At 43.7% G+C, this 144,179-nt stretch overlaps 1 long non-coding RNA gene across 2 annotated transcripts; it reads left to right on the plus strand.

The window, feature by feature from the left end:
* Positions 1 to 25,762: 25,762 nt before the first annotated feature.
* On the plus strand, positions 25,763 to 85,793 carry LOC138292740 (uncharacterized). 2 transcript variants are annotated; one of them, XR_011202780.1, is made up of 3 exons: positions 25,763 to 25,981; positions 83,483 to 83,684; positions 85,514 to 85,793. It is a non-coding gene; the product is annotated as an uncharacterized lncRNA (long non-coding RNA). The 2 variants fall into 2 exon arrangements; XR_011202781.1 differs by having other exon boundaries at positions 83,486 to 83,684.
* The last annotated feature ends 58,386 nt before the right edge of the window (positions 85,794 to 144,179 follow it).

A 144,179-nucleotide genomic window follows, 5' to 3' on the forward strand; every position in this document is an offset into this window, starting at 1 on the left:
GGTGGCCCCTTGGGCAAGGGTCAGCCCCCAAAGGGGTAAGAAACATTTGGGCAGTTCTGCCCCCCTGGGGGGCAGATCTGCCTATTTTTTTGGGCCCATCTGCCCCCAAGAGAGGCAAAATCCACTAGACACCAGGGATTTTGTTTGTATGTGTGTGTGTGTTTTTGTTTGTGGGGGGGCGGCCCCTTGGGCAAGGGTTGCCTCCCTAAGGGGGCATAATGTTTTAAGCCGTTTCTGCCCCCAGGGGGGGTAGAAGCCACGACGATGCCAGGGATGTTGTGCGGTTTGTTTTTTGTGTGTGTGGGGTGGCCCCTTGGACAAGGGTCACCCCCAAAGGGGGAGAAACCTTTGGGCAGTTCTGCCCCCTTTGGGGGCAGATCTGCCAATTTATTTTGGCCCTTCTGACCCCAAGGGAGGCAGAATCCACTGGGCACCAGGGATTTTGTTTGTATGTGTGTGTGTTTTTTGTGTGGGGGGCAGCTCCTTGGGCAAGGGTTGCCTCCCTAAGGGGGCATAATGTTTTATGCCGTTTCTGCCCCCCTTGGAGGAAAGATAGGTGGATTATTTTTAAGCCGATCTGCCCCCGGGGGGGGGGGTCAGAAGCCACAATGACGCCAGGGATGTTTTGTGCTTTGTTTTTGCGTGTGGGGGTGTGGCCCCTTGGCAAGGGTCACTCCCAAAGGGCGAAAAACACTATTGGGCACTTCAGCCCTCCTTGTGGGCAGATCGGCCTATTTATTTATTTTTTTGGCCCCTCTGCGCTCAAGGGAGGCAAAATCCACTTCGCACCAGGGATCTTGTGTGTGTGCTTTGTGTGTGGAGGGGTGGCCCCTTGGGCAAAAGATTCAGCACACTACTGGTGGCCATTCATGCCCCCTTGGGGGCGGATCAGCCTAGTTTTTTAGGCCCATCTGCCCCTGGAGAACACTAGACACCAAGGAAAATTTCTAAATGTTTGGTGGCGGGGTGTTTGTCAACTGGCGAAGTATTTGCATTTGTGATTATAACAGTTTATTTCTCTTTTTTGTTCTAGTTCAAAGCTTTTGCTTCCTTTGTTGTGGCTCACTGCGGTTTTGGCAGAGGTTGACCTACCGTTTGCGTAGTTGCATGTTTTATGTAAGTAAATTTACTCCAAAGGAGTATTGTTGCCATGCATGAATAACATGTTTGTAGGTGGTGTACTAAATGCAGGATTGTATGTGAAATTGTCCTTAGATTTGTGCACAATTATATTTGTGTTGTCTTATGTCTAATTTGCTTTTCTTTTTCTTTTTAGTGGGATATCATCGATGATTGCTGTGTCTGTGCAGAGTAGTTGCTGGTGAGTCTAGCTTTTTCAAGCAAGTGAGTGGTATAGCTTTTGAGTACATAACTCTATGTGATAAAACCACACTTTGTTTATTACTTATTTTAGACGGTGCTAGTTGTTGTTGGCACATTTGTCAAGTTACACTTCTTAGAAGGGATCAAGGCTAGCTGCACAGTGACTGCTCAGCAGGTTGTTGGCATGCTTTTTGAGTCATCTTCTGACCCTGATGACGAGACAGACTCTGCATCTGAGACAGAGGAGGAAGAGAGAGATTCTGGCAGTGAGTTTTCTGTCTGAGAGGAGTCTTCTGATGAGGAAGCCACTCTCAGTGCAGATGAAGGTCCTGTTTTAGAGGAGTACACTGATGTGCCAATGGTGCAGCAGCCAGCGGCTGAAAGGCTTCCCATTGGAAGACCTGGCACCTGGGTTGCCCCAAACATTGAGCAGCCACAGTTGCCTGCCTTTACTGGTCTGCCAGGGTGTAGAGTAAGTACGGAAAACTTTTTGCTTGTCAATTTCTTTGAGTTGTTTATGGATGATGTCTTTTTGGAAGAGGTTGTTGATCAGTCTAATTTGTATGCGGAGCAGTATTTGAGGGACAACGCTGCCAGGCTTAGGCCTCAGTCTAGAGCTACCCAGTGGATTCCCTCAAATCTGAAAGAGATTAAAAAGTTCTTGGGTTTGATATTTTGATGGGGTTGATAAGGAAACCATCACTGGCTTTTTATTGGTCTACTAGTCCCTTGATGGCATCGGACATATTTCTTGCAACCATGACTTGTAATCATTATTTGCTTTTTCTTCGGATGCTGCATTTTGTTGACAATGCTTTAGCGTTGCCACAAGATCATCCTGATTATGACTGTCTTTTTAAAATTAGGCCTGTCCTTGATCATTTTGTAGAACCGTTTTCAGAGGTCTATCTTCCAGGCAAAGAAATAAGTGTGGATGAGTCTTTGGTCCTGTTCAAGGTTCATTTGGTTTTTAGGCAGTACATTCCTAGCAAGAGGACACAGTATGGAATTAAATTGTATGTGCCGTCTGAAAGTAGTACAGGATATGTTTATAATTTCCGGGTCCACACTGGTAGGGATGCCAGTACTGACCCCTCTGGTTGTCCACCCACTTTTGGAGTAAGTGAGAAAATTGTGTAGACAACTGTTTAACAAAGGTCACCATTTGTATGTAGATAACTTCTACACTGGAGTTCAGTTGTTCAAGGAGTTGTTCAGAGTGGACACTGTTGATTGTGGCACAATTCGCTCTAAATGGAAAGGCTATCCAAGGGAGCTTGTCTGTAAAAACCTGAGAGGGGACAGTGCAGTGCCTTGCGGAATGATGAGCTGCTAGCTCTGAAATTTGTAGACAGGAGGGATGAGTACATGCCAACTACCATCCGTGATGAGAGTACTTCACCTGTGCCTTTTTGGGTTAAATTGCTGAAGCTCGCAAACCTGTGTGCATTTTAGATTACAATAAGCACATAGGTGGTGTTGAATGGGTAGATCAGAGGTTGGAACCCTTCACTGCTGTTCGTAAGTCTTACATGTGGTGTAAAAAGTTGGCTATTCATTTGTTTAATCTAGCAACTTTTAATGCTTTTATTGTGTTTAAGGATTGTTCACCGAAGTCAAGGATGAAATTTGTTAAATTTCAGGAGTCAGTGATAGAGAGCCTTGTTGTGGTGAATCATGCAAGAGTTCCTAGAGTAGCAGTTGTGGAGGATGTGGCTAGATTGAAAGATCACCACTTTCCTGATCAGAGTCCTCCCACTCCCAAAAAAGACTTTCCGGCTAAGTAATGTAGAGTCTGTGCCCGAAGAGATATCCGTAGGGAAAGCCGACTGTACTGCCCGGACTGTCCTTCAAAGCCTGGGCTGTGTGTGGCTGGCTGTTTCAGGAGTTACCACACACAGAGGAATTTCTGGGAACTACCGTGACGGTGTGCATGGGGTAGTGCTTGGCTGGCGGTGTACATGGGGTGGCATTTGGCTGGCGGTGTGCGTGGAGTGGCGCTTGGCTAGTGGTGCCAGCCAAACGCCAGTCCACACACTCCCATCAGCTGATGTGATTGCTGTATCAGGCAAGTGGGCGTATGAAAGTGATGGGCCCTTGAGTGGCGCTGTCTGTCGATGCGAATGTTGTAATGTGCTGAGTCCGTGGCTGGCAGCATGAATGGTATAGTGCATGTCAAGTATGAAAGGTGCATGAGTGTACTGTAAAGTGGTTGGTGCCTTGTCACGGCTTTACAGCTCACGAGCTGTGAGTCATTGGTTCAGTTTTTTGGCCTTTCTGTTATTAACTGTGCATTTCATTTTTGTGAAATCTCTTGTTAATAAAATTTGATCTACTGAACCATCACTCACCCTCGTGCCAAATCCAACCAGTATGTGTGGTAAAAATGACAAAACCTGCTCCTCTGTAATCAGGGGTTGCAGAACACCCGTGACACGCTAGGTGTCTCAGGAAGGACCCCAATGATGAAGCATGCCACCAACTTGGTTGGTGTGTGAGGGGTCTTTTTAACATAACCTAAGTGCGTTTCTTTTCCCAATTTTAGTGTTTGGAACATCACAGAAGTATGTGGACACATCAAAATGATCAATTACAAAACTACCTGTGTTTGGGGGAGGCATCTACGTTTTTGGTCCAGGGTGCGGCCTTCATCTAGGGAAACCTACCAAACCCAGACATTTTTTAAAACTAGATACCCCAAGGAGTCCAGGGAGGTGTGTCTTGCGTGGATCCCCCAAGATTTTCCTACTCAGACTCCTCAGAAAACCTCAAAATGTGCTTAGAAAAGCATATTTTCCTCACTTTTCTTTGTAGGATCACCGCTCCGGCACAAATTTCATACCACCCAGCGTTCCCCTCAGTCTCCCAAGTAAAATGATACCTCACTTGTGTGGGTTCCCAAAGCAGAGTCAACCTAAGGATGTATAAAAGAAAAATATGTGCTTATCAACTCACTGTGCTATCCCCTCAATCGCGACAGGCTTTTGGCCTTTTTCTATTGCAGGTACCTGGGCCACCGACACAAGTGAGGTATCATTTTTATTGTGAGACTTAGGGGAACATTGGATGGAAGGAAATATGTGGCTGCTCTCAGATTCCAGAATTTCTGTCACCAAAATATGAGGAAAAAGTGTTTTTTGGCCTAATTCTGAGGTTTACAAAGGATTCTGTATAACAGAACCTGGTGCGAGCCCTACAAATCACCCCATCTTGGATTCCCCTAAGTGTCTAGTTTTCAAAAGTGCACAGGTTTAGAAGGTTTCCTTAGGTGCCGTCTGAGCTAAAGGCCAAAATCCACAGCTGGGCACTTTGCAAAAAACAGCTCTGTTTTCTTTGGGAAAATGTGATGTGTCCACCTTGTGTTTTGGGGCATTTCCTGTCACAGGCACTAGACCTACCCACACAAGTGAGGTACCATTTTTATTGAGAGACTTGGGGGAACGCTGGGTGGAAGGAAATTTGTGGCTCCTCTTAGATGCCAGAACTTTCTGTCACCGAAATATGAGGAACATTTGTTTTTTTGGCCAAATTGTGAGGTTTGCAAAGGATTCTGGGTAACGGAACCCAGTGAGAGCCCCACAAGTCACCCCATCTTGGATTCCCCTAGGTGTCTAGCTTTAACAAATGCACAGGTTTGGTAGGTATCCCTAGGTGCTGGCTGAGATAGAGGCCGAAATCCACAGCTAGGCACTTTGCAAAAAACAGCTCTGTTTTCTTTGGGAAAATGTGATGTATTCATGTTGTGTTTTGGGGCATTATCTGTCACGTGCACTAGGCTTACCCACACAAGTGGGGTACCATTTTTATCGGGAGACTTGGGGAAAGGCTGGGTAGAAGGAAATTTGTGGCTCCTCTGAGATTCCTGAAGTTTCTGTCACCGAAATGTGAGGAAAAGGTGTTTTTTGGCCAAATTTTGAGGTTTGCAAAGGATTCTGGGAAACAGAACCTGGTGATAGCACCACAAGTCACCCCATGGTGGATTCCCATAGGTCTCTAGTTTTAAAAAATGCACAGGATTGGCAGGTTTGCCTAGGTGCCGGTTGAGCAAGAGGCCAAAATCCACAGCTAGGCACTTTGCAATAAACAGCTCTGTTTTCTATGGAAAAATGTGATGTGTCCAAGTTGTATTTTGAGGCATTTCCTGTTGCGGGTATTAGGCCTACCCACACAAGTGAGGTACCATTTTTATCAGGAGACTTTGGGGAATGTTGGGTAGGAGGAAATTTGTGGCTCCTCTCAGATTCCAGAACTTTCTATCAATGAAATGTGAGGAAAAAGTGATTTTTGGGGCCAAATTTTGAGGTTTGGAAAGGATTCTGTGTAAGAGAACCTGGCGAGAGCCCCACAAGTCACCCCATTCTGAATTCCACTAGGTGACTTGTTTTAATAAATGCACCGGTTTGGTAGGTTTCTCTAGGTGCCGGCTGAGTTAGAGGCCAAAATCCACAGCTAGTCACTTTCCCAAAAACACGTCAGATTTCAATGTAAAAATGTGATGTGTCCATCTTGCGTTTCCTGTTGCAGGCATTAGGCCTACCCACGCAAGTGAGGTACCATTTTTGTTGGGAGACTTAGAGGAAGACAGAATAGAAGAACCAGTGTTATTGCCCCTTGTCTTTCTCTACATTTTTTCCTTCCAAATGTAAGACAGCGTGTAAAAAAGACATCTATTTGAGGTATGCCCTGTAATTCACATGCTAGTATGGGGACCCAGGAATTCAGAGATATGCAAATAACCACTGCTTCTCAACACCTTATCTTGTGCCCATTTCGGAAATACAAAGGTTTCCTTGATACCTATTTGTCACTCTAAATATTTCACCAAATGAATTACTGTATACCCGGTATATAATGAAAACCCATTGCAAGGTGCAGCTCATTTATTGGCTCTGGGTACCTAGGGTTCTTGATGAACCTACAAGCTCTATATGTCCCCATAACCAGAAGTGTCCAGCAGATGGAACTGTATATTGCTTTTGAAATTCTGACATTGCAGGAAAAAGTTACAGAGTTAAATGTGGAGAGAAATGACTGTTTTTTTCACCTCAGTTTCAATATTTTGTCATTACTGAATTTTGCCTACTTTTCAGAAATGCTCAGCTTTCCGGGATCCAGCATTGGTTTCCATTTCTGTCACTAACTGGAAGGAGACTAAAAGCACAAAAAATAGTAAAAATGTGGTATGTCCCAGTAAAATGCCAAAATTGTGTTGAAAAATGTGGTTTTCTGATTCAAGTTTGCCTGTTCCTGAAAGCTGGGAAAATGGTGATTTTAGCAGCACAAACCTTTTGTCTATGCCATTTTCAGGGGGAGAAAACCACAAACCTTCTACTGCAGCCCTCTTTTCCCCATTTGTTTAAAAAAGAAACAACGTTTTTGCTGTATTTTGGCTGATTTCTTAGTCTCCTCCAGGGGAACCCACAAACTCTGGGTACCTCTAGAATCCCTAGAATGTTGGAAAAAAGGACACATATTTGGCGTGGGTAGCTAATGTAGACAGAAAGTTATGAGGGCCTAAGCGCAAACTGTCCCAAATAGCCAAGAAAAGGCCTGGCACCTGAGAGGGAAAAGGCCTGGCAGTGAAGGGGTTAATTTTATGGCTAATTTAGGTAAACAGCAGCCCAGTGCTGCTGTTAACCTGGGGGGCTGCATCTAAGGGTCTGTAGGGCTGCATGTGGTACCGCACCATACTTTCCTGGTACCACTGTTTTTTTATAGTACAGTGGCTCAGATGTAGGGTGTGCAATTCCTATTGTTCATGTGTGGGAGTTCAACAGGTCTCACCAATCTGTTGATGTTCTGAGGTCCCCAGGATCACAAATGGTCCCAGTGACTCCTTTCTTCTGGTATACCGTTGGTCTATTTTTTTCCCTAAAAGCTTCTTCATTTGTGCACACATGTGGGGGGCGGAGATCTCCACCTTGTGCAGATGAGCTCTGTTACTGGATTTGACATGCTGAAACCTGAGTTTATTGATTCACTGATACTTTGAATTTCATATCAAGCCTTTTACTCCTTGTGGGAGTGTAGGGGTGTAGGGATTCACTACCGTCTATGCGTTATGTTTGCATGATTTGTATCTTGTATCCAGCAAATCCCCAACCTCCTTCTGCTTATTGCACCCATTTGTGACATTAAAGAATTCCTCTTTTAATGGTGAATACTCTTCCCCAGAGGATAGGCAGTCCTCGATTTAACTGTACCATATTTCTTTCTCAGGAGTTTCTGTTTTGGCAAATCCTTCCCCTGTTTCAATTTTACAGGTTGATACAATTATTGGGTAAATAGTAGTGTGCTGCATGCCAAGTGTGCTGGTGGTGGCTTTTCTCCCCTTCACAGTCCCTTCTGCAACATAACCCTTAGAGGACCAATGTCAGAACATTGGCCAAAGCCTCCCCTGCCTTTCTAGGGGTTGATTGGTCTGAGTGGAAGTAAAGTCAAAAGGATTCAGCTACCTGGAATATGCACTGGAGAGAAAACCTAACAGCTGCCTGATGCTAACCATGATGCAGACTTCTGTGCACCGCCTAACAACTGTGCATTCCCTTGGCAAGCTCCATGGCTAGTTCCATCTGAGTCTTTCTCATAAAAATATATAGAGTTCAACCCCTAACCTACCCCATATCCACTGCATCTTTTTCACTAATGCACCATTTCTAGCATGAGTGTGATAGAGCTCTGGACCCATGTTCTTGTTTCTCCTTCTGCGATGGACCTTTTTTAGGAGCTTAGGAGGTAAAGGAGAATTTAAATCAATCATACAATTTAAATTACGGTGCAACCCATTTGGCCACATATTAAACACCAGAAGGTGATAAGAAAAGTTCAAATGTTTATTTTGAGATAAGGGCCAAAATAATGTAAATGAATCTCAAAAACATGCTATAGAAGTATAAAATTACCAAAGGCGAAGTAAAACGCTGAACGAGATTCAATCACACAAGTATAAGGCATACAAGAATTTCCGTTGAGGCAATACAAAAGATGAGAAACAGAATCTGATGATCTGTATAGAAATTTCAGTCCTATTGTCTAATCATTGGATAAGTCTGCATTAATCTAAATATCCTGAACTAAACTAAAAGGAATCCCTAATTAGTTCTCAGGAAGAAGGAAAGTGTCAGCATAGTAGAAAACTCTGCAGAAGTTCTGATAAAAAGGTGCTGCATAGCACAAAGCCACACAGAAGAATAAAGGTAGAGAGGTTGGTACCCCTCCAAGTCTCTAAGGAATCTGCTCTCCACTAACAATGTGAATACCAATTAAAACCTACAGAACCTTGCTTCCTCGTCCTTGCCAAAATATCCTCCCAGACCTCTCTATCTCTAATACACAATGTGCCTTTCGCTTACTGTGGAATCACACAAATGGACCTGCAGAAGAATGAAGATTGCAAAACAAGCAAAACTCCACTTTGAAGGTAAAACATGAGAAACTAAGGCCAGATGTACATAGCGTCAGTGACTCGCAAATCGTCACTAATTGCTTTGTGACTGCTATTTTGCTGAAATGGTATATCCAAATCCCATTCACAATCAGGGAATAGCGAAGCAAATGTATTGTGATTCCCTAAATATTGCAGCCGAATATTGTGACTCACTTTTACGAAATGTCAAATCATGTGTGGCAAATTGTATGTTTAATACAGTCAAAATTGGTAAATGGGAAATCAGTCACAGTTTAGAGCGTGCAAATTTGAATCAAGTCAGAGCAGGTGGTAAATGACTGAAACCTATAATAAAAGGCCCATAATGCATCAGGGTGTTTCCAAAATGGTGGCTTTGTACGAGTAACAAGAAGAATGAGGATTTTGGCTCAGCTGCGGAGAAGGAGGAGTCAGAAGAGGATATACAGAGTCAGGGTGACCATCTTCAACCAGACAGAGGACGAAATCTATGAAAAATATAGGGTGAGTAGTGCAGTAATTTTAGATCTGATTGCACTCCTGAGACCACAGCTTGAAAGCAACACACTGTGCACTAATGCCATCCCCACACATGTGAAGATGCTGTGCTCACTACACCTGTTTGCATCTGGTAGTTACCAGGGTGTCATTGCTGTTGTTGGTGGTGTTTATCACAGTGCATTGTCACAGTTTTTTTGTGCTTTCCTGAATGCCATGTTAACATATATCAAGCAATACATCTATCCACTCAGACATGCCACTGAAATCCAAGCCACGAAATTGGATTTCTATAGGAGTGCCACTTTTTCAGCATGTGGTAGGATGTGTGGATGAAACACATGTAACAATATGCCCACCATCACACCTGGAATACATTTTCCAAAACCGCAAAAACACACACTCACTTAACATACAAGTGATGTGTAACACACAGAACATCATCACTGACATTGTATCCCAGTGTCTCGGAACCACCCATGATTTCTTCATTTTCAGGCACAGTGGCATCTCCCCACTGCTAGAACATGGGGAGTTTGATGATGGATATCTATTAGGTAATGCAGCGTACTGCAATCTTTGAAGAGTAGTATTGTGACATTCATGTTCTGACCAGACACTCATGTGCATGTCTTCCTGGATACTGACACCATACCTTACACAATGTAACCCCATTGAGAAGCGCTGCAATGTTGCACCTAAGCTCACCAGAGGGATAATTGAGCAGACGTTTTGGCTGTTGAAAAACAGAGTTCAGTGTTTGCACAAGAGTGGAGGACCACTACAGTATGCACCAGAAACATCATGCAAAATTATTGCAACTTGTGCAGTGCTGCACAACATTCCCACCATTAGAGGACCACACATCACAGCAGCAGACTCTGAGTCAGAAGACAATATTGCACCTCCAAACCAGCAGCAAGCAGAGGAAAGGCCATCAGTGCAGTGAAGACAGCGACAGGACCACAGTGCCAACATTATTTTGGAAGGTAAGTCAAAAGTTAACATGTATTTGATCATGTGGACAAAAAACAAACATTTGGCAATGCTTGAAATAATCTTACTTTAATAGCTAGTAAGCATGTTAATTACATCATTAGCAGACAAAGAATTTGCAAAGTAAGGAATGCGGGTCAATCCACCAGAAATGTCAATTTCCAGATATCAAAAGCACACTAATTTCACAACATTAATGCAGTCTGCCCCTGCGGCCTTATGGTGGACTCTGGTCACGTGTGTCATTTGTGCCCAAATCCGCCAACTGCCTCTGGCTCAACCTACCACTGGGTTTTTCATTGCTGTGGGTGGTTGTACTGTAGAAGGTCCCCCTCCTGTGGCACAACTATCTGCCAGGCGAGCGGCCACCTTTTCCTTCATCCTTGACCTGAGGTCATATTATTGTTTCCAAATTTCAGCCACTGACCGCTCTGCAACTCCAACAGCATTGCTTGGGGCCTGCAGTTCCAGACAGATTTTTTGGGGGGCCTCAGGGACCGTCATTTAGGCCTTGCCAAAGAGCTGCTCATGATAACTGAAGCATTTCCCAGGGAGGATTTCTAGCTCCTTTTCAGTAAATTTCAGTTTTCTTTTTCTCCCCCCAGACCCTTTATCTGGATCCTGGCTAGCTATTCGTAGTAGGAGCTGTGTCCTCCTTGCCTCAACACTATCACTCTCAGCAGCAGTCTGCACCACCTTTTCTCAATATTTCTGCACGATATAGCAATGATGGGTTCTTCCTAGAAGTGCTTTCATGTACTTGAGGAAGTATGTGCAAATTGCACTTCCATTAGCTATTTAGGAATCGCAATTTGCAATTCTATTCAATAAATAGGTAATTGCTAATTACGACTCTCCTATTTCTGACTCGCATGATTAGCGAGTCACTAATCGGGTTGCATTAACGTACGGTCATTCCATTTAGCAATTTTCTGTAAACTGTAGAAACCGTAAACTGTAAATTTTCTAACTGTGAATCACAAATTATCACAATTAGGTAATCGTTAAACAGTGTTTGTACATCTGGCCCCTAATGCTTAAGGCCTTTGGTTATGCTAACTTAATAAAGCAGTCAATGCACATTCAAGACATGATTATAAGTGCATCTTATAATTATGAATGAGAGTGATAATTTATAAATTAAACATGAATATATGCAGGTTCAATAAAGCAATATAAATCAAAATACACAGATATAAATGTGACCGAGTACTAAAATTTGGCAGGTTAAAGTCAAACATTAGAACACATGCATACATGAATCTCTAGTCTTCTACCATGAATGCACCTTCAAAAATACGATTTGGATGCTCCACTTTACATTAGTAACATTAAGGCACACAATATATATTCTGTTGATTACATTGTCAGGTTACTTCTGTAACCTATGAGGGTACGGTCAAAATTACGCTTTACCAAGTGGGACATTCATGAGACATTAGGCCCATATATATTATTTTTGATACAAATCAGCGCTAGTGCAGATTTACGTCAAAACATTTACCGCCGGCTAACGCCATTCCAACGCACCAGACGGGCGCCTTATTTATGGAATAACGTTAGCCGGCACTGCGGCCTGGTTAGCGTCAAAATAAATAACTCTAACCGGGCAGCGGAGGCGTAGGGAAGAATGGAGGTTGTGCGTCAAAGAATGGTGCAAGTCAGGTTAGAGTAAAAAATATTGACTCTAACATGACTAGCGTCATTTTTTGATGCACAACCCCCATGGAAATGACTCCTGTCTCAGCAAAGTCAGGAATCATGCCCCCCTGCCCAATGGCCATACCCAGAGGACTTCTGTCCCCTGGGCATGGCCACTGGGCACAGTGTCATGTATGGGGACTCAAGTTAGGCCCCCTATGCCACTTTAAAAAATAAAAAAAATACTTACCTCTACTTACCGTAGATGGGTCCCCCCATACATGGGTGTCCTCCAGGGGTGGGCAAGGGTGGCAGGGGGTGTCCCTGGGGGCAGGGAAGGGCACCTGTAGACTGCTTCCATGGTCAGAGACCATGGAAATGAGCCCACAGGTCCCTTAACACCTGCTGTGACCCAGGTGTTAAAAAATGACTCTAAACCGGTTTAGAGCCATTTTTTAAGGCCCTCCCCCTCCTGTGCGTCATTTTTGCGCGGGAGTATAAATAAGGCGCAAAGGCCTTAGAGTCATTTTGTTGCCCTGGAATGCCTACCTTGCATCTTATTAACGCAAGGTAGGTTTCCACGGTAAAAAAAAAAGGGACTCTCACTCCATAAATTTGGCGCTAGATGGGTCTAGCGCCAAAGTTTAAATATGAAATTATGTTTGCGCCGGATTTGTGTAAAACAAATTACGCAAATCCGGCGCAAACAGAGTATAAATATGCCCCTCACTGTGCCCAATTTGAGCATGTGCTGGTAAGGGACCAGCATAGAACTGATAGTTGAGCACCTGGGCTTAACTGAGGAGCTTGCACTAATAATTGCATTGATTATGAATATCCAAATGGTTGTTAATTTTGCATCTTGCATGATAGAACAGCTGCCGCTGAGTGGTATAATTAATTGGGAAAGACACACACAGATTTTTATTTCACGAAGGGCAGTACTTTGACAGCAAAGGGTCTATTGCACTTAATGGCACTCAATACCTCTCTTCAGTGCCAGCAAACCCACCATTGGCCAGGTTGGGCAATTAAGTGATATGGGACCAGTTGCCTGGTCTTTGCAATGGTGTGGCCATTTTGAGATTTCGAATTAGAACCATAGAAAACAAATGAGGATTATTTAAAAAAAAAAATAAACAAATAAAAAAAATGATCATATCGTTATTGACAATTCTACAGTGCTGCACAAATTTAGAGGATGTTAAATGGTCCTCAGTACATAGCAACAGAGCTGACAAGAACTAAACAGAGCGGTAGTGAAGGCATCGGTGGTTGTAGTGGGTGGCCCTTGTAGTGGGCAGACACTTCCTAAAAATATTTGCCCCTCTGCTAATTTTTACAAATTAGGTCCTGGGCGTTGACAAGTCACGTTCTTGGGCAGGGCAAATTTTTACTTCATCATTGGTGGGAAAGGTCCTTGTGAAAGTCTTGGAAAGGTGACAATTTATCTTTAGTGATTGGGAGAAAATATTAGTAATTTATCAAATGAGCTCTAAAAGCCTCGGTCTCTCACTGTGACTCTCATTGCGTCGTCCCTGCCCCGCTTAATGACACCATGGGTGCATCGCATTTACAATACGGTGCTCCATGGTGCACGTTAGGCCAATAGCATCAACATTGTTGATGCTATTGTGACGCTTTGCTGCACTTGCATCAAAAATGTTGACGCTAGTGCGGCAAAGTGCAAAGAGGCCCATTGATTAAATAGTTGGATTACTTTAACACCTGCTTTGAGCAGGCGTTAAAAATGATGCCAAAAATGGCGGGCCACCTAATGGCGAATGCCCCCCTTGCATACATTATGCCTGGCACAGGAATAATGTGGTGCAAGGGGTCGCAAAGTGGTGCAATGCATGCATTACACCACTTTGTAAATATGGGATGGTGAATAGTGCCTCCTTGAGCCACATTAACTTGAAAAAGATGACGTTAGTGTGGCACAATGAGGCGCTAGGGCCTTGTACATCTGGCCCTTAGTTTTCAACAAGATCAGCAGCTCATTTGTCTTTCACCACCATTTGTAGTTCTTCTCAGAGCTGGCTAATTAAATGAATGACCCAGAGCACCGAGAAATCTGGCCTGGAATGTCACTTCCCACAACATCAGAGGAAAACAAGCAGCATTAATCGGAAAGGGTTGGTTGCAACTGCTGGGATATGACAAGAAGATGGAGATAATTTCTATGGAAGAAAAACATAAATAAAGGGAAGGTTCACTGGATCTCAACCCAAGCAAGCACTGGCAAAGCTAATAGGTCTCACTTGTGAGAACTATTTACTTCGTCAATATTTTGTAGGAATGCTGTACAGCAGCATGTCTGCTGTGCGGCATGGCTAAAAGCAATTTAAAAAAGCGCTTAAAGCATGAGAATTTTAGAAATGTATTTGAATGCTTTGGCGTGAAATTCTGTCCTTCGCACACAGAATCACATTAAATAATGAGGCATAACAACAACAATGCATAAAATGTAATAAAAGCAACCATTTGGCGCCAGAGTACTTGTTTACAACGCTTCAAAATGATTTCTCTTTGCCCATGAATTTGGCACTGGAAACAATCTTCTATGTACGTGCTTGTCACATCGTTAGATTTCCGTTTCTCTTTGTGACTTTCTAGCTTTGGAGAATGAAACGACGAACAAGCGCAGTTACTTTGTCAAACTTCACATAGAAGGCAAAACATACATTGCTCATCCTTAACTAGATGCTCTTTGTCCAAGATGTGTTTGATTGTGTTCGATTTGATCCAATCATATACTTGCCAGATTAATTCAAAGTGATCAAGATCTTTAGTCTGAACATAATGGCATTTCCCGACTTGGCTAGCTTTCTTCTATTCAGCAAAGTGTTTAGTGGAGGAACTCCACTTCTGGCTAGAGCAAATATTCTTCTTTCTCTGTGGTTTTAAAAAGTTACCAAGTATGCGTGTGCCAAGGAAGAAATGTCAAAGAGGCCAGATTGATAAGAGTAGTGGAAACGTTCAAGAGCTTTCCACTTTTTGGACACCTGTAAATTGGCTAATTGTTTTTTTTATAGTTCACTCATCCTTTCTGGGCATCAGCTGTAAATTCGAGTTGTTTGGAGTCAGGCACAGATTTAGTTGTTTTGTCTCCATTTTCCATTTGATGGCACAATCTGACTTGCAAACTATCTCTTAGTTTTCTTCCCAGACTTTGCCTACCAGAGTTAAGCCTTGTGACCTTAGTCTTTTTAGCATGTATTTTATGGGGACTAATTGCCTTTTATTCATGATAAATGCAAAGCCGATGTTGGTCTCCACTGAGATTGTGGTGAACACTGGGGGAAGCTCCAAAGTTGTCCTCCAGAAATTTATTTCACAGCATTCCCTTATTGCTTTGGTCTAGCCCTAAAATTCAGCTCTATAAAAAATCTGACTTCCTACTTTCACCTGTTCCATTTCATCAACATATGTTGAAAAGTGGGGTCCACAAAGCCATAACATTCTCTGGATTGTGTTTAGTGTCCTCATTGACTTCTCGACTTATGATTTGATATGGGCATTTTATTTACGGTTAATGGGAATGCTCACACCCAAATACCAGAAGATAGTGACTTCCTCAAGACTTCTTCTAGTTTAGTGCAATTTATTGAAAATGTGGTTTATTGTTTTTTGTGTTTTGAATATCATTGTTTTTGGGTTTTAATGTATTATTTGCAAGCTGTTTTCTTCACAGTATAGATGTATAACTGACAATTGTGCTTGTAGATCTTTTGGGATCTGACCTATCAGTACAAAGTCATTGGCATATGGGAGGGCCGGGACCTGAAAGTCATCATTGGCAAGTACATCCAATATGTCCATGTATAGATGGATTGTATACAGGGAGAACAGTATTTAAGCAAGCATACAGCCTTGTTCCACCCCATTCAATATAGTGAAATGTCATTGAAGGGCTACTTTTTTACATATTCTCGCTTGTGATGAGGTGTCAGTGAACAGCATCCTTATCGAGTTCAGTTGCGATGGATCCAGCCCCTTCTGTGATAGTTCAATCCACAGTGTTTGCCTTGGTACTAAATCAAAAGCAAATGAAAAATTATTAAAGTTCATGTAACAGGGAATCTTTTTTTTTGTTGTACTATACTTTTGAATGATATGTGTGAATGTAAAAAATGTATATAGTTGAAAGACTTTCCCTAAAGCTGCAGTGTATGAGGTCTAGAATATTTGTCTTTTTAATCTAGCCCCCTGCTGCCCTGAGTAATAGTTTGTAAAAGATTGTGCAGTCAATATTAATTATACAGATTTGTCTACATGACTTCAAGTTGTTTTTTTTTTTTTATATATGGGGATGATGATACTATTTCTCAACAATTCTGGCATTTGTTAGATGAGGCCAATTTGCTGAATATTGGGAATAGAATTATTGACCCCCAATCAGCATATGTTAAAAGACCCCTCTCAAAGACCATATTCAGTCCCAATACTTTGCCTTTCGTTAGCATCTTGATTGCTACCATGATTTTATCCACTGCGAAGATGTCCTGGTTGTTTCGACCATATCTTTCTTGTCTTCACTCAAATGACAGTTCAAGGAATCCTCTGAGATGTTTGCTTTCATGATGGGCAGAGGCTATTGCCTACATTTTTCCAGAACGATCTTGAGTCATTCTCCATGGCTGATTTTTCCAGTACTCTTCGCTGAGCCATAGGGCTTTTTCATTTTTGGGTTTAATTAGTAGTTTGCAATAATTTTGCTGTTCGAATTTCTCTGTACTGCATCTGACCACAGTACATCTTTTAGTTCTTACTTTGTATGTTTACAGATTTAATCAAATCATCCTTTCTTGCTATGGTTAGGTATTTTTTTTCTTTTTGTGACCATTTATTGAGACTAGGGGTAATACGGAATCCATGAGGCTTTAATAATGCCTTGCCCATTTAGGTTGCTGATTTGGGGTTTTATCTAACTTTGATATGAGTGCTGTGATTTCTGGCTTATTATCCCTTTCTTCTAAACCTGGCAGTTTGAAGGTTTAATGATGTAATGCTCTACGGAGACTTTAAATTATAGTTGGATTATGCTTGTGTTCTAAAGGAAGAATATGCTATATTTCAAACTAGGGGGGTAATTTAGAATATGGTGGACTGTAAGATCAGGCAGTGGAGACCATGCTGTCTATAGTGTGGAGGCAACTGCCCCCCATATTTTAAGTTGCCCATTACTTAAGCAGTGCTAAACGTATACTAGATGCACAATAACTGCCCTATAAAACAAAAGGACTAGTGTAATTAAGGAATATCAAATGCAACAGTTCTATGGGACTTATCCACTGTATATACCACCTAAATGACTCAGTGACACATTAACAAGTTATTGTGGATAAATTATAAACAACTGTTTCAATCAATAATATATGCACAAAAGCTACAGAAGCCTTTCATTTTCCTTGGAAAATACATTTGATCCATAAAGAAAATTTTAAAAGGTGTTGTTACAAAACGAGTGCTAAAATGCAGATGTCTCAGTGCTCAAAAACGTATAAACATAAGGACAGTATATATATCTAGGGACTTTGGATACCCTGGATAGATACTGATATTCTAGACAGGGTGAAACCTAGCAGTAAACAGTCAAAGGTTTTCTTGATGACCAAGTCATAATCACCCCCAGGGGGGAAACATCCTTTTTACGACTTTTTTTTCCCCGAAAGTCGTGGTTAACGAAAGCGCAACAACGCTTTTTTTAACCACGACTCCGGTTTTTTGTGCCTTAACTACGTATGTTCTGAACAACGAACATGCGTGGTTAAGGTACAAAGAAGGGAGTTGGCGAAGGTAAGTGGTGGGTTTAGGTTTTGGGGAGGGGGTGGGGGTTGGGGGGTTTTACGTTTTGGGGAGGGGGTGGGGGTGGGGGGTCAGGGGGTTTTAGGTTTTGGGGTGGGGTTGGGGGGGTGGGGCATTTTTGGTTTTGGGGAGGGGGTGGGGGTCAGGGGGTTTTAGGTTTTGGGGTTGGGTTGGGGGGTGGGGCGTTTTTGGTTTTGGGGAGGGGGTTGGGGGTCAGGGGGTTTTAGGTTTTGGGGTGGTGTTGGGGGGGTGGGGCGTTTTTGGTTTTGGGGAGGGGGTGGGGGTCAGGGGGTTTTAGGTTTTGAGGTGGGGTTGGGGGGGTGGGGAGTTTTTGGTTTTGGGGAGGGGTGGGGGGTCAGGGGGTTTTAGGTTTTGGGGTGGGGTTGGGGAGTGGGGTGAGGGATGTAGGGTGAATGGTGCCTATTACTAATGCTTTTATCAGGAATGCCTTTACAACGAAATATCGTTGTTAAGGCATTCGTGGTAAAATCATTAGTAGTAGCAACGAGGTCGGTGTTCCGACCTCGTTGTTAAGGCAGTAGTTGTTTTTGAAGTCGTTGTTTCATCGTACAATCCCCCCAGGGTGTGCCGTCAACATTTCATCCTGCTTTGGTTCTGCAGGTCTCATTGGGACAGTTGCCATCTGTCTACGCAAATTTGTCAAAACCTCCACAGGTATATGTACAAACTCCTAACTGCTGTGCAGATGTTCCGTACTGTTCCAGTTGAAAAGTCACCACCAAAAACAGATTGTCAATTACTTTGAGGCCATGTGGAGCTCCCAAGATCTGCAGTTCTGCTCACAACCTATCTCTACTACCACAAATACTCTTGGCAATACTACATCAAAAGTGGGCTAATATATCATGGCAGTCCACTACGCATGATTCTTTTAATTTCAGAAGCAAACTACAAAGCTGTGACAATCAACCCAAGTAGTACAATTCTGCAACAGTTGGTCTGTTCTAAATAGGGAAAATGCCTTTGATACACAGATGGCGGTTGTCCTGTGGTGGAGGGTCTAGGGTACGTTCTGCTTGCAGAATCTTAGCAACTTCCAACGGTGGCCATGCCACATCCATCCAAAACCTAACTCAGGACTTAAATCTCTGAGTGTCTCCAGGCAGATTAGACCCTTTGGGCGATTGATATAGCATCAGCATTGAGCCAATATGAATACTTGACTATCTGCAGCAGAGCACAACATCTATAATGCTCATGCATGTTTTAAGGCTGAGCTATTATCCAAATGGAGCTGAAAACGGTTGCACAAGCTGGTCTTATCATTGTTGTACATCTAATTAAATCTTCTAGAACGTGCAGGATCACTGTTTCTCTTTTGCATCAAGGCTTGAAATGTGAAGGGAATTTCGGGGCTGTCAGGAGAGACTTTTATGATGCTAAGATTACAAACATCATGTAGGCCTGTATTTTGTTTTCCATGGGCAGGAGAACCACATTCAAAATAGAAACAATGTCCTAGGAAACATTGGAGGAAGCTCCAACATATCACGTTACCTCTTTGGTGGCTATCATGATCTTTCTCTTTGCTAATGCATCACTAAAGCAGCAGCAGGGGCTACAGAAACAGGGGCTCCAAAAGGGATGTGCTTGAGCCGAATCTTCCCAGCTGACTTGGAGATTTGTCTAGAAACTGAGCTTTCATGTTGGATTCAGAAAATTGCTAGTCTATGCAACTTGCAATAATTGTTCCAGTATAGAAAGGGTTGTAACAGGTTGACAGTGGGTTAGGTTACCTGGGTGTGCGTAAAGCTTTAAGAACAATTTACATACAATTTCATTGGATTATCCGGTAAAGACCCAGGTTGAAAATGCTGCTTTTGCTGTAAATTTCTGGCTCTTAAATTTTTCAGTGGCACCAATAACTCTGTTAAAATCATCAAGTGGAATTATTTGGGCCTGACAAAGAAACACACTCTATGCCTGTATACAGCCTATATGACCTAGCTTTGTTTTTCTTTGTTCTATTGCATGAATGCATGTATTATTTGCTAATCTTATTTTAATTCTCTTTTACAATTCAGAGAAATGCATAGTCAGCAGAAAGCGTTATTTTATATTTAATACTATGGCTTATGAAAGGGTCTTGTCAACGAATGTTATTAGTCTACGGTATCTGGAACTGTACATGATGTTCTTGAATCTTAGACATGTTGAGAGACGAGGCCGCCATTCTTGCAGCAGTGATGCTTTCTTACCTTTGCTGAAGCGTAACATGGGTAATTACTGCTCCTTCCACAATTATTTGTTTGGTTCAACGCTAACAAAGAAGAGATTTCTTTTACATTGCTGGAAGCAACATGGCGTAGTTTACATAATTCGGCATGGAAATATATATGGTGCAATGGTTTTTCAGAAAAGCACCCTTACAAACACAAATCTATGCAGTTGCAACAAGGAAGTTATTTATTGTTTAGCAGGCAGCCCACAGCGCCCCCCTCCCCACCTCACTCCCTGGGTGGTGGAGGTCGTTTTTCAATGTTTTATAAGGAACAACAGACAGGCATTTTTCTGATAGTTGCATCATCACTTGTGGCTAACAGTGTTACGGTATCCAGTTATGACACTTATACATCTCTATTAGAAGTAGTACAGTGCATCTGTTCTAGCAAACGCACGCAACATACAGTTCTCCAGGGTCAGCCTTAATTCAATAGTATTCAGTTCTGTCAATGTCATGCCACCTCTCTTAGGATTGAGATAGTCGTAGCCAGTGATATCTGCACACTACTGTGCTCTCAAGCACCCACCTTAGGTCCTCCATTTAAAGACCTAATAGGCCCCATAGGCCCCGAGCTCCACCTATTTCTGTAATCTGGTTGGCTATCATTCTCATCCATGAATGCAATCATAGGTGTTCACTGCCCATGCAAAGTCGTGGATACCTTCTTTTGGATTCCGTAACTAATAACATAGGCCCTCATTACACCCCTGGCGGTCAGTGGAGAAGTGGCGGAAACGCCGGAAACAGGCAGGCGGTAAAAAAAATGAAATCACAAGCATGGCAGTGACCGCCATGCAAAACCGCCACTTCTCCACTCCGACCGCCAGGGTGGTAACAACTGCTGGGCTGGAGACTTCGGTCTCCAGCCCGGCGGCCATCACTACATGGCCGGCGGTATCACGACCCCGCATACCACCATGGATTTCGTGGGGTTCTGTACTGCCACAAAATCCATGGCGGTAGGCACTATCAGTGCCAGGGAATACATTCCCTGGCACTGATAGGGGTCTCCCCACCCCTCTCCCCCTCCCCAGAGTCCTCCCCCCAAATCCACAACCCCCCTACCACTCCCCAAAGGTGGTAGGACCCCACACCCCACAGCCCCCCAGCATTCACACACACACACACCCTACATGCACACACACACAACTACACATACACTCACACATACACACACATACAAGCACTCATACACACAGACATACATGCACACATTTTCCAAACACATAACACACTCCCCGCATGCATACATGCACTCACACACCCTCTCTACACACTCACACGCACACCCGCATGCACGCACACAACACACAACACCCCCCCCTCCCCCTCCCCTAACGGACGATCACCTTACCTGGTCCGGTGATCCTCTGGGAGGGAACGGGATCCATGGGGGCTGCTCCGCCGCCAGCTCCCCCTCACCAGAACACCGCCACACCGAATCATGGGACGTGATTCGGTGGGCGGTGTTCTGATGACGTGGCGGTGGAGCAGCCTCCACTTCCCCGCCGACCGCCAGTATGGCTGCTGGCGGCTCTCCATCCGGAAAAGGGCAGAGGGCTGCCAGCAGTCATGATATGCTGTGCGGAAAACCACCTGCACTGGCGGTATTCAGCACGGCGGTACCTTGCGGTCATGCTAAAAGACCGCCGAGGTCCAAATGAGGGCCCTAATCTCTCATTCCGTCCATCTCTGCATTCCGAACACCCTTTAGTCAGTTCAGGCCCATTCATCGCCTTTCAGCTCATCCCTATATGCTGGTTCACTAGTAACAGTGTTAGGTTGATGAATTTTCTGGTGATTTTATTTTTACTTTTGGGGCATTGAAAGAGGCCCATTCGATAGGTTTTAGGCGTGCAATCTATCTGTCAGTGGCTTCGGTGATAAGATACACATTCGCCTCCCAGAAGCATTTTCGATGATTTAAAAGGCAAAACAATACACACAAAAAACAGAAACTATAATTCATCAAACAAATATTGAAATTATGAAATATTCTGTTTAATTCATGAACAAATATAAGCAAATCAGAATATAAATTCTAATAGGAATGTTAGAGCTTTTTACATTCAATTTAGGCTCTCATAATCCATACTATATTCTTCTTGATGCACTTGCACTACTCCACGAATCAATCTGAGGATACTAACAATTTCTAGCCTCCAATTTCGAATTCCTTCACATTTACAGACTGTTTTAAAATTTTCAACTTTAAATTTCGGTTCATTTATTTACACTTTATTAATCAGTTAATATTATTTAATTTTTTAACCAATCACAAGCCCTCCTGAAATGACTTTGTGTACCCTTGGGAACCCAGAACTACTGGTTCAGAACCACTGGTGTAGTCGGCCTCAACTTCATTCTCTGACCAACCTCTAGCAACATCTTTTTGCCCATGGTTGGGTGGCAGGGAAAGACAGCAGATTTTCTCCAATCCACCCTAAGCCCTGAAACCTCACCAAATAGTTCCAAGACATTCATTGTATGCAGCGTTTCTGTGAGGACATTGACCAAAAATAGCAGTATACTGACTGCATATAATGAAATATACTAGATGCTGCAGTTCACAGCAACACAACAGAAATGATTCCCTTGCCACAGCAGATTCACAAGTGTCTCTATAACTATTGTGTATGGGAGCGGGGATTAGGAGCAACCTTGGTATGTCTCTCAACCTCCAGTGTAAGAATTAGACATCACCTACCCAGTTCAGAATTTTGCTGTGGGGACAGTGTTCAACAGCAAGGTCTAGACACGGAACCCACCGCCCAACTCCATCTTTCCCATTACAGAATACAGGTATCTCTAGTTGAGGTTTTCGAAAACCTGTTTAACATCTATGCTCAGGGCAACTGCTTGGGGCAGTGGATGTGCCGATGCATACCAAGACCTAGTTTATTTGCTAATGTTCACAGCTGTGTTGCGACCCTGAATAAATCCATTCTGGGCTGATTAATTACAACATTAAAGGAAGGAGTCTTTTAGTAAGGCCTTAGTCAAAACTATTTAATCGGTGTTGAGCATTAACAGGGGTCCGTAATATGCTGTGCCAATCATATGCCTGTTCGGGTTAGGCAGAGATACCAATATAGCCTCCCATGTAGTAGGGTCTAAGCAATGCTCTTTCCTAGTGGTGTTGAGCACATCAGCTAACACGAGGACCAACAAGTCTAACTGTGCTGCATAAAACTCTACAGGCATTGTTCCATTAGCTATTTCCCTGACTGCAGTTTGGATTTCAACTTCTGGGATTTCCTGTCACAGGCCTCTGTCACATAAAGGGTCCGCTCCGCTAGTCCCATCTCCCACAGGTTCTCCTGTAACCTCCAGTCCTTTATCTACTCTCGTTTTGTATAAAATGTCGAGTAATAGGCTACAAATCCTCTGCTTACCTCAGCCTTTTAGTGGACAATGTCTCTGCACTCCATCTGGATAACCAGGAAGATGATACCCAACTTTTCAAGATTGGACAACCAAATCACGATATATATATATAAATCTCTCTCTCTCTCTCTCTCTCTCTCTCTCTCTCTCTCTCTCTCTCTCTCTCTCTCTCTCTCTCTATATATATATATATATATATATATATATATATATAGAGAGAGAGAGAGAGAGATTTATTTTTGGACAGGAGTGCCCTACAGTCAAATCGTCTTAATCTTTTTACGGGGTGAAAACTTCTCTCTCTCTTCCATCAATGTCTCCTTTATTGTAGAATGTTTGTCGCTCTCTTTCTCCACTTCTCCCAGTCTTGCATATCTGTTCCCCAGAACAATATTGATTTGACTACCATCTTAATGGAATTCCTCTGTATGACAGTCTTGAAAACTTCTGAATCAATCAGTGCGGAGGATGAGGTACCCCAGTTATCTTTGAAGTAATCTGTACTGTATCCAATGTCACCTGCTTAAATACTTGGAGGCATATTTATGAGCCCCTTCGCATCGCTCTTGCACCACGCAACATGGTACAAGAATAATGCAAATGAAAAATGAGATTTATGAAACCACGCAAGGCCACCTTACGTGACCCTGTGTGGCTTCATAAATCTTGAGTAATGTCACAAAAGCGTTAATCGCTTCCTTTGCACCAGGGAGGCATTTCCATGGATGATGTGTGGCTGTTCCCACACAACGTCCATGGATTTTGACTCATCCCCAGATTTACAAGAACAGGTAAACTTGGCAATATGGCAAAAATATATGCCTTGCCAGGAGAGGTGTAACAAGGAAAAATATCTTTATTCTGTTGCACACGTAGAAAGAGGAAAAGGCCTCTCAGGGTTGTTTTTGTGCAAGAAGGTGCCCCTTCCTGCACAAAAACAATTCTACATGCAACCCAGGCACTCTTGCAACAAGGTGTAAGGGTGCCTGTGTTGGCGTTAGGCAGCTCATTGTGTGCCAGCGCAGGGGAAAGGACAAGAATGCCCCATATTTCCTTTTATATGTGGTGCATTCCTGCTCTTTTCCAGTGATGCAGAACAACGCACCAAGGTGATTTGCTGAGCTGCACCACTTTTTTATAAATATGGCCCTTGGTCTTCGAGTGCTGCAGCTTATAGCCTCCATGTAGGGTTCGTCATATTTGAGTTGCTTCGTCATGTAGTAAGCAATAGGGGACTGTGACCTGAAAGTGTTCTACACGATCTGGACTGTGGCGACCATCAGATTTCACTTACTTGTCTGAGACCCACTCAATGGTTGAATATGGACCATCCCCAAAAAACCCTTCCCTGGACTGAAAAGCAGCCATCCCCTACCCATAACCGATCTAACAAGAGCTGCTGTACATCTAGTAGTATTCACTATTTAGAACCAGCAGATGAGAAGGAGGGGAACACCCGGATCAACCACACACCCCAACCCAGCCAGGCCCCTGCAATGCATATTAGATGGGACTTAAAGTGATCTGCAGTGTGCAAAGGCATTCAGTCATACTCCACTTATCAAGAGCAGCCCTTTTTGGCATTGTTCACACAAGTACAAGCGCTGGTCTAGTTCACAGCTCGCATAATCTAGACCTCCTCAGAGGTATAAGACCAATCGTAGTATGAGTTGGTGCTGTGTCACGCTGTTTCTATTGAGTCTTCTATCACAGTGTTTACTCAAAGGCCAGCCACGTCTGCTACTGTATGCCACAATTCCGATGCTTCCTGGGGATGTGAACAAAAAGCAAGTGTCATTGTCCACCATCCATTTCAAATTGGCTAGAAAGTGTAGGGCGTATTTTATACTCCTGTACCAACGTCTCTGTTTCACTTCAGTAAAGAAGCCATCTGCTGTTGCACAGCTGCAGTGACCTCGGGAAAAAGCATTACTTTGCTGTTCTTGATAAAATAATGCTCCTTTTCTCGTGCTTCCTGAAGCAGCAAGTCGGTATAATTCAGATCAGCTTGGAAGGCTCCTCAAAGGTGGGGGGTTCGCTGGAACTCTGGGGGTTCTTTCCAGGGCATAGAACACAAACAGTTTGTCACAGGCCACCACTTCACCAGAAAGATCACTATGCAAGGCCCCTCTACTTTCTCTGCCAGCCCAACCACCTATATGTTGTTCCTCCTCACTCGCCCTTCCTCACAAGGTAGCAAACGCACTTGTTTACAGAGATCTTCCATTGTGGGCTTGAGGTTTGTCAGCTTGGCCTCGATCCTATTGATTTGAACTGGCATTTTCCTGTTTTCATCACTGTGAAGATCTAGGTGAATCTTTTAAGGGAACTGTTGATGGTTGAACGGTGAATTTAAGGGGGAGGAGTCTCTATTCTTTCGCTCTCCACTACCAAGCATCTGAAATGGCAATAAACTACTTTTATTTCACAAGTGATTCAAGATTAACTATCAACGACGAGTTTAGCTGCTACTGTACAACCTGTGCAAGCAATTACCTCGATCTACGTTGTGCACCTTCGTGAGACCTGCCGGTGCAACTGATGTCCCTATGACTCGCTTTATTTCCCACAACACACCTCGGCTCCTGTTGTTTCAGTGTTTGTGAGACTCTTCATCTCTGCTCATCTTGAGGGCCCGTCGTGCGGTGAGTTGTGCACCGACATCGTTTTGGATGGTGAGCGCATCACTGTGTTTTCTTCACAGCCGTTCCTCCCCAGTACATTCCGCAGTCTGGGGACAGTGACCAGTGGCAGAGGATGTGTGAGTGCGGCGCGCCTAGCATTGTGGGAGATTTACCCGTTTAAATGGCAAAGGTACTCCAGTTGGATTCCTCATTGCCCGTTGACGCTGGTGCTTGCAGGGTTGAAGGTTTTCCTTTGCCGTTATTGCCTGTGTTGCGGACTTGCTGTTGAAGGTGCGCCATTGTGTGGAGACTTGTGGGAGTGACAATTGTTTGAACTGCTGCGGACGTTTTTTCGATGGTGCGGTGAGGAGCACCATCATGTGGTTTAACCTGTGGAAGTCAACCATCGCGAGGAGCACAGAGCGCAGCTTATCTGTTCCACAGCCTGAGCACTACGTTTTTGTTGAACATCTGCCATTTGTGACTGGAGCGCCGTTTCCCACAGACGTGGCCGTTTCTACTGTCACATTTATTATAGCATCAGAACGGTTGCATCCTGCCGCTCTCGCAGCTCAGGTTGATATGTGGACACAGTAGGTTTGAGAGCTGTGAGGTCACGGATTGCTAGAGTAATTATCATTGTATGCGATGACACGCACACCTATTTTGAGACTTAAAGAAGTTCTTTTTCGTAATTAACGGTCGTATGCACAGCATCATTGCTACTACAGGTGCATTGTTTTGTTTTGAAGTGCGTACACTCATTAACTCTTGTAATTTTTTTAAAATATTGTTCATAACATCTGAAAAAGTGAGTGTTCTCCAGGAGTGTCAAAGCTAAGTTATTTAAAAAAAATGTTAAGTGTTGTGGTGTTTATATGTTATACATTGGTATATCCTAAAAATACAGTCTGTAACTCCTCCTCCTTCTTTTTTGGAAACAGTTGGGGCCTGATTTATGAAAAGTTAGCGCCACCTTAGCGTCATTTTTTGACGCAAAAGCGGTGCAAAATTACAAAATATAAATATATTTTGTAATTCTGCGCCGCTTTTGCGTCAAAAATTTACGTTAAGGCGGCACTAACTTTTCATAAATAAGGCCCTTGGTGAGCCGCCAGTTAGGTGGGCAGTGCGGTTCAATGCATTTGAAACCTAGCTATCGGAGCTTCCAGGTTTCGGGCTGAGAGAAATAAATATTTACCTTTACACTCATTGGGCTCTGAAGGAACATTTGCATGCAAACGTCCGAGTTGCCACAGGAGAATGAAGAAAATTATGAATTTTCTGAAGCTGTAAAGAAACGCAAATTGTGTTTTGATAAACAGTCTAGTTTAATGACATTACAATACAATTGTTTTAAATGTAAACAGGGGGCTGAAGAAGACGTAGATGCATACATTTCTGTTTTACTCAGATGAATTGCAGATTACCAGTTTGAAGATGTCACTGATCAGCTAATCAGGGATGACATTGTGTACCACTGCAAAGTTAAACAGCTTAGACAGACACTTTGGCATTAGTTAATCCATCACTTGATGAGACAATCAAACTTGCTAAAGCAATTAAATTTAACTGATCTCTGTCAGAGAACTGGATGACAAACCAATATAAGCTATTTTGTAAAAGTTGAAAAATCTTGCCAGGCAACTACCTACGGTGGCACAAAAGAATATGACATTCGTGTTGGAGATAAGGTACTGAAACTTTTAGTAGATTGAGGATCCGGGATCACCATGATCACGCATACTCTCTTCAGTGAAATGTGGGGTGAAAGGACATTATTTCCTCCGGATCACTCTCTGGTTCCATACGAGGGACGGAGGATAGAGTTAATGGGCTACATTGAAGATATCACGGAATTCAAAGGAAGGCAGGTCAAAGGCAAAATATATGTGGCAGTAAAGGGTCCAAACATTTTAGGCTGATTCCATCATGTGTTATTTGGGATGATCCTTAGACCAGGGGCCAGAGAACAAGTACTGGTTGTTGACTGTGAAGCTGTGGTAGGTGGGTGGAGCAAGAGGTTCCTACTGTGTTTGGTGAGGAGTTAGGGACAATTCAGGGATTTAAACACAAAATTAGAATCAAGGAAGGAGCAGTTCCTGTAAAATACAAATGAAGGGGTGTCCCTTCCAGTGTTAGAAATGATTTTGAAAAGGAACTTAGAAGCCTGTGTGAAAAGGGGATCAAAGATGCAGCTGAATCCTCTCTATGGCTCTCTGCACTGGTGGTGGCTCAGAAAAGGTGGAGCCAATTGCCTCCCATCCTTTACCTAAAATTTCAGATTATTTGCATGTGCAACATGTACCACCATTTTCTCTAAACTTGATCTAGCTAGCGAATACCATCAAGAAGAACTATATCCTTCTTCCAGACATTTGACAGCATCTATCTCCCACATTGACATTTTTCAAAACCGTAGGATGCCGTTTGGACTGGCCTCTGTGACCTCTGTGTTTCAGAAGGTCATGTGCAATCTGTTGAAGGATGTTGAGGGGGTCCTGGTTTTCCAGGATGATGTATTAGTGTATGCGAAGAATTTTGAAGAAGACAATATCATTCTTGAACGTGTTTTAGGTGTTTTCACAGATCAAGTTGTTGTTTTAAAGAAAGAAAAATGTACATTTCTCTGTAGTAAGGTGAAATATTCGGGACATGTTATTTCCAAGGATGGTCTGAGTCACAAACAGGGTTTAGTGGAATCCATAGTTAGAGCTCCACCTCCCTATGACAAGGCAGGGGTCAAGTCATTTTTAGGTGTATGCAAATGTTATTTGCACTTCATTCCCAGTCTTGCTTCCAAGGTAAGACCCATTAGTGATCTTCTAAAGAGAGGCACAAAATTTGCTTGGTGTGAGAAGTGTAACTCGGCATTTCAGCATATTTAGTTGGAATTGATTCATAGTGAAGCTCTGAAACTATTTGATCCAAGAGTATCTTGTTGTATCACAGTGGATGCCAGCCAGGTGGGTCTTGGAGCCACAGTTACAAAGTCTGTTGGAAACAAGGAACTCACTATACCTTTTGCGCCAAGGGTACTTAGGGAGGTGGAATTGCAATGATCAGTAATTGAAAGAGAGTTGCTTGCATTTTGCTGGGCAATTGAGAATTTCTGCATGGACATGTGGGGAAGACAGTTCAGGTTGCAAACTAATCATAAATCCTGGGTGAACATTTTGAGTGGCGGGAGTAGCAAAGCATGCTCTCCACTAATATTACAGCTATCATAAAAAGTTATGCAATAACATTTTGAGATCAGTCATATTCCTGCTGGAAAGCATATCAGAATATATTTTCTAACTAGGCTTCTATGTAAGAACAAAGAGGAATGTGAGGAAAATGTGAAACTCTCTGATTTTTTGGATGAGGATTTTGAGGATTGCCTTGTTGTGTCACTTGAAATTCCTGAAATCAAGGCATGTTCACAAGTAGTATGGAAGGAAGCTATGTCAGAAGATCAAGTGTTACATTAAATCATTGACCTAGTCAAGAAAGATTGGCTTAGGGAGAAGGTTCTATCACCATTATTACAGCCATTTTGCAAAGTGAGTGGGGAGATTTCGGTTGAGGATGGTCTGGTTTTACAATCAAATAGGTTAATTCCCCCACATGCCCTGAGATGAAGCATTATTGCTTATGCTCATGAGGCCCATCTTGGGGCATCTTTCACTAAGAGATGGATTTGTGAGTAGTTCTGGTGGCCATGCATGGACCTTGAGGTTGATGAAGTGGTTGGGAATTGAGTAATTTGCAAATATTCAGGCAAAAATCTAAAAGTCTCCACTCCTTCTCTTATGCCTATAGAATGTCTGGACGGACCATGAGTCAAACTGGGCATACATATTATGGGTACATATGACTCTGTACCAGGTGGGTCCAGGTTTATCGTTGTTCTAATTGATTATTGTTTCAAGTGGCTAGACTTAAAGATGGTCAAATATCCCAATGCTAGCACAATAATCACTTTTCTGGGAGAAGTCTTTATAAGGGAAGGATTTCCGGAATACATTGTATCAGATAACAGTACACAATTTGTTTCTGAGATAATGGAGAGTTTTCTGCTGGAGTGTGGGGTCAAACATTAAAAAAAAATATTTGTATCATCTTTAAACAAATGGACTTGTAGAGAGGATAAACAGGGTGGTGGGGGAATGCATCAGTTGGACCAAATGCTTGAAGATAGATGTGGTAACAGCTGTGCCCAGCATGCTATGGTTTTACAGGATCACACCCCATTCCACCAACAAAATCTCTCCATTTGAACTTTTGAGGGGGAGAAAACCTAATACTCGTTTCCGTCCAGTGTGGATGCCAAAGTAGATAAAAAGTTAATCAAATGTTGAGCGATTGGTGGAGTTAATGAAAAAAAATGTTGAAGTCTCTCAAGAGAAAAAAAAAGCTGGTATGACAAGAAGAAGTGTGCCAAAGCTGTTCAAGTCAAGATTGGTGATTTGGTTAGAATCTTTGAAGGCAATTGTTTATGGTTGAATGATGGGTTGAAGGTGGAGGAGCCTCTGTACTTTCGCTCTCCATTACTGAGCAGCCAAAATTGCAATAAAACTACCTTTATTTCACAAGTGACTTGAGATTAAGTATCACACTCCCATGGAGAGGAAGGACAGAGAGTGTGACAATAAAAGAAAGTATGCAGGTGCCTTAGTGCCCTACTTAAGTTTTATTGTGTATCTCCCTTCATGCACCCTGAACCCAAGGGTGGAAAGGTAGTCTCAGGATTAACAAAGGCCACATCTAGGGTACCAGTTGCTACCCAGTTGCTATGTCTAACCAACACCTATGGCTAATTATAACAGAGAAACCAAAGCAAAAGGCAAAGCAGAAATTGTGGCATACCAATAGTTTTATTAACAATGAGTTGAATCTATGTAGCCCACAGCCAAACCTCCTACACAATAGTCAACATGCAGGTAAATTGAGTCTAGAAAAGGTGAAAGAAGTGGGGTAAATCAGAAGGAAGTGAGGAGGCACACATTTATGTGAGTGAAATGGAAGACTTAGACAAAAGATTGCTGATGATAATTGAGAAAAAATAAAAACTTGACACCTTAAATCTAGGCTACAGCTTGAATTTACCCTCCCAAACACAGAACAGAAAATATTAAATTGTGTTCACCAAATCTGAAATTCCATTCGATTAACTTGACAAAGTGGAGAAGATCGAGGAAGGTAGAGTGAGACATAAAGAGAAAAAATGAAAGAGAGATGGAGAGAGAGAGAGTTAAAGAGAGAAAATAGTTACAGGTTTGTTTTGTGTGTGTGTATAATACATTTTCTTTGGCATGATTAACAAAAAATTGAGCAAAGGAGTGTCTTCTAGGAAAGCTGTCATTAGGAATTCCTGAAGTGATTCCTTCTCATTCCTATGACTGAACACTAATGATATCACCTACTAGGTTTCAACCACGGGGAAGGAGGAAGTACCGTCCTGAGCTCAAGACCAACTCTAAAATGAGTGTTCAGCAGGCTATACAGATGACAACTCAGATGCCATGGTAGTGAGATTTCCATCTATGAGATAGCCATGGACCTTGATTAGCTAGAACAAAGGATGTACCAGAAGTGAATCCACACAGCCTTTGACCCACCTATGACATCACAAAGTTGACATTCTCTTCAATACCCGATCCTTATACAACCTTCTACTTTGTTCAGAGTGGCTTCATAAAGGGCAAGGTATGCAAGCTATAGACAATGAACAGGATTTTAAGAACCCAGTTTACTTTATAATCATGTTGTTGCCTTATAGACTAGGGATACCAAGTTTCCAGTTCCAATAATACTGGTTATCCCTCTTTGAGATCGATGCCTGAAGCACTATCCTCAGAACTGTAATTTTCTGATGCTTTGTGAATGGGTAGAGGTGCCTCTGCACTCAGGATTTATCAATCTCCTGCCGGAAACTAATTTTAATATGGTGTAGGATTTTTAACACAATTATTTTCTTAGTGGGCACAGCATCTACATTTATGCCACATTTCCAGTTACCTACTATCCCAGCTATGTATGTGCACTGTATTTAAATAGCCCTCACCAATAGGTGTATTGAACTCAAGTAGCCTTCAGCTAGGATACCTTTACTCTGTAGCGTGTGAGGATAAGAAGGAGTGTGAGAGCAGCTGCGTATTTCCAAGACGTTCTCCTAGTGGCACGTGAACACACTTACCTGAATCCAAGAAATCCCTCATTAAGATCTAAACTGAGCCATCTTCTTATGGACTATCATAACATATTAGTACCTAGATATAGCAAGGAGCTTGAAAATAAATGCGTACACTTTGCTGTCAATATTTGAGCCTTGAAAAGTAGAGGCACATTTCTGCAAAACATGTGCTAGCTGTTTATAATGGCAAACCTCATCGGAATTTAGAGTCTGATCATGTTTTTTGTTATTTCCAGTAACATATATTGTATACTGATTGTATTGCACAATGACTCTCCTCCCCTGACATCGTGCTCGTACCTGCCCACAGTCCACTTGCGGAGATGCTGTCATGGCAGCAGGTTGTGGTTGCCGTTCACCGCATTGAAACAGAGTCCTTAGCCTTAGCCATGGAGTCATTACAGGACTTACATTGTGACTCTGGGCTAATTGGTGCGGTGCTACTGTGCATGGCTTAAGTCAGGTTAAAACTGACCCTCTGACTAATTTGCCACCTGGGCTGATCAGGCTGACCTTCTTGGTTTTCCTCACAGCATGGACATCAGCTGTACTGTTTCTATTGCTCCCCATAACCGCCACTGTACCTGGCCCACTCGGGGGGGTGGGCGGGATAGGGTGTTGGCAGGGTGGTCAGGACGGTGAGTAGTGTGCAGCGCTGTGCTGCTGTGATTTGTTTTGGGTGGCCTTGCTGTGGCATTTTGTGCCTCCTCTACCACAGTGGTCCCCAGCAGCTCCCCAGACTTTTGACTTTGAGCTCTCTTCTATTTTTTTCAACAATAGGGGAATAACCAACCGTCTACAGTGCATGCAGATCGTTGAGGCCAGCCATTATTGCCACTATTGCCACTCCACCATTGCTTGGCTTGTGTGGGTGGAGACGGCGGCTTCAGCAAGACCAGGGGTAGATGATAAGTTGTGTGCTGGGGTTGCTGGTGCTGTTGTTATTGCTGATGTGCTGTGCTTTATTGATGTGTTGAGGCCATAATCACTGTTGGAGGGATGTTGCCTAGAGTGGATTTGTTGTTCCAGAGCATTAAGCACCAGGAAACGGGGACTGACTAACTTGACTCGAGGTTGCTGTAGCTCTCCTCTGATTCCAGTAGTGTTTGTCAGCGTTTGTAGGAGACTGGAGGAGGAGGTTGGGCGCGGCTATCCCCTTTGGTTTTTATCTTTTGGAGGCACAGCGGGTATGTGGTTCCTTCCTTGCCTTGCTTTTACCAATTGACATCTCTTTGAATGCTCATTACCCCTCAGCATTAAAGTGGATTGTGTGGTTTGTGCAGATTGGGTGATCTTGTAATTAATATAATGGGAAAGAGGAAAGTGGGTGGGCCCCAAACTATTTCTACACACCTAACACATCAACTTCAATCGGTCGGATGATACAATGTGCCATTAGCGTAATCAGCAATGAGATTGATCTTCCAGAGAGGAGACTATCTCTCAGCTCTACAGAAGCGATTAGTTCCAAGAGTAGACATGCTGATTCTTCTGCCTCAGGCACCCTTTTTGATAGTGTGCTTGAACAAATCCTCTTTCCAACTCCTGTGGAATATCCAGACCCCTGCTCAATTCTTAGCCCTTTTACTCTTGCCCTGGCCAAGCTCCAAAACTGGGTAACAAAATCTCAATCTGTGGAGGTGGCTGTCCAAACAGAGATTTTGCAGTCTTGTCCTACTGTGGTTCAAGTGGCAGCACTGGATAACCACCCACAGGTAGACGGACAGGTGTGTGACTCTTCACTTACTTTTTCCAGAGTAAAGAGCTTAAAAGAGGATAGCATAGTCAAGTTCAAGAGCCTTTTGCAGACAGAATTATCCACAGTTCTTGCACAGCTGGATACCATTGAGTGTCTTCTCCTTGACTTCAAGTAATTAAGGAGACCAGATGAGCAGTCCCCCAGCGCATCTCCCATCACAAAAGCCAGGGAGAGGATGGGACAAGGATCTTACCTAAAAGTCTCTACCAATCTCTCCTCTTGTTTGATGGCCTCAGCACATGCAGGCCCCTCTTACACCCCTTAAGATTAGGGCCTAATATTGTGGAATCCAACCTAAGTGGATGACTCTCCACCATCAACAAAACAAGCCGAAGTAAAAACGGGTCACATCCCACTAGCGTTGCCCATGATCCAAGACTAGCCAAGGCACAAGCAGATGTTCAACTGATATCGCAACCCATGATCAATATTCCTCCTGCCTCCTGTCCCTACATAATTACCTTGACCGGAGTACCACCTTTGTGCTCAGATCAGCGGGAAACCCAGGATGATCTGTATAATAAGCCTCTGAATTGGCTAGTTTGCTATCTGAATTTTCTGCTTGATTTGGCTAATACTATTCTGCTGACAAGAAGGGTGGGTAGTATTGGCGCAGGGCACGTGGACAGGCAGGGGTATTGTACTATCACCAACTTTAAGTTCACATCTTTGGTATACCACTTTCTTTTTGAGTCTATGAGCAAGCCGCAAGGTAACACAAATATTGTGGTATTGTCATTGGGGTAGTTTTTACAAACCAGGCCCCCTATTTTGCGAGTCAGTAATAGGGCACCATGTGGGGGTCTACCAGGAACCAGCTTTGAGTCCTCCGCCTGCCTTAGCTCTTGGATTAACTACCCACAATTGCTTTGATGTGTTGGTAGATATTGACTGACTTGATGAGGCAGGGAGTGGCCCCCACTGTGTTAATGGTTCCAACAATAAGTGTTTGGTCACCAATTCTATCATTAAATTGATTTCTTTGAATGTGGCAGGGTTTTCGCCCAGGCTGTGCAACCCAGAGTGGGGTGTTTTTATAGATGCTTTTGATATTTGTTTGTTTCAAGAGGCTTGGACCCTCACCCCTTTGATCGCTCCAGGTTTGCTAAGTACTGCCTGGAGGTGACTTTTTGCGGTAGAGGTAGTCCCTCTGGAGGTGTAATAACCTGGGTCAAAACCTCCTTAATGTCCAAAATCAAGTAACTCAAACTAGGCCCAACAGATTTACTGTGTATTAGTCTGATCTTGCAAACTAATGTTACGTGTAACATATACAATGTTTACTGCAGGACATCTGGGAACAAACTTGAGACAGAAGTAATTTGTGTGTTGTCTGCACACTTGGCGGCCCTCCCTGTCGAAGTGGTTAAGTTAGTGGGGGGTGACCTCAATTGCTAGTTTGAGCCACTTTTGGCTTGATACATTGGAAGAAGACCAACACTGGTCCATACCAGAGAGTACTATTCCCCCAATAAAAAATGGTCCCCCTTAGCAATTCAACTTTATTCCCTTACACTAAACTAAGCTTTAGGAGCCTGTAATGGGAGGTCATCCACTGATAAAGATGGCAATTTTATGTTCACTCAGCTGCAGAGTGCAAGTCTTATTGATTACTTTCTGCTCGATGTCCGGTTGTGGGTGAATCTGATCAACAGCGATCACAATGTGCTGGCCCTTGAGATAAAGATGCCAGTCCCCATTGCTCAGGATAATAGTAATGAGCCCTTTGATAGAAGGCTCATCCTATCTGCCAACAGACACAGGGTCAAGTGGAGCTTTGCTATCCAATCAAAGGACTCAGTTGGACAAATATATAACTTGGTTGCAAATAGAATAGGGGAGCTGGTGCTACTACTGGATCAGTCTGGGTGGAGGGGGGAGGATTTGACCAATTGCAGTAACATACACCTAGAATTGTTTCAAAACCTGAAATAGTTTTTTATGCAGAATCCAGTCATGTGGGTAAGAGAAGGGGACCCCCCCCTACATGGTAAACAAACCAGTGCAGTGAAGCAAGAAGGGTGTTATCTTGTGCCATCAAACAACAAGATCATTTAATTATAAACGATACTGGAACAGCCTACAAACTCCCCATTCAGGATGCAAAGAGAGAGTGGGAAAGGAGGAAATGAGAGGGATTCTTAGCAGCCATAATGCAAGGTGATTCTAACTCCTGAAATATAATAGTGACTAGTAGTCTGGAGGACTACTGCCCTACTGAAAATATATTTTGATGTCGAAATGGGTCGACCCTTTTTCTAATCTTTTTTCCATCATAGAGGTGATTGAAGCTCCTGCACTGTCTTGTAACCTAATGCTGATCCATTAGTTATCAGCATTGAGGAGGTTGTTCTAGCCATACAAAAAACTGTCCCCCATAAAGCCCCGAGGATTGACAAGCTTCCAGGGGATCTTTTTCGGGACAAGGCAGAGTTATGGAGCCCCTATCTCACCTTATTTTTCAGTACCATCATGAAGAGGGCTGCAATTCCACCATCATGGGCAGGGGCCGAGGTTATTCCTATTTTTAAGAAGGGTGATTGTTACCTTCCAGCCAGCTATAGGCCTATTAGCCTAATTGACAGTACGCAAAAACTTTTTGCAAGGGTTATTTTGTCTAGATTGCAGAAGTGGATGTCCACCGAAGAGATAGTTAACGGCCTGCAAGCTGCTTTTTAGAGAGGAAACCAGCACCACTGATCATGTATTCTGCCTCCAGTTGCTGTACTGGAAGTTCGTCCATTTAGCGCAGTGCCTCTATGTGATGTTCATCAATTTAAAGTTGGTGTTTGAGCTTATACCCCGATCCAAGCTCTGGCATGTCTTTCCTGGTGTAGGGGTCCCCCCTTATTTGCTGAAAATAATTATGAGGCTGCACAAGAATAATGTTACCCAAGTCAGATGTGGGCATAAGAGGTAATTGACAAATCTGCTTCCAGTAATTAGGGGGTCAGGCAGGGCTGTGTCCTTGCCCCCACCCTTTTTACGCTTTTCAGTAGTGATCTGGCAGACTTTGTGGACCATCGTGAGTCGGACGCACCCTTTTTAGGAAATGCCAGGGTACTGGCTATGATGTTTGCTGATGATACGCTGCTTTTGTTTAAATCCCCCATTGGCCTCCAAAAATGTTTAGACATATTTGGTAGTTTCTGCAAATTTAGGGGCCTAGAAATTAACATTGCCATAACTAAATACATGGTATTTAACTCATGTTCCTCCACTCGCCCAAACCCCATGCTAAGAGGGCCCCCACTGGGACATGTACATATATTTGATTACCTGGGAGTTACCCTCACTCAAAACTTCAACTGGCAAAATCAAATAGTTAAGCGTAGTTTCAGGCTAAAGCTAAATTCAGGGGGGATTGTAAAGTTGCAAACGGTTCACAATTTCATCCCATCTCCCCAGCTCTGCAAGTATATAACCAGCAGGCACTGGGAGCTGCCCTATATGGTGTTGAGCTACAGGGACAAAGGGATGTGTCCACTTTAGCAGAAGTTGAAAGCCGCTTCATGCGTCTACTGACAGGACTCCCCCTTAGTACCCCATTGCTCCTCCTTAGGCTGGACTTGGGTCTTAAGAATGTCTCTGATAAAGCTAGCTTAAGGCCCTTATTGTATTGAAGAAGAGTCTGGGCAACGCCCAAGCTGAATTCATATCAAACTGGCTTAGCGAGGGTTTTGCGCATCTCAGGCACTGGCGACCTTGCTTGGTTGAAGCATGTGGGTTGGTTTGTTTATGGGATGTGCCTCAGGAGGCCTGCTTGATATCTAAAGGCCAAATCAAGAGTGCATTCTAGCAACACAAACTTAGTTTAGCACAATGCAGATCTAATTTGGGCACCCTGAGTGCAACATTCCTCCAGCAGAAGGACAGTTTTGAGGCAGAACTGTTTTTGGACGAAATTGAGCCTGTTATTGCGAGAAACTGTACTTGCAATTGAGATGCAGATCGCTGCCAGTTGCTACTTTTACTGCTAGTCTGGGGGAGAATCGAGGCATGGAACTGGGAAATGTCAGCTATGTATTGCTCCTAATGAATCAGTTGTGCATGATTGAGTCTTCTGTCCCACATAACAGTGTTTTAGGAGGAAATGGATTTCGCCTCTTTGCCGAAATCTAGGGGTTGGGGCACATAGAGAGTGACTGAGGATTTTATTATCAGACACAAGCTAATAAGTGGTCTCCAGGTTCTTGTTGGCCATGTGGAAAATCAGACACAAAAACATCTCCTATGGAGCCGCTTAGGACTAATGATGTCCAGCCTAACCATTATAACTGTGTTCATTTTCTTGTTACTTTTAATTATTATTCTGTGCATGGATTTGATATTTGTATGCAATTTGAATCTGTAGTTATTTTACCACAGAATTTTATCTTACAATTGTTTTATTTTTTGTGATTTTTATGAATTCTGATGGCAAATTGCCAAATAAATGTGTTGTTGTATTGCTCAATGTGTATTATTGGTTTTGTCTTATTAAAATTATTTTGGGGGATATGAAAACATTGGTTTTCAACAGTGTATGATATTATAATATTTTGGAATTTCACCTTTTGTCAAAGGTTTGCACACTTCACAGCCTTCCCAAAGGTTGAACAGATTAAACTGCAAGAAAAAAATGTTCAAAAGTATGTTTTTCGGAAACATTTGAACTTTTGATTGTCGTGGCAGAGTTTTTGTAGTAAAACTGGGTTTGTGAGAAAAATCTTTAACAGCTAAAGGTTTGCAGTTTACAAACTTTTGTAATCTTTTTGAGGTCTGAAATTTGTAAACTTTACAAAAATGTTTTACTAAAATTTGCATTTGTCAAGTTTTATCTCTTCACATTGGAGATAAGTATCTTATGAAATCTAAAAGATAAGGCAGCCTACAAACAGAAAAATGTAAATAGTTAACTGTTTCAATATATGTCACAAGCAGCACTCAAGGAGTAAAAGACAGGTGAAAAAGACCCTAATGAAAAAAATAAAATTCGACCATAAATAGTTTAACTCTTCATTATAATATTCTAATTAAACCACACAAGCTTTACACTCACAATTGCAGATGAACTTATGCGCACACTGCAACCATGCCGGAATCAATGCAGATGTTGAAGGTCCACTGGAACCAAAGGAGAGGAGCTGAAAGGCGGAATAAAAAGCAAAGAACCGACTCAGAGATCACTTTATAATCATGAATGGAAATCAGCATTGGTACCAGCAGTATTATGTCCCAATAAGGCTCCTTCAGATAGGACTGAAAATAGATAGATTCTGAAGATCTAGAAAACAGCTCCTTACACAGGATTGAAAACACCTCATGAGACAAGACCCAGACAACACTAAGCTTGATGAGATTGGGAGATTCCCATAATGTAGATATGATGAAACTGGGTGGAAAAAACCTTTCATGATAGATGGAGAAAACCATTCACCATACTGCCTGAGATGGACACAAAAGAAGTTAGCATATGAGTTAACTCTCAAAGGATAGTTTGCACGGTTAATTAATTGTGGTAGTGATAATAAAATTCCTTTTGAGAGCTATATGATTTCTTTCTGAAGTCATCTTAGAAAACAGTGAATATGAGTCAGGGCTTGTTCTACGAAAGGAAATATTAGGTTGTCGCCTAACCGCAGAGCAAGTTCTAGTAAACTAAAATATGGACTCTGTGCCATAGAACTGGAGTTGAAAATGGTCACTTTGCAAAGGCCAATTAATATCCTTGCAACTGTCCTGGAGGGAATGAATAGGGGTATTCAGTAGCTTTTGCAATTGCCTATCTCTACATCATAACTTGGAAAACATAAAACACCATCCTCTGCACTCTTTGAGTCAAGTGCCAACCAAGTATGGTTGCAATAGAGGTATGGTCTGGGCTAGTGGAATTATACAATTGGGTGGTTGGGGCATTGTTTTGCTAAATTATAATCTGCAGATTTTAACAAAAAACATTTTCTAGCTCAAACAGTTCAAAGTTACTAAAAACGCAACTGTACATGTTGTCACGCAGTTAAAAGCCCTTTGCAAAGGTTGAATGGTCACCTTTCCGTTGCTTATTGCTATGTTTGGGTGTTAAACTGGTACTAATAAGGAGCAACCTATGCCCAGATAATGTTAACAAGTGTAATGACAAACAAAATAATGAAGCACTACAATAATATGTGCCACATTACGCCAAATAATTGGCCTTTTTTTGTCGCATAATTTTGTCATCCATGCCGCATAACCTGGCCCTCTCCTACCGCATAATTCCAGCACCCTGGGTATGGTGATATGGAAGTACATTCTTTTATAGATTTAGGAGATTATTACAGGGCCCTCAGTTTTGCTAGTGATAATTCTCAACTCCCACAATTAATGATACTGGGAGGATGGTAACTCTCCGGGTTTAGATTTACCAATAATCAAAGATGGAGCCCGAGATTAGCCCAAAAAATGTGGAATTACCAGGGAATCTGTAATTCCTGGTCAGATTCCAGTAATTCCAGAATAATTATGTGGGTATTCACAAGAATTTTGACTGCTTACAGCAGTAAGTGTCCCTGTGGAAACATCACCGGATCTACGATTTACCACAAATTTCTTAGTCTCGATGGGGCCAGTTAGGGTCGTATTGGGACAGAAAATAGTCCCTGGCACCAAATTAAAAGTGGCTGAATCAGTGGCTGAATCAGGTAGCTATAAAAGTGGCTCACATTTGCTTAATCAGTGAATTTTAAACTTGTAAAGATAAGCTTAATAAGTGTTTTTGCAAAGTACGGGAGACTGCGAGTATTTGTGCTTGCTGCAAGCAACATTTGTGTTAATATCAGGGAGATCAACAGTGAAAACCAGCCCAAGAGACCATAGCACAGGCCCAAAAACAACTAAAAACACAGCCGACACACTGTGAGACCAGTCCTGCGAGCACTGCCAGATTTCCCTATATGCCATTATACTTTGGAGCCAGTAGCTATTCCACATCATTCATTTAGTGAGGAATCAAACTATGGCTCCTATTTATTCTCGGTTTGCGCTGAATTGGAGTGATTTTTTTTACGCTAATTCAGCGCAAACTTAACTCCATATTTGTACTTTTGCACTAGACACGTCTAGCACCAAAGTTATGGAGTTTACGTCATTTTCTGGACGTGGAAACCTACCTTGCGTCAATGAGGTGCAAGGTAGGCGTTCCTGTGCAGAAATCAATGCCTTAGGGCCATATTTATCCACGTGCTAAAATCTAGCACGGGCAGATGGGGGCCTTAAATAATGGCCCTAAGCTTGCTTAGCGCCATTATTTAATGCCTGAGTCAGGGCAGGCGTTAGGGGACCTGTGGGACTTTTGCCATGGTCTGAGACCATGGAAAGAGCCCACAGGTGCCTTTCCCTGGCCCCAGGGACACGCTCACCCACCCCCACCCCACCCACACCAGGAAGACACCTAAGGATGGGGAGAACCCATCCCAGATAAGTAGAGGTAGGTATGGGTAAGTATTTCATTTTATTTTACAAAGCGCCATGGCGGGGCCTAACATGGGCCCCCCTACATGGCACTGGGCCCAATGGCCATGCCCAGGGGACATAAGTCCCCTGGAAATGGCCATTGGGCTGAGGGGCATGACTCCTGTCTTAACTGAGACAGGAGTCATGTCCATGGGGTTCTAACGTCAGAAAATTACGCTAGTCTGGGCAGAGGCATTTTGTTTGCCTCTGCCCGTACTAGCGTCATCCTCTGACGCTAACCCCCCTGCTCCCCCTACGCCTCCCCCACCCGGCTAGGGTCCTTTTCTATGATGCTAGCCGGTCCTTACCGCCGGCTAGTGTCATACCATAAATATGACGCCCGACCGGAGTCTTGGTATAGCACTAGCCAGCGGTAAACTTTTTGACACTGAACTGCATTTGTGCAGTTCAGCGTCAAAAAGTTTAAATATGGGCCTATATTTTTTGATTCAATACAAATAATTGGTCAAGTATTTGATTGAATACTGGGCTAACTTTTTTTCTCTTTTAAATAAACCCCTATGTACTAAAGCATGACATTCAATACAAGATATACAACTCTCGAAAGAATGTGAGTTATTCAGGCGAATATTTACACTTGCAGTTTTTCATCAAAAAGTATAGTGCTGGCTTGCGCCAAATTTGTGGAATCCCGCAAGCCGGCGCAAAGGGTGGGCTAGCGTCTGGGAAAATGACGTTAGCCGGGTGGGGGTGGTGGTATGGGGGAAGGGGGTTTTTCACCAAAAAAATTACACTAGGCTGGTTAGAGGCAAAAAAAATGCCTTTAACCAGTCTAGCGTAATTTCCTGCCGCAAAACCAACCACACCACATGACTCCTGTCTTATAAAAGACGGGAACTTGCGTGACAAAAAAGATGCAAATTCAGCGCAAACAGAGTATAAATATGCCCCTCAGTTTCTTTAATTCCCTTAATTTTCATCAGTATCTCTTGAGTAAGTAGAGCACTTTGTGACACCTTCTTCGAGGAACTTCAGTCCCTCTGAGCAGGCATTAAAAGTGCCGAAAAAAAATGACTCAAAGAAATCTTTTCGATTTCTTTGTGCCATTTTTTCAGCCCCCCCCCCCCCAAATGGGGGAACGCCCCCTTTGCATACATTATGCCTAGCGCAGGCATAATGTAGCACAAAGGGTTACAAAGTGGGGCAGTGGATGCAATGCGCCACTTTGTAAACATGGTGCAGCGTTTTTGGCCACCTAACGCCACATTAGTGTAAAAAAAAATGACGCTAATGTGTTGTTAGAATGGCGCTAGGGGCTCTTAAATCTGCCTGTTGTGTTTTTGCAAACACGTGCTGATTGCTTTCAGCACTGCCATATGAGCTGTGGTGCTAAGTGGCAGAAGAGAGATGCAAAGTGATGTATTAGCAGGAACGAGACATAACTACCCTTTCAAGGAAGGAAGATAAGACATAAAAAAAACATGTTTTCTCTCTCTGGTATTTGTTTTATTATACCATCAAGAACACGTGTCATGGATGTTTTGAAACAGGACTGAAAAGCCGAGGTGAAGGACGGTGATGCATATCCCATGCACAGACGAGCATGAAGAATCCCTCCTCGGCAATCATGCAAATTCCTCTAGCTAAAAAAATAGAGTTTTTTTATTTCATAGTGGTACAGTGGTGCGTAGAGTTATTTACAGTGAAGCTTTGTTGTGCCAACAAGGAAGTCTAGAATATTTTGTTAATCTGTAGTCAAAACACGTTTTGAAGTTAACAAAATCATTTAGATTTAATCGAGTTATCCAAAATCCTTCCTATTTACCTGGTGCTTATGCTCATGCACTTTTATCAAACAGTGGATGTATCGCTATGACTCATTTCAGGCTGTGTCCAATATTTCTGTCGGATTGATTCTACATGGGTGCTAACATATTTATCAGTAACAAAAAGTAAGTGCAAAGGAGAATAGTATTTTTTTAACCCCTTCAGTTTCTTTTTATTGGTGGTTTCTGAATACCTTATTTGCATATTAACAAGTATTTAGCATTCTGTGAATGATTTGATCAGTGTGGTTTGGCACTTGATGTGTGAGCATGGAGGGGAAAAGAAGGTGTAAGCTAAGATATATTAGCTATTTACCTCTTTCCGGCAGTGAAGATGAGCTGCACACTTGCAAACTTCACAAAATGGCTAAGACTCCTCACAGCTCTGCCTTCCGGACACAAATTGAGGTCGAGGCATAATTCAGGAGCCGGCAGCTAAAGTTCTGCAACAAGCTAAAAAGCAATCAATATTAAAGAAAGATGTGGTCGTGGTGGTGACTCTGCAGAAGAGGGACCTAGCGCTACAACTGCAGGAGAATATATTGTTAAAAAGGATTTGGCACAAGTCATAGATCACATTCAAGAAAGCCTGGAGTTTCAAAGAACCTCTCAGCAGGAAGAAAAATACATATTATTTACGCAATATATGTTAAACCTTCACTTCTTGAATTACCACCGCAGGATAAGATTAGGGATTCAGACTTTCAACAGTGGAAGGAGTTAGATTTGTGTTCAGCACCCAAATTTCTAGTCAGAAGTTATGCCGCACTAAATGGATTAGACATCATTCCACCTAATATGAAAGTGAACTCCATATTGGCGCTTTTGATTGGGAAATCTGCTATTAAAGATGAAGAATGCTCATGTTCTGACATTGTTTACCAGAAAATAGATAGTGCACTAAAGAAATCTTTTGCCTCTGATAATTTATCTTTGAAAGCAGCTGCGTATGCAACGTATGCTGCCCAGTCTATGGTGTGCTATTTCAACCTTTTATCACAAGCTATCCAAGAAGGTACAGATTGTGCTAACATCTTATTACAACTGGAGCAACAGACAAATTATTTGGCAGATGTTTCATCTGACAGAATCAGATATACTGCCATAGCTTCTGGGGCATTGATTTTGGCACGTCTAAAGGTTTGGGCTCGGGACTGGAAAATTGTTTATTTACAAAAGCAGCATTTCTTAAAATCCCTTTTGAGGGTCACCAGTTCTTTGGAGATAAATTAGATTCGCTGATCACCAAGACACACAAAGACAGAAAACACACACTGCCTTATAAGTCCTGCAATTTGGTCACAGGTCATTGGCTTGGTATTTTCAGAAGTACTAATTTCCCTAATAGTATTAACACAGCAACAGGGAAAGATAATCCTCTTGTATCTTAGCAACTACATCATGGCAGTCAACAGTGCTACACACACAGACAGTATTGGAGGTATTTCAAAGTCACAGGTTCCTAATAAATGTTGGGATGTCCCACCTAATCTCAGCCCAGAAGAAGATTTTCATAAGGGCAAGATTTGAAATCAACAGAAATTTGGTAACTGTACCAGAGAAGAGACTTGAGAAGCTATTATCCCACATAGCCTCCTTTGATTTCTCAAACCAAGCCAACGGCACAGGATTGGTTGCAGGTTGAGGGAAACATGGCGGCAACTATATTTCTTCTACCGTGGATGAGGCTCCATCTCTACAAATTGGTGAGACACATTTTGCATCATTAGTCCCGGTACAAAAAGATCTTCTCCTGCCAATTTTGAGAACTGCCTCAATGAAAGAAGGGCTCTTTTGGTGGTTAAACATGGCAATCTGCCAAAAGGAATTACTTGGACTGTAAGACCCAAATAAGAGTGACAACAGATGCCAGTTCTTCAGGTTCGGAAACATGGGCAGAAAACCAACAACCTCAAGGAAGGTAGTCAGCGGAACACAGAATGGAGTCATCCAATTGGAAAGAATTGCTAGCAGTCCACCTGGCCTGGTAGGCATTTGCTCAGGAACTACGAGGCAAAGTGGTCTTAGTTCAGACAGACAACACAACAAAAATGTACATCAACAAACAAGGGGGAACAAGAGTTCCTTCTCTTCCGTTGATAACGGATCGCATCTTCAGTTGTTCTAAACAGATTATCACATCCCGAACAGCAATTTACATTAAAGGCAAAGCAAAATAAAATGTGTTACTGGACAGACTCAGTTGGGAGATTCCCCCACCTCCCTTAAGACTTGCCTCAGTCGTCACATATTCAAATTGCTTTGCATCAGTTGCGGTCAACCAATTGCAGATATTTGTGCAACATGGCAAATGGTTCTTGTTCCCATGTACTGTTCAAGATGGATGGAAAAAGACTTTTGGAATCTGGATGCCCCTTTTTACTTCAGTTGGATCCATCTCCCCTGTCATTTCCTCTTCTACAGGTCAGCAGTCTAAGAAAGCTCAGATATAGAGGCTGGAAATCCAGAGGTGAAGGTTGGTAAAGAGGAGTCTTTCCAGCAGATTAACTTATTCAATAAATGCATCAAGAAGGCGGTTGACTCTGAAATTTTACAAAGGACGTGGGTGCAATGTTTCCCATTGATGTGAAAAATGGTATATCTTCCTGCGTATTGCTAACCTTATTCAGGTTTCGGAATTTTTACAAGATGGGTTTGAGCAAAGTCTCAAAGTACCAACACTCACAATTCAATTTGTGGCAATAAAAGCCTTTAGACAACCCTGTGCAGAGTCTAAGGATATTTTTGGATCTAGTAAGCAGAATATTTTAAGGGCTTCTTCATTATAAATCCTCAATTGGACCCAAATTCCCAGTCTGGGATTTAACATTTCTATTGAAAGCTTTAGTCCAACATCCCTTTGAACCCGTAAAGTCTATTTCTCTAGATCTGTTGACCTTTAAAACTTTTTTTCTGCTTGCCATAACCCCTGCAAGACGTTTTGGAGAGTTAGGTTTTTTTTCCTATGGATTTCCTTTTTTGAGAGTTTTTATGATAGGATGGTTTTTAATCTAGGACCAACCTTTGTCCTTAAGGTAAAAAATACTTTTTCGTTCTGAACAGAAAATAATTTTACCTGTTTTCACTTTAATCCTCAGACAGAAGAGGAGGCAATTCTCCATTACCTTGATGTCAAGAGAACTTTACTGGTTTGGATAGATTTCAGGAAATCAGATTGCAGGGTTCTTCCCGTCTCTTTGTTAATTTAGCATCTGGGAGAAAAGGACACCAACTCAGTAGATGAATAAGGTCGGCTATTGCTTTGGCATGCGAAGAAGCTTGTCAGAACCCACCTGTAGGTATGGAAGGGAGGTCAACATGAAGAACGGCTACTTCCTGGGAAGTGTAAAACTGAGCTTCTTTCGTTGAACTTTGTAGGGTGCCTACGTGGCCAACCGTCTCAATGTTTGCTAAACATTACAGAGTTTTAAAAAAAACTGAGTTGAGAATGTGTTTTGTACTAAAGTGTTTTCAGCTACGATGGAAATAGTTGAATACCTTAATAGATGTTTGACAGTGCATGAGATACAGCTATGTTTTCCTGGTCTTGTATACATTGCTTTGTATATTTCAAAAGTAATTCATCAAGGCAAACAACCCTTAAGGAGGTAATGTTTGATTACTTACCAGTAATTGCATTGCTCCAAGTGGGTCCCTTCAGACTAGGCGAATTTGATTAGTTAATGCTTGAGTCAACTAAAAAAAGAAGACGTGGAGGGGTGAGAGAAGTTTATACCTTCATTCAGGTGGTGGGTGTGTCTGAGACTAACTGCCTTTGAAAAGTAATTAATCTAGGAAAAGGACCTAATCGGAGTAATTCAATTATTGGTAAGTAATCAAGCATTACAATTGCAATTGAATGTAATGCACTTGTAATACTGCAGACGGGATATGTGTCACATTTGTACAAAGTAACCTGTCCACCGAAGACTAAATAAGGGGATAAGGTATGTAATGTAGTAAAAGGAATGCAAATGTGGAATATTTGGGGTGCATCTATAAATCTCATGCTTTCTCTGGGCAATAGTCATCTGGATAACCAAGGAGACGAAGACTAAAGTAAATAGGACTGGAGTATGAATGATACTTGAAAAGTTCCTTAGTGTACACAAAGGGATTACACACTCCCTTGTGTCCCTTGCAACAGTATGTATTCATTTCATATTGTGTTGGATTATATTCCACTGGGCAGAACCTTGATGCCCATTTTGAATCAGAAAATTTGATGACAATGGATTCACACTCAACATGCAATTAACTTGAAAAATGAATCCACGAACACAGACTCTTGTTCCCATTTTTATTGGTATAATTTAGAAGCTTCTGCTAACATGCGTTTCGCTCAGGCTGCGTAGCCTCTTATCTTTCACAAGACTCCAAAGGTGAGCATTTGGTCCTGAATACAGGCATAAAATGATAATGCATACGAATGGGAACACAGGGGCAACTGATAACGCGTCCCCTCCTAGGTACTTTACTTCCACGGGGACTCGTTTTAGGCCAATGAATCTTTTGACCCTGATTGGAGACACCTTAAGACGAGATATCTATTCTGCATTGCAATCAATAAATCAGTGACCTCATCAATATTCACAATAACAAAACAACCAAATCAGTTAATATCGTTAATAAAAATCAAAACACACCATGACCTTTCAGTCATGAATAACCACACAACCTTTAGTAAGATTTAAGATATTTATTCCCTATTTGTTACACTCTACTAGCAAGTTCATTAGTCTCAATACCAACCAACACATTAACAATGTAACAATATGGCAACTTGAATAAGACTTTATCAAAGCAAAGATCACGAACATTAGAACAAAGCACGACGTCAACATGAATCAACTTTAGCAGAGTATCAATAGCACAGTATTCAACAAAGCAAAGATTCAGTCATTTGTCTATTTGCACCCAATATTAATGAATTCCTCAACTTACCTCTAATTAGCATCAGCATGTTGGGCTTCATGCAAAACAATTTAGTAACACAAATTTAGAAAACATCTAACTATGGCCTCTGTCAAAAGAGCAGTTGGTACCTAGAAGTGAAAGGCAAACAGACAATTACAATTTATCATCATATAGTTACCCTTCGTAATGGGTCAGCATACAGAGTCAGTCTTCGTCCTCAGGACAGCAGTCGAATCGCCATCCGCCAGGATAGAATAGAAAAGTTCAGCAAAGTAGGGTAAGAAGGAATTCTTCCCTCATAAGGAGGAGAAGTAAGTATCGGACAAGGTAAAAAGTGAAAATGGTTTTAAGTATCAGAACAGCAAAGACTAAGACGGAATATCAGAGTAACAGCAGGGGTGTCCCTCTAATGGCTGATCTCTCTTTGTATCACGTTGTTAAATTGAATTTGCCAGACAAGTCTCTAATTTCCAATTGGTCAATGTTTGGTGCATCGTTATCTCTGTCCAATAATCCGGTGATCACCTTGCAAGAATTTTCACCTAAGACAGTTCTCATGCAGTTTATTGGTTCCTGTGATTGATGTCTTCAACGGGTAGAATGTCAGGTAAGAAAAGTTACACTCCTCGCTCCAGTCAGTAGTTCCATTGTCCTTACCAGTTTAGGCGACCTTGTACCTGTTGCGAATTACACTGTTGCATTCGGCAAGAATGTCTCCTTGAGCAAGTCGGGTCTCATGAGAAAGAATTTACTACTGTTACACACACATTTCTAGCTTCTGGAAAAGTGAAGTTTTCACGTCCGATATCTAAAATTGGCCCAGGGACCTCTACTTCACAAAACTACTGACAAGGGGGAGCACAGCTCCCCTCACTGGCTATATTTGGCCCCAGGGACCACCACCTCTCGGGAGCAGTCCCAAAGGAAAAGTGGGGGGGTGCTGCATGACCCCCCCAGGCCATTTTCAGACCTGGGGACCACCACCTCCCCAGTGCTAGCGGTGTGCAAAGTAAAGGAAGTGTCCCCTCCTCAAGCTATTAATGGCCCTGGAGACCACCATTCCCCCAGGGTTGGCTCCCTATCTCCCGAGGTGCCCACCCTCAGTAGGTAGCAGTTTGCTTTCCCTTGGCAGGAGCTATGACAGCTCCCTCCAGGCGAGCGCAAACTGTAAGTCTGCTCCCAGTAGGCTGGAGCAGGAAAACTACTCCAGCTCGATGAGAGCTAACTTTTCTCTCCTTTTTTTTACTGCCTGCTGTCGAGCAAGGGAGGGGGGGAACATAGCCCCCTCCTTTAATATGGCGGGCCCCAGGGGAAGAGGTCTCTGGGGCCGAAATCAGCCCGGGGAGGGAGGCTGTGTGCTCCTCTCCCAGTTTGGCTACCTTTGGAAGTTTGGCTCCTTCGGCCATGCATGGCATTGGGTTGGCTGCATGTGGGACGTTGGCCACAGGGCCTGGCCGCGTGTGGCGGAGGTTGGATTAACATATGGTAATTACATTTACTTTATGTTACAAAAACAAAAGTTACAGGGACGTTAGGAAATAGATTTTAGAAGACCTTAAAACTCACTAAAAATCAAAGGTTACAGGGATGTTATAGTTAAGCTCAGAATTTACACACAAAGCCATAGAAATCCATCAGTTATAGTTAGAGTTATCTCAAGAAACTATAACTTGTGCCCTAAGGTAACTATAACTCGCACCCTCCCCATGCAGTGCTAATTACTCTACATATGACATCACCCATTAGATTTTCTATGACATCATTAACAATATCACAGCAACATTTGAAATTATTGATGAGAAGTCTGCGGAGGCTTGAGTTATAGTGACCTTAAAGAATGAGTTATAGTTGCTTGAGATAACTCTAGCTATACCTACTGAATTTTTATGGTTTTGTGTGTGTAAATTCTGAACCTAACTATAAGGTGCCTGTAACCTTTTTTTTTTTTTTAGTGCATATAAAGATATATATGTGTTTAAATAAGTATATACTTATATATAGTATTAAATATTAGTGGGATTTATTTAATTTTTATATGAAAATATTTAACATTTACTACTTTAAACTATTTATATTTTTAAGAAGGCAATATTTTGTATATTTTTGGACGATAATAGTGTCAATGTTATTTTTTCCCGAAATGTTGACCCTCACCAAGTTAAGTCCAGGAGCGCGACGTTGTGTATGTTTGTCAAGGATATGTTTTACCACGGTATTGTGTCAGTGATCCGCTCATGCAGGGTCCTGATTCGAGGGCCTTTTTTAGTCCTGAGCAGGTGGAAAAAGTCAGCTCGTCTGCATGTGATTTTACAGGATACGGAAAACCAGTTAAATCGAAGTGCAAGAACCCTGGCCCATGCAGAATCAGATGGTCGGGGGTCCTTTGGCAATACAGCTCTGGCCATCTCATAATGCGGGCCTTTGTTTTGGGAAAGTAAAAGCCTTGCTGCGGAATAACCAACAGTATCTTTTCTTACAAGTAAAACAATGCTAGCCACTCGATCATCCAACAAAATAAGAGGAAATGTGTTCTTTGCACACATCAGCTGCATACATCTACACGGGCAAAAACAAACAATTTGTGCAGATTTGTAACGTGAAACTCTGTACGTCTACCGACACTAGATAGGAGAAATGGTTTCTGCACTTAATGTAAGTACAACAAAGCACACTGAGTGCTAAAGCTTGATCTAATAAGCTATTCCTACCAGTAGTGACGTCGAGCGATAGCTGTTTCTGAACATCGCGGCTTTCTGTTAGCACAGTAGTTTTTGATTAGATTATCAGTTCAATGAGCACAGCGTGCTATATTGTCAAATAGAGTTCTGCTATATTGTCAAATAGAGTTCCCATTAAGAGAACAGGGTGTTCTTTCATCTATACTTTTCCCGTGATACCCAGAGTTATCTCAGGAAATCATATCTGGTAGATAGCGTCCTTCCATACATCTGGAAAGGGTGAAGTTTTTTTAACTCAGGTATCTTCAAACTGTGGATGGACCGCCCTAAGGGGGCCTCAATTGATCTGGGGGGTGGGGACGTAGAAGAGCATTGTGCTGGTAAGAAGGAGGGCTTTGTTTTAAGCTGAAAAAGGAGCAGCAGTAAACCGCTCTGTAATGGGTCATTACCAACATGTTTTGCCATTTATATCCAAGCTAAGAGTTTGTGTAAAAAGAGGGGGCACAAATACTCTTAAAAACCATCATCCCCAAAAATCACACTGTGGATACTTTTACAGATCAGTAAGGCCTGCCTGTCCAGAATAGTATGTTTGGTATCATGTATTTGATTGCATTTTTAAAACAGTAACAGAACTTGACTACAATGTTTAAATAAGTCTAGTTATATTTATATATTGCCAATTTAAGAGAATAATTGAGAAGAATTCAGAGGGGGGCCAATAATTTTTTTTCACTGGGAGTGTGGCTTTAATATGTTTGGAGACCACTGTTCTAGCTTTATGATATTTGTTTGACTTAAACTGGAGAGTGGTTGGCGATCGTACGAGACTTGATAAGATGCAGAAGCTCCCCATGAGCATCTGCTTAGTGGGGACAAGCATTGCTTAATTTGTTCCAGTGGTTGCAGGTGGTGCGCACTGGCACTCTTTAGAATAAAGAGATACAGAATGTGAGGTGGCTGAAGAAAGAGGTAGAATCTAGAATAGGCAGTGTTTATACTGAGCCACTGGCAGTAGACTACAAAGAACAAGTGTGGGCCCTGCACAAACTTAGGGCTTTTGTAAGCCCTGAGAGGGCTGTGAGACCTGATTCGGAGTTTGTGAGTCTCAGCCAAGGTTTTTGAGACATGTGTCTAGACCTGTCAGCATGCCAGCCCTAAAACAATTGAAAGGGTCTTGCTGGCCTTCCAGAATGCTAGGCACTGTCTCCCAGGGTAGCACTGTGTAAGCTACAGCACACCAGGCACAAACAAGCTGCACACCTTCCAGCATACATGGTTGGTGTGCAGGTGAGACTCACAACACCTGCTGGTGTGCCAAGGGGTCTGTTGCATCACCTCTATGCTACATGTCTTGTAAGGTATCCTGACATCACATAAGAGTACATCCAAGCTTAATCTGTGCCAGTGATTGCAGTCAATAGCCTCTGACACCCATTTTTTAAGACAACTTATTTTCCATTATCATAATGAAAAATGACCTGTAAGAGTGAGATGGAAGGATAGCTAGTGTAGTGTTGGGGGAAGAACGGAGCCTGAGTTGGAATAAGGTGAATCAACCTCGGTATTTAGAAAAGTTGTTTTTCAGAAGCACTTACAGTGGGCTATTTATGAAAAATGTGGGCCCCTATACTTATTTCTTTACAAAACGACCATTTGGAAAGCTCAGAGAGGACTAAGTATCCTGAATTTGGGTTTGGGAACATGTATATTACAAACATCATATCTGAGGGTGAGATCCGTTCTTCTTCCAAGGTAGAATGGGGAATAGGGGTCTACATCAAATGGTGTTCCTAATTTGGTGGGAGTACCAAAATCATGTATCTATAGACTACCCTGAGAGAGTGAGGTAATGCGCAGAGTTATTGTCTCACAGAGTCCACTAGTTAAGAAAAGAAAATGTGGTTCTCGAAATTTCACCATCAATAGCTACAGGCAGGTGAAGCAAACGATTAACTTCAACTTTGACTGCTATATATTTGCTGCAGGAGAATTAAGTGAACATACAATCAGCAATCTATCTACTCTGAGACCAGGGAAGAGTTAGGCATGTGTACATATCCAAACATTGGACTGATCTGGTAAGTAGTGTGGGACTTTCTCCAAATATCATTCACTGACAAAGTGCCACCATAAGCTCACCTACTTATAAAGAACCAAAGTATGGAAAGGTATTGCTGTCTTGTGGTTTTTGCTTGACAGGAGGGTCTTATTGGCAATTGTGCAATCTGCCAGTGGCCAAAGGGCTGGTCTGACAGATCAGTGTATGTGCTGTTTTTTTGTTTTCCTGGTTGTGGCCCACAGGGTGCCTGGAAATATGATTGATATGTAAGGAATTTGCCTGGTGGCAAAGCCCTTCCTGGCAACTAATGGTCAATGGTGAGGAACTTGGGCATGTAGTATCAGTGACTGGTACAAGATTGGGGTTCCAAGGTGCATATCGGCAATGACTGGCAGAAAACAATTTACTAAAAACGAATGAATTGTGTTGGTCCTATTGACTGACTACTGACTGTCTCCAGGTCTTTATACTATATTACATCACATCTCAAGGTGTGGTGTGTTCTTCTGCAAAGGTGAAATCTCCTGCTTTCCTTCAAAACTCAACTTTTTCACTCACTCTTTAGAAAGTGTGCTTCTGAAAACCTGACAAATCTTAGCCATTAGCTATCATTTTTCATATCAACTGACAGTTATCATGGATCAAGCTTGAACACCATGTGACCTCAAAAGTTACTGTTTTCGACATATTAATGTGAATTTTAAGTGCACAGTGATGTGCCACATTCGAGTAAATATGGCCCTTAATATTTTTGAATGCAAGGATCTGTCATTTCACAAATTGCAACAATAATGCATTTGTGAAATTTTACATGGGTCTTATCTCAGAATTTCATCCAGTGTTTATGAATCAGATAACTTTGATGTTTCTCTTAAAAATAAAATATTTGGATCGAAACAGAAGAAAAAACAACTTTTGATACATGTATGAATCATATCCTACACCAAGTCTTTCAGGACTGCTTGGCTTACCCATGACAGAATAAACAGTTTTATATGGCTAGCTACATCATTATTGCTGTCTTTTTTTCCTTCAATTAACCCGTCAAAATGCCAAAGTTAGTGCAATGGATTGAGCACCTGAAGCACAAACAGATTCTCTATCTAAATCTTAAAATAAGATGGGCTTATCTTATTGACCAAGTCATGACAATGTATTGCTTTTACAAATAGGAGAAAGAAGCAGAATTGTGTCTTAGACTCCCTGATCATTTCTGGCACCTCACAGTTGGTTCTCCTGCTCAAAGCCACGCCAGTCCATGGAAAATACAGAATCAGTGTCTCCACTTGTTAACAGTGGCCTCTTTAGAAAGTATTCCTCCAGTGGCAGTATGCACTATGGGCCAGATTTATGTAGGTTTGAGTTTGTGATTTCCTAATAATGAATCTTAGTGATTCGCTATTAGGCAATCGCAAACTGAGAAGTATAACAGTGTGTTTAACACTGTTTGCGATTCCATATGGGGTCGCAAATGACCTACTTCATCAAAAATCATGCAATAGGTTGCAATTTGTGATCCCCATTGGTAACAGCGGCACTCACAGGGATGGTGCCTTGCTGGGGACAGCAGACCACCATGTCTGTGACTGCTTTTTAAATAAAGCAGTTATGTTTTTTTGAATGCAGCCCATTTTCCTTATAGGAAAATGGAATGCATTTCAAACAAAAAAATGAGGTTTTCTTTTCATTTATTCAGAGTAGACATTGGTCTGTGGGACCATTACCTGCTGTAAAAATATATTTTTGCTTCCATTCACAAAGGGGAAGGGGTCTCGTGGGGACCCATTCCTGTTTGGGAATGGGTTACCACCAACTTTAAAGTTGGTGGTAACTGCGGTTGTTTTGTGACCGCATTCACAGTCGCAAAACAATCTTACATCCCTCTACAAATTGCTGCGAGGAAGGGATGCTCTTGGAATGCCCCTTCCTAATAGCAACTCGTAAACCTATTTTGCGAGTCGGTAACAGGTTGCAGACTCACAGAATAGGATTGTTACATGGGGAAAAGGCTTTCATCATACATCTGACCTCATCTGCCCTATTGAGATCATTTGTCTTCTGGTTTCTACCTGCCTTTTGGTCCATGCCTGACTCAAGGTTACATCCCAATATTATTATATGTACCTCAAACCTGTCAATGGCTCGAGGACAAGAAATCAAAGGTAACAGTCATGACAGTGGACATCCAAACGACCCAGAAGCATTTGCTGTTCCTCCATGATTTTTAAATATTTTCTGATACACTGTCACCAACTGCTCAAGAAATCCCAGCACTGTCACCACCTGATAAAGGAATCACAGATGAACATTACATCAATAGTGGTCCCTTATCTTTTATTCATTTAGTGAGTACAAGTAAGTATTAGCCTTTGGCTAAATGAGTGCACAATGCTGAGTGTATGTCTTTGATGAATTGTAATCTCACTGAGAGTGACTGTACCAATTTCCTCTGCAGGATTCATTTTGTAACAAAATATGTCAAGTGACCAGGAGATTTACTGAATTGGGCTTGGACAATGGTAAAGGATATGTGCTATGAATCAATGGGAGTTCTTTGTTAGTAAAACGCCTGCTACAAAACATTTAAACACTGTTCAGAAGTGGGTATGCAAAAACTATGCATATGTATATAGTCATTAAGACATATAGCAGTCATATGGCATGGCAACAACAGCAGGGTGGAAAAGGAACAGAAGAGGGACATTTTCAGCTAGTGCTCCATTCAAATGACTCACGGATACCATAGACTACAATGACTACTGTCAAGCTGGAGAAGGTACAGTAGGAGTGACCAGAGCATACCTTCCTCAGCTGCAGCTCCATATTGTGTGGGGTTAGAGGGACCTGGCTGGCTAGCCTAGTTTCTAGAGGAAATGCCTACAAGAAGAGGAGGAGAGCTTCCAATAGCTAAGGCCATTTCCTATTGAAGCAAAATTATATCACCTACTTGGCTAGTGTAGTATGCATGTAAATACCGGAGAGACCATGAAAGTGTGTTCAGGAATCTATGCATCACTGAAGCAATGCAGGCACTGAGACTGCTAGGAGACTGTCCACTCATTATGGCCAAGTATCTGGGCAAACCCTTGCAATAAATACCACTTGTGGGTGTTCTCCCTCCATCCCAAACCTTTCAACACGAAAGCCATGATTTTTGTTGTGGTGCGCCATTTGTTGGGCCATTATGGCCTCTTTTCATTCATTATCATTTAGTTTTATACATTTTTAGAGCACTGTTACCAAAGCTCAGAACAATGAACAACATTGTTCAGAATCATGAAAAATACAATTAAACTTATATTAAGATAACTAGCAGTATAAAATACTTGAGGGAGGTTGTTCTTCAAGGGGAGAGAAAAAAAGACATTATACTAGGAGTGGAGTAGACAAAACATTAGAGAGTTTCAGTGTTTTGCGGCCAAAAATTAGAAAGAGTAAATGTGAGACTCAACACAAGAAGGGTAGGAAGAAACAAGTCATGCCTGAGAAACAGAAATGAGGTCCCAGTTCGAGGAGTAAACAGAAAAAAGTGACCGAAGGCATTTTTAAGCTAAAACGAAAGTGAAAAGAATATGAGGGTTGGGGAAGAAAAGTCTTTTTCATGGTGAAGGACGTGCATTCCTGCCCTGAGAGCCCAACTGCACTGATGCCTATATCCCTAATGTGGGTTTTTGTTGTCGGCAAACATGGATCATGCGTGTGCACCAAGACATAAGTCTGTCTCACTGATTGCTGTCTTGCTAGACCGGGAGCAAGACTCTCATAGAAGGTTCATGCCTTCTCCAGGAGTTAACCAGCAAAAGGGCAGTGGTGACAGCATACTGTGTAGTGATCAGTAGAAGTGAACAGGTAATTTTTAACCTGTTTTACTGGAGTGATGCCTACAGGCTCACTCACTTTTTAAAGGTTTTTCTGCTGTGTGCTTTACACATCCTTGGCCTACATCAGCTTGGTGTGAAGTGCTGTGAAGCACTGAGGTGTTGTATCTGTGCTTAGTGTTTGTGTGTCCAGGGAGGCTGCTATTCAGAGATTATGCAGTAATGAGTAGAGGGTGCATGGTGTATGCATTCGCTGGAGGAGAATGTGCCTTTGCGTGGTACAGTACCTGAAGTGCTGTGCAGTATCTGCATTTTAGATGCACATGCTGGGTGCAATACATGAAGCGTGCAGTGTGTGCATGTTAAATTCACATTCTGGATGTATGTGTGCCTATGAGTGGTACAGTAAATAGAGGGTACAAATCTGGGCAGTGCATGCTTGTTAAACGCATTTGCTGCATATATGTGTGCCTGCCATTTATACAGTACATTGATGACACAGTACTGTGCAGTGTGTGTATGCTGCACTGGGTGTTTGTGTGCCTGTGGATGGTACAATACACTGAAGGCCCAGGGTTCGTTTTTGGGAAACCCTGCTTGGAACATGCCCTTAACCCTGGAGTACCAGTGATTGCCCGTTTGTCAAGACCAGTGTTCTGTGTGAGGCAGAAAGGAACAAGGTCCAATGAGGAACCCTTACAAGTGGACTGCCTGTACGAGGTTTGAGGAAATGGCTGCTGCCCCAATTGGTTTGTTACCCATGTGCAGGACTGAGTCGGTGATGGCTGTATACCAAGAGAGGGCCACCGTGAAGATAGCTGTGGAAAGACTGCCATGCGGTAAGTGCAGAAGCCTTGTGTGGCAGCTGTGCTCAGCCCCATATGCCAGGAGGGGCTCCTGGGTAGCCTGTAGACTGCTAGCAGTAGTGAGCCATAGGTCACCAGTAGCAAAGAGGACTGCCACTGGCCCATCCTACTGTGCAAGTGAGGACACTGTGGGTGAATAGTCACCCAAGTTCGGAATTGAGGACCGAAGTGTCAGAACCACCCCCCCCATCAGAAGTGAGGAGACACTTACCCCACAGGAGAAGTGCAGGAAACATCTGATCCCTGGCAGAGCTCGACCGCAAGAGAGAGAGAGTCTGTGCCTGCTGAGGGCAGCCACTGAGCCCTGGTGCAGCCGACTTACCTGATTGGGACCTGAACTGCTGCAAGTGCCCTCAGATGGGGTGCACTCCTGGACACTGCATGCATTAACTCCTAGCAGAGCGGGAAAGACTTGTTTTCAGCCAATTGGCCCTAGGGCAACTCAATGCTGACAGTACTGTGGCGCTAGGACAATATTGTCTTGAATTTAAGAGTCAGCGTGGGCTCTTGAGACACAGACTGCTACTAGGGCATTTCCTAGATGTAGCAAACAGTGAATAGGAGATAACCACTATCACTAACGCAAGGTGGGAGTGAGTCAGGGAATTTCTTTTGAAACACTAGAGCCTGAGCTTACGGGGAATTGTTACTGTTTGTGAATGTCATATTTTTTCTTTGTGTGGTTATGTGATAGAAATAAAATACTTCTCTTATTTATTTATTTTTAAAGTGAGTACTTGGCTGGACATTAATTTATTGCTGCTTCTGCGCACATTCTGAGTTGTGAGCCTGCGTTCGCTAATCTGTATCATCACCTAACCCAGAGGGAGCTTTGGACTGCTTGACCAAACTTACCACTGAGAGTCAAGTGTAGAAGGGGTACTTGGCCCACTTGCTCAGAATCCATAGTAGGCTGGGCCCCGGGACATTAGTAGTAAAAGGCCTTAACACTACGGTTGAGCCCAGTAGCCCTGAGTGCCCATAGCCCTCTGAAAGGGGTTCTGATAGTGAGAATGAATAAAAGCTAATGGAGAGAAATAAAAGTAGAGATATGCACACAGTACTGGATAAACAAAAGAGGTGGCAAAAGGAAGACTGAACTGAGGTGGTGGAGGAGACCAGCTAAGACGGCACGTAGAATGAAATTTTAAACAGCTAGAATTGGCAGCTACACGGAGTGTGATAAATGTGAGTAAAGAAAGAAAAAGGTATTGCAGACCACACAGAAGTTGAGTGGAGAGGAAGGTAAAGGAACATTCTCATAGGATAAATATAATTTGAGAAGAAATCACCTCCAAGCTCTAAGAAACAGGAACCTGCAATTGGCAGAACCAAAAAACATCTGAAAGAGCATGTCTATGTTGTGAGGTACCATCCAACCATATTGAAATAAACAGGAACAGGAAATTCTGAAACATCCCACGTGACAATTCCCATGATGGATTGGGAACCCAAGAGAAACAGAATTGGAAAATGGAAAGAAAAAGAAACAAACAGATCTGGACCACCTGGAAAATCTCTTTAAGGCCCATCTGAAAACCTTCTGGCAAGTGATTATCTTTCTACAATCAAGCCCCAGGAGAGGGGCAGCAGTGCTCAGAAGCTGCAGGGAGCTTGAAAGCTTCTGGAAAACTAACCCTAGGTAGGCATACCCCCTTGGCTGCAACTGCAGTCTTCAAAAACTGTATTGCAGCCCTGAGGAACCATGGTACGGTGGCTTGCGGGAACCACACCATCTCTTTTCCCAGAAGCCAGCAAAAAGATGCATTCACAACAGTAGGCACTGAATTGTTGGTTGCAGTAGACAGCACTTTCTCTGCAATGGGCAATTTACTCTGCACATGGTGCTCATTGTGCTCGGGCATTCTGTATGCAATGTAGTGGTGTTGTTTTCTTGCAGCAGGGTAGGACTTTTACCCTTGAGGATGGGCACGAATGTAACCTTTGACATTTGATCATATTGTGATATGGTAGATAGTAAAAGTATCATGAGTAACAGAGGTATTTTACTGTACAATATGTTGTATGTCAATGTTGATGTGTGTTGTTTTTATTTGCTCAAACTTTCCCTTCTTCTCCTACCTATTTGCACATGTGACGTTTGGTGTAATTTATATTAACAATATATGTTGAATGGCTGGTTGTGGTAAATAGCACTTTCAATTGGATTGTCACCTCACCCTGGCCATGGTCCTCCAGCATCATGTGTGCAAGGAAGTGGTGTAGTTTCTTTTCAGTAGGACAGGCATACGTCCATGAGGCTGGACATACAAGTGACTGACCGCTGACATTGGAGCGTATTGTGATATGATACATTAGAAAGGCATTTTATAGTGTAGTAGAATATATGTGTATCTTGGTGCCAGGTTGTTTCTCTTTGTTTCTCATTTACCTTTTACAGTCGGTGTGTTTCGAAATGGCCTTTCTACAGGGTCACCCCCAAACTTTTTGCCTTCCTCCTTCTCTTTTTCTGACTTCATTTTTGCTGGCTTCAGGACTCTGCGCACTTTACCACTGCTAATCAGTGCTAAAGTGTGTATGCTCTCTCCCTAAAACATGGTGACATTGGCTCATATCCAATTGGCATATTTATTTACTTGTAAGTCCCTAGCAAAGTGCACTACATGTTCCTACAGCCTGTAAATTAAATACTAATAGTGGGCTTGCAGCACTGGATGTGCCACCCACATATGTAGCCTTTAACCATGTCTCAGGCCTGCCACTGCAATGCCTGTGTGTGCAGTTTCACTGCCTCTTCGGCTTGGCATTTAAAAGTACTTGCAAACCTTAAACTCCCCTTTTTCTACATATACGTCACCGCATTTAGTATGGCCAGAATGGTAATACAAAATCCTGCTGACTGGTGAAGTTGGATTTAGTATTACTATTTTAAAAATGCCACTTTTAGAAAGTGAGCATTTCTCTGCACTCCTGTGCCTTACAATCCACGTCTGGCTGAGTAAGTTGACAGCTCCCTTGTGCATTTCACTCAGACAACCCCAAAGAAAGGATGCCCACTCACACCTACACACATCTGCATACTGAATGGGTCTTCCTGGGCAGGGAGGGTGGATGGCCTGACACTTACATGTCAAAGGACAGTGGCCTGCCCTCACACAATGGACTGCCAAACCCCCTACTGGAACCCAGGCAGACAGGATGAAAGTGAAAAGGGACCTTGTGCACTTCTAAGCCACTCTTTGAAGTCTCCCCCACTTCAAAGGCACATTTGGGTATTTAAACCGGGTCCCTGACCCTACCAACTCAGACACTTCATGGCAAGACATCTCCTGGGAAAGAAACTCTGAACCAGAACCTGCAACCTGCCAAGAGAAGCTGCCTGGCTGCCCAAAGGACTCAACTGGACTGCTTTGCTGTAAAGGTCTGCTGCCTTGCTGTTTCCCTGCTGCCTTGCTGTCTTCTGGCTCTGCTGAGAAGTGCTCTCCAAGGGCTTGGATTGATCTTGCCTCTTGTTGCCGAAGTCTCAGGCCCAAAAAGACTTCACTTTCTGCAAAGTAATCCTTGTGCGCCGAAAATACGATGCACAGCCTGCTGGAAACAACGCACAGCCTGCATTGTGACGAGAAAATCGCTGCATAGCCGAACTGGAACGACGCATCCCAACTTCTCAAGTGAAGATCGATGCAGCACCTGAGTTGTGACCAGAATTTCACCACACATCCCACTGGATCGACGCATAGCCGAGCCAGAACGATGCAGCACAACTTCTCGAACTGAGAATCAATGCAGAGCCTACCGTGCAACAGAAAATCTGACGCTTTGCACTACTGGAATGACACAAGCCTGGGACTTCACCCCACACACCCAGGATTTCCAAGCATCGTCCCTGGGTGGAACAAAGATCCCCCGCATCGCAGTGAGGAACCGGGACTGCACGCCGAAGAAACAATGCAAGTCCGGTGTTGCCGGAAAATAAACCACGCATCATATGTTGGTGCCGGAAAATCTGACGCACACCCTCTCTTTTTCCATGCAACCTCCTCCTTTGCGATCCTCGTGCGTGACGCACACCAGGTACTTTGAAAATCCAAGCATTAACTGTCTGATTCTTATCCAAAGACTATTTTACAACTCTTGAAATTCATATTTAAACTTGTGCTTTTGCAAATCTTGATCGTTTTGACCCTAATATACTCAGATAAATATATATTTTTCTAAACCTGTGTGGTGTATTTTTGTGGTGTTTATACTGTGTTATTGCATGATTTATTGCACAAATACTTTACTTATTGCCTTCTAAGTTAAGCCTGACTGCTCAGTGCCAAGCTACCAGAGGGTGGGCACAGGAGAATTTAGATCGTGTGTGACTTAACCTGACAAGAGTGAGGGTCCGTAGTTGGACAGGGGGTAACCTGACTGCCAACCAAAGACCCCATGTCTAACACCGCGCATGTGTCTTATAGATGTAAATTATGTTTATGCTGTATGATATGCTCTTTAGTATATGAATGTATGTATGCAGACATACATATAAACGTACAGATGTACAAGCATAACTAACAAAATTTAAAACTAAAAATACAAGCCAGCATGCCTTTTTTATCTGTGCACCCAGGATCTGGATCAACATCTCTGTCTCCATCAGGCCTACCCCGAACTCCTCCAATTTAGGAAAGAACACTACATCACAATGCATTACCGTCCACAACCCAGTTTGCTCTCCTCTTACTTGTTGACATTATGATTGCCTTTGACCCTGTAGAGCTCTTTGCTGCCTGTGGCTAGTTTCGATCTATAGAAATACATTATACGAACATACTTATACTTTTAAATGCCTAAGAATTCAGGGCCGTATTTATACTCTGGTTGCGCCGAATTTGCGTCGTTTTTTTCGACGCAAATTCGACGCTAAACTAACGCCAACTAACGCCATATTTATACTATGGCGTTAGACGCTTCGGGCGCCAAAGTGCCCAGAGTGAGCGTCATTTTTTAGCGTGAACCCCTTCCTTGCGTTAATGAGATGCAAGGGAGGCGTTCCCGTCTAAAAAAATGACTCCCAGGCCTTTACGTGGTATTTATACTCCCGGGCAAAAATGACGCCCGGGAGTGGGCGTGGCCAAAAACGGCGCATTTGGGCCGCTTTTTAACGTCTGGGTCAGGGATGGCGTTAAGGGACAAGTGGGCTCAAAATGAGCCCACAGTGCCCTCCCCTGCCCCCAGGGACCCCCCCTGCCACCCCTGCCCACCCCAGGAGGACACCCAAGGATGGAGGGACCCATCCCAGTGAAGTACAGGTAAGTTCAGGTAAGTATAATTTTTGTTATTTTTCAATTTTTTTTTGTGGCATAGGGGGGCCTTATTTGTGCCCCCCTACATGCCACTATGCCCAATGACCATGCCCAGGGGACATAAGTCCCCTGGGCATGGCCATTGGGCAAGGGGGCATGACTCCTATCTTTACAATGATAGGAGTCATGTTGATGGGGGATGGGCGTCGAAAAAAAATGGCGCAAGTCGAGTTACGACGATTTTTTCGACGTAACCTGACTTGCCCCATTTTAAGACGCCCATACGCCATTTTCCCCCTACGCCGGCGCTGTCTGGTGTACGTGGTTTTTTTCCACGCAAACCAGGCAGCGCCGGTCTGCTTGCGCCGGCTAACGCCATTCCATAAATACGGCGCCCGCATGGCGCTTCAGAATGGCGTTAGACGGCGCAAAAATTTTTGACGCTAAACTGCGTTAGCGCAGTTTAGCGTCAAAAAGTATAAATATGGGCCTCAATGCTGATACACTAAATGGCTTACAAATCTTTTTTCCTATTCACTATATTTAGTCCAGTTATTTGTTGACTGTGAGTTAGCATGTGTGGTTGTAAACCGAATGTGAATTCGGCCTTGAAAGCTTCATTATGAGTGGTAGGTCACTTGCATCTCCCGTTAAGTTTGACAGCTTTGGGGCATGTAGCATATCTGCGCAAGAGTTGTACTGAATGATTTAAGATGGCTGCTCAGTTTGTCAGTTCAGCAAGTGTGGCAGGCGGGGCATTGTTATGGCATCAATGCTTTCGGTGCACAGTGTTCCCGCAAGTTGACTTGCCCGTTCCATTTTATCTTAATAGTTTCTTGTTTGATACGGTTAGTTTCTGACTCGAAATAGGCGTGTTTGTTAGCTTGCACAACGACTCGGTGCCTGTTTATAGCCCTTGTGAGTTTGGTGAAAATACATGGCTGGCTACAGAGCTATTCATAAAACAACAGTCTGTTGTTCACCCCCTACACCGGCCATTTTTCCCCACCGTCTGTTTTCCCCACACCGCTCGCCATCCATTTATGGCCCAGTCCCCTATTTGTTCCCCCTCCCCAGCCCTCATACTACTTAACCACCCTCTCCCCCCACGTTGTTTTTACACATATTGCACAGTACCATGAGCAACATGTTTTAAAATAAAAAAAAAACACTAACACACAGTCATTCATTTCATTTATTTACTTTATTTCGACCGATGGCCATAAAAGCAATACAGGAATAAAAAGCAAAATACAATATCAGGTGTAAAAACATACAAATACCATTCAGAAAAAGTTCGAGAGGTGTCCACTCTTGGCCTAAGTACAAGGGTAAAAAAATGCAATATCAAATATAAAATTAACAGGTACCATACATATGGGAATCATAAAAGTATCCACTTTTAGGCTAAATGCACAGTCAAATGAACAAGCAATTGGCCATAGTCAAACTCCAAATATGGGGCTATGCCTGGAATAGAGTTCCCCATGGGGAACAGAGTCAGGACTGATTTGCATATGGTGGGTCTAAACTGGGGTGGCTTGGTGAGCAAAGGAATTGATGGATTAAACCCAGATCTTTGACAGGGGTGAATGTTTGATTGATTCGACATTCCATCCATCATAGTGTCCCTTCCTTCACATGGTGTCCATAGCATTGTGCTTCTTCTATGTGTGCTACAGAATGCAGCACACATAGAAAAAGCAAAAACCGAGAAGGAATAAAAACATTCCTCCTCGTTTTGCCATGCGAATGCCACCCCTGGGGATGAGTTAGTTTTTGGCGCTGCCTCAGGTTTACAACAACTCATAAATCTGACGCAGCGTCAAAAGCAATGGGTGTTGCGGTGGAACGCCCACCACAACACCCATTGCACGCCCCTCCGACGCAGAAAACTGTGTTGGAGGGGCCCATATGTACAAGGAGGCGTAACACCACAAAAAATATACGTTACACCTCCTTGTAAATATGGAGCAGTGCTTAGCACCACCGGAGCATCACGAAAAGTGACGCTCTGGTGGTGCTAGGGGCTCTTACATGTGGCCCTAAGTGTGCCAGGTATGTCCAGACATGGGTCCTGGGCTCATTACGCCTTTAGATTCCAGCCAGCCTTCCTGATGAAGGGTGATTCCCTGTAACTGGTCCCAGGATGCTTGTTTCCAGTATAGGGAGGACCTGGCTTGGCAGTTCGGGCTGGACTGTTCGCATGGGGAACAGGGTCAATACTGATTTGCATATGGCTGGGACCAAAAGTGGGTGGCAAGGTGAGCAAAAGAATTGATGGGTTGAACCCAGATCCGTGACTGGGGGTGAATGTTTGATTGGTTCCACATCCTATCCATCATTTGTGTTTGTTTACTTTTGTCGCCTTAAGTGCACCAGCTACTCAGACGTTGGTCCCAGGCTCACTATGCCACTGGGATCAAGCGAGCCTGGCTGATTAAGGGTGATACTCTCAAACTCGTCCCAGAATGCTTGTTTTTTGTCCGGGTAGGACATGGCCTGATAGTTTGGGTTGGACTGTTTCCATGGGGAACAGGATCAAGACTGATTTGCATCTGCTGGGTCCAAACTGGGGTGGCATTGTGAGCAAACTAATTGATGGATTAAACCCAGATTTGTGCCTGTGAGTGAATGTTTGATTGGTTCCACATTCCATCCATCATTTGTGTTTGTTTACTTTTGTCGCACTAAGGGCCATATTTATACTTTTCGATGCACAACTGCGCCAACGCAGTTGTGCGTCAAAAAATCTAACGCCGGCTAACGCCATTCTGAAGCGCCATGCGGGCGCTGTATTTATTCAATGACGTTAGCCAGCGTTAGCCGGCGGAGCTGCCTGGTGTGCGTGAAAAAAAATGACGCACACCAGGCAGCGCCGGCGTAGGGGAATATGGAGCTTGGGCGCCAAAAAATGGGGCAAGTCAGGCTGAGGCAAAATTTTCGCCTCAACCCGATTTGCGCCATTTTTTTTAACTCCCAACCCCCATTGAAATAACTCCTGTCTTAGCAAAGACAGGAGTCATGCCCCCTTGCCCAATGGCCATGCCCAGGGGACTTCTGTCCCCTGGGCATGGTCATTGGGCATAGTGGCATGTAGGGGGGCACAAATCAGGCCCCCCTATGCCACAAAAAAAAAAAATTACTTACCTGAACTTACCTTAATTTCCCTGGGATGGGTCCCTCCATCCTTAGGCGTCCTCCTGGGGTGGGCAAGGGTGACGGGGGGGTCCCTGGGGGCATGGGAGGGCACCTCTGGGCTCCTTCCGAGCCCACAGGTCCCTTAACGCCTGTCCTGACCAGGCACTAAAAAACGACGCAAAAGCGGCTGGACGTCATTTTTTTTGACCCGCCCACTCCCGGGTGTGATTTTTGCCCGGGAGTGTAAATACGGCGCACATGCCTCGGAGTCAATTTTTTAGACGGGAACGCCTACCTTGCATATCATTAACGCAAAGTAGGTGTCCACGCTAAAAAGTGACGCAAACTCCATGGACTTTGGCGCTAGACGCGTCTAACGCCAGAGTATAAATATGGAGTTAGTTTCGCGTTGAATTTGCGTTAAAAAAAACGACGCAAATCCGGCGCAAACGGAGTATAAATATGCCCCTAAGTGTGCCGGGTATGCCCAAACGTGGGTCCCAGGCTCACTATGGCACTGGATTCAAGGTATCCTGGCTGATGGAGGGTGATACCCTGTAGCTGGTCCCAGGATGCTTCCTTCCACTCTAGGAAGGACCTGGCTTGGCAGTTAAGGCTGGAACTTTCCCATGGGGAAGGGGGTCAAGATGGAATTGCATATGGTTCGGTCCAAACTGGGGTGGCATGGTGAGCAAAAGATTTGATGCATTAAAATCAGATCTGTGAATGAGGGTGACTGTTTGATTGGCTCCACATTCCGTCCATCATTTGTGTTTGTTTAAAATATAGTTTATGCATGTTGTACTATAAATACAAGAATATTTGCAAAACTACAGGGCCAAATAATATCTTTAACAAACAGATATTCAGATAAAAATCATTACAACAAAATGCACATAAGGCATAAAAATAGAACCTAAGAGCAGAACATGAATAAGTCCCAAGGTGTACTGACGGCACAAGCCCAATCTTATTAGGGAACATAACTTAACTAAGTAAAGTGCAAGTGCTCCAACAACAATACAATTAAAGTACACATTTGAAAGGCAGTGGGAACGTGGTACGCCCTGAGGAAAAAGTTTGTACTAAACAGGATCACAATACTACTATGAGGGATGATTTTTTTGTCAGATCCACCATACGCTCTCCAAGTACAGCAAAAACAACAACCGGAAATGTATCCACTCTGCATAATCTAATTGCTACCCTATGCTGGGCTGCGCCTAAAAGGCAACATGTGGGAACAATCCAGCGCATACACTGATTTAAATAACTTGGACACAAAAATAAAAAGTGAGCAGCAGTTCCTTCAGCATGTTTGCGAACAGGACAAATTTTACCACCTCCATGCCGACCTTTCCAATTAACAGTCAAAGTGGCAAGTGGTAGAGAACCCAACCTGAACCTTATATAAAGGCTTTTTGTAAATGGGGGCTCAATGTTGTTCATATAATTTTCAAAATTCGAGGTGGGCTTAAAGCCTAACAAATGGTCAGGCATTTGGCCCAAGCCTACCTATTTGAACATTTTAGCCCCCTCAGACTCTCAGTAAGTACCCTTCAGTTTGTTATTAGCAGAAGATGGAATGGTATCAGGGGGCCACCAATACTCATGTAGATTCATTGAGTATAAAGACTGTTTAACACAGGGGCCGCCAACCTTTTCTGTAACAGGAGGTACTTATGGTCAATAACACATTGTGCAGAGCTACTGATGTTATTAGTGTTATATGGGCAACATTACGCTAGTGCCCATCCTATGCAAGATTTCCAGCATTGATCACCTCAGTGCATCAGGCAGGGGTACCAATAGTAATGCAAGAAAGGTCTTATCAACTTGGAATTTATATATATTTTAGAATTCAGTCATTTTTCTCCAAACCTCATCACGTGAGCTCCAAAAATACACATATTTTCATATTGAATATGCATTTTTAAATTTTGGAAAACACATGGTAATTCATCCAAACAATAGTCTTTAATAATTTACTGGGATGGGCTACTCATAGGAGAGCTACTTCAAGGTAGCTGGAGAGCTACCAGTAGCTCACAAGCTACACGTTGGAAATGCCTGGGTTAAAATATTCCAGCCAGGGTAGCCAGATCCCTCTTGAAAATGTATCCAGAACTTCTCTTAAGCCCACCCTCTATTCAACCAGCATGGATGTTGACCAAATCCATAGCCAGTACAAGATGGGTTTCAAATGCACATGGGGGGCAACAGACCGAAAACCTAGATCCTGCTTAAAGATAAATAGCATAACTTGGAGCAATTTGAGGGCTGTTGTAAGAAATTTATTCTCAGACACCTCCAAATCTTATAAGATGACATGTCCACACAGTCCTTCTCCATATACTGCGGCAGCAACTGCATTAGCCCTCCACACCTCAAGGAGGGGGGAGAATGGTTGGAATAAGGTCCTATTTGCAAATTCTAACATGACTGCAGCCCTATGCTTTAGGATAAAGGTACTTTTGGTAACCTGGGATCCCCAAGTGTTTGAGCTAGAAAGACGAATACCAAGATAATCAAAATCTAGCACCTTCTCCGACCCCCTCCCCCCCTAATTTTAAATGTCTTCTAAATCCTCTATGAAGTGGATGGCCATAAATGTTGTCTTGCTCATATTGATTACCAGCCCATGGCCCTTGCAAAATCTATTAAAGTTGATCAATAGGTATTTAAGGCCCTCTGGGGTTTTTGACATTAACAGTGTGTCATCCGTAAATAGTAAAGCGGGTATTTTCGTTACCCCCAAGGAACTATTAGAAACAGCAAGAACAGAGTGGGGCCAAGGACACATCCTTGCCTGACTCCTATGGCAATCTTAAAAGGAGTAGTATCTTCTCTATTTATACCCCATCTGACTTGAGAAAAACAATCCTGGTGGAGCCTGACAAATAGGTCAAGAAGAGGCAGGGGAAGTTCTAAGTCAACTAGTGTGCACCATAGCTTATCCCAAGGGATCATGTCAAAAGCTGCTTTGAGAGCAACAAAAGTGACATAAAGGCTACCCCTTTGTATATCTACTTATTTCCACCTTGTTAGCTAAAACCTAAAAACTTTAACTACCGTACTAATTTTGGGATGAAAACCAGCCTGAAACTGCATTAAAAAAAAATACTGGACCCAAATATGAAGCTTATCTAAAAAAGATTTACAAAAATAGATTTGACTTGAGTCAATAAGGCTGATTGGATGACAATTGGCTTGGTCATCCTTCAAGCCTTTCGTATGTATAACAACAAGCTCCACCTCTTTCCAAGAGTTTGAAATATCACCTCCTGCTAAGATGGCATTAAAATCATGAGCAGGTAGGTGCCCAGATTGCTGGTTCAGATTTAAAAAGATCCATCGGTATTCGGTCTAACCAGCACGCCTTTCCTGCCTTCTGGGATCTCATAGCCACATCCACTTCAGCCACTGTAAATTACCAAACTTCATTAAGAGTTCCTGAGTTAGACATAAATTTAAAGGATATGAAGGTTTGTTGAGCGCCAGAGATTCCAGGGGTAGAAACATTCAAGGGACTACAACCATATACAAATTCAAAGTGAATCACCTAGTCTTGAGGAAGAATATGAGATTCAGGTTTCATACTATGGGTTTTAGTGCCATGAGCTATTACATGCAAAAGGCTACCTGATACCCTGAATGTGTTGCAGACAATGTGTCACTCCAGTTAACAGTATCCCAAGCAGACTTTGCTTTTTTAAAACTAGTTTATAATCTGCTCTGGCTGATTTTATGTCCTGTGTGAACCCACTTTTAACAGCACTGAGGAGATTGCTCTTGGCTAACCTGCAACTCTTGTTGTACCATGTGCGATCTGCCCTCACAGGAACAGTCTTGCATCGGGAAAATGTAGTGAACTTACTCACTTTTAGGTTTTCAAAACATCTATGGTGAGCTTCCATAATCATATCCTGGGCTACCTCTAGGTTAGCCATATATGACAAAATAGGAACCAGCTCTCGGTATGGTGAGGCGTACTTAGACTCATTGATCATAATGCTCCTCCACTTAATTCTCCTCTGGTTATTACTGACCCAGGGAACACCACAAGGAAGAGGGTGAGTCCTATTCCCCCCCTTGCTGCTTACACAAAGGGAGAGGCGAAGAGGGAAGTGGTTGCTCTAATATTTGGGCAGAACTTCCATTTCAATAAGATTCCCCCAAAATTGGAAATCTAGTAAAAAATAGTCAATACGGCTCAGGTAATTGTTTCTTTTAAAAGTGGGGCATAACCCCATATAGGAATTAAAACTACCATTTCATGCCCTCAGATGACAACTCATACAAAGATCTAACATTTTCAAGTTTGCCCGCGGAAGAGTAGGCAACCATGGGATCGAAATTTGCAGAATACCCCAAAACTGATCTTCTCAATGTACTTCAAAATGGAGTGCAGATGGTTGAAAACATACATTGAAATCCCTAACCACAATCATAACTGCTTCTTTCCTCGATAGAGTGGAAATATAATCAAAAGGTGAAGGACAGGGGAATAAGGGTTTTTCGAAAAACACTCCTACTATTTACATTTAAAAGAAAACTTTTTGTTGGGACTGGAAATCTCAACGCCAAGCAAGTCAGGAGTGGTAATTGTTAGTTGGGAAGCATGAAACCCTAAAAAGATGTTAATCCGGATTAGTAACCCACCAGAGGGTCTACCTGTTTTAGACTTACAAGCTGGAACGTGGAATGTTTTGAATCCCGACCTGTATACAGGCAAAATCTCCCAGGTTATTTTAAGCAAGATTATATCAGCAGAGCCTATAAATTCTCCCCAGTTCCCTTGGACGAGCTTGGGGCCGAGCCCTGCAATATTCCAGGAGATCATTGATGTTGTGGCCATAGTGACCATTACATCAGGGGATAAGTAAGATGTACTTAACCTATATGCATATGGCATGCCTGCATATGACAGGCGGACCTTGCTGTATTAAGGAAAATCCTCTCCCATCATGCCTTTGATGAATAGAAAGTGGCCCTTGGCTTTCTGCAATGGGAGACCCACTATGGTTTCCCCCAATAGCACCCTTCAGAACACAAGCAGGAATTTGGGATGAAGGGGGTTTTAAGAGAATGTGTGGGTATCCAACTGGTGCAGGAATATGGAGATCAATGCCCCAATTTTCAAAGACAGCTCCTTCTGCCCAAATGGCATTCTGCTTGGCTGCCCTTTTCCAGAATGTCTTAGTCGTATCCCTAGCTGAGTTAAACAGAAGCAAACCAAATTTGACCCAATCCAGGTCATCAGTAATTATATTCTTTAGGGCAGGAATATGAGACAACAACTGCAACAAGTTCCCTCAGTTGATGGTGTCCACTAAACCCTTGGGAGTGTATCGAGGAATAAAGAATAGTGTTAAGTGGGAGCTCTCCTCTGCATCACACCTGGGGGAGAAGGATGCATACTGGTCCTCAGACTGTACTAGCCGAGGACCCAAATAAGTGGAAGGAAGCTGCACAAGGGAGCTATTACCGGTTTGAATATAGATGTCAGTTCTTTGATGCTCACAAACAATGCTTCCCGCTAGGAGCCCAGTCTTTTCCATAAGCTGTGAGGGCCCCTCTCTCCCATGCACCAAGAGGGCAGATATAGTTCCACAATCAATGGAGACTCTTTTCCAGTTGGTTGGTCACATATAGGTCTATGTATTGGTAAACCCTTTAAATGGCCCCTAGAATTGTGGCCTGGTGGAACCTGGGTCTCCCATTCAGAGTGAGTACATTGGTCCACCTTTTCACTATGCTTGACTGACATCCCTTCCATTTCTTTAAATTTACTTCCTCTACTGGGGTGTGGACACCTTGACCTAACAATCCACACTCCGCAAGATCCAATTCTCCAGTAAGCTTGAACACCGGATGGTCGTCTGTCAACCAGTCCCCCCTGATCTGATTTGATTCTTTGGATTTGAATGGAACAGGGGCATCCAGAAAGGCTATAGGCGGTATACTGGTTAATGGCAAGAGTGGATATGTTTCCTGAGGTAGAGGGGCAAAAATGGGACAGAAATTCAGAGGGTTTGTGTTCATGGGAGCTTGTATCTTGTAACTTCTAGCTGACTTACCCGATGGAGGGTTTCATTTAAGCAAGTGCTGCTATTCAGATTGTTTTTCTAACCTGGAGGATGAGTGTGGGCTGGATGAGATCCAGTTTCTGTTGTTGCTTGTGATCCTCTTGCAATGGCCACCTCACTGCTCTCTGAAGCAACCTTGACCAGGGGCTCCCTTTGACGGTCTAGTGGGATGTTAATGAGGGAAGAGGAACCCCCCACCTGATCCTGTGCATCAAGTTGTTGATTATAGACTACCAGGGGGATGGCACCCTAGGTGAGCCACAATTAGTCTCCTGTTAGACCTCCTCAGCCATAGTAACAATCTGTGACTTAACCTGGGATGTTTTATTGGTCGCTGAAGCCTTGTATTCAACTTGTTCATAATTAGAGAATACAGGCAAGAGGTGTCATTCACAAGAAGTTGTAACCCTGTTTCCTTGAGACTAAGCTTAACACCAATTTCGGTAAGGTGGGTTGCCAATGATTGAATAAAATCGAGTTGCAATTCCATTTTGCTTGACTGCCACAAGAGAGTCCTGGCTATAGTATCTTGTGTGTCTCTCATTGCTAACATCTCTTTGGTATTTGGCGGGGCCTGTATTGGCGACATTGACTAGGTTGCTTTTTCCGTCAGGCCCTGTGACATTAATGGTGTCTTCCCCAGAGTTTTGTCTAGTTGGGCCTAAATATTAGTAAGGAAGCGGTCAGACAAAATTCCCAATTCCGGATCAGTACAACTCCCCGTCGGGGGACAGGGCTGACATCCATTTGGATTGGAAAGGGATTGCTTGTTTGAGATGGAAAGGCCACAGAGATTGGCAAGTCCAGGGATCAATCCATTGGGCCATGGACTTGTGCAATCATCAGAATCATGATCATATTTGAATTTGAGGATGAACCTGGCGTTACAATTGCTAAACCTGGCAAACTACCTACACTACCTATGTTGCAAGAATTGCTAGCCAAAACAAAACTCGGGCAAGCGGCAGACACTGGCACCGGCATCTGCTCCTGCCCTTCTGTAGAATAATCGCTAAAGACAGATAGGGGAAGGACAGGGCGCAGAGGAGAATCTATTTTCATGACAATAGTTGTCTCACAGGATCTTAAGCTGGGCATGATTGTGCTCTATGCTTGGTAGGGAGCCCTGTATCAGCCACTTCATCATTTGCATGTTTTGTAGGATCTTGAGGTTCTTGAAATGGCCTCAACAAACTACTGGTGGAGCATTCCAAGATGTTAAGGAGAGCCCCTGTGGGTGCCATATCCAAGATATCTTCTTGAACCTTTGCAACAGATTCCATTGCCTTAAACAAATGTCTAATTGAGTTCTTTGTAGAAGGTGACAACAAAAGTGGAGAAAGCACATGGTCCTTGCACCAGCCCATGGACACAGTACTGGACCTAGGAGGACTGGTAGGGTCAGGGGTTGAGAGACGAGGTGGCCCTTCATTCAGAGTTCCATCTCCCAAAGCCTCCCAGGTCAAACAGGATTGCTTTAGAAGCCATCCTAGAGTCATTTGATGATCATCCAACCACATTAGAAGTCATTTTTCACATCATCAGACATCATCAAGCTCTTGAAGTCATCAGGAAAGCTTAAAAGCTTAGCCTGATGATTTGAGGATGACTTGAAAATGAGTATCTGATGACTGACTTCAGAAGGTGTCATTATTCCTGATGATTTAAGTATGACTAGAAAATGAGTATTCGATGACTTCAGTAGGTGTCATTATTTCTGATGATTTGAGGATGACTTGAAAATGAGTTTCCAATGACTTCAGGAGGTGTCATTATTCCTGATGATTTAAAGATGACTTGAAAATGAGTATCTGATGACTTCAGAAGGTGCCATTATTCCTGATGATTTAAGAACGACTTGAAAATGAGTATCCTATTAATTTATAAGATGAGACTGTTCCTGATGACTTTTGGATGATTTGAAAATGAGTATCTGATTACTTCAAAAGTACGATTTTGTTTTCAATAAAATGTTTTTTTTCTGGTGATTTTAACATGAATTGCTGGTTACTTCAAGAGCATGCTCACCGCTCTAGCTTCACGTTTGCTAGAAAAACTTCAAACCGTTGGATGATTGCATATTTAATTGCAGATAAACACAAAATGACATTAATTTTTTTTTATTATTCACAATGAGCAGAGAACTATGTATAAGTCACAGGTTATTTTTCAACACATTTTTTATTTTTGCCACTTTTTCTTTTTTTCCAAAATGGATAAAACAAGCATCCATTGTTAAAATGAGCAATGCTTAACATTAATAAAGATGAACATTGACCATTATATCCATGATCACTAAAATTAAGTGACAATGGAGTTTGAAATTATGTGAGAGGATTGACTAAATAACATAACAAAAAAGGGATGCTGCATATGATGCAATAACTAGAGGCACATTATGCAGCACATTCTTTATCTAGCCATTGTGATATTGGATGATTTGAACCTCAAACAAATACATAAAATTATGCAGACATGCATTCATCAAACAAATACACAAATGGTGGAATATTTCATTTAATTCACATTTAAATGTAAATAAAGAGATCAACATTTTGCTTTTAATGAAAGGTTGAAGCTTGTCTAAATTCAATTGGGGACACTCATTAGCCATACTGTATTCTATCTGATGCACTTGCACTGTTCCCCAAAATCAATCTAGGATACCAAATTAAAGCCTCCAATTTCATAGTGCTGCATATTTACAGACCATTTTTGAATGTTCAATTGTACATTTTGCTTCTATAATGATATTCACGGTGGGGCTGATTACGAACTTGGCAGTAGGGTGGTCAGACCGCCAAGACGATGGTTGGGAGGATGAAGCCAAGTCGGCAGCCTCCTGACCACCATATTATGATGTTTCCACAGGGCCGATGACTGAGACAGTGGGACGGCTTTAACTTCAAAGAGAGAGCCGAGGCCAATGCCACCGCACTCTCTGCGCCAACAGTACAGTCGGAATGCCCACTGTTGCCATTGCATATAGTGCTCATTCTGGCTGTGCTGATGTGGGGCCTCTGCACTGTCCATGACATTGACATGGGTGGTGCTGGGGCCCCTCTGTGGCCCCGTCTCTGCCTTTTTTCTGTCAGCCATTTGATGGCAGCGTCCCCGCCTTGAAAAGGCCAGTGGGAAGGCAAGTCGTGACCAGCACATGGGGCCGACATCGCCACTCCTGTGCTTGACCATGGCTTTCAATGCCAACGCATCAGGATCCACAATCCTGGCGGGGGCAGTGGTCTTGTGATGTCTGACCACCAGCATCCTAATCTGGCAGTGGGACTGGCATGGATGTGGCAGTCAGACCTTCACCACTGGTACGGTGGTCTTAGGACCGCCGTACTGTTAATCAGGCCCTTTATTATTGTGTCAAAATTATTATGTTTTATAAGCAGTCGTGGACCCCTGAATAGGTGTCGCAGATCCCCCAGGAGTCCCTAGAGCACAGGTTAAGAGTGCTATTGTAGATTATCTCAAATCAAATCTGGTATATCAAGAGACATGCATGTAGGAAAACTATGTATAATGCTTTGACTTAATCTATTTCAAATCTGTTTGGCATTTCACTTACAAATTATTAATTTTCTACCTGAATGTAAAAGCAGGCACACTTTATCAATGATATTCTGATAGCTATGATGTTGTTATCTACAACTACCAGATGAACTGGTTCCCTAATGTCATAGGATTCACACTTAAGTGGAATTATGAGTGCCAGATTATTAGACATGTCTGTCTGCTTGCACTGAATGAATCTAGTCACCCTGCCATAGGCAAACACTCCTGGTTCTGATTCATATTTTATTACATTTTGGTCTCTCCTCTGAATACGGGTGTAATTTGAGCTGTAAACAAGAACATTGCTTTGTTCTAAAAATATTTTGTTATAGGCTACTACATCAGAGCCTAAAATATGAGTGACCTGAGTTACTGCTATATATTCATTCTCTGTTAAGCTGCAGGTGTATGTAGACCCAACACAGTACATGAAAATTTCTATTTTTAAGTATTGTTTTCTGTTATATGAACACATCATACTCTGGTAAAATTCTGCCTCATCACTATTGGGAGACAAATGATTCTCCATCAACACAGGTATTACTTGTATCATGTTTACTGCGTCTAGAATCTGTGTTTCTATTCCTACTGTACCATGCACATGTTGTAAAAGGAAACCATTAAGATCTTCAAAAACAAAACAATTAGCAGTAAACAGAGGCCCTGCTGCTCTTACACTGTCTACTAAATGGACTAGTTGATGAACATTCATTGTCAAAAATCTTTTTTCATATAAATCATTAAATAGTTGCACAAATAGAAGTAAACACTGTTCTGCTATTTTTAAATCTTCCTGGGTAATGTTGTCACTTAATAGCTTATGAATTGCTTTTACAAGTACACAAAAGTGTAAATAGCGTGATTTAGGTACCATTTGTATTGGGAGATTTAAGGGAAATACAGAATAGTACAACAAGTCCATAATGGACTCATACATTACCCACCTAAAATTAGATTAAAGGAAAACTGTATTTAAAACAAGCCCTTTAAGACTTATGCAAGTTCAGCAGGGGTCCCCCTGAAAGGCTGGGACCCCGGGCCAGAGCCCACTTTGCCCAAGTCTTAAACGTCAATGAAAAACAGGCGAGACTGGTACGGGTCAGCTACATGAGCAGCAAACATGACAAATTAGCCTGTGTGCGTTAAAGAGGAGAGAAACACATTTAAAAAAAGCATTACTGCATATGTTTGGAGCTTAACAAGCACACACACAAATAAGAGGTGTTATGGATATTGCAGCAGCCTGAGTGACACAAGCAAATTTATGATTTGAATGTGTGCCATTGCTTGATTCAAAATATCCAGTGCACAGTGGGTGTTTTGGTTCCTTTTTTGGGGGGGTGGATTGGGGATGGAATTGTGTTAGCCAGCCAGCAACTTTGATGGTGGGGTGGTGAAAGTGGTATTCTATTGGAATTAGCATAGCAGATTTAAATTAGGATGCAAAATGGCAACATTTTCATTTTTTGCTGCAGATAGAGGAAGAAGGCATATTGAAGTACTTTAGATATATTCAGGGCCATTGGAATAATGTGGCAGGAAAAGGACAAATTATGAGGCAGGGTTGACTAATTTATGTGGCAAGAAATGTCCAGTTATTAATTTTCAACGCCAATAGCTCTAACTCAAGCAGATGCGAGACCAATTGCATTGCAAATGCTTTTTACCTTTTTATTCCTGGAGATTCCTAGACACCAGGAACCATGAGGAGGAAATCCCAAGTAGGGTTACTGAAGCAGCTTGAGGGTATCAGTGAGGTTGTAGGTGGCCCTAGAATCCGAACCACTGCGGTGCTACTTCTTGCAATTTACCACTGTTTGTAGAGGTGTGTGCACTTTGAGACCCCCCAAGCCTGGTCGGCTTGGACTCATAAGGAGGGAAGTCCAAGTACAGGAGAACAAAATGTCCACCTTGTCCTCTGCTGCTGGCTAAGCTGGGACACAGCAGCGTGGGCAGGGAGATAGATCTGGCATCCCTTCCCAAAAGAGCGCTCCTGTTTTAATTGTATCCATTCACCCTTTCCTCCTTTCATTCACCTGCTGATAACCACCATTTCATTCTGTCATTCATTCATTATTTCATCCATCATTCAGTCTTTCACCATTCTGTCCGTCCACCCATACATTTCCAGTCTATCCATTCATCTCAATATGTAGCCATCAAACCTATCCATCCACGCACCTATCATTCATCCATCCTTTCACACATCCATCTTTTCAGTCACTCACTCATTCATCCATCCATCCACCCTTTCATCAATCCATCAACACTACCTTTCACTCATCCATCCAGATTCAATTATGAGCATTATATGCCTTAGGGGAGCACGTATATCGCTCTAAAAGGCTTATTTAAACTCAGAAAGTGATAAAGCATATAAACTACCACAAAGTATAGGAATGGTGGAACATTCGATAACAGCACATTTTCTACTGTTCTGAAGCATTTCCTAGCTCATTAACCATTAATTTTCAACATAAATATCACTTGCTCGCGTGTATGCTAAAGTACGGCAAATTATGTTTAAAACACTCCCGGCGGCCTTTAAACGCTGTTTTCATTGACTTCAATCCAGATTCAAATATGAGCATTTTCTGCAATAGGAGAGCACGACTATCGCTGTAAAAAGCTTATTTGAGCTGAGAAAGTGATAATGCATATAAACAACTATGAAGTACGATAATGATGGAAAAGTTGATAACTGCGCATTTTCTACTGTTCTGAAGCATTTCCTAGCTCATTAATCATTAATTTTCAACATAAATATCACTTGCTCGCGTGTATGCTAAAGTACGGCAAATGATGTTTAAAACACTCCCGGCGGCCTTTAAACGCTGTTTTCATTGACTTCAATCCAGATTCAAATTTGAGCATTTTCTGCAATAGGAGAGCACGACTATATATGTATCGCTGTAAAAAGCTTATTTGAGCTGAGAAAGGGATAATGCATATAAACAGCTATGAAGTACGATAATGATGGAAAAGTTGATAACTGTGCATTTTCTACTGTTCTGAAGCATTTCCTAGCTCATTAATCATTAATTTTCAACATAAATATCACTTGCTCGCGTGTATGCTAAAGTACGGCAAATGATGTTTAAAACACTCCCGGCGGCCTTTAAACGCTGTTTTCATTGACTTCAATCCAGATTCAAATATGAGCATTATCTGCCTTAGGGGAGCACGTATATCGCTCTAAAAGGCTTATTTGAGCTGAGAAAGTGATAATGCATATAAACAACTATGAAGTACGATAATGATGGAAAAGTTGATAACCGCACATTTTCTACTGTTCTGAAGCATTTCCTAGCTCATTAATCATTAATTTTCAACATAAATATCACTTGCTCGCGTGTATGCTAAAGTACGGCAAATGATGTTTAAAACACTCCCGGCGGCCTTTAAACGCTGTTTTCATTGACTTCAATCCAGATTCAAATATGAGCATTTTCTGCAATAGGAGAGCAGGACTATATATATATTGCTGTAAAAGGCTTATTTGAGCTGAGAAAGTGATAATGCATATAAACAACTATGAAGTACGATAATGATGGAAAAGTTGATAACCGCACATTTTCTACTGTTCTGAAGCATTTCCTAGCTCATTAACCATTAATTTTCAACATAAATATCACTTGCTCGCGTTTATGCTAAAGTACGGCAAATGATGTTTAAAACACTCCCGGCGGCCTTTAAACGCTGTTTTCATTGACTTCAATCCAGATTCAAATATGAGCATTTTCTGCAATAGGAGAGCACGACTATCGCTGTAAAAAGCTTATTTGAGCTGAGAAAGTGATAATGCATATAAACAACCATGAAGTACGATAATGATGGAAAAGTTGATAACCGCGCATTTTCTACTGTTCTGAAGCATTTCCTAGCTCATTAATCATTAATTTTCAACATAAATATCACTTGCTCACGTGTATGCTAAAGTATGGCAAATGATGTTTAAAACACTCCCGGCGGCCTTTAAACGCTGTTTTCATTGACTTCAATCCAGATTCAAATATGAGCATTTTCTGCAATAGGAGAGCACGACTATCTCTGTAAAAGGCTTATTTGAGCTGAGAAAGTGATAATGCATATAAACAACTAGGAAGTACGATAATGATGGAAAAGTTGATAACCGTGCATTTTCTACTGTTCTGAAGCATTTCCTAGCTCATTAATCATTAATTTTCAACATAAATATCACTTGCTCGCGTGTATGCTAAAGTACGGCAAATGATGTTTAAAACACTCCCGGCGGCCTTTAAACGCTGTTTTCATTGACTTCAATCCAGATTCAATATGAGCATTATCTGTCTTAGGAGAGCACGTATATCGCTCTAAAAGGCTTATTTGAGCTGAAAAAGTGATAATGCATATAAACAACTATGAAGTACGATAATGATGGAAAAGTTGATAACCGCACATTTTCTACTGTTCTGAAGCATTTCCTAGCTCATTAACCAATAATTTTCAACATAGATATCACTTGCTCGCGTGTATGCTAAAGTACGGCAAATGATGTTTAAAACACTCCCGGCGGCCTTTAAACGCTGTTTTCATTGACTTCAATCCAGATTCAAATATGAGCATTTTCTGCAATAGGAGAGCACGACTATACATATATCGCTGTAAAAGGCTTATTTGAGCTGAGAAAGTGATAATGCATATAAACAACTATGAAGTACGATAATGATGGAAAAGTTGATAACCGCGCATTTTCTACTGTTCTGAAGCATTTCCTAGCTCATTAACCATTAATTTTCAACAAATATCACTTGCTCGCGTGTATGCTAAAGTATGGCAAATGATGTTTAAAACACTCCCGGCGGCCTTTAAACGCTGTTTTCATTGACTTCAATCCAGATTCAAATATGAGCATTTTCTGCAATAGGAGAGCACGACTATCTCTGTAAGAGGCTTATTAGAGCTGGGAAAGTGATAATGCATAAAAACAACTATGAAGTACGATAATGATGGAAAAGTTGATAGCGCATTTTCTACTGTTCTGAAGCATTTCCTAGCTCATTAACCATTAAATTTCAACATAAATATCACTTGCTCGCGTTTATGCTAAAGTACGGCAAATGATGTTTAAAACACTCCCGGCGGCCTTTAAACGCTGTTTTCATTGACTTCAATCCAGATTAAAATATGAGCATTTTCTGCAATAGGAGAGCACGACTATCGCTGTAAAAAGCTTATTTGAGCTGAGAAAGTGATAATGCATATAAACAACCATGAAGTACGATAATGATGGAAAAGTTGATAACCGCGCATTTTCTACTGTTCTGAAGCATTTCCTAGCTCATTAATCATTAATTTTCAACATAAATATCACTTGCTCACGTGTATGCTAAAGTATGGCAAATGATGTTTAAAACACTCCCGGCGGCCTTTAAACGCTGTTTTCATTGACTTCAATCCAGATTCAAATATGAGCATTTTCTGCAATAGGAGAGCACGACTATCTCTGTAAAAGGCTTATTTGAGCTGAGAAAGTGATAATGCATATAAACAACTAGGAAGTACGATAATGATGGAAAAGTTGATAACCGTGCATTTTCTACTGTTCTGAAGCATTTCCTAGCTCATTAATCATTAATTTTCAACATAAATATCACTTGCTCGCGTGTATGCTAAAGTACGGCAAATGATGTTTAAAACACTCCCGGCGGCCTTTAAACGCTGTTTTCATTGACTTCAATCCAGATTCAATATGAGCATTATCTGCCTTAGGAGAGCACGTATATCGCTCTAAAAGGCTTATTTGAGCTGAAAAAGTGATAATGCATATAAACAACTATGAAGTACGATAATGATGGAAAAGTTGATAACCGCACATTTTCTACTGTTCTGAAGCATTTCCTAGCTCATTAACCAATAATTTTCAACATAGATATCACTTGCTCGCGTGTATGCTAAAGTACGGCAAATGATGTTTAAAACACTCCCGGCGGCCTTTAAACGCTGTTTTCATTGACTTCAATCCAGATTCAAATATGAGCATTTTCTGCAATAGGAGAGCACGACTATACATATATCGCTGTAAAAGGCTTATTTGAGCTGAGAAAGTGATAATGCATATAAACAACTATGAAGTACGATAATGATGGAAAAGTTGATAACAGCGCATTTTCTACTGCTCTGAAGCATTTCCTAGCTCATTAACCATTAATTTTCAACATAAATATCACTTGCTCGCTTGTATGCTAAAGTACGCCAAATGATGTTTAAAACACTACCGGCGGCCTTTAAAAGCTGTTTTCATTGACTTCAATCCAGCTTCAAATATGAGCATTTTCTGCAATAGGAGAGCACGTATATCGCTCTAAAAGGCTTATTTAGGCTTAGAAAGTGATAACGCATATAAACTACCACATGAAATTGCCCACTAACAACTCACTGCCACAGGAACACAAGAAAATACCTCACCTCCGGAACACCTGCGACAGCCAACCTCCAATACCATAGCCACTAGCATTAAATATCACTAAAACCTGCTGCTATGTTCAAAGGGTGTAAACATGCAGTTTTCAATAATCTCTTCATTTATTTGCTTAAAGCCCTGGTCACAGCCACCACTCCACACACACTACAACTTTTTCAAATAACATTTTCAGCAAGATTCCCCACACGCTCTGAGTAGTAATAGGCAAGGCAGAGGAAGGGAACCAACTGTTCACTATTTTGTGGTCTGGGCGAGCTTCAACAAGAATTTTCTTTTGTTCAATATATGTACCACACACCGTGTGCCCCAAGCATTCCACGTCACCCTGGGCATAATTCTCCAGCTTATGCAGCATATACATTTTTTATGATTTGCTTCCCCTTTACCATAGACCAATGTATCATCTTTGAATGCTCGTGTTCCTTAGTAGCCTCTGAACATGGTGTGCATCACTCCTTCCAAAACCGCTAGAGCACTAACCAAACCTAACAGTATGATTCAAAACTGGGACACACTCTTATGTATAATGACAGCTGTACACCTAATAGAAGGGTCAAACATAGTCACTGCCAAGCCTGAAACTTGGGAATACTCTTTGAATCAGAGATGTTGTTTATTCCACAGGTCAACACAGTGGTTAAAGGATTCAGACTTCATTATTTCCTGCTCCGCAAAATACTCCCTTTACTCCAAACTGGCTACCGGGTGGGCCAAATCCCTTGTTATGATCAGTCTGGACTACTCTAGACCCATTTACATAGGCCTCTGCGAAGCACTCATTGGCAGACTGCAGAGACTACAAAAGTAGCCACCATAAGCCTTAATGTATATATTCAGAACAACATCAAACCTGCTCTGAAAGATCTCGACATAACTACTGTTTAGGTCCTCTGCACTTTCTACAAAGCCTACTGGAAAAAGACTCTATTTTTTTCTGATGTGTAATTTCTGAAAGTATTCTTTAACACATAATTGTGCAGTACATTCCAATCTGCCTGACTCCAATCCATACCAATCCACCCCACTCAATCCAGTTGATGCCAGACCAACCCAGTCCACCCCACTCCAAACCAACCCACTCACCTAAATCACTCCAATCCACCATAGTTCAGTCCTCCCAACCCAGCCCAACTCAGTCTGCCCCATCTGTCCCATTCCAATCACAAACAATCAGCCCCAATCAAATATAAAACAATCTGGCCTACTCCAAACTGCCCCCACCAATAAAAAACAATCTGCCCCACACAAATCTAAAGCAATCTGCCTACTAACCTAAATATCAAATGTAATGTCTAATGCCATGTCAAAGCCAATAGGCAGCTAAACTGAATACAGAATGTAATGGCTAATGCCATGTTAAAGCCAATAGGCAGCTAAACTGAATACAACATGTAATGTGCTACTGGTGAACATTGAGCAACTAATATGCGCAGTGGTGAAACAGTCATCGGTCAAACACAATTAATAGCATCACTACCCCTAAATCTTTAACCAGTCGCAAACTAATTCATGATTTTTGTATCTAGCAGGATATAATCATGGCTTCATTCAACGTCCTATTTTTTGCTTGCGATCGTTCAGTTTGTGTTAGAAAAGATGGAGAATATCTGCTTTTGGACAATCCTGGTGAAGTTCTATGTAAATGGCTGGTTGAAAATATTGATGAAAGTGGTCGACCAATCACTGAAGAGAGAGACTTCAAGGCTGTGGTTCTTTTCCAATCATCTGGTAAGTAAAATAATTAAAAACGTTTGTTTAACACATGCCATTTGTGGATAAGGAACTATTTTAGTTAGGTGTCAGTGAAATCCTTTTTTCACCGAAAGAACTTGCATCTGCAAAAGGTATAACTAAAGCTCGTGCTGGAGAAGCTGCCCTAGATGAGGAGAAGGTTGATGCATTATTTGGTAAGATATTATAAATGTTCAAATTAACTTTCAGTCAATATAGGATTATGAAAATACATTATACCTCCAATGTTTGGATATGTGGTCCTGTATTAAATTATTGCACAAGGGCTCCATCACGCTTAACAAACAGCTGGGAGGTGTAATTTTGTAACTGTTTGTCCTGGGTTTGTGCTACAAATGACATGAAAATCTGGTGAAAGGCCATGTGCTGGGATTTAGTTTCCATATATGTAGGTCTAGGTGTTTGTGGGGGGGGGTCAAAGTGGATGAATGTGCACTGGCAGACTGCACTGCTAAAAACACTGTGCTCACAGATTGTATTTAGACCTGATCAACTGTTCCATTAATTAGATCAGCCACCCTTTTCCTAGCACTTGGTTGTAAGCTCCTATTTGGATTTCTGGTCAGAATGGTAGTTTCATAGACTGTTTTCCAAATATGAATATTGAAGTAGAGTTCAGGCTCGACATAGCTGCGTTTTAAGATGGTTATGTAAATGAAATCTGATATTGATTACTTTGTTTGCAGAGGACACATAGGTTTGTTTCAACACCTACATCTGTACTTGAATCAATCATTCTTTCAAATACGCCAGCATTTTAAAAGCTTGGGGATTTTTAAACACCCACTTGTGTGCAACATCCAGGTCCACATTGGCCAGATATTGACCCTCCAATATGCCCTTGTGTTTTTTGGGAAAATAATGTATAATGTGATGAAAGAGCAAGCTTGTAGATCTGAGGTTTTCAAACTGGGGTGTGTGCAGCCCCATGGGTTTATGGGTATATTGCAGTGGGGCACAAATACCTTGTAAATGATGATGGCCACGATGCGTGACTTTGTTTAATTAGTACTTTTCCAGGCTGTCCTAATTATGGGACGGTGTAATTTGCGTAATTTGATGTTGTGTAGTTATATGAAATCACAAGAATTACTTTTGTTGTTGTTCCCATCCCCCCGAAAAGGCAGACTATTTCAGAACTTGGCAAATGGCGAGGCAGATAAGACAGCCTACTGCTTGGGGCAGGAACTATCATTAGTGTAGCTGGTGCATTAGGGACCAATAGGTCCAATAGGTGGAGGAGCTAAACACCACAGTTTGTGGAGTGGTGGTTTGTGTTCATTATCTGTTTTCTGTTGCTCATATTTACTCTTTTATATTTCCCACACTTAGTGCAGATTTTGATCTCCAGAAAAGTAACCTCCCACTCTGGTCCCTGCCACTCATGCTTCCCCAAGTCATGTATGAAGTTGCGGAGGGAACTAAACTTCAATGTTTACTTACAGGGGCTCAATCCAAAAAAGGTTTAAGGGCCTTTGATGTAGATGGAACTGTTCTTACCTCTTCCTGAAATGCAAACCGATTTCCTAAGTCCACAACATGCTGCTTCACTCATAAGTTCATAAAGGAGCATTTTCTTTCTTTACCTTCTACATCCTCTTCATCAATGCCTTGCTCTCACCTCTGCCTTTTTGACCAAGTGCTATTAATGTTAAACTTATGAACCCTTGCAACCAAAACCATATCTCATCAGGCACACAACATGAGATATTAGATTGGAACATTTTAAAGGCAACCCAGCCCTATGAAAAAACTAAAATAGTGGTTGTAATATGATACTAATGTATGTTCATTTAATTTTTCAGAGTTTATGAAGTCTGTGTGCAGGGTAAACGGCTGGCCATCACTGGACAACATAACTATGAGAAGGAAGCTGACTATAAAGATCTGCAATGCAAGAAGAGGACTAAAGAAAACTCCACATCTAGAAACAAACAATGAAGTTGCTGGTTTTCGTTGAATCTATTTGTTCTCTTTTGTAGCCTTCTGGCTTTTCTTTTTGATTTCTTTTGTTCTCTTGTTCAGTATCCTGGCCCCCATGGGGGCTAATGATGTGCTTTAGATCAATAAAATGACATGATGACATACCCCTGTTAAGCCTTTTTACTTGAACCATTGTTTTGTTCAGTCTTTTGCCACTAGTCACTATGTAAAACAACTAATAATGTGCTATACCTCAAAGTAAGGCAAGCCCCAGGGAGTTCGGAGCATGGGAAGTGAAGCACCACAAGTTAAGCTTTTCTGAATGGAAAGTTTAACTTTGTTGCAGGCAATTACTGTTGTATATATGGTATTTTTAAAGCACCAATCTAGCCAAAAATCACGATTCTCAGAATTATTTCATACCGGTGCCCCCCTCTTGGTAGAGATTAAAAAGTAATCTTTCCAAAGCAGAAGAATAATGATCTGATTATTGGGACCAGATTGATGGAAGTTTTGTGTTTAGTTTGCTTATGTTTTATAACTCAGAACTAATGCAAACTCCTTTTCTGGATTTAAAAACTGAAGCAAATTGGTATTTGGTACGATACCTGTCCAAAGTGGGAATAAGTTTGCCTAGGCTAAGTCTAGCCTAAACTAGACTATGGTAGACACCTTTGCACTATGATGCAGAGGTGTGTGCATGGTGCCCGGCTGCCTGATGGTCCACTGGTGCAAGGGAGAGGGGGAGAAAAGGTACTTTCATGTTCTCTCCCATCATGCAACACAGCAATTTTGGGTGCTGTGCTGCGTTCAGTGACAGTTTTGTAATTCTGGCACTTAGTTCTTTGGAACTCATGGCATTGCAAATAATTCATGGTATTGTGTAAAGAAGGCATGTTACATCCAAGTGACCTTTTTTCAATTGGAAGGAAGCTTGAGGAAGTGGTCATCTAAATATTTCACTATCAACAAATCCATATTCCTAAACTACTAGTGAGACTTTGCAATGAAATATTGGCAGTTGGCTAATGTGCTTGTAACATGGAATTGTCAAGGTGTAATCCAACCCTTAAGGATTTAACAGTGATCCACAGCCATTCTAAATAATTTATTAAATCATCTAGGAGCTATGCACAGTTGGCCTGCAGTTGGCAGAAAACCAGCCAAGGGTATTGCACAATCATCTGAAAGTCCACATGTAGTCATGGTTTAGTAATCCACACTCATTCTGAAGTTGTCCTAAAATAATCCTGAGTAATCCATGCTCATTCCTAAGTAGTCTTTAAATCATCCTAGAGTAATCCACACTCATCCTGAAATTGTCATGGGATCATTCCAAAATAATCAACAGCCATCCTGAAGCAGTAATAGGATCATCGAGGAATAACCCACAGTCATCCTGAAATTGTAGTGTGGTCATTACAGTGTAATCAACAGCCATCCTGAAGTGGTAATGGGATCATCGGGAAACCATCCACAGTCATCCTGAAACTGTTGTAGAATCATCCTAGAGTAATCCACAAGAATCAGTAAATTGTCTAGAGAGCATCCTGGAGTAATTCACACTCATCCTGAAGTTGTCAATTAGTATTCGTGGAGTTGTAGAAGGTCATTACTCCCTGCCAGTGGAAGTCATCAGAACACCATCCTAGAGTAGTTTTTGTGATGATTCTAGAGTCATCTCATTTAAATTTTTCGGTCTATACACATACTTCAGGATGGTTTGGGATGACTTCACCAGTTAATTGCAGGAATAGCCCAGCTGAAGTCATCAGATGACTTCAGAATGACTCCAGGAAGATCTTCCTTTTTGACTTGGGCTTTTTCCATGCTGGTTGCTTCGGTTTCACCATTCTCGTAAATGTACACTTATGGCCGCAACAGCAACCACTCAGATTCCCGGTTCCCCCAGTGGCAACTCCTTCATTGGCAGGATTTAAAAACATTAAATAACCCCCTCTGCTCTGCCTCACCTCCTCACCTCCTGGGCTACTAACATTGGAGGGACACGAGCACGCAGCAGGGATCACCGGCGTACTGCCTCCTACTATCTGCAGAGAGAATATTATTTGAAGGCCTTGGTAATCAAATGAAAGCCAACTGTCACACGACTTTCATCCAACTTCTCTTCCTCTTTCTCACTTAAAATCACATGTGGTGGTTTTGGGCTAGATAGAACGAGAGGAACAAGATGGAATAGATGAGGCTGAATGGAGTGCTAATTTGAGGCTGACTGAGAAGCTGATTTTAAATCTTACACTGAGAAAAGAGTGGGGCGGTGGACCTGCCGCAGGCACGAGCTGCACTGGCCTAGCGTTGGTCGCTTCGGCTCTTCCAGCAGGATGGCCAGTTCTAAACCTAATCCCCGCCTACTCCCCCCACCCTCCCTGCCTCAGGCCTCACTCACCGCCTTGCTCTTGGCGTCTCCTGCGGGTGCGGGCCAAGGAGCCTCTCTCATCGAAGGAGCTGCTCCCCTCCCAGCTCTTGGTCACTAAGGTCCCGGTACCCGCACTTGCACTCACTGGCAGGGGGATACCTGGGCACGATGAGCGACGGGCGAACAGTGGCAATGGCGATGGCGATGGCAATGGAGGCGGCGATGACAATGGAGGCAGCGGGTGAGCCCAGGAGTAGCGTCCACGTCCTCCGGCATTCCCGACATCGTCCACGTTCTGCATCCTCTGTGTCCTCTGCCACACTCACAGTAGCAAGTACTTGCAAAGACGCAGTCAATATTGGCCGTGTCATGGTGCTTTTAAAACTTTAAGCCGTCTTGCACAGCATCTCGTGCTACTGTGCACCACGTCTAAAAAACATTGACAAAACCAATAAATTCTGCAGAAACCAAACCTAATGGCTTGGTCAATGCCTGTTTCTGAATGCATCCTCTGTGTTATTGAGATTGTGAATGTATAGATGGAGGTATGTTGTCCCACTCAGGCCTCTATCCTTGCATTCATAGGCGTTCTATTTGTAGCAGTGTAAAATATAAGTCCGGTCGCAAAGCAACCTTGTGAAAACAGAACTGCGGTGTAATCCAATTAATCTTACATTGAACTCACATTCTCTCACATCACACTTTTGCACTAAATTCTGATGCAGTTATGGCATAGTCGTTAGTTTTAATTCTTTACCACCTGATAAAAGACTGATCCTAGCTCATTTGCTGTCTCACAAGAAATTCCTGCCTCCTCCCACAGAGTGTCTCTTTTGTAATCCTGAGTAATATTGACCAAATCCTCACCAGATATGTTTTCAAATGCCATTTAAATTCATGCCTTTCAGGGTCAAATGTTATATATGACATTACATCATGGGATCGCATCAGGATAACAAATTGCATGATGAACTTTCCTGTCATGTCATCAAAGGGACGAAAGAGACAAAGAGTGTGTGATGTCACCTCAGCTACCTTTGCCATTTTTAATGCATTTTTATTAGTATGAGACATTTGTGTGAAAATAATACATTTTTTTGCAGTGTTGTTAATTGGCAGAACTGCATAACTAGCTCAACATAGAAGAATAAGATTTGATTTTTCAATGTATTTATAAACAAGGTATTTGCATTTAAAGCTCTTTAAATAGCAATCAGGCAGTACTTATGAGTGCAAGTGGCAGAATGGTTACACAGATGACTAGTCCATGTGACCGATGGTGATTCAGGAAATACAAAAACATTGCATGAAATATAATTTACTGTAAATACTTCGGCACTGTTTTATGTTTTTTACATTAGAGGTTTGCAATCTTGGGTTCAGAGAAATGTGAAACCATCAATGTTTGTTCAAGTGGGGACGTCAGGATTAGAACTCAAGTCTTGAGATCGGCAAATTAGCCATGAGGCCACATCTGAAATAGTAAACAGGATAAATCCCAATTTTTTCTTAGTTGGTACCTAAACAACATGAGCAGTGGCGGAAAAATACGCAAGGCTAGGCCACCAGTGAGTCAGATTTTAAACAATAACGTCCGATGTGCCACAGTCCCTTCTGGTCCGAGTTATAGGCCATCTGCTCGGGGAGCAAGTGAGTCATTTCGTAAAAGACAACAGATATTCCCGATCAGAACATTCCATTATGATGCTAACTATATATAAAAGTCCCTCTCAGAGCCTGTGATTCAAAAATGGTTGGGCAGACATGACTTCATTTCTCACCTATATATATATCAGAAGAGCAGGGATGAACTACAAAACCTTCGGTTTCATAATTGCCTTCCCATATCCCTCATATCAAAAATAGGTGATGAATTCACAGCATGAAATCTTCATTTGAATAAATCACTCTTAAGCTTGTATGTTGTTTACTGTTTTTGGAAAATCTACTTCTTAGTGCGCTGTTAAACTACTGACAATTTATGTTGTAGAGAGGTGATTTTTCACAGCAATTCCTCTTTCTAGTTCTACCTCATCCAGCAATACAAAATGGAAGGGTGGGGCCCGCTATTGCTTCTGGTGGGGCCGATTTGTTGCAGTGCAGCAGTTTAAAAAAAACCTGCAGAGCTCCTTGTATATCCAACAGTTTTAAGGCAACAATTAAAGTGCCAACATATCTCTGGTGATTAATGTACCTGCTGGACAGAGATTGATGTTTTTTCAAGTAGCAGTTTTGGCTCATCTAAGGTAGGGCTGAGGGTTAGTATGCTTGCTGCGAAAAATGAGTACTATGCTGATCACAGAACAGTATTTTATGTGCAGTGCTTAATGGGATACTGCCTTTCTCATAGAGATCCTTTTGTTACTGTGCAATTCATGTTACAATCATAATCTAGCACAGTGAGCCATTAAATGCCATCAAAGAGCTGCATGCAAACTGCATGGAACAGGTTAGAAAGTTATGCTTTTTCCCAGTCTTCAATTGTCCTAATTCTGCTAAAAAGGGTTTATTTGGGTAGAAATATATTGTTATTAGTGTAGGCAACCCATACCACTATGTTACATTCTGATTCCTGAGAATATGCTTCCCCAGACCAAGCACTCCTATAAAATGCTGATATGGATGGTATGTGGATCCTACACCTTGTAGTCCTCTTTGTCTTGTGTAACACTTTCTATACACTGATTTACATATGTACGATTCATTGTCTCTTTATGTGTGTTGTAAAGTTCTCCAACATCCTACACTGGTAACAGATGATCTATAAAACAAATGAAATACATGTGAAAGAGGGGCTATGAAGAGATGAGAGGGACTGTTAGGAGGTGATGCTGAGGGAATCATTGAAGAGCCCTCATAAAGATTGCTATATCCTCATACAATTGAATATATAATGAAAAATGTGTTGTAGAGTGCACCAAGCTCCATTGTAGTGACCAGGCTTGCTCACTATGCACCTTATTGTGACTGGTTTGACAAAATTTGCCAGGGCTGCTTTGGGTTTCCAGTCCGGCCCTGACTTACTGCTTCTAATGGTGTATAACTGTACTGCTGTGTGAAACCAATGCAGAAGATCTTCATTCCAAAGAATGGCAGTGCAGCATTGGCCTTTTCCTTCTTCCCTTTGTTCAGGCCAGGTGGCAGATCATTACCAAGTGTGGAGCACTGTTGTTGCCCCAAAAGCCACTCAAAGTGGATAATTCGAAATCCGAAAGAAGTGGTTGAATGGTTGTTGAACAGGATCATAGGTAAAGCCATGGTTATGGAAATGTGGCTTTGTTTCATGTTGGGTAGGAATACATGCAACATTGAAGAGTTTGAAATTGAATGTAAATGAAGGCACATCAGCTATTAGAATACTCCTAGAACGCCCTCCCCCTGCAGCCTTTGATGTTTTCTTCCACTCTATCGTAGCAAAAAGATTAGCTGAGGTGGGAATATGGGGCAGTGTTTTGAGATGGTTCATTCCTTTCTTCAGGAGCGAACCCAAACAATTTTATTGAGTCCAGATGCTAAAGCAGTGACCTGTGGGGGTACTCCAGGGTTCCTCTATAAGACCTCCTCTTAATATCTACCTTCATCCATTGGCCAAGCTGCTAGGTACTTCTTTGTTCCCATTCTGTGGCTATGCAGATGATATGCCACAGTTTAATATATGAGGAGAGGAGAATATACACGACCTAGAAAATATTTTAAGCATGCATGGTCACCAATTGCTAGCTGGCTAAAGGATAGCAAACTACACTTAAGTACTAACATGAAAGAGGTCCTAGTGTTTGGCAACTCAAATAAAATTTGAGTGGGGACTTGGAAACCAGTTTCTATCAGTGATTCACCTACTCCAATACTCAAACTAGAAACTTAGGCCCAGATTAAATAACATTTTTTTTTAAGAGTGCATCATTTTTTGAAGCAGCCTAGATGTTAAATATATTTCAGGATTTAGGAAGCCATGCAAAGTCTGATTTGCAAGGCTTTGCGTGCCTTAGTAAATAGTAGTGCAATGCAGCACAATGCCTTGCATTGAGGAAGCTTTTCATGGGTGGAGCACAAGTGTTCCTGTGCACCCACCCATGGATTTTGACACAAACCCAGATTTACTAAATCTGGGTTTGCACCAAAATGAGATGCCCACCCGAGGCTGGTGTAATTAGGAGAAATATCTTTATCTCTCTTTGTTACTTCCTTTTACTCCTATTACTTACTTTTTACATGTGTGCTGCATTCTCCAGCACACATGCAAAGAGGAATAAACCACTAAAAATACGTAGCCTTCCTGCACAAAAAACTACTCTGACCACAACGCAAATACCCTTGCGTTGTAGCGATGGTGCCTGAGTTGGTGCTAGGCTGCCACAAGTGCATCAGCGCAATGTGAGAGCAGGCGTGCACCATAGCTTTGTAAATATGAAGTATTTCTTCTTTCTCTTTCACACTTCGCAGCACAGCAAGTTCCCTTGCTATGTTACATGAAAGTTTATTAAATCTGGACCTTTGGCTTTGCCAGCGATAATAAGTTGATGTTAAATTCTCAAATGCATAAACTATCATCATTCTGCTTTACGATACTAAAAAAGACAATTTCTTCTCATATAGAATGTATAAATTCCAGGTATGTAGGTCTCTCTTGTTATTTAACCAGCAACATTCAGAGAATATAAAATACTACTTGATCTACTTATAGTGGGACTGAAACGCCGGAATTCCATTTCCTTACATTTGGAAAAACGCCACCGGCTACCAGTGACCAAGAAGATATAATTCTCGTAGAACTTTCAGGTCATTTAGAGGTAATTACTGAAACTTCCTAGGTTCAAGGAATTGAGGTCAAGTGGTAGATTGATCTCTCTTTGTACCAGGAAGGTCTGGAATCTTCTTCCACAGAATATCAGATCTGAAGTCTCCTACTTGCAATTTAGGAAATTTCTAAAAACGTGGCTGTTTTTCAGTCAGAGTTCCAAGTAGTTAACTCTTGCTTTTTTATCTTCTGTTTTCTTTCATTAGAGCTGAGATGCACTACGGGATCATTACATGGTTCACAGTTTTTTTTTTTTTTTTTCTTTCCAGTCAGGTCAATTCAGGATTGTTTTCTGAAAAGCTGAAATTGATGAATTCTCTAGTTATCGTCTGAATTTCAATAGACTATCATGCATCCTTAGCACCCTTACTTTACATATTGTTGACAAAACCATCCCATATCTCTGAGGACCCGCGCTTTGAACCTCAGTTGCATTCTTATGTGAGTGTTCATAATAATTCACCGTTGACTACATCTCATTAGATCTTTATGTGACGTCAAAATGGAGTCTTGCACACAGTGAGCTAAACGCTTATCTCAAGGTCTTATTTTAATCGAAAGTAAATTAATGTAACTTTTTCACAAGCAGACTTATCGTACGATGCGGTTATGTATTTTTTTCATTCAGTGGCATTCATCGTTCTGTATTCACATTGAAAAGTGAATGGGAAAGGCCCCGGTGATCACCGAGCTCATGTTTCCAGTTCTATTTCCCAGAATAAGGGCTATTTCTTAGCCATGATCAGGAAAAAGCAGACAACAGAAAAAACCCTGGCAGGAACTTTGGCATGGCAGGAAATCAAAATTCCATTGCGAACCCAAAAAACAATCACTGCCATCTGTTTTAGCCACAAGCTTCATTTTAGTATTCTTTTTATTGGTGGGGGGGATTTATTGGCATTTTGCGTGTAGATTACAGAGGATTCAGATAGTGTGTACAATAGAAACGTGCAAGAACAGTTAACGATCATAACATCACAGTGCATTATCATGTCAAACTGTTATGTATATTGCAGATGCTGACATAGTTATTCAAACCTTGCCCTGACCACCCATCAAGCAATAAAATAGGAAAATCATTAGGCATGTTTTCGGGAGCATGCAGAAACGTGGGGCGCTCAGTCGTCTGTAGCCAGTGTATTATTGACGTTCATATGCATGTCTCCCTCAGTGACAACTGCAAGTGTCTACGGGTATAGGTGCTCCGAAAAAGAACTGATGGCATGGCACAACCGTATTCATCACATGGGGGTGGACAGTCAGTGTCACAGAGTTAACTGGTGTCTCCTACAACATTTGGAGGTTGAGAGACTATATAAGTCTCCAAAGGCCCCCACATATCAATGGGCCTAGAGCTAGGTAGGAGTAAACCTGCGTAAAGGGTAAGCTGATCCCTGCAATATATTAAATCCTGCAGTCATTATTTACATTTTGCCGCTCAGCACCTCTCCCATTTGCATGCCACCTGTCTCTTTGCAAGCAGCAGGCTAAGTGACTCATTTCCAGAGACCCGCCTCCATGTCTCCTGTGTGCCCTCGGATGACCAGCATCGGGGTATGAATGATTGGTTAAGTAATTACGCGAGATAGGGCAGTCTCAAGCTCCTTCCAATAGCTCAGAATTTGGGGACATGCCCAGGCAAGATGCAAAAAATCTCCTTCCATTCCACATCTAGCACATCAGTCATGTGGGTGAAAATTATATCTATGTAACCTTACCTGGGAGTAATACATCCTATGAAGGAATTTATAATGGATGATGTGCAAACTACTACTAGAAGCAATGCACCCCTTTTGTATGCAGCAGAATAGCCACTGTGTGTCGGTGAGAGGAGTGTGAGCTTCGAGATCCAACCCTATCTGGCTCGGCCTCCCTCGTGTGTCTGTTTGTTTTGCGCTATGTGATATAAGATCCACACCAGGTGGCATGCCCGTCCATATTAAGCAGCGTATGTAGCGGGTTGACTGTGGGGGGTTCTTTGGGAAAAGCTGGGTTAGCAGCTTTAGCGTCATTTCGCAATCTAATGTATGAGAGACATCCAATGGTGTCTGTCCCTAATCGGTGAGCAGTGTCTCACGATCAACATAGTGGCAAACTCCATAGAGTTCCTCCCAGGTATTGACCCCAGCCCATGTTAGCATGCTGTGGCCTGTGACTTCACAAGTAACAGGTATGGCAGTTTGGTAGTGAAGTGGAATGGAGGGTGAGTACAGTAGTGGCTTTCTTGCCCTTTTTATCAGCTATGTCCATGCTGCGTCCATCAAGCTACAGTGGAGTCAGGGGGTGCTTCAGAGCGTGTCCTAGGTCCAAGGTATGAAATGCAGGGGATAGGTGCCATGTATCCATGTTCAATGGCCAGGTGTGGCATGAAGGAGGGTGGCTTGTACCAATAGATGGCATAGTGAGCGTGGGCGAATAAATAATGTAGTTCCATATCTGAAGCCTCAAAGCCGCCTTGTTCAAAAGGCAGGGTTAATAGTTCCCATTGCAAACATGGTTGCTTGCCCGCCCAAGCCAGGCGAAGTAGTTGTATCCTGAGCAGTTTAAAAAACTGCCTCCCTGATGGATGGGGTATGTTAATAAACAGGTACAACAGCTTCGGTAAAATAACCATTTTCATGAGAGAAATACATCCTGCCAAGAATAGAGGCATTGATATCCAGCGAGTTATGCTGTCTTTTATTTCAGACAGAAAAGTACCATAGTTCCTCCCTATTTCTGGAAACCTCGATGCCCAAATATCGGAGGCCTGATTCACACCACCTCAGCGGGCATTCCAGCTGGAATTTCTGTGAGTTTGCAGTTAAGGGAAAATGTTAGATTCCTCCTAATTTATCTGGATGCTTGACAATCCGCCAAAGCGAACAAATTCATGAAGTGCTGTATTGTAACTGTCCTCGGGATTCCTAAGGTACAGTTTAATGTCATCCGTGTAAAGCGAAACCAAAATGTACCTAGTTGGAGACCTGATGGTGCTGTCAAAGTTTAACGGCCAATGGCTCAATCGCGAGAGCAAACAAAAGGGGCGACAAAGGACATCAGTGCTGAGTGGCCCTAGTGATATCAAACGGAGCGAAAAACACGCCATTAATTTGAAGTCTTGTAATGCGGTTGGAATATAGCAGGGCAATCCACAATAGTTATGCTGGGAGGAAGCCCATTCTCTGGAGCACGACCATCAGGTAGTTCCACTCACGCAAATCAAAGGCCTTTATGACATCTAGAAAGATTGCGATGGCTGAGAAATCTGGGTCGATGCTCTGTAGCACTGCAAACAGTGTGAGCAGGTTGTGAGAGGTAGCTCTGCCTGGAATGAATCCGAATTGATCCAGCCTTACTAGAAATGTCATGAGGGTTCTGAGGTGATTTACCAACCATTGCTAGGATTTTACTATGACAGTTTATAAGCGAGACTCATAGAGGGGCCTATATGAGTCACAGGCATCCTCCTGCTTGAAATGTTTAAGCAGAGTGACAATCATGGCTTCCCTCATGGAGGCTGGAAGAGCACTCTCCTGTTTTGCTTCATAGCAGACCACCTTTAGCATATGTATGAGACTGTTGAAATACGTTTATAGAGGTCTTCTGGCAGTCCGTCCAGCCCAGGGGCCTTTCCAGATTGCAGTTGCATGATTGCTTCTCTTATTGTCCTCTAAATCGGCAGCCAAATATTAACTTGTGCATCGTTAAGCCACCCCAGTGCAACATCCTCCAAGTAGGCATCAATTACCACCCCTCCTGTTCTCATCGAGACGTATAGCTTGCTATAATATGCCTTGAACATGAGCAATATATCTGAGGTGTCCCTTATTGGGATCCCATCTGTATCTTTGCTCTCAAGAATGATATTCACTGAGTGGGGTGTACGTAGCATGGCAGCTAGTGCATGCCCTGGTCTTTCTTGCTCCCCATATGCTTTTGCCTTCACGTGTTTGCCTCTATATAGGCACTCATGTTTTGCAGTTTCTTGGAATTCTGTCAGGGCACTTCCAATTTTTGGCTACCCCTAAATCATTGGGTGTCCCAAGCCGCGTCTCCAGTCATTTGATGACCTCTTGTAGACATTTAAGTGTGTCCTTAAGGGCCTGTAGTACACCCCCACTCTTGGCCAGACATAAGCCCCTATTCATAACTTTACAGGCCGTCCAGACACTGCTCACCATAGGCACAGAGTCTCGATTTCTATTAAAAAGTCTTGGATTTCTTTCTGTAATTCCTCTCTGAAGGGTGCGTCCAAAAGGACACTTGGAGACAGTCTCCAGTGTGCCAAAGGCATAGTGGCAGCTGGTAGTCTCAATTTCAACAAAACTGGGGAATGATCCAAGTATGTGTGTGCCAAATTCACAATGTTGTGCACCTAGGGCCCCAACCCGCAATATATGAGCCAATAGTCCAGTCTGGAAAAACTGGCATGCACCCCTGAGTAGAAAGTCACCTCTGCCTTTAGTGGATGCATATTGCATCAGGCATCCATCAGCCCCTGCTCCGACATAATGTTACGGGCATGGTGTGCAGGTGTAACATGTGAAGTTGAGCAGCTATTCTTTCTGTCTGGGTGCACGTTGAGGGCCAGATTGAAGTCTTCTCCTTAGAGTAAATTTGTGGATCCAAAATCAGCCATGTGGTTCCATAGTCTGTCAAAGAAAGTGGGGTCTTCAGTATTAGGACCATAGCAGTTGACTATAGTGAGGGGGGTTTGTGCCAGCCTGCCCTAGATTATTGTGTATTGTTCGGGTGCATCATTACAAGCGCCCTGCGGTATATATGGTGTGCTCCTTCGTATGAGTATTGCTGCACCTGGGGAGTAAGACGAGTAGGTAGCAAATTGTTTGTAGAAGGCCCATCGCATACCATTAATCTAAAATTTGACAACAGGTCTAACATAGACATCAGATCTAAAGGTAGGCTTAGGTACAACAGACTGCAGTTTTAAAGTTAGACTTTAGTTCTAAAGTTAGATTTCAGGTCTAACTTGGACTTCAGATCTTAAGTTAGAATCGAAGTCTAAAGTTAGACCAGGTCTAACTGAGACTTCAGATCTAAAGTCAGACTTCAGGTCTAATTTGAGACTTTAGGTCTAAAGTTAGACTTTAGGTTTAAGTTTACCTTTGTGAATCAGGCCCAGAAATTCTCACCACTGACACATATTTCAAGATACTAGGGATGTTGCCTAGTTTCCATTTTTTTAGAGACAGAAATGAAAAGCCTTACTTCTGACAAAAAGAGTATAGGTTTTGTTGGCACCGCAGACCCTTGTTTCTCTTTGTACCTCTTCCCTTCTTCCAAGCAGCATTGTCATGTCCTGAACCCAGAGGTTGAGGTTGCAGTGACATGACTCAGTTGGGGGGAGGGGCTCTGCCACATCCACACTGCAATGGGGTATCATTTTGTTGGTAGGTGAATACATTTGATTCAGCTCATTTTAAGAAAAAGGTAGAATATGTTTGAAGCTGAAAATACGATACTTTGATTCACAAATATACGTTTCTCAAACTTCCATTTGACTAGCCCCAAATTATTTTCAGTGCATCAATTTTGAGCAAATAAGTTCTTGGACATCTGTAGAACTACTATGGAGAAAACTCCAATTCCTTAGTGTTACATTTTGGGATTGGTTATTGGTGTCTGTAGTCTTTTGTCTTCTGTTGGTTTTTTATATTATCAATAGAATTTCCATTGTTTTTCTACTGGCATATGTCTCCAAATAATGAACTTTCTCATTAGAAAATAGAGAAAATATTAATGATTATATGGTGTAACATCTTATAAATATTAGGAGAAAATGAAGTGACATGACACGCCTGGTGCCTCCCTGGCACTATTATTCATTTTGCATAACATATACTAACCTGCATAACACATATATAGATATTTTGTGATTTTCATGTTAAAGTTGACTTTAGTCATTGGTGTTCACATTAAGTCACCAAGTGTACGTGTGACTGCTGTGTTATTTTGCTCTTTTTCTCATTTCATGAGTCAAGCCGCAGTAGTTTGAGTTAGTTAAAATGTTTCTGTGTTGGTTTCTGTGAGAAATGTTATCTATATGCATTCTGTAGAGAGTGATTAGTAAATTTGGGACAAGCTGGCCGTGATGTAGCATCTTGCTACTAGATATCCTTTGAAGGCCATGCAGCTGAAAAATTCCATTGTATGATGGCTGGGAAGTATGGGTGAAATGATATTTTCATGGAATGGTTAATCTTGATTGGTCACCTGTCCCTGAGAACTGTGGAAAGTGTTGCTTTTTTGAGAATTGTGTTTTTTAATGGCACATTGCTAAGCTAATTAGTTGCAAAGATGCATTGCCACTTGTTTGAGAGCAGATGCCCCTTCCACTCTCCCAAAACTAGATGACTAACTTTGCTCCTGCTCAAAGAATTAGGCTCCTGAAAAATCTATTTTCACTTACCTGATTGAATCTATATTTGATTTTGCTTTTTAGACACTTTATTTGCTGACACGTCATGCTTGACTTCTCTCATACATTTCCTGATTTCCTCTTAGGTTAGTGTGAGGATTTGCAGTGTGCTATATGTATAGCTGGATAGCCCTGCCATGCAGTAAACTCACAAATATCATGTTGTGTCCATTTATATCTATTTACTCAAACTTAAGCTCAATCCTGGGTAGATGTGGCTGCGACAGTAAAGCTTAGCAAAGGAACAATGGGTAAAGCATTTAACAACAGCAAACAACAAAATAGGAAGGTCACACAACAGTTAAGAAACAAGGCACCAGGTTAGAGCAATTGATTTGACGTGTGTATCTTTAGACACCTTTACCATCATAATGAGGGCCATAGATTTTTAAAAGAATAAATAACTTCAACATCAACTGCAAACAAGCAATGGTCAACAAAAACTTTGGAAACTTTGAAATGTTAGTTAGGCCAAGTCCAGCAGGACAGATGTCCAGAAGGCCCAAGCCGATACTTTGGATAGTTACCAGGCTACCAAAGTGGTTTTTAACAAGATCTAAACTTTATAGGATGAACCCCATAGATGATAATGTAGTAGGCATGATGCTGAAGGATTCAGGCTAAATGATGCTCAAGGATCCTCTGAAAGCTTTGCAATCCACGTAGGTGAAGTCCAGTCATGTCCTCGGTACACAGGTGAGTGGGGCAACTCTAGCCACAGATTTTGGTGTCCCACAAAGTCCTCTTTGCAGAGTTCCAAGGACTGCCAATTTACACCTTACACTTTTGCAATGCAGCGTTCGCAGTGCAAATTGTTGGTGGAGGCTGGTGTCCCTGTTGGGTGATGAATCTGGTCACAACTAACACTCATGAGTCCGAATGTTCCTTGGAGGTGCCCGGTGTCCAGTAGAAGCAAGACTTCTGCAGTGGCTACCAGAGAGGCAAATTGGGCTCCTGCAGTTTTAATGTCCCCAGCAATGTTCTGAAGGACCAGCCAACTGACCTTTGAAGTCTCTACTTTAGTCTGAGGCCAGGCATCCATGTTTACCCAATCTAGGCATGTAGAACAGGGTCCAAACTCCACTAGCCCAAAGTGCAGCAGATGCAGCTTCACCTGCGTCACAGCCTTTCGTTGTGTGCATCCAATGGGTGCAGAGTTGTCTTCTTCTCATTATCTTTCCAGATCCAGTGAGTACTGAGGGTCAACGTGCCATGGGTGCCATATTTATCCCAGGTTACTGTCCTGAGGGGATCATGCGTTTCTAGCCAGTGGTCTACTGGGTCCCCTCCTACCTAGTGATGATATACCTACCTATGATATATGCCATCTGGCTATCCCAGAGAGCCACATTTTTGTCCTTTCCAAGATGGCATGGCCTTTCCTCAGTCACGAGGAGCAAGGCAGGGACAACACGCCTACGGTAGAGCCATTTTTGGGGCAAGTTTCCCACATCTGACCCTGTATTCATACTGTCTGCAAGTAAAAAAAGGCATCCTGCTCAGGGGTGGTGGGCCGATCAGCCCTTCAAAGGCGCCTTCGCCTCTTAAGCATGCCTTCAGGCTAATCCTCTGAGTGCTATCCCAGCAGAGGAGGTGACACCTCGCTACTGTGGCACTACCTTTGTCCTTGAGCCTGTTAGTCATTCACACTTCCCCCATGCAGTCATAAAGATGTCTGTCCGTGTATGCCTTTGGAAGGCGACTGGACCAGCAGAGCACAGAGTGGTCCCTTTTCTAAAAGTGGGCAACCATTAACAGTGACATTAATGTCAACCTGAGCCTCAGATCCCATTTAATGTCACAATTAATGTGATACCGCACATGGCCCAGTTTGGTAGCCTCAGTCAAAAGTTAGCCAGTTGGGGATGCCACCCGGTAACCCTATATTAGTAAATGGAGCTACCAATGTTAGCCGCAGCAAAACAACAATTTGGAAGTGTTGCTGTCGAGACATATCAAAATATATATGTCCCACTTAGCAAAATACAGCTTCCTGCCACAGGGCTCTCAGCCTTCCTTAGGCGAGACTTACATAAAATGCTAAGGGGCAGGGTGGCTTTGCCATTAGTTTGAATGGCAAAGTCGAACTGACAGTGAACACACCGTACTTCTAGTCTGCAGTGGCAGGCTGGGAGCCATTTTGTACCTTGTCACATGAAAGCAGTGCCACAGCCCTAAGTGGACACTCTGCCTTACATACCCAGATTACCCTAGGTACCATTTGTCAGGGACGTTTAAGTAAGTCAGTCCTTGCCAATTTGGTGAATCCAATACTATGTATACTTTGCATGGGGTCACTGTTTAGCAGGCCTCAGTGCACTCTCAGAGTTAAAAATTCAGCAGCATCAGTCCAAAAATGTGTGGGAGAACATTCAAAAAGAGGCATTTCCTTACAATTAGTATGTCACAGAATCTTCCTGTTATGAGAAACTAAATTTGGTCGATTAGCTTGTGACAGCATTACACAGGCCCTCATTCCAACCCTGGCGGTCTCTGACCGCCAGGGCAGAGGGCAGCGGAAGCACCGCCAACAGGCTGGCGGTGCTTCCTGGGCTATTCTGACCGTGGCGGTAAAGCCGCGGTCAGAAAAGGGGAACCAGCGGTTTTCCTCTGGTTTTTCCCTGGCCCAGGGAATCCTCCATGGCGGCGCTGCTTGCAGCGCCGCCATGGGGATTCCGACCCCCTTCCCGCCAGCCTGTTTGTGGCGGTTTTCACCGCCAGAACCAGGATGGCAGAAACGGGTGTCGTGGGGCCCCTGGGGGCCCCTGCACTGCCCATGCCACTGGCATGGGCAGTGCAGGGGCCCCCTAACAGGGCCCCATACAGATTTTCACTGTCTGCTTTGCAGACAGTGAAAATTGCGACGGGTGCCACTGCACCCGTCGCACCCCTGCAACTCCGCCGGCTCCATTCGGAGCCGGCTTCCTCGTTGCAGGGGCTTTCCCGCTGGGCCGGCGGGCGGCCTTTTGGCGGTCGCTCGCCGGCCCAGCGGGAAAGTTGGAATGGCCGCCGCGGTCTTTTGACCACGGGGCGGTCATTCGGCGGTAACCGCATGGCGGGCGGCGACCGCCGCCCGCCACGGTCAGAATGACCGCCACAGTCTGTCTTTGTATTTGCAATTTTAATTGTGTTAAGTTTTACTGGCCAATGTACTTATACTATGATCATTAATTGATGACAAATTTGAATATTCTGCTAATGCACGTTCAGGATTTGTGAATTTACCACTTTCTATCATCTTTGTGAGGCCTAATGGGCTTCACTGTCAGTGATGTATTACCGATTTGTTGATTTTAAACCTCAGTCCGTGACTAAAGGTCCATCCGCTCAAGTGCACCTTGTACTTGCGTTTGCACTAAGTATCTGCATAAGGCAAACCCTATCCTGCTGCCACACAGGCTTCAATCACGAAAGACAATACAGGAAGTGACATCATATGAAATTGATTTTTTAAGACGTCTGTACATAAATTATGAATAGGGCTCAGGGTTTTTTGATATTTATTTTTGAACATTTAGGTCTGTATTTATACATATTTATTTTTTAGTAATCTTATCAGTATTTCTACATATTTATTTTGTGAATAAATGAAACAGTAGCATGCATATTTTCACATTCATTTAATGAATAAATGTAGCATCATACTTTGATGCCTGTCCATTTTTGGAACATTAGATTGCCAAATGTAATAAAATAATAAACGCACATGAATATATCTGCATAACAGCACAAACATATATTGAGATACACAGTTATAGAAGGAAATCTCATTCTTTTTTTATTGGACATGCTCTCATGACTATAAGCTGGGAATTCATGAACAACATGTAGACTCACTAAAAATAAGACACATTTTCTGTATTTTTCCACTTTTAAAAATAAATACGGACAGGAAACACATAGATTTCTGTCTGTATTTATCTATAAAAACCAGTAAAAACTGAAAACTGTGAGCTTTAATTATGACTCCTTTCCAGTTTGGGGGCATCTCAAGTGAATTAATAGGCAGTGCTTGCTAACATGCACAATCAGTTAAAACTTACAAAGCCTGCAGGCAAACTTCCCTTGTGTGCATGGGAAACATATAAACACTGCGAGAAGACATATTGAACACACTGCTACACACTACGCCAACACCATTCATTTCACAGATCAGTACATGTGTTTCTTCTCAAGTGAGTTGGACATGGTTGTGGCAAAAGGACTCAGTTTGTGGGTTACTGAGAATAAAACAAAAAGTTCAACATCTGACACACTGACTCTAGCACCTGTGCGCCAGTGCTCTTTAAGAGAAAGCGGATCACTCGTGATGTAAGATCTGTTTCTTCTCTTCTGTTTCAAGTTCCAAAATTTAAGTTGACTAAATACAGCAGAAGATCTTTCAGAGTTCAAGAATGCTACCTATGGAATGCTTTTCACCTGTCTTTACACTGTAATCATGAATAACAATTTACAAGAATCTGATGCATTGCGTTCCATGAGTCAGATTTCTTGTGCTTCCTGCACATCACCTAACAACGCCGTGGATGCACTGTATTTACAATACAGAGCTCCATGGCGCACATTTTCACAGATGAGCCAGAAATTCTGATGCATCTGTTGGTGCTAAACTCATGCATTGCTGGAGTAGTGTCACTAAATTGACACAACTCCAGCAATGTGAGGAGTCTCCCATAGGAAAAAGCCCTTTGTCAAATTTATGCATGCAGGTGGTACAATTTTGATGCAGTGAAGTTGTAGAATAACACAGTGAAATGTTGTAAATTTCACTGAGTCAGTTCTGTGTGACTTTTCCTGTGGGAATGCTGGAATAATGTGATGCAGGGCTTTACAAAATGATACATTGGGCCCAATGTGTTAGTTTGTAAATATGGAGCAGCGTAGTGCACTGCTAGTGCCACCGGTACGTCAAACAAAATGATGCAGCAGTGGCGCAAATAGCTTGTAAATGAGGCTCTGAGAGTAATACATGATTCTGAGTATACTAAAAATCTGTACCTTGTCACTCGAAGTCTCACAAAGAAAGACAGAATGAGCGTATTGTGCAGCTTTTGGTCCTCTTGATGGATGCAGATGTCCCGGAGAGGTTGTTTTAGGGCCTTAACTCAATAGTTCAAAGGTTCCAGTGGCATGGAGAACTGAGTGGCCCACCGAACTCCAGTTATGATGTATGATATTGCCTAACCAGATGACATGATGGGCCATTTGTCCTGCTTGCACCAGCCCCATAGTAGCCTCCCTACACCACTGTTCATAATTGAATCACATGTGTGTCTGTATTATTTTACTCTCTGTAGCAAGGTAGTGAATGATGTTATTTACTGAAAATGTACCACTCACTGGTACACAAGGGAGCGAGGGACATCCCATTCATGTTTTAGTGGAGCCTTCTCCTGGTGCCACAAATGCAGCATAGTTGTAGATTCGTCTGGTTACGGCCAAGAAATGACTTTTAATATCAGGTGTGTTCTCAAGTGGTGAAGTCAAGATTAGCTTTGGTGTATGGATGACACTGGGGCTCATTCTGAGTCTTGAAGGGATCCATATTTAGGCAGGAGAAGGTGTTGGACCCACACTTGATTCCAAATTGTGCAGAAATTACTGCTTCCCATGAGTTTTTGTCTTGCACAAATTTTACAAGGTTAAAATTGACAACTTTTGTGCAGGGAAAATACCACATACTGATAATTTACCAGCTGGAAGTGGGGGAGAGATCTACCAGGGGGTATATTACACAAGTGTCCTTAGGGTGCAAAGGGCGTTTATGCCTGGTTTGTGCTCCCCCGGGGCACTTTGGTGTTTCAGAAGGGGCCGCAAATGCTTGTGTAGCCCCTTCTGTAATACAGATAGCAGATATAGAGTCAGTGCTATAATTAGAGGGTATTCCCTCATTTGCATGGGGACATGGCCACATGTAAGTCATTGCACCCACTTGCAAGGGGATCTATAATCCCTTTTAAAAGTGCAGGCGGGTTGCCATCTGCACAGAGAAACAGAAAGTAGCTTTTGAACAGCTGCTCGTATTTCTATTGAATGCAATGCCCTGAAGGCAGCACAGGTTTTCGGCTAGCCTGATGGCAGAGCACACTTTCCATTTCTGCACGAGGTGCACCTATTTTAAGGTGCGCTGTGGCACAAACATGGAAAGTGTGCCCTATCTGAAATATGGCCCCAGGTCAGGATACCAGGATCAATCGCTCAACCAAGTTCAGCAAGGAATGCTATGCTGTGTCTAATAATGAAGGCTTCTCCATCATTTACAATCCCATACATATTGTGGGATTTTGTTCTGTCTAATATGCTGCCTCTGATAATTGCACATTGACCACTGACTTTGTCTTATTTGTCAACAAGATGGCTCAGTAAGTTAGGAACGCTCAACTAAAAGTTTAGTGTAGTTTGGAGATCAGATAGAAGCTTGAATCTTCCAAGGGTCAACTAAGTCTTTGATCCTTTCTTTGTTGATACACAAAGTATCAATAAAATTAATTATAGTCACAACTGTTATGTACAGTGCATAAAATGACAGAAGTGTGGCATTAGGGGTTACATAAATAAAGTTTACACAGCAAGAAACTATGGAATATGGTCAATTATTGCCATTTAGGGGTTCCAGTGACATCATAAATCACGAAGCAAAACGCTAAATGATCTGTAATTTCACCAGAACCCCGAGAGGGCAATTTAGGACCATGATCATGTTGCCCCTTTTGTAGTTTTCTTTTTTTGAGTTTATTTTGGTGTAGATATCTTGGAAAATCTGTTGTTTTCAATTTGCTGATAACAATGGCCACTAATTGGAATTATAATATTTAGGTTTACCTTTAGGGAATACATTGTTGATAAAACAATGAAAAATGATGAGTGCTGGGGGATTTAAGCAGTTCTGTGGCTCTAACTTTTACCACATAGTTATGAATTTACCGCATGTGTCATATAATTTGCAAAATTTGAGATTTCACAATAAATATTGTTTCTAGTTAAAATGGATGAAAATTATACCATCATGATACTGAGGTGGGGCGTCCAGGGGACCCAAAGCTTGCCCTGTCCGATGACAAAGCTCCTGGCGGTGGGGCTGGTGTTCGGTCCCTGAATGGCTGTAGTTCACTGCCTCAAGAGCACCCTGGCAACTTAGGGGTGAACATAGTGAGCCCAGGGCCTTGTATGTGGTCTTGTACCATGTGCGGATGATGGACTTGCTGTGCGGCCTCAGAACATAGCTTGGAAGAGGTGGAGTGCAAGGATCGACCCGCCCAAGAAGCCAGGAGCCTCGAGAGCACGCATCTTTGTGACATGGTGAGAAATAAAGGGCAGAACAACAATATGGACAAGTAATCGGTGGTCAAGATGGCCGCCGGGGCCATGATGGGGGAGAAATGCAACAAATTAACTGAGAGCAGAACTTTGCCCAGCTGGAGAACTCTAACTGGGGGGTGGATAGTTGCGGCTGTCCAGGACCTCAAGGGCTTGCTGGAGCCCAAGTTAGATGCAGTAACTGGGTTGTTACACTTCTCTGGGCATATTTTAAAAAGAGTACTGAAAAAGTCATGGCAGCTGAATCACATATCAATCTACTCCAGTCAGCGACCAAGAGACTTGAAAGCCAAGTACAATTTCTTACGGAGTAGAATGCCGCCATCTCCATCAAGCTAGAGGACCAGGAGGGAAGGGCAAGAAGAAACAATATCAAGGTAGACGGAATACCTGATGGGTCTAAAGGCCCCAGTGCTGACCTCTTTCTAGAAGACCTCATTATCAAGACACTCCACCCTAAGCACCTATCCAACATTTTCACAATTGAAAGAGCACACAGGAAGCCAATACCTCTGCCGAAGCCAGTGGTCCCCCCCAGGACAGTTATTGCGAGGGTGTTTAATTATTATGATTGAAATGTGATCTTAAAGGTATCTTAATCCCATGGTGACCTCAACTACGAGAACAACATAATCTGTTTTTTCGGTGGCTTCACGTTACAAGTACAAAGGCAAAGGTGCAGCTTTGATGAGGTTAAAAAAGTACACAGGGCACAGGAACTCAAGTACATGATGCTCAACCCGGCGCACCTGAGGGTGATAGCGGAAGGCAATTCCTAGCATTTTACCTCTCCTGAGGAAGCCTAGGAGTGTTTGGATGGATGGCACACCCCAGGCCGACGAAACAAGCAGGAAAATCGATCAGGCCGCCACCGAACTGGACCAGACAGGGGGTGTGTGGATCATCCAGATTCACAGCAGGGACTTGACCCACCTCCGGAAAAAAAGTGAACCACCTGACCTGGGTGACTCCTAGTCCGACATCCACCTTGTGCCCAAAAGTGGACATCACTTGAGCAGTTAATGATGGGATGTGTGGGGATGTGAGGCCTTGACTCTGGTGGCGGTGCTGCACTAGGTTGGTCCTATCTGGAACCGTCGGTCATTGGGAGAGGGGATATGATAGTAATAGTTTGTGTTGCAGAGATATGGAACAGCTAATTGTGAAATGGGATAAAGCTTCAAACTTCTTTGCTTCTGTTCTGGTCAAGGCGGCACTCCAATCCACTGTACTAAATGTCACTGTTTGGGTGATGGACTGTGTTCAGGTTGGGGGCGTGGGCAGTTCTGAGCCTACATTGCAGGGAGAGGGGTACTTGCTTGTTGGGAGCAAATTTTTAAGGTTTATATGTTTGCAAATTCGTTACATTCTTGCTCAGGCACAGTGCAGATAATTAGTGGTAGGCGGAGACACGAGGTACACAGTGATGGAGAGAGACAGCAGGACACCTGGGCATGAGCACAGGCAGTCTTTGACACATTCTCTTCCTAGATGGTGACATCAGTACCACAAACCTTAAAGGTCTTGCTGTAGAATGTCTGTAGCCTGGGTAGAACAATCAAATGCACCATTGTCTTTCAATACCTACGTAGACATGCCCCGAAACTGGTCCTACTGCAGGAAACACACCTGAGAAGCAACTGATATAAGGCCCTGGACAGATTTGGGTGCTCCCTGGCTGCTCACGTGGGCTACACCACAGATTCTAAGGGTACTGGCAACTTAATTAAAAAAATCAATTCCCTTTATTCTGTCCCACACTTAAGTCCATATTTATAGGAAAATGATGGAGCACGACGCTGCGCCAAAATAGGCAGTGCCGCGCTCCGTCATTTTAACAACTCAGGGATGCACCCTATTTAATTGAATACGATGCACCCCTGTGTTGTATCCTGGGCTGGCACTAAATTTAGCAGCCAACGCAGACATCCTTGCATCATCGTGCAAGGATGTCTGCATTGAGGGGTGTGATTTTTTTTATGTGCGGGAAGGTGTCTCTTCCTGCACATAAACAATCACTAATGGTGATCTGCACTTCTGTGTGTGCTGTAGAATGCAGCACACACAGAAGTGCCAAAGCGTCATTTTCAAATGATTGTTTATGGGCAGGAAGGGACACCTTCCCGCACATAAACAATCATGTCTGGCATTTTGCTCTTTCTATGCGTGCTGCAGAATGCCAAACGGGATCCTCATACTAGGAGGGGGCATGAACTCAGTGGCCGACTTTAAGGTGGATAGGCAGTTGAGGTCAGCAATTCAGGGTAACTCGGATCTGCTGAGGGCCTTCACAGTGGGCCTGTTGGACCTCTGTTGATATTTACACTTATTATATATACATAATTGCATTGAACCCCAAGGCATGACAATTTAGGTACTTCTTATTGGCACGTGGTAGCTTCTCCCACCTAGATTATATACTCAACCACCGGTTGCATGCAGGGAAATTCAGGGAAGCTAACCACAGGCTGCGTGGGATCTTGGAGCACTCACCGGTGGGCGCGACACTCTGTAGCCCTGTTAGGGTGTACATGTTGAACTCCAGAATCCATCCTTGGCACTTAAAAGACAGGACCTTTAAAGACAACTCAAAGAAGAGGACAGACCAGTATTTTCAGGAAGACAAAAGCACAGTTATGTTGGCTCGTGATTTCTGGTAGACTTTAAAAAATGTTTTCCAAGATCATGCCTAAGCTCTGATAGGGGAAAATAAGAAGGACCACAGGCTGCAATGCGAGGCACTTGAACACAACATCAAATCCCGAGAGCAATGAATTCTAGAGGTTGGGTCGATGGACTCTCACCTTCACCATCAGCTGCATCTCAAGAAGCACAACCTGAGGACACTGGTGGACCATCAGGTTTGTGCTTATGCGCTAGCAACTCAACACTGCTTATATGACGCTGGGGACAAGGTCAATAAACTGCTTGCGTGGTTTGACAAGAGAGAACAGGGGAGAAACTGGGTCAGGGAAATAGTGGACAGACGGAGTGACTCAGACGTCCAATGACGCTATCGCAGAAGCTTTGGTCACATATTACAAAGGGGTGTATGCTTCCACAACCCTCATGTCTGAGAAGGACTGTACTATCCTCCTGAAAGACATAACCCTACCAACGCTTTCTGACGAGGACAGGGAAACTCTGGAAGGGGATCAGACTGTTGATTAAATAGTGGCAGTGATACGGGATCTGCAGTTGAGCAGGGGGGCAGGGCCAAACGGCCTGCCGGTGGAGCTCTACAAATGATTAATAGACAAAGTGGCGGAACACATGATGGTCATGTTTCACACTGCTAGGGTGGAGGGGTGTCTGCCTGAGGACCATAGGGCCACAACCATCGAAGTGATTCCAAAAAAAAAAGCAAACTGCCAACAGAATCTCACAAGCTCATCTTTCTACTAAACCTTGAGGCCAAAGTGCTGGCAAAGGTCCTGGCATCCAGATTGCGATCAGTCATCGCCATGATAAATGAGATTAGACTCCTACCATGGGATAGAGGTGGCTCCCGCATCGTGCTCCATAAACTACAAAGAGGTGTCTACAATGGAGGGTTGGCTTACATTCGTAAGTATTACTGGGCCACTCAATTAGTAACACATTGTAACTGGGTGTTTGTGGATCAAACTGAGCCGGCATATCGAGTTGATAGTGAGTCCATGAGGAGCTGAGGCTATGAGGCAGCTCTATACAGTTGGCTGCACAAGCACGCCCTGCCGGCCCACACTCAGAAAGTGGTGCAAGCACGGCAGGAGGGGTAGTGATGGATTTGACCCTACTATGGAACAGTGACCTCCTGCAGGAAGTTAGGGCCCTCAGTGACTTCTCAAAATGGGCATCGATCGAGATAGAACCTCTGGGTGACGTATGGAGAAGGCAGGAGATGGTGACCTTTGAGGTCCTGTGTCTCTACTATAAGACTGCAGAAACTGAACACTATAGGTACCTGCAACTACGGCATGCTCTCCAGCGCCATATCCCAGAGGGCACAGCTGCCATATACAGCACCACTGAAGGACTACTCCCTTCTGGCCCTTCTATAGAGCAAGGGTGTCTCCAAGACATATAGGAAAATAACGAACAACTCCATGGACACATTGACAACCTGGGAAAGAGACCTAGTGACACTAGACGATGATGACTAGGTTGAAGCTATTCAAAGCCCAAGAGAGGTGGCAATACTGGCCCGCTTCAGACTGATTTAATTACAGACACTACACAGAGTATACTATTGCAGGGTACTTCTGCAAAAGATGTGCAGGGGGGACTCGAATTTCTGTCTGAGGGGATGTGGCCAGGATGGCACCTTCTTTCGCATTTTGTGGACGTGTCCATCAATACAGCTCTACTGGACGGGAGTGATACAGTTCTTGACCATGGTACTGAGGGTGTAGGTCCCCCTAGATGCTAAACTGCTCCTATTAAATATTACAGGAGAGAAGACCTAGACCAAGTATCAAAGGATATGGTTGGTGGTGGCAACCGTTGTGGCCAAACACAATATAGTATGAGCCTGGGGAGCAGCAGCCCCTCCCCGAACAGAGAACTGGACATCTGACATAGACTGGTGTCAAGGGGCAGGAAAAGTGGTTTACCAGAGTAGGGGCTGTCCCAAGAAATGGGACATGGTCTGGGGCAAGTGGAGCACCTACTGGGGTGAATGATTAGAAAGGAGGAAGGCAACAAAGCGAGAGAAAGTTGGGCAACAGCCTGTAACTCCATTTATTTTCGAACAAAGTATTTTTATCATGTTCATGCTCCGTGCCTTCTGAATGCTATTCCTGGGTCCAAGTTTGTGTCTGCTCTCATTCTTATGTATTATGTGCAACTATCACAAACACTGCAGTTTCTGTACACTGTTCATGAGCTTTATGCAATAAAAACAATTAAAACAAACAAGAAAATTATACCATGAGAGAATGTGCCAATAATTTGCATTTTTGCTGCATAATTAAGAAATCCTTGCCACACAATCCTAGTAGGCCAATGTTAGAAACTGTGCCTCTAGTTGGCAGAGGTATACACCCTGTCCAAGTAGGGACCACAACTCTACTCAGGGCAAATCAATGACACGTCATAAATTTGCCTATGCTCACCCTCTGGTAGCTTGGTGCAATGCATGCAGGCCTACCTTTGGAGGCAATGTGTAAAGTACTTCTGCTACACACACACAATAATCATACAAGGTACACACCAGAAAAAGACTTCACACAGGCAAATAGAAAACTAGAGCTTGTTTATCTGGATATTTGTAAGTTCAATAGGATACAGAAATGCTTAGCTTTGGAGGCCAAGTGTAGTAAGACTAATGTTCAAGAAAAGAGTGATTGGTCAAAACAATCTTGCTGGGGATTCCTCATTTCTGTGGTCATGCTCCTACCAGGAGCAGAGTACGACTATGCAGGTCCAGAGCCATCTGGGTTGAAGTTGACAAGTTGTGAGCGGTGAAGCTGTGCAGAAGCCGTTCGGGTGAAGTTGAAGAGATGCGAGCACTGAAGCAGGGCAGAAGTCGCTCACGTGAAAGTTGACGCATTTCGATGACAGCGGCAAAGCAGAACAAGAGGCCATCTGGGTGAAGTTGAAGAGGTGCGAGCGGCGAAGTAAAGCAGGGGCTGCTTGAGTGATAGTCACTGATTTACAAGCAGTGAAGCTTGACAGAAGCCACTCGAGTGACAGTTGAAGAATTGCAAGCAGCAAAGCTTGGCAGAAGCCCCTAGAGTGAAGTTGAAGAGATGTGAGGGGCAAAGCAGGGCAGAAGCTGCTCAGGTGAAGTTGATGCCATGAGAGCAGCAAAGTAGATTGGAAGCCACTCAGGTGAGGTTGTTGTGATGCGAGCAGCAAAGCAGGTCCGGAGTTTCTTGGGTGAGATTAATGCAATGCAAGTGGCAAAGCAGGTTGGAAGTCACTAGAGTGATGTTGATGCGGTGAGAGTGGCAAAGCAGGGCAGAAGCCACTCGGATGAAAGCCAAAGAGTTGCGACGCAAGTGGTGAGGGAAAGCAGGATCGCTCGGACACACTCTGGACTTGGAGGTACAGTCTTCGGTTACCGGGCAGAAATCAGCAGGAAGGAGAGCGGCACAACCAAGCAGAGCAGCAGTTCCTGAGAGCAGTCCTGGCAGAGTGCAATCCTGACACACAGCAGTCTTTACTCCAGCAGCGTGCCTTGAGTCCAGAAGTGTACTGACTTGAGTGGGTCATGAGCCCAATATTTATATTGAAAAGTGCTTTTCATGTGTGGGGTGGTTACAAAGAGTTGTTGTAAAATGCACTGGTCCCCCTATCAGGTTAGTATCGGCTACAGACTATCAATGGGAGGCAATCAGCCCCCTTTGTGTGGACTCCAGACACTACCCCTCTGAGATGTAAGAGTAAGCCCTTCCCAAACTCCTCCCCAGGAAGACTCATCAGTATGAAGATGCAATTGAGTATCCTGTGTTGTGGGTGTCTGAAGGAAATGCACAAGTGTAGCTGTCACCTAACCCAAGCCAGACATGTATTGGAGATATGATGTAGGCACACAGGATAATGAGTGCAGAGAAATTCCTACTTTCTAACAGTGGCATTTCTAAAATAGTAATAATAAATCTGACCTTACCAAGAGAGAGGATGTATTATTACCATTTCAATGGCACTAAACATGATGCAGCTACTCCCCTCAGATCAGGGATTAAAGCTTAAAGGTAATATAAGGAATTCCCAATGCTGGCATATGAGAGGAGACAAGCCTCACTGTAATGAAATATGACTTTGGGGAGTTTTTCATTACCAGGACATGAGAACTTAAAAGTGTATGTCCTGCCTTTTCCTTACATGGCTCCCTGCCCTATGGGCTACCTAGGGTCTCCTTAGGGGTGACTTAAATGTACGAAAGGGGGAGATTAAAGCTTGGCAGAGGTTTTAAATGCTAAGTTAGGGTGGCAGTTAGACTGCACACACAGGCTCTGCAGTGGCAGCCCTGAGACATGTTTACAGGGCTACTTAAGTGGGTGACACAATCAGTGCTGAAGGCCAGCTAGTAGCATTTAATATACATGTCCTGGGTATTTGGTACACCACTCTACAAGAGACCTATAGGTAAATTAAATATGCCAATTGTGGATACACCATTGTTACTATGTTTTAGGGAATTAGCAAACACACTTTAGCACTGATCAGCAGTGATAAAGGGCTCAGAGTCCTATGGTAAACAAAAAGATACAGAAATAAAACAGGAGGAAAAAGGCAAAAAGTCTGGCGACAGACCACTCACACTAAGGGTGCCAGGTCTTAAAGCCAGACTGTATTAAAGCTCTGCTGAGTAGTTTGGAGGGCTGCTATCATGATCATGAAATCCATATTTTACAGGAAACGTTCCCGTAAATCACTGTTCGCTGTGAAACCTGGGTTTTTATACCACACTTCATTGTATACAGTAACAACATTCAAACATATAACAAGGTGTTATGATTTCTATTACTACATGTTGACAGCTGCAGGTGTAGGAGCCTGGGTGACCTTGCTGTATTATACTTGCCACTCACCTCCAGTCTTCGATTTTACACTTTCCATATGTAGGCTTTTAATTCCACTAGCTAGATGTTTATGAACGCTAGGTTACACCCACATTGTACATTAATTGCAGCACTGCATGTGTCCATACTGAAGCTTCTGAGCGCCTCAGAATACATAATGTACTATACACTGCAACCAGGATAATTAGGCAATAAGAACACAGCCTAACAACATCAATTGTACTGATACTGAAAGAGTTGATGATTTTATACAATGTATGTTCATGTTAGTTACATGGTTTCACTGACCAGTAATAAAGTCGATTTACCTAAATATACTAAAGAATAAATGCAAAGTAAAATACACTTCCTATGCAAGTAGATAATTATTCAAATACCAAGTAAAACTTTTTTTTATAGATTATTTTTAGTGAACATTTTAAACACAAAAACCAACAACAGTCACAACCCATCTCCTCAGAGCAGTAGGCCAGTGTCCTATGTAGTCCACATACACGCAACAATAAGTGACGATCCCTTCCAAGCTGGGACCCTTGCTTCCCCACTTTATGATTCATTGATCTGACTTGTTCCAAGTAAAACTTTTTGAAGTATTGTGAATGGAAGCTAGGGCTTATGAGTTTGTAATAAGACAAAAAATAAACATTAAGGGGGTCATTATGACCCTGGCGGAAGGCGGAGAAGTGGCAGTAAGACCGCCAACAGGCTGGCGGTCTTTTTTTTGGTATTATGACCATGGCGGTTACCGCCATGGTCATCCGCCGGTTCTCCGTTCCGCCCGCCGGGCTGGAGACCTGGGTCTCCAGCCCGGCGGCCGTCACTATACCGCCGGCGGTATTTTGACCTGGCTTACCGCCGTGGATTTCCTGCGGTTTGAGCCGCCATGAAATCCATGGCGGTAAGCACTATCAGTGCCAGGGAATTCCTTCCCTGGCACTGATAGGGGTCTCCCCCACCCCCCACCCCCACCCGTCTCCCTCCCCTACACCCCCCACCACCCCTGCCACCCCCCAAAGGTGGAAGGGCCCCCCTCCCCACCCCGACCCCCAACATCACATCACCCATACCCACATGACACGCACTCAGGCACCACCTACACACTTACACGCACACATGCCGACATACATGCCTACATCCACACACAGAGTCAGACACACACACCCACATACAAACATACACGCACACATCCATACAGACATATCCACAGACATACACGCACTCATTCCCAAAACACGCAACACCCCGCAAGCATACACGCACTCACACAGCCCCTCTACATACACAGACGCACACCCCCATGCACCCACACAACACACAACACCCCCCCTCTCCCCCCTCCCCTAACGGACGATCGACTTACCTGTTCCGTCGATCCTCCGGGAGGGGACGGGAGCCATGGGGGCAGCTCCGCCGACACCACACCGCCAACAGAACACCACCACGGCGAATCACAGGATGTGATTCGCTGGGCGGTGTTCTGTTGGCGTGGCGGTGGAGGTGGTGCAACCTCCACTTCCCCGCCTCCCGCCAGTATGGCTGTTGGCGGCTCTCCGTCCGTAAAAGGACGGAGAGCTGCCAACGGTCATAACAGGCCGAGCGGCAAACCGCCACCACTGGCGGTCTTCCGCACTGCGGTCCCTCGGCGGTCTTGGAAAAAGACTGCCGAGGTTGTAATGACCACCTAAGACATTTAAAAAAATGCTTTTATTCACTTTTTTAACTAATGACAACAAATCTTCAGTTGTTTAGAAGAAAATCGACTAATTGACATTTCTCCTGTGGAACCTTACCTGAAAGGAGTGTGGGAGAACTGCATTGATAACACAAAAAGCTAAAGAAACGGAAATATCACAATGTTATTTAATTTAGTGTAACAAAAAAATAATTGAGACCTAAGTCAGTTGGAGGTTAACCGCGCAAAAATTAAGAGGGGAGAAATACCTCTCCACCCAAAAAAAAAGATAGAATCAATTTCAATAACATAACTGTAAGAATATGCAGGAGTTTTAGGTGATACTGCAACATAGTTACCAAATTACAAGTTGTAAAAGCGATTCAAAAGGAGGTCATCACGTGGACTCATTCCTATACACTTTATGATCTCTATTTGTCCTTTACCATCTTATTTGCCTATACTTCACTTCGAAGTGGCCAGCAATGGTCCCTGTGTGACAATGAGCTCTGGACATAGCATGGATCATAGTCCTGACTGGTTGTCCTGTGATATTAAGGCCATTGTGAATACCTTGGAACACAAGCTTCATTGTTCATCATGTAATGTTGAGGGCATGTGGATCACAGTACTGACTGGTCTGACCTAGTGAACACTGGGCTTACTCTGGCTTATGCCCCTGCTGGAGCACCTGCAGAGGCCTTTCTCCCACCTCAGATTCAGAAATCACAAGTGCTCTCGTGAGACGCCATACCTTATCCCACCTACTAGAAGTCAACTGGATCTTTGGACTCACTGAGGAGTATGGTAATCAGATTCATTCAACACAAATCAATAACATAAAAACAATAAGCAATTCTAAACATCATGAGCCATTTAAATACAAAAACAAAGTCCAACCTGAACAAAATTTCAAATCTTTATTACAATCCCAAAATAAATGTAAAGTACATGGTGTCCAAAACTATGTTATAAACATACATAAAAATCATTGGCTGACCAAAACATCTAGGAGATTAAGCCTACTAAACATCCATACTGTTAACCCCTTCGCTGCCAGGCCTTTTCCCCCTCCTGTGCCAGGCCTTTTTTTGCCTATTTGGGGCAGTTCGCGCTTAGGCCCTCATAACTTTTTGTCCACATAAGCTAACCAAGCCAAATTTGCGTCCTTTTTTTCCAACATCCTAGGGATTCTAGAGGTACCCAGACTTTGTGGGTTCCCTTGAAGGAGGCCAAGAAATTGGCCAAAATACAGTGAAAATTTCGTTTTTTTCAAAAAAATTGGAAAAAGTGGCTGCAGAAGAAGGCTTGTGGTTTTCCCCCTGAAAATGGCATCAACAAAGGGTTTACGGTGCTAAACTCAGCAGCTTCCCAGCTTTCAGGAACAGGCAGACTTGAATCAGAAAACCCAATTTTTCAACCCAATTTTGGCATTTTACGGGGACATACCCCATTTTTGCAATTTTTTGTGCTTTCAGCCTCCTTCCAGTCAGTGACAGAAATGGGCATGAAACCAATGCTGGATCCCAGAAACCTAAACATTTCTGAAAAGTAGACAAAATTCTGAATTCAGCAAGGGGTCATTTGTGTAGATCCTACAAGGGTTTCCTACAGAAAATAACAACTGAAAAAGAAAAATATTGAAATTGAGGTGAAAAAACCATAAATGTTTCTCTACGTTTTACTCTGTAACTTTTCCCTGCAATGTCAGATTATCGAAAGCAATATACCGTTACGTCTGCTGGACTCCTCTGGTTGCGGGGATATATAGGGCTTGTAGGTTCATCAAGAACCCAAGGAACCCAGAGCCAATAAATGAGCTGCACACTGACGTGCGTTTTCATTCTATACCGGGTATACAGCAATTCATTTGCTGAAATATAAAGAGTAAAAAATTGCTATCAAGAAAACCTTTCTATTTCCAAAAAGGGCACAAGATAAGGTGTTGAGGAGCAGTGGTTATTTGCACATATCTGAATTCCGGGGTGACCAAACTAGCATGTGAATTACAGGGCATTTCTCAAATAGATGTCTTTTTTACACACTCTCCTATATTTGGAAGGAAAAAATGTAGAGAAAGACAAGGGGCAATAACACTTGTTTTGCTAATCTATGTTCCCCCAAGTCTCCCGATAAAAAAGATACCTCACTTGTGTGGGTAGGCCTAGCGCCCGCGACAGGAAACACCCCAAAGCGCAACGTGGACACATCCAAAATTTTGGAAGAAAACAGAGGTGTTTTTTGCGAAGTGCCTACCTGTAGATTTTGGCCTCTAGCTCAGCCGGCACCTAGGGAAACCTACCAAACCTGTGCATTTCTGAAAACTAGAGACCTAGGGGAATCCAAGGAGGGGTGACTTGTGGGGCTCGGACCAGGTTCTGTTACCCAGAATCCTTCGCAAACCTCAAAATTTGGCTAAAAAAACACATGTTCCTCACATTTCTGTGGCAGAAAGTTCTGGAATCTGAGAGGAGCCACAAATTTCCTTCCACCCAGCGTTCCCCCAAGTCTCCCGATAAAAATGATACCTCACTTGCGTGGGTAGGCCTAGCGCCGGCGACAGGAAACACCCCAAAGCGCAACGTGGACACGTCCAAAATTTTGGAAGAAAACAGAGGTGTTTTTTGCGAAGTGCCTACCTGTAGATTTTGGCCTCTAGCTCAGCCGGCACCTAGGGAAACCTACCAAACCTGTGCATTTCTGAAAACTAGAGACCTAGGGGAATTCAAGATGGGGTGACTTGCGGGGCTCGGACCAGGTTCTGTTACCCAGAATCCTTTGCAAACCTCAAAATTTGGCTAAAAAAACACATGTTCCTCACATTTCTGTGGCAGAAAGTTCTGGAATCTGAGAGGAGCCACAAATTTCCTTCCACCCAGCGTTCCCCCAAGTCTCCCGATAAAAATGATACCTCACTTGCGTGGGTAGGCCTAGCGCCGGCGACAGGAAACACCCCAAAGCGCAACGTGGACACGTCCAAAATTTGGGAAGAAAACAGAGGTGTTTTTTGCGAAGTGCCTACCTGTAGATTTTGGCCTCTAGCTCAGCCGGCACCTAGGGAAACCTACCAAACCTGTGCATTTCTGAAAACTAGAGACCTAGGGGAATCCAAGATGGGGTGACTTGCGGGGCTCGGACCAGGTTCTGTTACCCAGAATCCTTTGCAAACCTCAAAATTTGGCTAAAAAAAAACATGTTCCTCAAATTTCTGTGGCAGAAGGTTCTGGAATCTGAGAGGAGCCACAAATTTCCTTCCACCCAGCGTTCCCCCAAGTCTCCCGATAAAAATGATACCTCACTTGCGTGGGTAGGCCTAGCGCCGGCGACAGGAAACACCCCAAAGCGCAACGTGGACACGTCCAAAATTTTGGAAGAAAACAGAGGTGTTTTTTGCGAAGTGCCTACCTGTAGATTTTGGCCCCTAGCTCAGCCGGCACCTAGGGAAACCTACCAAACCTGTGCATTTCTGAAAACTAGAGACCTAGGGGAATACAAGATGGGGTGACTTGCGGGGCTCGGACCAGGTTCTGTTACCCAGAATCCTTTGCAAACCTCAAAATTTGGCTAAAAAAACACATGTTCCTCACATTTCTGTGGCAGAAAGTTCTGGAATCTGAGAGGAGCCACAAATTTCCTTCCACCCAGCGTTCCCCCAAGTCTCCCGATAAAAATGATACCTCACTTGCGTGGGTAGGCCTAGCGCCGGCGACAGGAAACACCCCAAAGCGCAACGTGGACGCATCCAAAATTTTGGAAGAAAACAGAGGTGTTTTTTGCGAAGTGCCTACCTGTAGATTTTGGCCTCTAGCTCAGCCGGCACCTAGGGAAACCTACCAAACCTGTGCATTTCTGAAAACTAGAGACCTAGGGGAATCCAAGATGGGGTGACTTGCGGGGCTCGGACCAGGTTCTGTTACCCAGAATCCTTTGCAAACCTCAAAATTTGGCTAAAAAAACACATGTTCCTCACATTTCTGTGGCAGAAAGTTCTGGAATCTGAGAGGAGCCACAAATGTCCTTCCACCCAGCGTTCCCCCAAGTCTCCCGATAAAAATGATACCTCACTTGCGTGGGTAGGCCTAGCGCCGGCGACAGGAAACACCCCAAAGCGCAACGTGGACACGTCGAAAATTTTGGAAGAAAACAGAGGTGTTTTTTGCGAAATGCCTACCTGTAGATTTTGTCCTCTAGCTCAGCCGGCACCTAGGGAAACCTACCAAACCTGTGCATTTCTGAAAACTAGAGACCTAGGGGAATCCAAGATGGGGTGACTTGCGGGGCTCGGACCATGTTCTGTTACCCAGAATCCTTTGCAAACCTCAAAATTTGGCTAAAAAAACACATGTTCCTCACATTTCTGTGGCAGAAAGTTCTGGAATCTGAGAGGAGCCACAAATTTCCTTCCACCCAGCGTTCCCCCAAGTCTCCCGATAAAAATGATACCTCACTTGCGTGGGTAGGCCTAGCGCCAGCGACAGGAAACACCCCAAAGCGCAACGTGGACACATCCAAAATTATGGAAGAAAACAGAGGTGTTTTTTGCGAAGTGCCTACCTGTAGATTTTGGCCTCTAGCTCAGCCGGCACCTATGGAAACCTACCAAACCTGTGCATTTCTGAAAACTAGAGACCTAGGGGAATCCAAGGAGGGGTGACTTGCGGGGCTCGGACCAGGTTCTGTTACCCAGAATCCTTTGCAAACCTCAAAATTTGGCTAAAAAAACACATGTTCCTCACATTTCTGTGGCAGAAAGTTCTGGAATCTGAGAGGAGCCACATATTTCCTTCCACCCAGCGTTCCCCCAAGTCTCCCGATAAAAATGATACCTCACTTGCGTGGGTAGGCCTAGCGCCGGCGACAGGAAACACCCCAAAGCGCAACGTGGACACGTCCAAAATTTTGGAAGAAAACAGAGGTGTTTTTTGCGAAGTGCCTACCTGTAGATTTTGGCCTCTAGCTCAGCCGGCACCTAGGGAAAACTACCAAACCTGTGCATTTCTGAAAACTAGAGACCTAGGGGAATCCAAGATGGGGTGACTTGCGGGGCTCGGACCAGGTTCTGTTACCCAGAATCCTTTGCAAACCTCAAAATTTGGCTAAAAAAACACATGTTCCTCACATTTCTGTGGCAGAAAGTTCTGGAATCTGAGAGGAGCCACAAATTTCCTTCCACCCAGCGTTCCCCCAAGTCTCCCGATAAAAATGATACCTCACTTGCGTGGGTAGGCCTAGCGCCGGCGACAGGAAACACCCCAAAGCGCGACGTGGACACGTCGAAAATTTTGGAAGAAAACAGAGGTGTTTTTTGCGAAATGCCTACCTGTAGATTTTGGCCACTAGCTCAGCCGGCACCTAGGGAAACCTACCAAACCTGTGCATTTCTGAAAACTAGAGACCTAGGGGAATCCAAGGAGGGGTGACTTGCGGGGCTCGGACCAGGTTCTGTTACCCAGAATCCTTTGCAAACCTCCAAATTTGGCTAAAAAAACACATGTTCCTCACATTTCTGTGGCAGAAAGTTCTGGAATCTGAGAGGAGCCACAAATTTCCTACCACCCAGCGTTCCCCCAAGTCTCCCGATAAAAATGATACCTCACTTGCGTGGGTAGGCCTAGCCCCTGCGACAGGAAACGCCCCAAAGCGCAACGTGGACACATCCAAAATTTTGGAAGAAAACAGAGGTGTTTTTTGCGAAGTGCCTACCTGTAGATTTTGGCCTCTAGCTCAGCCGGCACCTAGGGAAACCTACCAAACCTGTGCATTTCTGAAAACTAGAGACCTAGGGGAATCCAAGATGGGGTGACTTGCGGGGCTCGGCCCAGGTTCTGTTACCCAGAATCCTTTGCAAACCTCAAAATTTGGCTAAAAAAAAACATGTTCCTCAAATTTCTGTGGCAGAAGGTTCTGGAATCTGAGAGGAGCCACAAATTTCCTTCCACCCAGCGTTCCCCCAAGTCTCCCGATAAAAATGATACCTCACTTGCGTGGGTAGGCCTAGCGCCGGCGACAGGAAACACCCCAAAGCGCAACGTGGACACGTCCAAAATTTTGGAAGAAAACAGAGGTGTTTTTTGCGAAGTGCCTACCTGTAGATTTTGGCCTCTAGCTCAGCCGGCACCTAGGGAAACCTACCAAACCTGTGCATTTCTGAAAACTAGAGACCTAGGGGAATACAAGATGGGGTGACTTGCGGGGCTCGGACCAGGTTCTGTTACCCAGAATCCTTTGCAAACCTCAAAATTTGGCTAAAAAAACACATGTTCCTCACATTTCTGTGGCAGAAAGTTCTGGAATCTGAGAGGAGCCACAAATTTCCTTCCACCCAGCGTTCCCCCAAGTCTCCCGATAAAAATGATACCTCACTTGCGTGGGTAGGCCTAGCGCCGGCGACAGGAAACACCCCAAAGCGCAACGTGGACAGATCCAAAATTTTGGAAGAAAACAGAGGTGTTTTTTGCGAAGTGCCTACCTGTAGATTTTGGCCTCTAGCTCAGCCGGCACCTAGGGAAACCTACCAAACCTGTGCATTTCTGAAAACTAGAGACCTAGGGGAATCCAAGATGGGGTGACTTGCGGGGCTCGGACCAGGTTCTGTTACCCAGAATCCTTTGCAAACCTCAAAATTTGGCTAAAAAAACACATGTTCCTCACATTTCTGTGGCAGAAAGTTCTGGAATCTGAGAGGAGCCACAAATTTCCTTCCACCCAGCGTTCCCCCAAGTCTCCCGATAAAAATGATACCTCACTTGCGTGGGTAGGCCTAGCGCCGGCGACAGGAAACACCCCAAAGCGCGACGTGGACACGTCGAAAATTTTGGAAGAAAACAGAGGTGTTTTTTGCGAAATGCCTACCTGTAGATTTTGTCCTCTAGCTCAGCCGGCACCTAGGGAAACCTACCAAACCTGTGCATTTCTGAAAACTAGAGACCTAGGGGAATCCAAGATGGGGTGACTTGCGGGGCTCGGACCATGTTCTGTTACCCAGAATCCTTTGCAAACCTCAAAATTTGGCTAAAAAAACACATGTTCCTCACATTTCTGTGGCAGAAAGTTCTGGAATCTGAGAGGAGCCACAAATTTCCTTCCACCCAGCGTTCCCCCAAGTCTCCCGATAAAAATGATACCTCACTTGCGTGGGTAGGCCTAGCGCCAGCGACAGGAAACACCCCAAAGCGCAACGTGGACACATCCAAAATTATGGAAGAAAACAGAGGTGTTTTTTGCGAAGTGCCTACCTGTAGATTTTGGCCTCTAGCTCAGCCGGCACCTAGGGAAACCTACCAAACCTGTGCATTTCTGAAAACTAGAGACCTAGGGGAATCCAAAGAGGGGTGACTTGTGGGGCTCGGACCAGGTTCTGTTACCCAGAATCCTTTGCAAACCTCAAAATTTGGCTAAAAAAACACATGTTCCTCACATTTCTGTGGCAGAAAGTTCTGGAATCTGAGAGGAGCCACAAATTTCCTTCCACCTAGCGTTCCCCCAAGTCTCCCGATAAAAATGATACCTCACTTGCGTGGGTAGGCCTAGCGCCGGCGACAGGAAACACCCCAAAGCGCGACGTGGACACGTCGAAAATTTTGGAAGAAAACAGAGGTGTTTTTTGCGAAATGCCTACCTGTAGATTTTGGCCTCTAGCTCAGCCGGCACCTAGGGAAACCTACCAAACCTGTGCATTTCTGAAAACTAGAGACCTAGGGGAATCCAAGGAGGGGTGACTTGCGGGGCTCGGACCAGGTTCTGTTACCCAGAATCCTTTGCAAACCTCCAAATTTGGCTAAAAAAACACATGTTCCTCACATTTCTGTGGCAGAAAGTTCTGGAATCTGAGAGGAGCCACAAATTTCCTACCACCCAGCGTTCCCCCAAGTCTCCCGATAAAAATGATACCTCACTTGCGTGGGTAGGCCTAGCGCCTGCGACAGGAAACGCCCCAAAGCGCAACGTGGACACATCCAAAATTTTGGAAGAAAACAGAGGTGTTTTTTGCGAAGTGCCTACCTGTAGATTTTGGCCTCTAGCTCAGCCGGCACCTAGGGAAACCTACCAAACCTGTGCATTTCTGAAAACTAGAGACCTAGGGGAATCCAAGGAGGGGTGACTTGTGGGGCTCGGACCAGGTTCTGTTACCCAGAATCTTTTGCAAACCTCAAAATTTGGCTAAAAAAACACATGTTCCTCACATTTCTGTGGCAGAAAGTTCTGGAATCTGAGAGGAGCCACAAATTTCCTTCCACCTAGCGTTCCCCCAAGTCTCCCGATAAAAATGATACCTCACTTGCGTGGGTAGGCCTAGCGCCGGTGACAGGAAACACCCCAAAGCGCAACGTGGACACATCCAAAATTTTGGAAGAAAACAGAGGTGTTTTTTGCGAAGTGCCTACCTGTAGATTTTGGGCTCTAGCTCAGCCGGCACCTAGGGAAACCTACCAAACCTGTGCATTTCTGAAAACTAGAGACCTAGGGGAATCCAAGATGGGGTGACTTGCGGGGCTCGGACCAGGTTCTGTTACCCAGAATCCTTTGCAAACCTCAAAATTTGGCTAAAAAAACATATGTTCCTCACATTTCTGTGGCAGAAAGTTCTGGAATCTGAGAGGAGCCACAAATGTCCTACCACCCAGCGTTCCCCCAAGTCTCCCGATAAAAATGATACCTCACTTGCGTGGGTAGGCCTAGCGCCGGCGACAGGAAACACCCCAAAGCACAACGTGGACACGTCCAAAATTTTGGAAGAAAACAGAGGTGTTTTTTGCGAAGTGCCTACCTGTAGATTTTGGCCTCTAGATCAGCCGGCACCTAGGGAAACCTACCAAACCTGTGCATTTCTGAAAACTAGAGACCTAGGGGAATCCAAGGAGGGGTGACTTGTGGGGCTCGGACCAGGTTCTGTTACCCAGCATCCTTTGCAAACCTCAAATTTTGGCTAAAAAAACACATGTTCCTCACATTTCTGTGGCAGAAAGTTCTGGAATCTGAGAGGAGCCACAAATTTCCTTCCACCCAGCGTTCCCCCAAGTCTCCCGATAAAAATGATACCTCACATGTGTGGGTAGGCCTAGCGCCCGCAACAGGAAACGCCCCAAAGCGCAACGTGGACACATCCCATTTTTTTAAAGAAAACAGTGCCTACCTGTGGATTTTGCCCTGTAGCTCAGCCGGCACCTAGGGAAACCTACCAAACCTGTGCATTTCTGAAAACTAGAGACCTAGGGGAATCCAAGGAGGGGTGACTTGCGGGGCTCGGACCAGGTTCTGTTACCCAGAATCCTTTGCAAACCTCAAAATGTGCCTAAAGAAACACATGTTCCTCACATTTCAGTGGCAGAAAGTTCTGGAATCTGAGAGGAGCCACAAATTTCCTTCCACCCAGCGTTCCCCTAAGTCTCTCAATAAAAATGGTACCTCACTTCTGTGGGTAGGCCTAGCGCCCACGAAAGGAAATGGCCCAAAACACAACGTGGACAGAACATATTTTTTCACAGAAAACAGAGGTGTTTTTTGCGAAGTGCCTACCTGTAGATTTTGGCCTCTAGCTCAGCCGGCACCTAGGGAAACCTACCAAACCTGTGCATTTCTGAAAACTAGAGACCTAGGGGAATCCAAGGAGGGGTGACTTGTGGGGCTCGGACCAGGTTCTGTTACCCAGAATCCTTTGCAAACCTCAAAATTTGGCGAAAAAAACACATGTTCCTTACATTTCTGTGGCAAAAAGTTCTGGAATCTGAGAGGAGCCACAAATTTCCTTCCACCCAGCGTTCCCCCAAGTCTCCCGATAAAAATGATACCTTACTTGCGTGGGTAGGCCTAGCGCCGGCGACAGGAAACACCCCAAAGCGCAACGTGGACACATCCAAAATTTTTGAAGAAAACAGAGGTGTTTTTTGCGAAGTGCCTACCTGTAGATTTTGGCCTCTAGCTCAGCCGGCACCTAGGGAATCCTACCAAACCTGTGCATTTCTGAAAACTAGAGACCTAGGGGAATCCAAGATGGGGTGACTTGCGGGGCTCGGACCAGGTTCTGTTACCCAGAATCCTTTCCAAACCTCAAAATTTGGCTAAAAAAACACATGTTCCTCACATTTCTGTGGCAGAAAGTTCTGGAATCTGAGAGGAGCCACAAATTTCCTTCCACCCAGCGTTCCCCCAAGTCTCCCAATAAAAATGATACCTCACTTGCGTGGGTAGGCCTAGCGCCGGCGACAGGAAACACCCCAAAGCGCAACGTGGACACGTCCAAAATTTTTGAAGAAAACAGAGGTGTTTTTTGCGAAGTGCCTACCTGTAGATTTTGGCCTCTAGCTCAGCCGGCACCTAGGGAAACCTACCAAACCTGTGCATTTCTAAATACTAGAGACCTAGGGGAATCCAAGGAGGGGTGACTTGCGGGGCTCGGACCAGGTTCTGTTACCCAGAATCCTTTGCAAACCTCAAAATATGGCTAAAAAAACACATGTTCCTCACATTTCAGTGGCAGAAAGTTCTGGAATCTGAGAGGAGCCACAAATTTCCTTCCACCCAGCGTTCCCCTAAGTCTCTCAATAAAAATGGTACCTCACTTCTGTGGGTAGGCCTAGCGCCCACGAAAGGAAATGGCCCAAAACACAACGTGGACAGAACATATTTTTTCACAGAAAACAGAGGTGTTTTTTGCGAAGTGCCTACCTGTAGATTTTGGCCTCTAGCTCAGCCGGCACCTAGGGAAACCTACCAAACCTGTGCATTTCTGAAAACTAGAGACCTAGGGGAATCCAAGGAGGGGTGGCTTGTGGGGCTCGGACCATGTTCTGTTACCCAGAATCCTTTGCAAACCTCAAAATTTGGCTAAAAAAACACATGTTCCTTACATTTCTGTGGCAGAAAGTTCTGGAATCTGAGAGGAGCCACAAATTTCCTTCCACCTAGCATTCCCCCAAGTCTCCCGATAAAAATGATACCTCACTTGCGTGGGTAGGCCTAGCGCCGGCGACAGGAAACACCCCAAAGCGCAACGTGGACACATCCAAAATTTTGGAAGAAAACAGAGGTGTTTTTTGCGAAGTGCCTACCTGTAGATTTTGGCCTCTAGCTCAGCCGGCACCTAGGGAATCCTACCAAACCTGTGCATTTCTGAAAACTAGAGACCTAGGGGAATCCAAGATGGGGTGACTTGCGGGGCTCGGACCAGGTTCTGTTACCCAGAATCCTTTCCAAACCTCAAAATTTGGCTAAAAAACCACATGTTCCTCACATTTCTGTGGCAGAAAGTTCTGGAATCTGAGAGGAGCCACAAATTTCCTTCCACCCAGCGTTCCCCCAAGTCTCCCAATAAAAATGATACCTCACTTGCGTGGGTAGGCCTAGCGCCGGCGACAGGAAACACCCCAAAGCGCAACGTGGACACGTCCAAAATTTTTGAAGAAAACAGAGGTGTTTTTTGCGAAGTGCCTACCTGTAGATTTTGGCCTCTAGCTCAGCCGGCACCTAGGGAAACCTACCCAACCTGTGCATTTCTGAATACTAGAGACCTAGGGGAATCCAAGGAGGGATGACTTGCGGGGCTCGGACCAGGTTCTGTTACCCAGAATCCTTTGCAAACCTCAAAATATGGCTAAAAAAACACATGTTTCTCACATTTCAGTGGCAGAAAGTTCTGGAATCTGAGAGGAGCCACAAATTTCCTTCCACCCAGCGTTCCCCTAAGTCTCTCAATAAAAATGGTACCTCACTTCTGTGGGTAGGCCTAGCGCCCACGAAAGGAAATGGCCCAAAACACAACGTGGACAGAACATATTTTTTCACAGAAAACAGAGGTGTTTTTTGCGAAGTGCCTACCTGTAGATTTTGGCCTCTAGCTCAGCCGGCACCTAGGGAAACCTACCAAACCTGTGCATTTCTGAAAACTAGAGACCTAGGGGAATCCAAGGAGGGGTGACTTGTGGGGCTCGGACCATGTTCTGTTACCCAGAATCCTTTGCAAACCTCAAAATTTGGCTAAAAAAACACATGTTCCTTACATTTCTGTGGCAGAAAGTTCTGGAATCTGAGAGGAGCCACAAATTTCCTTCCACCTAGCATTCCCCCAAGTCTCCCGATAAAAATGATACCTCACTTGCGTGGGTAGGCCTAGCGCTGGCGACAGGAAACACCCCAAAGCGCAACGTGGACACATCCAAAACTTTGGAAGAAAACAGAGGTGTTTTTTGCGAAGTGCCTACCTGTAGATTTTGGCCTCTAGCTCAGCCGGCACCTAGGGAATCCTACCAAACCTGTGCATTTCTGAAAACTAGAGACCCAGGGGAATCCAAGATGGGGTGACTTGCGGGGCTCGGACCAGGTTCTGTTACCCAGAATCCTTTGCAAACCTCAAAATTTTGCTAAAAAAACACATGTTCCTCACATTTCTGTGGCAGAAAGTTCTGGAATCTGAGAGGAGCCACAAATTTCCTTCCACCCAGCGTTCCCCCAAGTCTCCCGATAAAAATGATACCTCACTTGCGTGGGTAGGCCTAGCGCCGGTGACAGGAAACACCCCAAAGCGCAACGTGGACACGTAGAAAATTTTTGAAGAAAACAGAGGTGTTTTTTGCGAAGTGCCTACCTGTAGATTTTGGCCTCTAGCTCAGCCGGCACCTAGGGAATCCTACCAAACCTGTGCATTTCTGAAAACTAGAGACCTAGGGGAATCCAAGATGGGGTGACTTGCGGGGCTCGGACCAGGTTCTGTTACCCAGAATCCTTTCCAAACCTCAAAATTTGGCTAAAAAAACACATGTTCCTCACATTTCTGTGGCAGAAAGTTCTGGAATCTGAGAGGAGCCACAAATTTCCTTCCACCCAGCGTTCCCCCAAGTCTCCCAATAAAAATGATACCTCACTTGCGTGGGTAGGCCTAGCGCCGGCGACAGGAAACACCCCAAAGCGCAACGTGGACACGTCCAAAATTTTTGAAGAAAACAGAGGTGTTTTTTGCGAAGTGCCTACCTGTAGATTTTGGCCTCTAGCTCAGCCGGCACCTAGGGAAACCTGGCAAACCTGTGCATTTCTGAAAACTAGAGACCTAGGGGAATCCAAGATGGGGTGACTTGCGGGGCTCGGACCAGGTTCTGTTACCCAGAATCCTTTCCAAACCTCAAAATTTGGCTAAAAAAACACATGTTCCTCACATTTCTGTGGCAGAAAGTTCTGGAATCTGAGAGGAGCCACAAATTTCCTTCCACCCAGCGTTCCCCCAAGTCTCCCAATAAAAATGATACCTCACTTGCGTGGGTAGGCCTAGCGCCGGCGACAGGAAACACCCCAAAGCGCAACGTGGACACGTCCAAAATTTTTGAAGAAAACAGAGGTGTTTTTTGCGAAGTGCCTACCTGTAGATTTTGGCCTCTAGCTCAGCCGGCACCTAGGGAAACCTACCAAACCTGTGCATTTCTGAATACTAGAGACCTAGGGGAATCCAAGGAGGGGTGACTTGCGGGGCTCGGACCAGGTTCTGTAACCCAGAATCCTTTGCAAACCTCAAAATATGGCTAAAAAAACACATGTTCCTCACATTTCAGTGGCAGAAAGTTCTGGAATCTGAGAGGAGCCACAAATTTCCTTCCACCCAGCGTTCCCCTAAGTCTCTCAATAAAAATGGTACCTCACTTCTGTGGGTAGGCCTAGCGCCCACGAAAGGAAATGGCCCAAAACACAACGTGGACAGAACATATTTTTTCACAGAAAACAGAGGTGTTTTTTGCGAAGTGCCTACCTGTAGACTTTGGCCTCTAGCTCAGCCGGCACCTAGGGAAACCTACCAAACCTGTGCATTTCTGAAAACTAGAGACCTAGGGGAATCCAAGGAGGGGTGACTTGTGGGGCTCGGACCATGTTCTGTTACCCAGAATCCTTTGCAAACCTCAAAATTTGGCTAAAAAAACACATGTTCCTTACATTTCTGTGGCAGAAAGTTCTGGAATCTGAGAGGAGCCACAAATTTCCTTCCACCTAGCATTCCCCCAAGTCTCCCGATAAAAATGATACCTCACTTGCGTGGGTAGGCCTAGCGCCGGCGACAGGAAACACCCCAAAGCGCAACGTGGACACATCCAAAATTTTGGAAGAAAACAGAGGTGTTTTTTGCGAAGTGCCTACCTGTAGATTTTGGCCTCTAGCTCAGCCGGCACCTAGGGAATCCTACCAAACCTGTGCATTTCTGAAAACTAGAGACCTAGGGGAATCCAAGATGGGGTGACTTGCGGGGCTCGGACCAGGTTCTGTTACCCAGAATCCTTTGCAAACCTCAAAATTTGGCTAAAAAAACACATGTTCCTCACATTTCTGTGGCAGAAAGTTCTGGAATCTGAGAGGAGCCACAAATGTCCTTCCACCTAGCGTTCCCCCAAGTCTCCCGATAAAAATTATACCTCACTTGCGTGGGTAGGCCTAGCGCCGGCGACAGGAAACACCCCAAAGCGCAACGTGGACACGTCGAAAATTTTTGAAGAAAACAGAGGTTTTTTTTGCGAAGTGCCTACCTGTAGATTTTGGCCTCTAGCTCAGCCGGCACCTAGGGAAACCTACCAAACCTGTGCATTTCTGAAAACTAGAGACCTAGGGGAATCCAAGGAGGGGTGACTTGCGGGGCTCGGACCAGGTTCTGTTACCCAGAATCCTTTGCAAACCTAAAAATGTGGCTAAAAAAACACATGTTCCTCACATTTCTGTGGCAGAAAGTTCTGGAATCTGAGAGGAGCCACAAATTTCCTTCCACCCAGCGTTCCCCCAAGTCTCCCGATAAAAATGATACCTCACTTGTGTGGGTAGGCCTAGCGCCCGCGACAGGAAACGCCCCAAAGCGCAACGTGGACACATCCCATTTTTTGAAAGAAAACAGTGCCTACCTGTGGATTTTGGCCTGTAGCTCAGCCGGCACCTAGGGAAACCTACCAAACCTGTGCATTTCTGACAACTAGAGACCTAGGGGAATCCAAGGAGGGGTGACTTGCGGGGCTCGGACCAGGTTCTGTTACCCAGAATCCTTTGCAAACCTCAAAATGTGGCTAAAAAAACACATGTTCCTCACATTTCAGTGGCAGAAAGTTCTGGAATCTGAGAGGAGCCACAAATTTCCTTCCACCCAGCGTTCCCCTAAATCTCTCAATAAAAATGGTACCTCACTTCTGTGGGTAGGCCTAGCGCCCACGAAAGGAAATGGCCCAAAACACAACGTGGACAGAACATATTTTTTCACAGAAAACAGAGGTGTTTTTTGCAAAGTCCCTACCTGTGGAGTTTGGCCTCTAGCTCAGCCGGCCCCGGGAGGGGGGCAAAAATGCCCTAAAATAAATTTCCCCCCCCCAGTCCCCACCCCCCCCCCGGGAGCGACCCTTGCCTACGGGGTCGCTCCCCCTGCGTGACATTGGCGCCAAAAAACAAATCCCAGGTGCCTAGTGGTTTCTGCCCCCTTGGGGGCAGATTGACCTAAAATCGGCCAATCTGCCCCCAAGGGGGGCAGAAATGGCCTAAATACAATTTGCCCCCCAGGGGAGCGACCCTTGCCTGATGGGTCGCTCCCCATCTCGAAAAGAACAAACAAACCCCAAAAAAAAACACAACAAAAAAATTTGCCCTGGTTCACCGAGGGTTCTGCCGCCCCCCCCCCCCCGGGGGCAGTTCGGCCTAAAATAAATTTGCCCCCACCCCCTCCAGGAGCGACCCTTGCCTACGGGGTCGCTCCCCCTGCGTGACATTGGCGCCAAAAAACAAATCCCCGGTGCCTAGTGGTTTCTGCCCCCTTGGGGGCAGATTGACCTAAAATCGGCCAATCTGCCCCCAGGGGGGCAGAAATGGTCTAAATACAATTTGCCCCCCAGGGGAGCGACCCTTGCCTGATGGGTCGCTCCCCATCTCTAAAAAAACAAACAAACAAAAAAAAAAAATTGCCCTGGCGCCTAGAGGTTTCTGCCCCCCCCCGGGGGCAGATCGGCCTATTATTTGGCCGATCTGCCCCCGGGGGGGCAGAAAAGGCCTAAAATAAATTTGCCCCCCCAGGCCCCCCCCCCCCCGGGAGCGACCCTTGCCTACGGGGTCGCTCCCCCTGCGTGACATTGGCACCAAAAAACAAATCCCCGGTGCCTAGCGGTTTCTGCCCCCTTGGGGGCAGATTGACCTAAAATCGGCCAATCTGCCCCCAAGGGGGGCGGAAATGGCCTAAATACAATTTGCCCCCCAGAGGAGCGACCCTTGCCTGATGGGTCGCTCCCCATCTCTAAAAAAAAATAAAAAAATAAAAATACAAAAAATTCCCCTGGCGCCTAGAGGTTTCTGCCCTCCCGGGGGCAGATCAGCCTAATAATAGGCCGATCTGCCCCCAGGGGGGGCAGAAATGGCCTAAAATAAATTTGCCCCCCCACGAGAGCGACCGTTGCCTACGGGGTCGCTCCCCCTGCGTGACATTGGCACCAAAAAACAAATCCCCGGTGCCTAGTGGTTTCTGCCGCAGTGGTAAAGCCGCGGTCAGAAAAGGGAAGCCGGCGGTTTCCCGCCGGCTTCCCGCTGCCCCTGTGAATCCTCCACGGCGGCGCTGCCAGCAGCGCCGCCATGGGGATTCCGACCCCCTTCCCGCCAGCCTGGTTCTGGCGGTTTTCACCGCCAGAACCTGGCTGGCGGGAACGGGTGTCGTGGTGCCCCTGGGGGCCCCTGCAGTGCCCATGCCACTGGCATGGGCACTGCAGGGGCCCCCTAACAGGGCCCCACTTTGATTTTCAGTGTCTGCGTGGCAGACACTGAAAATCGCGACGGGTGCAACTGCACCCGTCGCAAACCAGCAACTCCGCCGGCTCCATTCGGAGCCGGCTTCCTCGTTGCTGGTGTTTTCCCGCTGGGCGGGCGGGCGGGCGGGCGGCCTTTTGGCGGTCGCCCGCCCGCCCAGTGGGAAAGTCAGAATCACCGCGGCAGTCATTTGACCGCGCTGCGGTGTTCTGGCGGGGGAATTTTGGCGGGCGGCCTCCGCTGCCCGCCGAAGTTAGAATGACCCCCTTAGTCTTAATTTGAAAGGCCTTAATGCCCCAGTGAAGAGGCAGGCCCTCCTGCTGCAGCTTAGAGACCTGAAGAGCGATATATGTCTACTACAGGAGACACACTTACTTTGCCAGCACTCGAAAAAAATGAGGACGTGCTGGTTTGACCGTCATTTCACTCATCGGGTCCTGGATGGCGGGCAGGGGTGGCGATCTTGCTGGCTACAAATTTCACAGGGAAAGTGAGGGGTGCAGGCTGAGATCCCGGGGAGGCTTCTTTTGCTACAATTTGACATACAAGGATGCAGACTGACGATAGCTAACATTTATGGGCCAAATGAACACCAAGAATAGTTCCTAAAAGATGCTTTGGGTAGAGTCCTAGCGACGTTTGACTAAGATATTGTAGTGGGTGGAGACTTTAATATAGCCCCAGATCCTCATCCAGACGGGTCCATCTAGAGATATGGCCAGACAGGCGCCTTCTCACAGGGTTTTCAGGAATGGCTTGAGAGGGCTGGACTGACTGACATCTGGCGTCGATACCACCCAGCGGACAGAACTTACTCCTTCTTCTCGGCTGTCCATCAGACATAGCCCGTATAGACCTTTTCCTCACCTCTTCACATATTACCACCCTGTCCACCAGTTCTGCCATTGGAGTGGCCTCTATCTCAGACCATTCCCTGCTCACTCTCTCCCTTACTTTACCCATCTACACCCCAAGTAGACAACACTGGCATCTTACCACAAGACTTCTAGCATATGAGGACATTCTGGCTGAAATTAGGGACACAATAAGCCACTTTCTAACTATAAACGATACTCCTACAACCAATATCACAACCCTCTGGGAAACCTTGGAAGAAGTCGTTAGAGGTCAATTCATAGCGATAGCAGCGAGACAGAATGCAGTGCGTCGTAACAAGCGTCAACAGCTAGAAGATGACACAAGGGCCCTGGAGGTGACACATAGGCAGACTGGAGGCAGACTGGGTCCCTGGCCGAGAAGAGGCAACTCACCACACAACGAAAGCAGCTACGGGCTTTGGATGAGTATAAGGCGAAGTACGCCCTACTCTGAACCAATCAAATGTTCTACACTGGGGGAACAAGGCGGGTCATCTGCTGGCCCATAGACTCTGTATGCAGGCCACGGAGCGACAGGTGGCAGAATTTAGATTACCCGATGGTACACTGACATGTCAGGAAGAGCTGATCTGTCAACAGTTCGAACGGTTCTATTCGGACATATACTCCATGGAGGGGAGTCACTATAATGGTGTGGAGGACTATTTGGATTCCACACCTGAGGCCCAACTCCCACCCGTAGATAGTGCCACTTTGGAAAGCAATATTACACCCACAGAAGTCCTCGCGAGCATACACCGGCTGCAGCTGGGTGAAGCTCCAGGAGAGGATGGATTTGGAGCGGAATTTTATAAATCTTTTGCCATTCAGCTAGCCCCGGTGTTGGCCAGGCTTTACAATGCGCTGGGCTCATCTCACCCCCTTCCGCATACGATGCAACTGAGTATAGTGACAGTCATCCCTAAACCAGGGAAGGATCCACAGCTCTGCTCCTCCTACCGACCCATCACGCTACTAAATGTGGATGTGAAGATCTTCACGGGTATCCTAGCACATAGGTTTAACCCGTACATGCAGCCTCTGGTAGACCCGGACCAAATTGGGTTCATACCTGAATGGTCCTGTAGCGATAACACTAAGCGACTCTGCCACTTGCTAGACAAGGTCCATCGTTCCAAAACTCCTGCTCTTCTTCTCTCCATTGACGCAGAACAGGCCTTTGACTGAGTACACTGGCAGTATCTCCACGCAGTCTTAAGGAAAATTGGGCTTGTCCCCAGGCTCCGTGAGTGAATTCTATGCAATTATGACAAACCTAGAGCCATGGTCATTGTGAATGGGGGACTATCTCAGCAATTCCCCATATTAAGGGGCACTTGATAGGGATGTCCCCTCTCGCCTCTATTATTTGCTTTATACATAGAGCTTTTTGCTGAGCATAAATTTCTGGAGTGCGAATGGGCGGTAGGTCGCATAAATTGGCTCTCTACGCAAACGATATGCTCCTCCGCCTGACCCGGCCTCAGACCTCTCTCCCCGGGGTCATGGCGGAACTGACAGCCTTTGGTAGGGTTTTAAAACAAACCTTCCTAAATCATCCATATTGAACCTCACCACTCCAGTGGTTGAGAGGACATCCTTGGAGGCCACTCTCCCCTTTTCATGGGCTGCAGAGGGGATTACATATGTAGGACTGTGGATACTCCCCACAATAGAGGCCACAATAGACAGTAACTACAACACGATACTCGACATTACACGCTCCGATTTTGCAAAGTGGAAGACACATGGCCTCTCCTGGCTGGGACGTCGAGCCGCAGTCAAGATGACACTCCTGCCTAAGATACTCTATCTTATGCAGACCCTGCCATTACAACCGCCCCCTAACCTCCTAGACAAAATGCAAACGCTCATTTGGGAATACATTTGGGGAGGAAAGAGGGCCAGAATGTCCAGAGCCCAGGCATACCTTCTCAGACTGAGGGAGGGTTGGGAGTCCCACACCTATTGAGCTACTACCATGCTGCACAGCTGCGCTACATGGTTGAATAGAACCGACCCCTGATGGGGAAATACTGGTGTTTTATCGACCAGGCGGTGGCAGGAGTCCACATCTGGAATGTATCATGGTTGCCCAAGAAACAACGACCATCAGGGGTGTATGTTTCACCGATTCTGAGGGCCACGATGAGTGCATGGGACAAAGTACAGGTTCTGAAAAGGGCTCTCCACACCGGTCTCCCCACAGACACCGATCATCGGAAACCCAGACTTCCTCCCTGCACTTGACTACCCTGCCTTTATACCCTGGCAGGAAGCGAACTACAAGAGGATAGGCGACATTTTTGATGAAGACGGAGTCATGGACTTCCACAGCCTCCAAGCGGGGTACGGTCTGCTGACACCTACCTATTGGAAATTCCTGGCCATTCATCACTGGGCAACCTCGCCCGCGATATATCCGCATGTGAGTCGACCCCTCACGAGATTTGAACAATGGTTACTGACCAAAGATACAGACAAATGTCTCTTGTCCAACATTTATGACCTACTGGCCACACTAACTACACTCTTTGTAACACTAGCAGATGGGAGCGGGAATGCGAGCGTACATTTACAGACAGGGAATGGCGCGATGTTCTTCACCAGGCACGGGTCACAGTGCAAGCAACGAACACCAAAGAAATGTTCTTGAAAATCGCCCACTACATGTACTGTACACCTGCACAGGTGGCCAAGTGGAGGGCGCAAGGTGACGGCAAATGCTGGCGTCGATGCGGACAGGAAGGTACACTTACTCACATATTATGGCACTGCCCAAAGATCACCTCCTTTTGGCAGTCCATCCTCCAAGCAATAGAGGACATATATGACACAACAATACCACGCTTCCCAAGCTACATACTATTAGGCCTCTCCAACCCTCAAACATATCCTCTCTGCACACCTAAGGGTAGGGATATTACCTTGGTGCTGGGGGCTGCTAACCAACTGCTGCTTTCACACTGGTGTACTGAGACCATTCCCATCCACACTGACTGGCTGCATAGGTTATGGGCTCTTATGGGTATGGAAACATTGACGGCTGCAGCGACTGGCTTGCTGCCCCTCTCTGATAAAACATGGGGACCATGTATCCAATACTTGTCGAACAAATTTAGGGAACTAACTTGCCCATCCTACTTACGCATCCTTCAGCTGACGTGTCCTGCCCAGACTTCCCTTTGAACAGCTTGACCGATGAAATCCTAAGCTTTTCACGCTTGCAATATACTCTCTGAGTATGCATATTCAGTGTGTAATTATTACACTGTAGGTGCTGCGTCCCCCTTTCTCCTTCCTCCCCCCCACCGTCCCCTACTTCTATATTACCTGTCTCCACACCGGCCGGTGGTTGTAGGTGGGAGAAACTGTATCGTTCTTGTCTTTACAAAATCAATTAAAGAGATCTTAAACCTAAAAATACACTAATGTAATCATCTAATCTAAAAAGGAAACAAGAAACCACATTAAAGATTATACCTCTCCTCATGGGACAGCAGACAGGAAAGTTTCATCAAGCAGAGCGTTCACAGTTTGACTAAAAATTCCAAAAGTCTCTCCCCAACTAGAAATGTTAATTGAGCTCTGATTGGATGACTTATGGGCCTATCTTGCACAGATTGATCAAAATCCAATTAGAATTCTAGACACACATCAGATTTGCAACTATTCCAGATTTTCCCAAGGAAGACACGTAGTCATCTTGATGAATTCCTGCAGTTCCACCAAAATATTACATTTATTTATCAATTAAAACTTTGGGATGCTTTCCCACAGTTCACAAGATGATTTGAACAATTCTTATACAAAATTAATAAAGCTTCCTGTCTTGTTTGACAGCTAGAACAAATACTGTTACAATTGTTACTATCGAGACATGTTCTTGGCCTTTAATGCAATAGGACATTTATCAATACATCAGCAATCTATGAATTAATTCAGGTCAGAGGGAACATGTAATTTTCCTCTACTGCTGCAAAAATGAATCTTCAGGCCTAAACTAGCTAAGATATCCTAATACACATTAATACAATTAATAAACATAATTCCTATTGTGCACCTTACAATTTGAATCAAGTATGCAAAGCAATTATTTAATTGCAAACATTATTCATGACATGTTAGAACACGATTAAAAACGTGCATTTATTTCTCTGCACAAAGGTAACCCATGTAAATAAAATCCATTTAAATCCATATAAGTACGATTAATTTATGTTAGTTTAATACTCATAATAAACTTCATTTCCCACAGTCATCTAATAATAATACTTTTCATATGAATTCATATCAGTAGCTCACTGGAATATAAATGCACAACATCTTTCATGGCAAAATCGCGATGTCAAGTACTAATGGAGGCCGCATTGTCCACGATAGTCCAAATGTGCACATTTTAAATTTTGTGTTAATTTCTCTGTTATGCTTTTAAATAAGGGTTTGTAAATTGCCACATGCTAACTCCTATGCCACTAATTTATTAATTTTGATCTCTATCACCCTTGATTGGTCGCTTCTGGCACATTGGACACTGAGAATGATCTGGAACAGGGTTCAAAAGATGAGCTTCTATCCTCAGCTAGCATGTCATTGAAACACAATTCCCTCACCCACTATTATTGGTCCACTTAATATTTGCTGCTCTACCACCAATAACAAGTTTCCCTCTTCTTCCCGGACATCGTTGAACGTTGTAAGGACAGTACTTACTTTGAGCCGGTGTTTTCTGGTGCTGTGCACCAGCCCTCAGTTTTCAACAAAGGCACTAATGACAGTCTGCCACATGGTAGTTCTGTTTGTTTGCTTTAAAGATGAGCACACTAACACTTGTTTACTAATTCAATTGACATTAAGGCCCATATTTATACTTTTTGACGCTAAACTGCGCTAACGCAGTTTAGCGTCAAAAAGTTTTGCGCCGTCTAACGCCATTCTGAAGCGCCATGCGGGCGCCGTATTTATGGAATGGCGTTAGACGGCGCAATCAGACCGGCGCTGCCTGGTTTGCGTGGGAAGAAACCACGTAGACCAGACAGCGCCGGCGTAGGGGGAAAATGGCGCATGGGCGTCTTAAAATGGGGCAAGTCAGGTTACGTCGAAAAAATCGTCTTAACCCGACTTGCGCCATTTTTTAACGACGCCCATCCCCCATCAACATGACTCCTATCATTGGAAAGATAGGAGTCATGCCCCCTTGCCCAATGGCCATGCCCAGGGGACTTCTGTCCCCTGGGCATGGTCATTGGGCATAGTGGCATGTAGGGGGGCACAAATAAGGCCCCCCTATGCCACCAAAATAAAATATAAAAAATAAAAAATAAAACTTACCTGAACTTACCTGAATGTCCCTGGGGTGGGTCCCTCCATCCTTGGGGGTCCTCCTGGGGTGGGCAAGGGTGGCAGGGGGGGTCCCTGGGGGCATGGGAGGGCACCTGTGGGCTCATTTTGAGCCCACAGGCCCCTTAACGCCTGCCCTGAGCAGGCGTTAAAAAGTGGCGCAAATGCGCCGTTTTTAGCCACGCCAACTCCCGGGCGTCTCTTTTGCCCGGGAGTATAAATACCACGTAAAGTCCTGGGAGTCATTTTTTAGACGGGAACGCCTCCCTTGCATATCATTAACGCAAGGAAGGGGTTCACGCTAAAAAATGACGCACATTCCGGGAACTTTGGCGCTATTCGCCTCTAACGCCATAGTATAAATATGGCGTTAGTTGGCGTTAGTTTTGCGTCTAAATTGCGTCAGAAAAAACGACGCAATTTCGGCGCAAACGGAGTATAAATATGGCCCTAAATATTACTAATACCTACAGCCCAAAATATTCATATAGATTTGGGGACCTGAAATAATCTGGATTTTGAACCTTGTTGATGGTTAGTAGTTGCGTTGGTTCTGTCATTGGCACAGCTCTACCCTTACTGCACACCTTCCAGGGTGAGCTTGTTCATCAGGAGTTTCTGGTTATGCAGGGCAGGTGCAAACGACACAATTTCTGTGACGAAAAAGCGCTTTGCGCTTCAGTGACAAGTGGTGTTAGCTGTGCTAACTCTTAGCTTCAATATGTTCATTTTCAAAGTGGTAACATAGCTCAAGTTTTACGTTAAGACTGACGTCTAACCTAGGACTACTACATTGCACAGGAAATATCTGTATTTTGAGAAACGTGTGGGAGAAAATGCACCAACAGCCTGCTACGTGCTTCAAATAAATCTACGGGACAAATCGGGCTGGTTCATCTAAAACGCTCTGCATTTTCCATGAAATCGACCCCGCATAAAAAACCTATGCGTGGTCTGTTTTACCCATGGCTAAAATGAAACTGCAGAACTGTGTGAGCAGTTTGTCTAACAATGCGTCATGTGTGAAACTCATAAGTTAGGTCATTCATAGTGAGTCACACTGTGCACATGTATCTCAGACATAGACATGGAAAACAGAAGTGGAATTCCATTATTTTACTGTTTTGCTGGTGTATTGCCATCTGGATATTATCAGCAGTTTGAGTGAACAGATTGATGTAGACTGTATGCGCGGAATCTATGAAATAAAATATTTTTTCTTGTCCTTCCTTGGGGTCTGAAAGTAGTGTGAAATCCTGGCGCCATGTACTCCAACCTTTTGAAAATTCAAAACACCTCCTGATCGGAACATGTCTCACATCGCACTAAGGCCCAGATTTATACTTTTTGCCGCAAAGCTATGCAAACTGAGTTTTGCGGCAAAAAGTATAGCGCCGGCTTGCGCCATACCACAGCATCAACCGGGCGCCATATTAAAGGAATGGTGCAAGCTGGCGCTAAACTTGGGCTAGCATCTTAAAAAAGGATGCTAGCCGGATGGGGGTGGCGGTAGGGAAGGAGGGGGTTGTGCGTCAAAAAATGATGCTAGCCTGGTTAGATGCAAAAAAAATGCCTCTAACCAGACTAGCGCCATTTCCTGGCGCACAACCACTAAAAACGTGACTCCTGTCTTAGACAGGAGTCATGCCCACCACCCAATGGCCAGCACAGGGGACAAGTGTCCCCTGGGCATGGCCATTGCACTCTGTGCCATGCAGGCACTTTAAAAAAACAAAAAAAGAAAATACTTACCTATAATCTCTGGTGTGGGTGGGGGTGTTCATGGGGCTTGGGGAGGGCAACTGTGGACCTATTCCATGGTGTTTAACCATGGAAATGGGCCTACAGGTCCTCTATTGCCTGGTCTGACCCAGGCATTAAGTAAAGGTGCAAAGCTTGTTATTTAGCCCCTTCTCTCACGTGCGTAATTTTAGCATGGGGCGATAAATATGGGGCAATGGGGATAGCACCATTTTTTAGATGGGAACCCCCACCTTGCATCTCATGATAGCAAAGTAGGTGCACGCATCCAAAAAATGGTGCAAACTCCTATATTTTGAAGCTAGACGTGTTTAACGTCAAAATATAAATATGGAGTTGGGTTTGTGCTGAATTTGCGTAGAAAAATTATGGAAATTCAGCACAATTGAAGTATAAATATGGCCCTCAGGGACTCATTTGCAAGGGCATTGCACCACCAGAATGTCACTTTTTCTGACGTTCCCATTGCGCGATGCTCAGCTCCATATTTACAAAGTGGCGTCAAGCTACTTTCTGTGGCTTAACGTTGCCTTGTAAATACAGCCTCTTTCCACACATATCACTTTGCGTGAAAGGGACGTGCAATGGGTGTTGCTGTGGGTATTCCACTGCAGCACCCACTGTTTTTTTACGCCGTCCCAGATTTATGAGAAATCGTAAACCTGAGGCAGCGCCAAAAACTAACGGCATCTAATTTTTGCTTTTTCTATGTGTGCTGCATTTTGCAGGACACATAGAAGAAGCCAATCCATTAATGATTGTTTATGTGCAGGAAGGCACCCCTTCCTGCACATAAACAATCATTAAATAATGCTGAATTGTTACTTCTCTGCGTGCTGCAGAATGCAGCACAGATAGAACTAGCAAATCACCTTTATTTATTGCTCATGTGCAGGAAGGGACTCCTTCCTTCGCATAAACATTCATCCCTGCAATGCAGGTATCCATGCACTATTGTGCAAGGATGCCTGCGGTGGCACTAGGGAGCTCATTTTAGCGCCAGCGCTAGCAAAAACACAGGGGTATGCCATTTTGTAGTAAATATGGTGCATCCCTGCTTTTCTGAAAAAATTGCTGCAGCTCTGTGCTGTGCCACTTCTTAGTAACTGAGCCCCTAACATATCAAATTTGACTCAAATGCTTTTGTCATGTGTGATGCTTCACCGCCATTCCCCAGTGCGTTGCTGCGCCATATTAAAAACAAACAAATGCAACAAATAAATTAATAGATTTCCCTACATGTATAAATTATATTTCATTCATTTCTGTTCAAACCCTGGTTGTTCTTTTCAGTAAGATATTTGCTGTTTGCAAATTTATTAAGCTGCCACAAAATCTCTGAGGCTGCCTGCAACTGATTTATTGAACGGAATATTTCTGACCTTCAACAACGGAGTGTGGAGTTGAAAAGTTGCAATTTGTTAGGGAAAGACCATAAACAAATAAATTATGGCTACTTGCACGTACAATTATAGCTCACTGCTGAGGGCAGTAATGTTTGTTAAAAGGCCTCTCTGCCTGAGTTATATGCCAAAAACAAAGGCAACATCCTATAATAAGGGCCCCTGGAATTATGCAGCAAAAGAGGACCAAATTATCTGGCAGGGTTGACTAAATTATGCTGCAAGAAAGGGAACATCCTATGACCTAAAGTGGCATATTTTGTAACAGCATTATTTCATAATTGTGTCTTTTTTACATGCTGACAGTGTCTAGGCAGTTTCACCTAATTAGTATAAGTGTTTTTTCAAAGATATTTATAGATTTTTCTTAAAGAAGTATTCGGTAGTCATATTAGGTAAGTATTGCCAACTTACTTGTTACAATCACTTGTGTTAGTTTGGCACAGGGTTTGTTGGAACCAGAGATATCGTATATCAGAGTATCATTGATCCCAACAGGAACAAAACTATTAATATATATATCAAAATTGAACTGTGTTTTGTCTCTCACACGTTTCCTTATCCTGAACTGCACCTCCCCTTAGAACATGGGCAAATATAAAACACTGGTAATATCCAAGTTACGGTTCAAAAGCTCACTACAGGTTAGGTTAGGTTTTTCAGGAAAAAGTTCAGGATATTTATGTATCCTTCCCTAACGCTCTAACAGGAGATCATTCTGTTAGGGATCAGGAGGGTAGGGAAGAGGTAATTTTAACAAACTTTACTCCTATTAGTATGGATAGAGTAATTAAAATACTGGGATCCACTAAATCAGGCTCTCCATTGGATCCAGCTCCTCCTCAGATCCTCTTCATGGGAATACCTGCTTTAGGTTGGTAATTACAAACCTTATTAATGCTTCACTATCATCTGGAGCAGTACCAGACCTTTGGAAACAGGCCATTGTTAAGCCTCTCCTAAAAAAAACTACTCTGGATTCAAAGCTACTGAGTAACTACCAACCGATTTCACTATTACCTATAATGGCTAAACTTGCAGAGAAGCATGTACATACTCAGCTCTCTACTCTTCTGGAAGAGAAAAAGATTTTACAACCCACTCAGATGGGTTTTAGGCCACTGCATGGGACAGAAACCGCACTGATTGCGATCACGGAAGAAGCAAAAAAGAGGATGGACAAAGGAATTGAAACAGCTATCATCCTCTTAGATCTGAGTGCGGCATTCGACACGGTTGACCTTAACATTCTTAAAGATAGAATGCGAGGGATTGGAATCTCTGGAGTAGCCTTAGATTGGATCCTATCATTTATTCATGGAAGATCCTTCCAGGTACTGGAAAGATGGTGTAATTCTAGGCGTATCATCAGCAGCTGTGGAGTCCCACAGGGTTCTGCCCTGAGCCTGCTGCTTTTTAATATCTATATGCTGCCCTTAGCAGAGATTGTTGAGCCATTTGGTCTGAACTTAGTATCCTATGCAGATGATACTCAACTTATTGTTTCCCAGTCCAATACTCAACCGGATATGGGGACAGCGTTAGGTCCTTGCCTAAAAGCAGTTGCTGTATGGATGTCAAGAAGTAAATTGAAGCTCAGTGATGGAAAAACTGAGGTTATGTTCTTTGGGCAAACAAAAAATTCATTAGCTAATCCTAGCATAACAACTGGAGTGGCCACTCTCCCGCCCCCTAAACATCTTATAAAAAGTCTTGGGGTATGGCTGGACCCCCAACTCTCAATGTCGCAACACGCCAATAGAGTAGCTGGAACTTCCTTTGCCCTGCTTAGGACCTTGAGGAAGGTTTTAGCAATCCTGCCTTTTCTAGCCAGAAGATTGGTTATTCAGGCACTGATAGGATCTCGTCTTGATTATGGCAATGCCCTGTTTGTAGGATCACCAAGATATGTGATACAAAGATTACAGAAGGTGCAAAATGCAGCTGCACGACTGCTTTTAAAAACACCTAAGCAACAATCCATACGGACCGGAATTTCTTCCTTACATTGGCTCCCAGTAGACAAAAGAATTCAATTTAAGGCATTATGCAATATTCATAGAGCTTTATTCAATCAAGGCCCTGAAATGCTCAAAACATTGGCCTCTTTTTACACTCCGGGCAGACCTCTCAGATCCTCCTCAGCTATGCTGGTCACAGTTCCAACAGTGAAGAAAGCAAGATGGGGAGGAAGGTCGTTGTCATATCAAGGTGTTATACTCTGGAATAGCCTTCCTCTTAATATTAGATTAAATTCTCAAGAGATTCCTTTCAGGAAGGCCTTAAAAACCTGGCTATTTAGAGCTTGATTTCCCATGCGACTATGAACAGTGACAAGT

The sequence above is a fragment of the Pleurodeles waltl genome, chromosome 4_2 (assembly GCF_031143425.1).
Source record: "Pleurodeles waltl isolate 20211129_DDA chromosome 4_2, aPleWal1.hap1.20221129, whole genome shotgun sequence".
NCBI lineage: Eukaryota > Metazoa > Chordata > Amphibia > Caudata > Salamandridae > Pleurodeles > Pleurodeles waltl.